Below are 144,179 nucleotides of genomic sequence, written 5' to 3'. Positions count from 1 at the left end.
TATAAAATCCATGGCATTCCAAGTGAATGTAACATGGTGTTTATAGCAAGCGAACCCCCTCTCCAAAGGCCTATAAGATTATTCCATGCTAGTAACACTAATCAACTAGTGGCAAAGTCTCTCTCTCTCTCTCTCTCTCTCTCTCTCTCTCTCTCTCTCTCTCTTTCTCTCTCTCTCTCTCTCTCTCATGCGCACGCACGTGCATGTGTTCACATGCATGCAATATTTTATTTTAGAATGGACATTTCTCAATTAACACATTATATACCTACTATAACATCTCATGATGCTGCTCTTTTAGCATATATCATGATACCTCTTACAAGATGATGTACTAGCTCCATTGCAACGTTGTAGAGACTTTGCAATATTGTGACTCCCGTACATCATGGTGAAGGAAGGGAGGGAGGGTGATAATATCGTTGATTGATGAATTGGGATCGGAGCAAGTCATTGATTCTCAAATTGCATAAGAGACTTGTGTGTTGCTCCAACCCTTTTTCCTTTTGCTCGTGGTAGAATTGAGCATAGGCACAATACATTTGTGGACATCCAAGTTTCAGACTTGCTTGAGGTTTTGAGAGGAGGAACAAAGAGTGACTTGGATTTTGTTGCATAATTCATTGTCGTGATCACTTAACATGTTTGAAGTTACTTGGCGTGTACACGAGTTGGCTCTATTAAGGGACAAAAAGTGCAAATGGGGTTGAAGTGTGCTTAATACAAACTTTTGGAGAGTCCAAGGATGCATCATGGGATGCAACGTATTGTGAAACACAACACCATACAAGAGGTGCAATGTACTTGGATAAAGTACAATTGAGATGGAGCATAAGAGCTGATTGTTGGACCAAATATGATTGGGTGTAGCTATTTTTTGTGATGTTTAGGAGAGAGATTACCTATGGGTAACTTGCTTGATCCATAACTCATGTGTTGCTTAACATAATTTGATAAAATCAGTGTTTGAACTAATCTACACATATCAAACTTGAAATGAGACTAAGACATAAAACCATTTCCTTCTTGAATGAGATAGATTTACACAAGTGGGACCCATGCAATTTTGAAAGCCAACGCAAGAGATGGAAGGTTTGGATGTTGTGGTTTGCCTCCTTTGGCCATACACGCCACCAAACTTGACTTCTATAAAGCCTAAAATGTTTGCCTCCTTTGGTGATACACACCACCAAATTGTACTTCTCGGTAAGCCTTGAGCAAGTGGTATGAGGCCTAAAATGTTTAAGAAAAGGAAAAGTCACAATAGCACGACAAGAAGTTTGATGTTGTGAATTATGAAATGCTTATATCTCACATGTTCAGTGGACCCTATTGCAAGGAAGTGCATGGTAAAGGGAGCAATGTAAAATGACAAAGAATATTATAAATGTTCAAATAGCATACATTAGCTAATTCAGAGTTTATGAAGAACTGAAAGCTATTATGGCCATTATTCTTACTCTCAAATTCATTAATCTAATAGTAACACTTCTAATATGTGCTGTCAACTAACATATATAGGTTCTGATGGATTGTTTAGGATTTTTACAAGTAGCTGGTATATCTTTCGAATGCGTTGACAAACCTCGTGAACCCACGCGAACCTACACACATGGGAATCAAACCTCCATCGCGGTGGTTTAACATATCAAGACCTGAGTTCAGGTTGTCTTCTAGTTTGATGTCATAAAGATTTTCCAATAAAAGAAAGCACACTACTCAAAGAATTATGTTCTTTTTGCGATTATGATTATACTTCTTTATTGGGTGTTGCGTCTTAAAGTGCATGTATTAATTCAATATTTTATATTACATCCATTCTAGTGTTAATCAAGCTGTAATATCATGAAAGATCAATGTTTTAAGACTACCATGTGTATAGAGTCCATTTCTTCCAATCTTTCTAGTTGCCCGTAAAAGTAGAAAAAGTCATGGAGTATGCCCTCAAATGTGCTCATCCAATTATAATGCAACATTGCACACTATAGTTGTGTGAAATCTCAAGTTATACTTTCAAATGAACATTTGTTTGCATGTATGTATAGAACAAGTTTTTGATGGTCTTAAATAAATTGTTGTATCCTATTCAATAAAGGATGTATGCTTCATATCGCTTCTTTTCTCGAAAGTGCCCCATTCAACTAGATAAGCGTGCATTTATTTTGGTTCCCTTTTCCTTTACCCTCTTAAAAGTCCCTTTTTCCTCTCAGATAGTTCTTCTCCCCCCCCCCCCCCCGTTCTACTAGGCTCCATGCTCCTGTTGTTTTCTCCTTTGGCTTTCCTTTCCCCTCTTCAGGCACTTTGATTTGGTACTACTTTTTCCCCTTGTCTTGCAGTTCGATTTAGAGTTGATGCATCCCACATCGGTTGCCTCTATCTTTTCTTTAAGTGAGTCATCATCTTTTCATATTGCTCTTTTCATAGACTATGGGTCTATGTTATCGGTTCAATTCAAGAGAGAAGGGTATCATGGTTTGAAGCTTGTTATGGCTTGCATGAGAAGCAAACAGAGGCTACAAGATAGGGAAGCTAAAAAGCTTGATAAAGGTACAAAGAGGAGGCTGAAAGAAGAGGAAAATAGATGGTATAGTATTCAAATGACAATGGATCATATGACATTGACTGGAAGTGAGTAGTTATAGGCATTATAGAACACAAGAAAGCAGAAACAACCTAAGTGAGGAAATCATTACTATAGTGACATTATTTTGGCAAATTGGCAAAATAATACAAAAGTTTCTCTAAATAAGGACATTTGAAGGCTGTGGATGGGACACAAGCAGTACAGTGAGTATATCATACTCATGCTTGCCACAACATAGGCTAGTGAATTGTCGGGCCTCCAACTCTGTTTGCTAGGTATTTTTTTCTCTCACAAAATGCTATGCTATTTTCTTTTCATTTGCATTGTTGTAAATGAGAGAGAGAGAGAGAGAGAGAGAGAGAGAGAGAGAGAGAGAGAGAGAGAACTTAGTAAGTGACAAGCACGATGACAAGTTAGCTTGTTGGCCATTCGACCATTGTGTTGGTTTAGGTCAACCATTGGTCTGGTTAAGGACACCCTTGGATTGGTTACAACCATCGTGTTGGCTCCTAATCACTGGGCTAGTTTAGGCCAAAGTTTGACTAGTTATAACCGTCATGCTGGCTCTATCCACTAGGCTAGTTTAGGAGCCGACACTTCGCAAACTAGCCCAATGGTTGAAACAATAAGCTTACTAGGTTCATGAATATATTATGTGTGTGTATTTTTGGTTGGATGAGTAAATAGATCTTATCTGAGTTGTTGGGATGTGAACCTTGATGTAAGGATTGGGAAGAAGTGCTTTGATGTGAGATTTTTAGTTGATGAGTAAACAAAGCATCTGAGATTTAAGGTTGAGAAACATGATGTAAGGATTGGGAAGAAGAGTTTTGATAAGAAGAGACTCATGAACATGAGCCAACCAAGCCATTGCAATGGAGGATTTGGTGGAGGACCACCCATCAGGGGGGCATGTTACGATCAAGATTATACAATATCAAGGATTCCCTTAATTTAATGAAATAACAAGCATGGTAGATTGCAATGATCCTCCAAAAGAAGCTCAAAGGAGAAGTGAAGAGCTCCTTAGATGTACAAGTGTCTACACAATTGCAAAAGAAAGTAACATAACAAAATGAAAGGCAACTCAACTCAAAGAAGATAAAAACTAAAGGGCTACTAGACAAATGGAATGTAGCAGCGTATCCTAGGGAAGAGACCTTATAAAAACTCACCAAAGCTTTACCAGGCATTGAATGATAGATTTAGACTTTAATATTGGTAAGTTTGGAATGTGTTGGAATTCTTAATTTTAAGATGAGCTAAAATCTCTTAATTGAAAAGTAAAACATATATCAACCGTGTATCACCAATCCAAATCAAGGAATAAAATCGAAGTAAATTTATCATGTCAACAAACTTGTCAAACAATTTGGGTTTTATGCTTCATGACCAGAACCCAAAAATAAGATTGGATTCCCCATGGTAAAATAAACGAGGTAGTAATCCAATGGTTGGGGACTTCCTTGGACACATTTGATTACATTGAAGCAATAATGATCGTGGCACTAGTTTCAATGAATACACAAACAATCTTATAAGAAGTTGGTCGAGGGAATAAATATTTCCATCCTACTTATTGTGCATGCAATCTGCCACGTTGCACATGTGGCATGTTTAAAGTAGGTGTCACTATTAGCTCATCATTGGGATGTGAACTAGCATTATTACCAATCCCATCTCTTATAAACATGCATACCATCCATGGTAAGCACAATGATGGGCTAACGATTGCAACATAGCGCTATGTTGTCATTTTAGCTTTTGACATTAACCCTTAATTGGTCAAAGAAAGTCAGTTAATACATGTGTTTGCCTAGTAACTTTGACTAGTCCATGGTTAGTAAGTGAGGAAGAGTATTTGACTAGTTCATGGCTAGCAAGCCTTGCTTAAAAGTATACAGAGATAAATGATTTAGCATGTGAAGGCAATAACAGCATTTGGATTTGTTTATTCAAATGGCAAGTAGCATAAAGCCATAAAACATAACTTGTGAATAGGAGGTAAACCATATGTACCATTTAGGTTAGGGTTAGGGTCTTCTCGTAAGCCTTAAAGGCTTTCATATAAGCTCTAGGGAACATGAATGACTCTTTGTTTTACATAGATGGATGAAGAGAGTCTTAGAAAGAGAAGGGTATCGCTTAGGAAATATGATAAGAATTTGTGCAAAAAAGCATAGTTCGTGGTATCAAAGGAGTGTCTTTGACACTGCTTTTAATACTACTTTTTATTTAGTTTTGAGAGTTTTAGGTAAAATTAGAAAATATTACTATACTTTTTAAGATATATGTACTTTGAAGAATATTAATTAGAATTCGAAACCACAATAGGAACCTAAAGTGAGAAGCATAAAAGTGGTACCATCTAAGAAGTTAAAGGCTTTAACCCAAATACAAATGAAAAACATGGAAGGTGCTTTGGGTCCTTAACACAATAATCTCCCGGGAAGGCGAAAAATAGACATATGCCACACATGGCCATACAAGTCTCCTCTATAGCACTCCAACGACACATGACCAATCCAAGTCTCTCCCATGTAGCATTCCAAGGCCTTTCTAGGACAACTTGACGATTGTGTAAGGCCACACACAAGGAGAATGGACTTACTTGGCTCGACGACACTTTCGAGAATACCAAATAGCGTGAGCGTATCGCCAGGCTGCAGCTGTGCCGCCTCCCAAATCAACAGCTGTTCGTTCTCTATCCATCGTCCACTCGCATGGCTTGCATCCACCACCACTACCACATTGTTTGGCCGATCTCTCCAGGATGTTGCAGATTGGCCTGCCATAGAAGCGGAGTAGCTTAAGTTGCTTTTGCCTTGTCGGAGAGTCTTGTACATATCATTCCTGTGACTGTAGCATCTCTAGCAGGCCTCTTGCGATTTCCCCGTGGTCGTTAAACGCCCACAGATCTGTCCACATGCTAGAACCTACAACTTGCTCAGTCAAATATAAATCGAGCATCAAATTACTCGGGCGTTGCACCCCGTACGAAAAAACTACCAGGACCGAACTCTGTAATTCCATGTTCCTGGAACATTCTTCTGGATACTCGCACAGTTGCGGGTGAGGCTAAATGGAGATCACCCAAGCTTGTCCTCGCCCCACGGTTGCAGCACTTAGCAGTGTGCTTGTTCTACTTGAGAGAAGCCGTTTTTCACTCCAAGGTCCAGTTCATTGTGTAATCGGAGCGCGAAATCTCCTGTTCGATTCATCTGGTGAACTTTTATCGAGATGCCTGAGGTGCCTTCACTTCCTTGTCACCAAAAATGATGAACATAGTGCTGCTTCTCCTTCCGTTCATTGATGTTTAAAAGGGTCCCACGACTTACGACGCTGTCTGCGGTACCTTGTCATCAAAATGATGAACCTAGTGCTGCTTGTTCTTCTATTTACTGATGTGCAAAGCGTTGCCAGGTTGAGTCGAACAAAGAAGCTAGCCTAGCGTCAACTTGGGGCGGCGAATCTTCCATTTGCTGAGGCTAGTCTAAATCGGTTTCTTGGAAGCTACTATGGATGGCCCGATTTCAGCTAGTTCAGGAAATGCATAAGCGATGGCGAGTTCTCGAAAAGCCTCGGCCAGAGGTACAGACGCGCAGTTGCGGCGGGAAGAGGCGATGAAAGATACAAGATGCGTGCGCTGCAGCATGTTTGCAGAGTGTCTGGGCAGGAATAGGGGCGATCGAAAGCTGGCTGCCGGACTAGCAAAGCTGAAGCAAACGAGGGAGGAAGGCGATGCAAGGAGGTGGAGCATGAAAGGAGACAAGAACAATGCAAGGTGGTGGGATTGTGAGCATAGTAAGCGACGACGTCAACGGAAGCTCCAAGGCTCATTTAACCACATAGAGTAACAAATACCATGAACCATGATCACAATCCGATTCCCTTGCTACCAGTCAAAAGAACTAGGTAGGAGAGGACACATGGCATCCTTTCATGTCTTTGGGAGGTGGCACAAGGACACATGTCATCACTCCATGCTTTCAAATCCCTTAAAAGGCGACCCCATTTTGGATGCTAGGCTCTTGAGGCCATGGTCCAGGATCAGAGAAAAAGTGGCTACATCCTAAACCCATCCTAGCTAATGATGACAAAAAGATTCCCACCCTAAACCCATGCTAGCCCCATCCATGAGCTAGGCCTTAAGTATAAGAATAGTCTGGGGGAACACTTCACCAAGAGATAAGTTCTCCTGAATCTTGCAAGTGGTTGGCACCACAAACTGGATCCTAGAGCACCTTCCGATTGGGAAGTTTGATTCTGGTCCATTCTCCTATGTTGAGGTACAAAGGGAAGGCCTCGACAAAGTTACCTCTGGTGGTTAGTTTAATTTCATATATTGGGGGTGTGATTTTGTATATTGGGGGTGGGTTGGTCTAATTGTGGGCGGTTGAGATTGGGAGTTGGCTAGTTTAATTGTGGGTGAGAATTTATCAGTTAGGATTGGAGATCTAATTTTGTATATTGGGGATATATTAGTTTAATTGTGGGTAGGTTAGTTTAATATCTAATAGGTTATGTTTGACTTTCCATGGATTGGCAGATTGCAGCGTCTATAAAAAGGCCAAGATCAGATGACAAAGCTTAACCTCGAACCTTTATGGTGGTGGTATTGGTATCTATGACTTAGTCTACAATAGTATGCATATGATTATAATTACGAGCTTCAATATAGTTATTCAGTAAGTTTTGATACAATGATACTCATTGATTTCAAGGATAGCTTCCTTAATGAGCAACTATAAAGGTGATGGGGGGGCATAAATACATCTTATCAAGTTGTACAATATAGGTGTTAGGACTCTTGCCCTCTTGAGCAACTACCAATGTTCAAATTGTGTGATAGGAAGCAATGACAGCCTTATTAACAAACTGAAACAAGACTTATCCTATAGAGTTCGACATGAAAGATCTTGTACTTATGCACTATTGTCTTGGAATTGAGTTCTGGAGAGACTCAGATCACACCTTCATGAGCCAACAGAAATATGTTGCTAGTCTCCTAAAGATTACTTTGACACATCAAAGTCAACAACATTGCACTGTGATAATCAATTGGCTCAAGCATTAGCCAAGAATCCAGTATATCACTCCTGGACAAAGCACATTGATGTCGAGCACTTCTCTCTACTGATATCAAGAACCGTATGGAATCCATGTTTGCTATTGGAGCATAAGTCTTATTATAGTCTTGATCGTATTGCTGTGCAAATACTTTTACAACTAGTATGGCTTTTATCTTTCAATGATTCCATTTTGATTATACTTCACTTTGTAAACCCATTTGTTTGCTATGGCCTTTTTTCCTGGTGGAAGGTCACATAATTCCCAAGAGTTGCTTTTGTACAAAGCTTCCATTTCTTCATTCATAGTAGTTTTCCATTTTGTCTTGTCTATTGCATCTTCAAAGTACACTGGCTTTTCTGTAGCCATGATAGTAGTCATAAGAGCATAATTGGTGGTTTCAATTTGAATTGCTTTGCCTTTTTGAGCATATATCAATCTAGCTAGTGGTCTACTTTCCCTAGCTAGTAGACTGCCTAGGTTGCAGTTCTTCTAAAGGGTTCTCTGGCAACTCTTGCTCTTCTTCATCAACCTTTTTTATAGGTGATTGAGTAATTAGTGTGATCATCTCCTGTGTATTTGTGATGTTTTCTATTCTGATTCTTCATCAAATATTGCATCTTTTGGATAATGACCTTTTGGTTGATGCTTTCATACATCTTGTATGCTTTGCTTTCTTCACTATAGCCAACCATGATGCATTTACGTGATGACATCTAAATTTTTACGATGATCGTCATGTATGTGGGCATATGCTATGCAACCAAATATGTGGACTTTGGAGATGCGCAATGTGTGGCTTGTATTCAGTGAATGTTTCATAAGGTGTCATACCTTGAATCGGTTCGGTTGGAAATCGATTAAGCAAGTAATTTATAGTGATAATTGCTTCTGCACAATGCTGATATGGAAGATGCTTCTCACTGAGCATTGTCTGCTAAAACTGTTCCATTCTTCCTTTCAGCTATTGCATTCTACTGAGGAGTTTGGCACATGTGAACTATCTTTGAATGCCATTACTTCTGCAACAGTTTAGGAATGCTAAAGACATGGATCCACCTCCTTTGTGTGATCTCATGATTTTGATCTTTCTTCTTGTCCAGTTCTCAACCATGGCTTTGAATTCTTGAAATCTAGAAAAGACTTTAGATTTCTCTTTCAAAAGTTAGACCCAGCAATATCTATTGTAGTCGTCCGATGAATGTCAAGTACCAAAGCAACATGCTTTGCAAACTTTTCAAGAAACTGTAGTTTCAGAATTCCAATTGCCATATTTTGGTTCCTTAGCTGCATCAAGCTTTTGAAATTGACATTACCATGCCTCTTGTGCCATACTGCAAAAAGTGGCATTGGTTGTTGCTAAGCTAACATGGCATGCGAATCTGGTACTAGCATTCCGAATAAGCGTACTTCCTTGATTGCTTTTCCTACTAGTTGATATCCTCTGGATTTGTCTCTAATTGTGGATTCATCTCCATCGAAGATGACTCGATAGTTGTGTTCTGTCATTTTCCCAATTGACAAGAGGTTCTTGCTAAGCTTTGGAATGTAGAGTATATCACTACTATACCTTTGGCCTTTTCCGATGCTTACCTCTCAAAGTTTAGCACGCAAGGTCTTGAAAACCATTGGTATTGTGTGTGGGTATGTTTATGTCAATATAAGTGTCGGTAAACATTGGCACTAACACAATGTCTATAATGATGGCTATTTTGGATGTTTTCCCCTAGGAATTTTACCCCATGATGCATGGCATAATGATCCAAGGGTTTTTGAGAGAGGGATGTATGGAAATGTCACATCAATAGTAGAGGAATTTCACCATCGATGGTTCTCAATCGATGGTTCTCAAGGGTACATATATGTAGGGGAAATAGCACCACCTTTGTTGGATGGGTGCCATACTTCGTATATGATTTAATCTTATTCGCTTAAAGTCCTATTCAAAGTATCATGCCCATCGGACACCGTTGGCATGGGCACGCTTATTTTCTTATTTTCCACCGCGTCTCAAATAACTTGAGTATAAAAAAATATGCGTTTGCTTGCTCCCATCGTACGTGCCTTTGTCTGATGTGTACTATACTTTGTACATGTACTCCTTAATCTTATTCACATTAAGGCCTGTGCAACGTTTCATACATGTCGGACACAATTTGCATGGGTGGGCATGCTTATTTTCTTGTTTTCCACCGAGTCTCATACCCAAGTGTCAAAAAATATGCATCTGCTTGCATGCAAAGTTTCATATCCATCATCGTTTGCATGGGTGGGCATGCTTATTTTCTTGTTTTCCATGGAGTCTCATACTCGAGTAAAAAAGAATACGCATCTGCTTGCTCCCATCGTACGTGCCTTCGTATGATGGTTATAATACTTTGTAGACATCTTAATCTTATTTACTTTACATGTTCATTTGATATCGATCGCATGGTTGAACATGCATATTTTCTTGTTTTCCACATCGTCTGCATCCTTGGGCATGCATATTTTCTTATTTCTCAGCACGTGAATACGTGGCACACCTCCAACTCAAAACCAAGTGAAGACCCAAAAAATTCAAAAATCATGACTAAGCATCCATGAATTTGAGAAAAGTGTCTTGTTACGTCGGTATATACCGACTTTAGACCCTATTTCTGTTGGTATGTTGCCAAACCCCCTATCCGTCAATGTGCTAACCCTCTGTGTTGGTACATACCCTATTTGTATTTACCAACACTTAATTGTTAGTATATACTAACACTTAACATGGCACCAAAAAGCCAAATGTGCTCACGCATTTCTCTCTTGTGATGGCTATTTCACTCGTTTTGCCAGTTTCGCCCTCCATTCGATGTCATTTTCCTTCCGTACAAACAAGCTCCCTCCACCTCCAGTTCTTGTAGCAACAAAATTCTCCCTTTCTTTCAAGGTATGTGTCTCTTCTCTTTCTTCTTTTCTTTCTTTTATGCTTTCTAAGTTATTCATTTCCTAAGTTTTCCTCTACTTTCCCTCTAGTTTCCCTAAGTTTTTGCTTTACCCACTAGGTTTAAAAAAAATATAGTATCCCTTTGTTTTTCTTGTAAACAAGAAGCATAAGGAATAGCAAATAAAGATCCATAGGTTTTTGCTTTAGCCACTAGTTTTTTTTATAAATTTTATGTGTTTGCTTTGTTTTATAGGGGAGCCGGTTTATTTTGCTTTACCACCTAGTTTGCTTTGAGGTCATCCTCTATTCTTTAGCTCCAGGTACAGAACTTCTATTCTTCTCTCTTTTTATTTATTATTTATGTTGTAATAGCCATTTGCTACCGCCTTAAGTGCTAGCAATCAAATATCTCCCTTCTCTCTCTCTCTCTCTCTCTCTCTCGTTCTCTTGTCCTCTTTTCCTCTTCCTCTCTCTTCCTCTCTTCCTCTCTTTTCCTCTCTATTCTCTTCCTCTTCCTCTCATTCTCTCTTTTCCTCCTCTTACTCTCTTTCTCTTTTCCTCTCTTTTCTCTCTTTTCTCTTTTTTTCTCTTCCTCTTACTCTCTTCCTGTTTTCCTCTCATTCCCTCATTCTCTCTTTTCTCCTTTTTCCTCTCTTCCTCTCTTACACTTTGTTCTGCTCTTTCTCTCTTTTCCTCTCTTCCTCTCTTTTCCTTCTTGTCTTTCTCTCTTTTCTCTCTTTTCCTCTCTGCCTCTCTTTTCTCTCTTTTCCTCTCTTCCTCTCATTCTCTCTTTCCTCTTCTCCTCTTTCTCTGTTCTTACTCTTTTCCTCTCTTCCTCTCTTCCCTCTCTTTTCCTCTCTCTCCCTTGCTTCCTCTCTTACTCTCTTCCTCTTTTTGTTACTCTTTTCCTCTCTTCCTTTTCTTTCTATTTTCCTCCCTCTTTCTCTCTTTCTCTTTTCCTCTCTTCATCTTCCTCTTGTTCTCTCTTTTCCTATCCCTTGCTTCCTCTCTTTTTCTCTCATTCTCTCTTCCTCTCTTTTCCTCTCGCTCTCTTTTCTCTCTTGTTTTCTCATTCTCTCTTCCTCTTTTCCTCTCGTCCTCTCTTTTCTTTCTTTTCCTCTCTTACTCTCTTTCTCTTTTCCTCTATTCCTGTTCCTCTCCTTCTCTCTTTTCTCTCCTTTCCTCTTCCTCTTACTCTCTTTTCCTTTTCCTCTTGTTGAGAGTGCTCTCAACGGAAGCAAGAACGGAAGAGGGAGAGAGAGAGACAGAGAGCCACACAAGTTTTGGTGGGTGCAGAACCACCCTAATCTTCTTTTTCATTCATTTATATATGTGTTTGAGTATTGTACATAACTGGGGTAAAGGCACAATGACCTTTAACCCCCACAACCTCCCACTTAAAGGACAATGTGCCTTTAAGGCAGAACAACCAGTTAAAGGACAATGTGCCTTTAAGGCAGAACAACCAGTGAGCATACTATCCAATGCCCATCAATACATGACAATACTCAAACCGCTGACTAGGTAGACTCTTCGTTAGCATATCTGCAGGGTTATCATCTGTATGAACCTTGACAAGCTCTATGCGCTTGTCCTCAAGTACCTCCCTGATGAAATGGTACCTGACCTCAATGTGTTTGGTCTTTTCATGAAAGACCGGATTCCGTGCTAGCTGAATAGCACTCATGGAATCACTATGCAATGTCGGTACACCTGTATGAATCCCCAAATCTCCCACTAGCCGATCAAGCCATATAGCCTCCTTGCAACCCTCTGTGGCTGCAACATACTCAGCCTCTGTGGTAGACAAAGCCACGCACTTCTGTGCACGAGACATCCACGACACTGCACCACCTGCAAAGGTGAACACATAACCAGAAGTGGATCTCCTACTATCCACATGCCCTGCATAGTCTGAATCTGTGTACCCAAGTACACACATGTCTCCTTTACCAAAGCAAATGCACATCTCCTTGGTACCCTTCATGTACCTCATGATGCACTTAACTGCCTCCCAATGCCTCTTTCCTGGATTAGCCATATACCGGCTAACAACTCCCACTGCGAATGCAATGTCTGGTCTAGTAGCTATCATAGCATACATAAGACTCCCAACTGCTGATGCATAAGGAACCTTGGCCATCATGGCTCTCTCCTCATCTGATTTGGGACTATCTGTATGACTCAGTTTCACATATGGAGGCAATGGAGTACTCACTGCCTTCCCCCCCTCCATATTGAAACGCTGCAATACTTTTGTAACATACTCTTTTTGTGAAAGCCAAAGGAGTTTCCTACTCTGATCACGCGTGATGCGCATACCAAGAATATGACCTGCAAGTCCCAAATCCTTCATATCAAAGGCCTCATGCAACTTGGCCTTTAATGCATCTAGCTCATAAGTATTCTTGCTAGCCAATAGCATATCATCCACATATAGTGCCAAGATTATCAGGCTATTATCCTTAGCCCTTTTAGTGTAGAGGCAGTGATCAATTTCACTCCTTCTAAAACCCTGGGACCGAATGAAAGCATCAAACTTCTGATACCATTCTCTAGGCGCTTGCTTAAGACCATAGAGACTCTTCTTTAGCTTGCAAACTAAATGCTCTTTGCCCTTTTCTTCAAAGCCTTCCGGCTGCACCATGTAAATTTCCTCATGCAAATCCCCATGCAAGAAAGCTGTCTTGACATCCATCTGCATAAGCTCCCTATCCTCTGATGCCACTAGTCCAAGCATGCATCTAAGTGTGGTCATCTTCACAACCGGAGAGAATATCTCATCAAAGTCCACACCCTTCTCTTGCTTGAACCCTTTAGCAACCAAACGGGCCTTGTACCTAGGCACATCATCACCTGTGACCTTCATTTTGTAGACCCATTTACATGGCAATGCTTTCTTTCCATGTGGCAAAGAAACCAAGTCCCAAGTCTTATTCTTCATAAGTGAACTCATCTCTGATTGCATGATTGCATAGCATACTCCCACTTGCGTTTATCCTCACGCATCATAGCCTCTCTGTAGCAAGAAGGCTCCCCGCAATCAGTAAGCATCACATAGTCTACCCCTGGAACAAACCTATCAGGCGGTCTAGACACTCTAGATGAACTTCTCAAGGGCATTTCAGCTTGCTGTCCCACTTGCATATCAGCCACATTTGGCTCATCATTTCCACCAATAGATGATCCATCATCTACCCTTGATTGTATACCTGTGGGAGTACTTGTCGGTACCATTTCTTGCACATTTGGTGCATGGACAGCTTGCTGTCTATCAAGATATGCAGGTGGATTCACATCCTGGAAAGTGATTCTCCTCATTTCCACATCCCTCATGGGTGCCTTATGCATCTTCTTCTCATTGAAGACCACATCATGGCTGCGTATGATCCTCTTTGCTTTTGGATCCCAGAGACGATAGCCCATCTCTCCACTTTCACCATAACCTAGAAAGATGCATTTCCTAGACTTAGGATCTAGCTTCTTTCGAAGCTCTTTTGGCACATGTGCATATGCCTCACACCCAAATATACGCAAATGAGAGTAAGAGGGCTTCTTGCCACTCCATGCCTCTTCAGGAATACCACCATCCAAACTCTTACTAGGTGATCTATTGATCACATGCACTGCAGTCTTCATTGCCTCAGCCCAAAAACCACTAGAAAGACTTGCATTGGAAAGCATGCATTGCAACCTTTCTTGAATGGTATGGTTCATCTTTTCTGCAACTGGATTTTGCTCTGGAGTACGAGGGGATGTGAGCTCCCTCTTAATCCCACGAGTATCACAGAAATGCTGAAAGTCATGAGAGAGATACTCTCCACCATTGTCAATCCGTAGGCATTTAAGCGTTCTACCTGATTGATTCTCAACCAAGGCCAGCCATTTCTGAAATACCTGGAACACATCACTCTTCCGAGCTATAGCATAAGCCCACACTTTCCTAGTTGCATCATCAATGAATGTCACATAGTATTCAGCCCCGCCTAATGACCGTGTAGGCATGGGACCACATACATCTGAATGCACCAACACCTGGCACTTCCAGTGGAGAGACTTTTTCTCAAAAAGTTGGAGACTTGAACCCTTTACTAAATAATCCTTTAGATCAAGCTTGAAACTGTGTGTCATTGCCAGGTCAATTTCTATACTTTGACTGATAATAGGGTCAGCTGTAGGCTGGTCTTCCTTTTTGTCATGCTTCTCTGCATCTGTTGTATATTTAGTTCGGCTACTCATAGCATCATCATTTGTTTCTACCTGGGCATACTGATTAACCTCTTCTGAATGCATTGTAGGAGTTTCTGAGGTGTCAGTAGGTTCTTCTCCTCATATGGAAAAATTTTGCTCAAATGGTATTTGTCTTTTAGTCCCTATGTTCACTCTTGCCCTGAGACCCTTTAGCTCGTGTGCCATAGCCTCATATGCATAAGCAGCTGATGAAAATACTTGATATGGGTGTGTAGCAATTGCAAAAAGCCTACTTTTAAGATTGGCCCATGCTTCCTGTGAAGTTCTGCTGAGCTGATTCTTCATTTCAGTAATATTTGCTATTGTCATAAGCACACCGTCTACTTCTTCTGCCATTTCCTTGAGTTATACTTCAACATTTTCAAGCGCACAGATATGGTCTTTTTGGAGTGTATTCTCAATTTGTAATTCTCTCTGATTAGCTCCCATTTTGTCAAGTTGAATAAAAAACTCATCCTTCATTTCTTGCAGCCATGCTTTGATAGTAGGCATGCATTCTTGTTGTACTTTGACCTGCCCTGTCAATTTTTCTATGTATCTATTTTGCTATTCCTTGGAGCTGTGGTATTCTTTAGCCATCTCTGCAACCTCTGCATGTGCATTAGCTAGCTCTTTCTCAATTTCTATCTATTTGAGAAGGAAAGTCTTTGCTACCTCTTTTTCTTTCTGTAACTCCTGTACTTGCTTTTGCAATTCTTGGTTCTTTTTTCTTTGCTGATCATAGTAGTCTTTCATTGTGATTAAGGCATGGTCAACCTCCATTGTTGACACCTCCTCATAAGTCCTCTTTGCCAGTGTATCTGAGATCGGGGTATCTGAAAGAATAGTAAGTTTCCATAGTGGTGAGAAAGCACCAATCGGGCTATGTGGAGGAGTATTGAGTAGGATTCTAGGGAGGTCATCTTCCGACTGTACCCATGTCTGTTTTACTTCTGTGTTTGCTCTTGGATTTAGCTTAATCTTCCTTGTTGCTGGCTTCTTTGATTTGCTTGGGAGCTCTGCCTCTTTGGCAATGGGAGTATCCCATAATGATTTTGCTAGTGATGTTCAGTGCACCGCTTGCATGCTCTCTTCATGTGAATAGTTGGCGGCCTCCAAATCTTGTACCAAGGCATCTTTTACAGGATCTAGGCTATGCCTGCTCTCTTGCTTTGTATTTGGGCTGTGCCACATTTTTGTCCTTTGCTCCCTGTATTGGATAATCACATGAAGCTTCTCAGTTGAACTTTGTGCTGCAAATTTGAATAGAGCAGTGATGATTGGTGAAATCTTCGAGTGTGCATTTGTTGATGTTAAGTCCTTTTTCACAATTTTGCTCATAACCCTTGAATGTAGGATATGAGCCCAACTGATTCTGGTCCCCTTTTTGGCTGCTCTGAGCAAGGCTTATGAGTCGCAGCTCATTGTATCGATTTTGACCAACAATTGCATTCTCTCCAAATACCAGATTAATTGCTGCCTTCTCCCATTGTCTTGCACATTACTGACAAAAAAATACTTTTTGGCCATCTCAGGCGGACCAAACTCTTGCTGCATCTCTTGATCAATATCCTTTTGATATGTTACCTCCTCCTTTATCAACGGTAATTGAAAAACTTCAGCAATAATGACTTCGGGGGTAAGTATCAATGCATCTGTTAACTTACCTCCCATTTTTTGAAAAGGCTCATACTGCTTGAGAGCATTGAGTGAGGATTTCCAAGCCACCTAGGGCAGTGTTGCATAGTGCAGCAAGCCGATCTTTTTCAGCCACTTTTGGTTCTTCTGCATGTCTAGAGATACTTTGAATCTGGGGAAGGTAGCTGTAATTGTCTGCTTCTTGAGTGTTGTGCTATGGTGTCTCATAGTTGCTCTCTATCTCTTCGTTTGCTTCCACCGTGATGGCTTTCTCTACAGTAGGGCTCTAGTGTGGGCTCTTTCATGCGGGGGTCATCGGCTTCTTCCTAGGAGCCATGTCTGAGTCAAGGAGGGCGGTAGAGATGAGGAGGTCGAGGGATGGCTGTTGAGGCCGAGAAGAGATTCGGGTTGTGGGTTGGGACTTACATTTTGGTGCCATATGTACCAGTTCATGTGGCATGGAGCTTGCTGGGAGTGGCGTTTTCTGGTTGATCTTTGTGGAGCTTGCTTGTTGTCGATTGGCAGTCGGAGTTGGCGATTGGGGGAGAGTTGCATCGAGCTCCCATTGTTGGATTATTAGAGTCCTTGTGAGGATTGCATCGGTGTCATGTGTAATTTCCATGATTGGCTGCATCGAGGCTGAAGCTTCGCATGAAAGTGGGGAATTATCCACAAAGTGTGGGTGGTGAGGTCGTATGCTCGCATTCTGAGGCAAGAGTACGATGAATCTTTGGAATTGTGTATTAGATGGGACAAAATTTCCTTGGCAGTGGATAGATGGTGGGCGATAGTCGGGGGTGTGGATGGCTGACTTACTAGAGTCGGGGCAAAGGCGGATGCATGGCAGTGTGCACACCTTTAGTTGGAAGAGGGGCGGATACGAGTTGGACCTCGTATGTGTCAATCAGACTTGACAAGTGGCCTTAGGGTCAATCCTTTGGCCAGACAGATTGTGGCAGAGCATTGTGGCAGAGCACTGGCAGACGTGAGTCGGATATATCCGACTAGGCCGACTGTGCTATCGGACGCGCTAGTCAGACTGCGCCTGTCCATGTTGGAGATGGGTCGAGATTGCATTGTCCAGGGAGTCAGCGGACTCTATTCGGACTACTGCTTTGATCAAATATGGCTTTTTTGTATGCTCTAGCTCTCCTGTGATGACATTATAATTAACCCCTTGTTTGCCAAGATAAAATAAAATTACCTGATTAGATAGTTTGCTGCTTTGTAGTTGGTTTGAGTGTCCTGTCGGGCGGGCTGTCGCTTGATGTTGGAGCTGTTTTGTAAGGGTGGCAGAGAGATGTCCGCTGTTGCTTACTGCTTTTGTAGTAATCTTTGTTGCTGCTACTTTGCATAGTGCTCTTTAGTTGCTGCTTTTGATTTCTTCCATCAGTCGATGTGTAAAATATTTCGGATATTGCATTATTTTCTTCATTCGTCACTACAGATAGTTCTTCTTTGATTTTTTGTAGACTGAACAATTATAATCTCTTGAATCCTTGTAAGTGATTTTCTTCTACAGGTCCTTGTCTATGTGATATACATATAGTTTATACTTTGGAGATGCTTGGTACTTTGGTAACCTGAAAATGTTGAAATAGAGTGAAAATATTATGTTGTATATACAGAATTATGCAGAGAAACTGTATTTATTTTTTCCTTTGTTGTATGATCTTTAATGTATGGTTTCAGTCTAAAGCCATTTACTGGTTTGTCAAATGTATTACCATGGAGATCTGAGAGAAGAAATGTCCCTTGTTCATATGCCTCAATTACCTTGAATGGACCATCATAACTGAGTTTGAATTTTCTTGGCATTTTTCCTAGTTTGGTGTTGAACATTAACACTAAATCTCCCTTTTTGAAAAGCTTAAACTTTATGTTTCTATTTATCCATGCTACTCTTCTTCTTTGAATAATGTCAACCATGTGAGAGCTTGTCAATCTATCCTCATCCAATTGTAAAAGCTACTCCAATCTTGTATCGATGGAGTCTTCTGGGGGAAGTTTGTTGTCAATTGCTACTCTGGGACTTCCTGCAATAAATTCCATGGGTACTACTACCTCACATCCATTCACTAGCCTCAAAGGTGTCAATCCTGTGGCTACCTTGTGAGCTATCCTTAGTGCCCAAAGTACTGAGTCTAAATACTAATCCCAATCCTCTGGATGATCAGCAATGATTCTTTTGTAAACCTTTTTTATTAACTTGTTTGTACTCTCAGCCAAACCATTAGCTTGTGGGTAATATGCTGTAGACTTTTTGTGCAACATCATGTGCATTTTTGTCATCTTTTTGATTGTTTTGTTTATGAAATGGGTCCCTCTATAAGATACAATCTCAATTGGAACACCAAATCTGGTAACAATATTATGGTAGAGAAAATGTGCAATTGTTCCTTACATGTTTTGAGTGCAATAGCCTCTACCCATTTTGTGCAATAATCAGTAGCACCAAGTATATATTGATTACCTGAATATTTTGCTGGAGGCTTGATTGATCCAATAAAGTCCAATCCCCACTTTTGAAATGGACCCAATGGAAGGATGGGTTGGTGTGGCATCCTGTCATCACTATCCATTGGTCTATCATCTCTTTGGAAAGGTAGGCATGATTTTGCATAATTGTGGGCATCCTTTAACACTGTGGGCCACCATAATCCAGTTTGCAAGATTTTCTTTCCTGTAATATCTCCTGAGAAGTGACCTCCTATTGTACCTCCATGTGCTTTTGTTAATACAGCTTTTTGTTCATGGTTCTGGACACATCTCCTGATGACCTGATCAATGCCCCTTCTATACAACACTCCAGCATTGATAAGAAAAGGTCTACTTTGCAACACTAGTCGTGGAACCCTTGGCCATGGCCTGCCCCATAGCGTGCATCTAAGTGTGGTCATCTTCACAACCGGAGAGAATATCTAATCAAAGTCCACACCCTTCTCTTGCTTGAACCCTTTAGCAACCAAACAAGCCTTGTACCTAGGCACATCATCACCTGTGACCTTCATCTTGTAGACACATTTACATGGCAATGCTTTCTTTCCATGTGGCTGGATTTTCAATCATTGGCTAAAGGATTTAGAGGGCCCTAGCAGGATATAGTGCTTTCCTATTAAAATCCCTCACTACAAAATGCTAAACAAGTTGGTATGCTTTTGGAAGGAGACCATTTTTTGAGTCACTTGGTCGGGAATGCTTTGTTTCAGGGTGATGCATCACTCGGCACATCCCTGTGGTTAGCTGATTGGGCATACAAGGATGATTTTTAAGTCATTGTTGGATGACTCATTCCCATTGTTTCAGGGTGATGCATCACTTGGCAAATCCCTGTGGTTAGCTGATTGGGCATACAAGGATGATTTTTAAGCCATTGTTGGATGCAAGGCAAGTTAAAAGATTGTGTGGCAAAGGCTTACGGACGTTCATGAATATTTGGGACCCAGGTGATAGGAGATGGATGGATAGCGATTTAATATGAAGAATGTCCAACTTGACGACTGGATAGAAGAGACTTATTGTAAGAAAATAGTACGCAGCGGAAGATAACAACAAAACGCAAGTACACGATGGAAAGCTGGAGAGAATACAAAAATTCTGATATACCAAACTGCTGATACAACTGATGGTTGACTATCCACCCGTGCGCTCTACAGATAGAGCTTCGATGGTGATCTAGACAGATGCTGGACGGAGGACTATGAGCGTGAAGAACTGGTGATCTGATGATAGGGGGTGGCCACTATTATATAGTGTAAGTCGGTTGACGGTCGGCCTTGTAATAGGCAGTCGGCCTAATAGACAGTCGGCCTGAAAGACCAGCCGACCCTTCAGAAAACATGCCTGCGCCCCCCGGACCCCCTGCTATCGGGGGGGTTATCGCCCCCCCGAACCCCCCCTTTTTGCAGACGGGTATCTACTCTTGGCTCCTAAGCCGTCTCATAACCATCTGGTCTACTCTAAGACCCCTTCCAGTGTCTAAACTGGGGATCCCTCCCAATATCCGATACCCATCATGGCTTCTCCTCATATGGGGGCCTTACAACATTGGGTACACAGAATATTGGTGGGTTACATGAGAGGTGGACATTTGAGCTAACTCTAACACTTATGAGATCAAACATTCGAGATGACTAGCCGACTAGTGCAGTCTTGGAGGGCATTTCAAAGGATTTGTGAGTGCAACATGTAAAGCACTCCACACATGTTCTTTGAGGATATGGTGATTCCCTGAGTGCCATGGATTGCCCTGTTGGTGCGCAATAATTGGGCTGATAAAGCACCAAGAGATATTACCATTGTTTGGAAAAGAATTAAGGATGGTGTGGACTATGTATAAGTATAACATGCTGATTTGGAAGGTTCTAGTTGGTAAGTTGCCAGTGTGAACTAGGATTTCGAAGTGGAATCCTAGAGTTTCATCCTTTTGTGTCATTTGTAAATTGGAAAAGGAAACACATTTCCACCTCCTATGGGAATGTTTTGCAGTTTGCCGGTTTGGAGAAGGACTATGAGATGGTTTAGTCAAATTCTAATTGTCTTTTCTCTACGGTGGAAATAGGCTTTACTTGGAGATAAGGGAAGTTTGAATGACACACTATTGTAGGTGTGGCAAGTGTTGAGGGCTGTTGTTATCCAATGTATATGGAAGTGCCAAAGCAAGTTGATCTATATTTAGGGTTTTGGTATAGGGAGCTTGAATCCCACTTGAATGCTCAATAAGGATTTCCTTTAGGAGTTTGGGTGGGAAGAATGAATGCTATAGGCAAGCATGCTTGAAATTGGAGAGCTGTTAGAATTCATTTTGTAATTGCCTCAGTTTTGAGGAGGCAGTCTTATTTTCCTTTTTTCTTTTTGGTAATAAATTCTATTTGCTACAATGCTTTTATATGTGTAGATGTATGTATGTGTATGTACATATAGACCATACTCCTCATCAAATGGAAGCCTCACTCTACAATGTCAATGACTTTCTAGAGTGCAACCATATCAAATCACAAAGACGAGTGCTTCTAATGATGACTTTAATATAGGTTTAGCATCACATTCATACTTTAATTCTTGTTTGTTCTTTCACACATATCTAGGCAAATCATCCACAAATCATCCACCTTGTCATTCGTAGTTATTTTTATTGCTTCACTAGACCAAACCCTCAATTTTTGTGAGGACATAAGTTTCCTACCACTTGTATGATTTTCTTCATATTTTTCCTTTATTTTAAAAATATTGTTGCCTTTCACACTAACAATTTCACATGTTTCTTCCATGAACCATAGCTTTAAATTTGATTCAACTTTTGTATTTGCCCTTTCATTTTCTCCATTGCTTATATGGCATACATTTTCTTTCCCTCACAATTCATAATGTCAAAAGAACCCTTCCTACAAAGTAAAAGTAAAAGCATAAAACAGTAATCATTGCTAAGAAACACTATTACAATTATGTTTCGATCGTTATTTTAGGATGACACTTTGAAAGCTATCTATGTATTTGCATGGCTATATTTTCTCACCATTGGGTTATTTCCCACCATGTTCCACTAAACTAGCAAGTCACATGACGTTTTGGGCCTATGGACTTCTCTTTTCGTTGTCCATGAATTGGATAAGGTAAAACACCAATGTTCTAGAGAAGTTTCCAAAGAAGGGATGGTGTGTTCGTGCATTTGGCATAGTTACTATTGCAATAATTTGTATAAACTTATAGGCTTATAGAAGTTGGAGTCCATTTGGTTAATGACATAAATATGAGAATGAGGCTACTCATTATGCATTTTGGAAATAGATGAAGAATATAAGTCTAAATAGTTTGGAGTATGTCTTTATGTAGAAAGCATCCTTAATTCCATTTCTTGGGGAGAGTGCACAATATATACCATACCTCTTCTTAAGTCTATATTAGGTATGGGTATAAGATTGTGTACAAAGCCTCCTCAGATCCTTGGGTAGGGTGCAACAAGATGGTGTGAGATATCCCATGGCTCATGCCTCATCATGCTTGCATGTAAGGATACTATCATACTTTCATGGTAAGGAGACTATCGTGCTTCCATGGTAAAGAGTGTTGGTCAAAAAAATGCCAAACTTGATTGTAGACCACAAATTAGAAGGAAAACAATTGCATACTACCAACAAAGTTGATGATTACAATAAAACAAAAAGGAAACATTATTGTTTCAATTCACATGTAAAACATATATGTTATGCTTTAATTAGATTCTAGCACAAGGAATTACAAAGATGGATACCTTCGATAATGAGCTTGAATTGGCATTTGTTGCTTATGTACTGTACTAATGAACTTGCACACATCAGCAATATGATCACAATCGGATCATTTGGATCATTTGTTAAGTAGCGTTGGACCTTGCACACTAGCATGCTCATATGCAAATGTGTTGAAATGCTTTTAACTTAGGCACATATTGATACAAAAACTTGCTAATGCACTAGATTGAAAATGCCATTGAAGTACCAATGGTTGGACTCTTAATGTTAACTCTACCAGTTTTGGAACTCTATCATGATGAATGCCAATAATCCTCGACGGCAATGCCTTCAATGCAAGCATAGGCATAGATCTTCAGCAGTATTTAGCTTTAACTGAACAAGATGTACCATTTGGAATCAAGTTCTTCAGTTCAAAGCTACACCTCTTCAAATCTATGATGAATCCACATAGATCTTGTGCTTTAAGTTCAACCTTAACTTGGAAATAGAACCCAACTTTAGACTTCCGCTTGTGGTTAGATTAGTGTTGCTATTCGGATATTTTGGAAGAAGTGTTGATGTCACAATCAACAATTTTGGTACAACTCAGTGTGGATTTAACAATTATGTAGCATGATTCTACTAGTTGAAACCTGCAAAATCTTCAAACTAAATACAAGTATTGGTGGATGCGAAATCATTGGTTCAATCCAAGTCACTAGATCAAGCCAAGTCTTTATCTTTTGGAACTTAGAGCTATCAAATCACTAGATTTGGATCTCCACAACAACATTTAAAATAAAGGAAGAACTATTGGCAGCCAACTCGTGTCAAGTCGAGAGAAGAAGCCACTGGAGTAGAAGATGACTTGCTAGATGCCATACAATTATAGATAGATGCTGTTATAGATTGGTGTGGAAATATCATTGGGTACTTAATGGCAGGATGACCACCCCCTGAAATGAAAGCACTGGATTCTAGAAAATTAATTTTAAAAGTTGCATCCTATCAACTCATTGTTTGACAACTATACAAGATGGGCAGGATTAGGTTTTAAGAAGATTGTTGTCTCTATTTTACCCAAGTGCAGGTTCCGAGGGTGTTGGTCACCTACAGTCATGTCGTTGCTCATTGTAGCATAGGTGTTCACAAGTGTCGCATAGGTCCTCGGGTTGTGTTCCAATGAGAGGTGTAGACTAAAGCATGGAAAGCAGATCTCATGCATGCATGAATGAGAAAGAGGGCTTGATTATAACGATTGATGGAGGCTCTCGCCTCCATGGGAGTTCAAGGGTTTAGAAGGGGATTTCACGGTTTGAAAGGGGGACAGGGTTGAGAGAGCTAATTAGGAGTTCCAGGGTTCAGAAGGGGTTGCAAGTTTGAGGAGGAGTCCAAGGTTGAGGAGTGGAGAGCTAGGCTCCTTCGTAGATTCAAGGAGTAAGGGTTGAGGAGGAGGGACAAGGAAGGAGGAGGAGGAGGAGGGAGGAGGATGAGGGAGGGAGGAGGAGGAGGAGATGGAGGAGAAGGGTGAGGGAGGAGGAGGAGGAGGGAGGAGGAGGAAGGAGGAGGAGGGAGGAGGAGGAAGGAGGAGGAGAAGGGAGGAGGAGGAGATGGAGGAGAAGGGTGAGGGAGGAGGAGGAGGAGGAGGAGGAGGAGGGAGGAAGGAGGAGGAAGGAGGAGGAGGGAGTACAAGGATAAAGAGTGCAAGGATAAGGGCATGCTAGAACACGATAGTGTAAGAGAGCATGGACACAATGGAGATCAATCGCATGAACAAATAGTGAGCTTGAACACTGAACCCCAAAAAGTGGGAGCTTCATTCCATTGAGAGATATTTATACATGTTGGTCTCTATACAATCCGTAGGTACCTCTGTGGTGGGGCCTCTTTTATAGGAGACCTTTTGGACAAGAGTCCCTCCACTTTTGGGGGGGACCTTTTGAGTCTGTACACAAAGTGGAGGCACCTCCGAGTGTAGGCTTTTAGTCTCTCTCTAGATTAAGAATTTCTCTCTCTAAATCCTAATTTTGCAAGTATGATTGCATCATTTAAGATTTCTCATACTATCTTTTAGGCTCAAGCGGAGCTTTGCCGCTACTCTACACACACAATGCTCTCATAGTTGTTGTCCTAGATTGCACTTCTGGCCGTTGTTGCCATAGGGGTAACAACTCCCCTGGACCGATTTGATTACCCATCCTCGGGTTATGGTTGGGTCTGTAAACGATGTTGTGATGCAGTTGTCTTTACCCAATGAGTATGGTAAATATGGCAGTGGTGATAGATGGAGCGAGCTTCTTGTCAATCGTTTCCTTGTAATGCATGAACACCGTGATTGATTGCTTAGTTTTTAAGAAGCTAGTGTTAACCATTTCTTTAAACAAACATAACGCCCTTAAAGAGATATGGCCCTTTGAAAGAGGCGACTTGTTGTTTGATTGGGCAAATGGTCATCAATGGTGAGGGACACCTCCAGGATGATTACTAAGGCTTCATTGTATCTTGCACTTTCCTTGAGTGTTTTGTCATAACTGCTTTGCATAATTGATGCATGTCTGTCCAAGGCTCTGATGAGTGTTTTCTGGCTTGTCCATTTGATTTTAGAGTTTCTCTTGAGCATCTGTATTATCTGGATTATGATGATTGGCATCCCATCGGTAGCGACAGGGCACTGCATCAAATGTGGGATGTGTGTGAAAGGAAGATGGAGCCTGCATGTATTCAAGGAGGTACTTTTCATTGAGTAGCTTTGGTCTACGCCAAGCAGGCTGTGGCTCCAATTTCATGCTTATGTCTGGAGTGATTTGTGCTTGGTGGATACTCATTGAAATTTTAGAGGTCCCATCCTCCTCTTGACTGCATGTTTGGGTATTCCCTCCAAAAATCACCAATGGGATTACCGAGTGTGGGAATCCTATCTGTATCTTGTTGCAACTCCCTTGTGGGTGTGCGAATTGGATTATCCAATTCTTGAAGCTCATTGATGGAATCATTAATGGTGTCTTCCATTGAGAACTCAAGGGAGATTTGAGGAACATGTGGTCTTGGAAGAGAGGAAGAGGTTATAGGGGGAAAGCTTGAGGTCAAAGCAAGTAGTGAATTTGAGAAGGTAGAAGTAGGGATGTTGGTGGAAAGTGGAGGGAGAGCATGGCAAATTGATTTAGCAACTTGATAATCCTCAAGGGATGGATTGTCAAGTGTTGGAAAAAATTTAGGTGTAGCTGGATGATAGGAGTTAGATTCTTGGATTAGGTGATAGTGTTGAGAGGCATGGGCAAAGAGGCATGGCAAGGAATATAAATTAGCATGGATTTTTGGAAAGGTATGGAGGATAGCACTAGAGTTGGGTATGGATGTGAGTAGATCAAAATAGAGAGTGGTAAGATAGGGGAGATTAGATTGAAGGTAGACCACATATTCCTTTGGTAGGTCCCTGTCGCTTCCGGTAAGCATTGACAGCTTTAATTTTGGATTTTTATGGGAGTTATATCCCATGGAAGTTGCTAGTGATTGTTGTAGTAAAGGTAGGAGTCCGGCTACTACCCGAAGAGGGGGGTTCCCATCAAGCATTCATATAGTAGTATTACATCAGCCTTTATCTATATGTGATCTCTTGCTTAATGATCAATTTCCAGGGCATCCATTACTTAAACAACAGTCTGTTGTATGGTGCCACTAGAGACATTTGGGGGTTGAGACTCTAGAGTCGTGGAGTCATCAACATTGGTGACTTGTGATTCTTGGAGAGGTATGCTATTTGGCTCTCTTGCAAAGTCATTATGTGGAATGGTATCCTCTTGGATTTCCATGCTCGAGTCCTTCTGTTGCGGGAGAAAGACTGAATTGAGTTGCAGTATTCTTTGGCAAAGTTCCACATTGCCATTCTCTGGAGTCTACTCGGATTGTTGCCCTTCCATTCTATCCACATTGAGAGTAGGTGGAGGGTCTAATTCCCATTCTAGTGATAATATCAATGTTTCAAAGTCCTCTATATCTTGTGTTGAGAGGGGTGTAGAGTCATCCTCTTTTTGCTCTATTGCAAACCCAATTATGATAGCCAATAGATGTGCAATGTAGCTTTTGCCATTATGGGTAGTGGATACATAATTGGTTAGCAGCAAGGATATGTGTTGAGCCTAGTCTTGTATTTTTGCTCTACCAAGGAGTGTAAGAGTTTTTACTGACATATAGTTTTTTCTCACTCCTGTATGATTGAAAATGTCAGCCAAAAGCTTAGCTGTCTCTTTGCATATGGGGTCTAGAATCATATCGTGGCATATTCCCCCACTTTGTGACTTTGTGTTAGGTGAGAATAAATCCTGAATTTCATAGAATCTTGCATCCAAATGTTTCTTAGGATATTCTTCTTGTGCCTTTGGAAATGAGAAAGCATCTTGCATAATGGATCTACTAAGGTAGATTTATAAGGGCTTTTCTTTATATGTTACTGTGCCATACTTATCTTTCTCCAACTCTCTGCTTTTATACGATGTTATGAATTGACAAATGTATTTTGTGATAGCAAGTGTTGCTAAAAAGGATTTTAGCTTCTCAAAAAGACTACCTAGTCCCTATGACTGCAAGAAGTTGTAAGCATTGGGTGACATGGCAAACGTTGAGACTTGTGGCCATACAAGCTGTATTGTTCCATATGTTGCTAGCTCTTTGTTGGTTTGGTCCTCAAGGTGTTCTGCACCCGCATCCTGCATAGTCAATTGCTCTGGCTCAATTTCTCCTACCTCTAGTATCCCTTGGTTTTATGGCATTTCTTCTTAGCATGTTGCATTTATTTTCTTATCAGTATCACTATCCAGAACCACTAGCCGTGGTCGTTTTGGTGCTGACCTCTAGGTTGGTGATTTTGGACTGTGTCCTTCTTTAGGTTGGTGATTTGAGGAGGGCTGTTGAGGTTGAGGCTTGGGCCGTTTGGAATGGTGTCGCTTTGTCGATGGCATTGTAGGCCTTTTTCCCATCTTATTGGACTATCTTCACCCTAGCATTGCACACATGAGTCAGGCAGTTGCCAATTTAGTGCCATGTGCTAAGAGTGCCTGTTTCTTTTGTGAGTGGCTAATGCATTTTACTCCTTTTGTGATGAAGGTGCCGTGTGTGTGGATGAAAACAAGTATCTCTTAGGGCTTTTATTTGTTCAATTTATCTGTGGTGCTCGAAACTTGTGGGTGTGCTATGCATGGCTAGTGAGGTGGGCATTCCTCCTATATGCTTAATTTGCTAAGGGAATCATAGGGCAGCTAGGACTCAGTCATCACCTCTGAGCCCTAGGTTGAAATCGATTGAAATTACCATCCCAAGTTCTATGCAGTTCCAGGACATCACAGAAGGGAAGCCAACATACACACTTTGGATGAAGATCACACCATTAATTGGCCAATGATTGAATCATGCTCTAGTGTAGAATGGAATATCCAAGGCACAATGATCCGAGCCCTTCAAGAGCATGAGCAAATAATGCGCGGAAACATTGATTGCTTCCTTCACCTAAGTGCTATCTTTTGCAAAACATTGGAATACATTCTGGAGGTCCCATGCCAACTTGATAGCCATTTGCCTCCACAGTTTCAATCCCAATGAACGAATCGATGCTCAAATTACAAGAAGCTGACTCTATCAAAGAGTCATCTTCTTAGAAGCATGCCACGTATCTCTGTTCGAACAAATGGTGGATACATGCTACCTAGAAACTGAGCAAAAATTATATGAAGCCAAGGCTTTACAGCAGGATCGACTGGCATGACACAAGTTTCACAGCCATTGGATTGCACAAGCTATGTGCTCACAATAAGCCATAATCTGAGGATGGGTAATAAAATGGATTCGGGAGTATGTTGTCTCTGTGCCAACATAGACTTAGGTAGTACCGAATGTGTGTGTAGAGTAGTGGCAAAGCTCTGCTTGTACTTGCATAAGGCTAGGAATAATCTCTCTTAGGAATCCTCAACATACAAGTTCTACTTGCTCCAAGTCCTACATGCAAGTCCTACATGCATGTTCTACATGCAATTCCTACATGCAACTTCTACCTCTGCAAGTCCTAAATGCGATTCCTACATGCGAGTTCTACATGCAACTCCTACATGCAACATGCAACATGCGAGTTCTACATGCAACTCCTACATGCAACATGCAACGCCTAGATGCAACTTGCAACTCCTACATGCAACTTCTATATGCAAGTTCTACATGTAGAGAGAGAATGTCTTACAATTCCTACATGCAGAGAGAGAAGCTCTCCAACTTGTATGAATACCCCATAATGGAATGAAGCCCACACTCTTTGGGGCATTGTGTTGAGTTCTACTTTGGTATTCCAAGCAATTACCTCAAGTGTCCATGCTTGCTTGCACTCCATGTCCAAAAGCATGTCCTAACCTTGCAACTCCTCCTCCCCTCTCCTCCAACCTTGCAACCCATCCTCTTCATCTCCTCCTCATCCCTCCTCCTCCTCCTCCTCCCCCCTCCTCCACCTCCTCCCTCCTCCTCCTCCCTCTTCTCTCTCTCCTTTCCCCCCATGCTCTTACATCTTCTTCCTCTCCCACTCCTATGCTCCCCTTAAGCACATACCTCCTCAACCCTTAACCTCCATGAACTACGAAGGAGACGAGTTCTTCACCCTGTACTCTACCCTGAACCTTGGATCCTCCTAACCCTTGAACCCCTTCTAAACTCGGACCTTGCTCTGAACATTGGAACCTCCTTCTAACCCCCTTAAACCCCTCCTAAACCCTTCAACCCCCAATGAATGCGAGAGCCTTCATTACCCCAACCATGATGATGCACGTTCCTTTCACACATGCATGCACTATGTTTGCTTACAACACTTAAGTCTACGTCTCTCACAGGAATATGACTTGAGGTCCTAAGCTACACATATACTACAAACGACAACCCTGATATATCTGTAGGTGACAAAAAGCCTTAGAAGACCCTGCATACTCAGAATACCCTGCTCTTCTGACGGAAGCCATGGAAAAGACCCAAGAGTTGGCACCGCTATCAGGGAGACTAGCATCTCAAGAAACGAGTAAACATATGCAAGTATGTGTTCCCAAGGTGTGCTCCAACATTTGAACTAGCTGGAAAAGAACATGGATGGGAATTGTGAGTGACATTTGAATAGAATAAATAAGGCATTAAGTTCATTACTTGCTTTTGAAATTGATATCTCTTCAAAAAATTTCCAATATACGTTAACCATGTGCTTTTAAATTGTAATGTCTTAAAAGCCAAATCCAATGCACTATGTTTTAAAACATTTTAATTAACTTGGCTAGCATTTGATCAATACATATGCTCTTACTATGTGCATCAATGAAGTATGTCTCCCTCAAGTAAAATGTAAACAAAAAAGAAATAGAATGTGACTACTGTTTCCCAATGGGGAAAAAAGTGACAACCATATGCTCTCTTTGGAAAACTTATTTGCTTTTAAAATTGTAATGCCTTACAAGCAAAATCCAATGTACTATGTTTTTAAATTTTTTATTTAACTTGATTAGCATTTGATAAGTAGATATCCTCTTACAAAAAGAATACAAGAATGTGATTATGTTTGATTCTTTATGTACATCAATGAAGTCTGTCTTCATTGACACATCTTTCCTCTTAAGTAAATGGCAAACGAGAAAGGTAAAGAATATGATGACCATTTCCCAACGGGGGAAAAAGCAACAACCATATGATCTATTGGAAAACTTCTCATACATAACATTAAAAACATATATAAATATATGTAAATATGGAAGAAATCATTCAAAAGAAATTTTTATGTACATAGAAATTACTAAGCAAATTCTAGGCATCTACCACTTCCGAAGCACTCTGCTCCTCAGGAATCGGTGGCCTAACATTTATAATTATTTGGCACTTCAATTTAATGTCGCACCCTTTGTCGCGTATTATTTGTCAAACTGAACAACTAAAGGTGAAACCAAAGCCGACTGTAAACCTCGTTGAACTAGATGAGTCAATGGCAAATGAACCAACGAAAACCATGCTTGCTTTATGGCCGTGTGAAAGGCAGTTTTCAATGTCTGCTTTGTATTCTTTTAGATACTAGCTTCCTTCCTTGGGGCTAATGCCAAAGGCAAACTTGCTATCAATGATGGGCGAGGAAGAGAAGTCTTTATCAAGCACATGCCAGAAGTTGACACAACACCATGTTGTGCAAGAGCTCGTACTGCATGTCTCATTGGTGGAGCAAACCCTACATAGAAGATGAAGATGAAAACAAAGACTTATAGGGAAGGACAATTCGTACCTAATTCGTAATGGGAGATACACATAAATAGGTACTAAATATTCCCTTGTACCTTGTAGTGGATTAAAACCTCGTTTGTGCACGTTGGATTTTCGACAGATGTTTTCGGTACTCCAGTGTGTGTAAGAGTATTTAGTATCATGTTGATCCATCACGTAACAATCAACAAAAAATACTATGGGAGACTTAGAAAGGGAGCTTCAATTTATTATTTGTGACTATAGAGTTTGCACGGCTAACGCTATAAAAATCGGTCTAATTGCATAGTGAGAAAATTATTGCTGTAGGGAGAGAACGTGTTGCAATAGAGAGAGAAAGCTTGCTTATCAGCAAGAAAGAGAAGGGTGCTGTTGGTGGTCACAGGCTGAGAGAAGGAAGAGGAACCTATCGCTGGTCAAAAAATGCTGAGAAGGGCCAGATCCTTCATGAGGAGGAGCTGAAACTCTAGAGAGAGGGTGTACTGCAGTACAGAAAGGAAGTGATATTGTAGAGGGAGAAGACACAAGAGAGGAGCTGGCTAAACCACAAAGGACTAGACTTTCCTACCAATGAAACGAACAAAAATATCTTGGATATTAAACGATTTAGTACCATGGTTTCAGCCTATGCCTTTGAAATATTGCTTTGCAATAGAGAACTTCTCTTGCTGCAGATGTATATCATGACAATTTTCCTCCTCTGGTGCATATCGGCAAGCTTCTCTACCTCCACTCCACTGTGTCTGGGGGCTGACTCAAATGTATAGAAGTCTGTGACATTCCATGTTGGATTCGTCCACCTCCTCTATGATGAAACAAGAACACCTAAGAACTGGAATGTCCTCAGGAAGCAGTGTGGTATCGCATGATGGAGGCGATGTCTTGGAACTACTGACTAAGTCTTTTTTGATGTGGGGGGGGGAGGGGGTAGCCTCCAATCAATGAACACTAATGGAGATGACTCACAATAGGGACTTATTTTGGCAGTTGAGAGGCTCCGCTGCTGCAGAGAGATAACCCAAGCATTAATGGAGGGGAACTATGAAAATGATGGAACCTTTTGAGTCGATTGATTGTTTCACTATCGGCGATTTGGCGGATGGGATGGCGGGGGAAACCTACTTCTCATCGAATTTCTAACCTGGCAAATATGCCAAGGTTTGCATCGTTCCTCTCCATCGCCTCGAAATTCTTGCTGCTACAAATTGGCAAATCTAGACCCCGGTGGAGACGAAAATCTGGCCTCTCCACCTGGGCATTTAGGGGCTGAGGGCACTACTGGACGAGTTTGTCTCCTAAAATAGGCACGCCGTTATGGGTTTAGAACTTTCATTCGCCGTGGTGATAGATTTCTAGTGACCTAGTGCAGCATGCCCTTCGTGGGGACATATGCCAGGCAATGCTCCTCTATGCCGGGGGGTTGGCATATGTGCTAAGGTTGGCGAACATGGGAATAGCCTCTTATGGGCTCTTAAAGGCCGGTTATTGCTAGCTATTGCAAGACTAGTTGTGGCTAGTCAGGCCAACCAACCACCAAACTAACTGGGACAGGTCAGCCGACGAACTTGTTTGGGTTAAATGTTTGAGGCCTGAAAGAGCATGCATGGAAGGGAGACACTTGTCTAGCGACATGCAAGTTGAATAATCGAGGGATTTTCAGCAAGAAAATAATAAAGAACTATCATCGAAGCTCAATGAACAAGGGAAGATGCCTCAAAGCGATGAGACACAAAAAAGTTCTGATGGTCAGTCTCATATGGGTAGAGAAGTCAAGGTGACCTCTAAAACTGAGAAGGTTACTTTCTAGTAAGAAAGGTAAGGAAGAAGTGTCTCCTTCGAAGGAAATCTCAGGCGCAAGCTCAAAAGTAAGATAACGAGTTAGAGAAGGCTCCGGATAGGGGTGTCAAAGAAGGCTCTCCTAAGTGTGAGTCGCTTCGAGCGATGAAGGGAAAGCTAGGAAAGGTAGCTTCGTTAATGTTATTCGCTCTGTTGGTTGAGGAATGGATCAAGATACTAATATGTAGCATGAATAGGCTTGGCAGTAAGAGATGTTTATGCTACTTAGAAGAAGGTTGTAGTCAAGCGATTGTTGCTTAAAAATAAATCTATGCTTTTGGTTTTGCAAGAGCTTAAGGCAGGGAATAATGTGATGGAAGAGCTACAGGCGTTCGGATTTCAAGTTCTGTGCAATTGTCCTTTTGTTGGAGAGGAGGCACATCGATCTTGGTCAGTTCTTCCTATTCCATTGCTTCAGTAGTTAAGGATAATGAAGTAGAATACATCATGGTTGAAGTTAGTGTGCAGGGTAATAGCTTATTTGTCGTATATGTATATGTGCCTAACAAATCTTTGCAATGGGCATTATTGTGGCAAATATATAGGAGTGTGTTACTTGGCAAGCAAGCCGTATGCCTAGGAGATTGGAATAATGTATGTGATGCCATTGATTGGTCTCATGAAGGAATTCGGATGCTGAGTTGGGAATTATCTAATTGGGATAATCTGACCAATTATTGTGGGTTTTGTTGACTAGGTAGATTATGAGATGCTTAGTTCTTGCAAGGTTTTCAAATGGCATAATCGACAGGGTGATCTAAGGTGGAGAGCTGATTGTTTGGATAGGATCTATTTTACGGAGGGAAGTTGGTGGTTGAAACCTGAAATCAATGGGAGAGTGTTGTCAGAGGTAATCTCATCCGATCATTTTTCTCTTTTTGTTAGTTTTGAACTAGCTTCGATTGCCCAAACTGGAAGGGTCCTATTCCTTTCAAGTTGAATACATCTTATCTGGGTCTTGAAGATTTTGATAAGGCAATGCAAAGATGCACGAAAGCAGGAGCCTAGTAGCTATTCTCAGCCAGTTGCTAGGTGGAGTGCTTGCTTAAAAAGTGTCACTAAAGTTGCCAAAGAGTTTGGTTGGGAGAGAGCAAGTACAATGAGAAGACAGGAGAGAGAGGCTATGTGGGTAAGGTCTTGCTTGTTAAGTGCTATTACTGAGATGCCCATGGATTCTCTGCTACCCTCGTTGTGCAGTAGAATTATTGAGCATTCCAGATTTGTTGAGTATTGAGCATTCCAGTAGAATTATTTTTTAGGTCAATGGAGCATTCCAGATTTGTTGAGCTAAGGTGCAATCTAGGTTACTATGGTGATCAACCATCTGCTTTCTTTTTCAAAGCTATAAGGGATAAAAAGCTTAGGGAAACATTTTAGCAGTCATGAATGTAAGCAGTACTCTTGTTTGAATCTAAGATTGCAGGGGTTTATGCTTCAATTATCAAATATTGCTGGTGGTCTCTATTTATAAGGTTAGGTTGGATGCCTTTTTGAGTAATTTGCAACATTTTGTGCTCCTTATGAGGCTGCTCAGTTGCAAAGACCTTTTTCTTGTGCTGAAATTAAGTACATAGTGTTCACTATGGCCAAAGGGAAGTCACTTGTGCTCGATGGAATTCCTATCCCCAGCACGATTAAGTTCACTATAGAATTCCATCCAGAATGATTAAGTACACAATGTACACTATGGCTAAAGGGAAGTCACTCGTGCCAGATGGAATTCCTATAGAATTCTACCAACACAATTGTAGAGATGATCTGACAGAGTTGATTAATTGGTGCTTTATGAAAGGCATGATGCCTCAGAGTCTCAATACTGGCATAATTAAGCTTATGCCTAAGAATCAAAATAGATGTATGCCGAGGCATTCGAGACCACTATCAATGCTTAACTGCACCTACAAGGTTATGATCTAGCAATGGCAAATAGGGTGAAGTTCATCTTGGTGCATGGTAGACAGTTTAATTGGGTAAACTTGTGGAGATGATATGACAGAGTTGATTAATTGGTGCTTTATGAAAGGCATGATACCTCGGAGTCTCAATACTAGCATCACTAAGATTATACGTAAGAATCAAAATAGATGTATGCTGAGGCATTGAAGACCACTATTGATACTTAACTGCATCTAAAAGGTTATGGCCGAGGCAATGGCAAATAGGGTGATGCTCATCTTGGGTAGAATAGTGCATGCTAGACAATACAATTTCATCCATGGAAGAAATATTTAGGATGCCCTACTTAATGTGTTGTTAGCTATTGACCATGATATGCTACAAAATGATGTCGGTTCTATTGAACCTGGACCTTGAAAGGCTTATGAAAGAATAAGCTAGGATTTTCATTATAGCTGCTATGGAAAGATCGGGTTTTGGACAAGGTTTCTCCTCGGTTTCTCTAACATAACTTGTCTAAATGGTTTCTTGTGGTAGTCCATTGATTTGCAGCAGTCTATTAGGTAGTGTTGTCCTTTGGCCACACTCTTGTTTGCAATAGGTACCAAGCCATTGCTCTGTCAGTTGGATTATTCTCAGAGCATGGGATATATCAGAGGACTATCGTTACGTGATGCCTCATCTTTCTATACTTAGTCCTTTGCTGATTGCCAATACAAGTGTGTTAGTGTGTTAGTAGGCAAGGAGGGAAAATATAGAAAGGTCCCTTATAGTATTTGAGAAGTTTGCAGTGATCTCTGACTCATGCAGCATCAACCATGTTTAGACTATTGCTGCCTGGTTGTGGGCTGGGGGGGTATGCCTAAGTGGTCCTCTAGTTTCTCTTTCAAGTGGTAAAAAGTTGGAGATGTAATTAGGTATCTGGGATGCTAGGTTTGATTAGCTGTGTCACTCAAGGATAAGTTTGAGTGGTGTGTGAATACATTCAGGAGAAGTTCAGCAAGTGGGAAAATCCAAAGATATCGTTTGCAGGAAGGATTATAGTATGTTGAAGATGCAACTATTTTCATCATGCCCACTGGCTAGGCAGATATGGTACCACAACCTTGGTGATGGATTTGCTTGTTCAGTGATCCTACCTCTTAGGACCGGGGACTCATTTGCTATATGATTGGCCATGTAGTGTGGGCATGAGACATTTTCTTGCGGTGGATAAGTTTGAGGTGGCAATTGAGACAAGTGAAGCTTTTGTTCCATGGCCTGCATCATTTCGTCCTTTAGCTTCATGGTCATGGTCTCTAGGTGATCTTCATTTGATGTTTCGGCACTGGACTTGGATTTGCCCTTTTTAGAGCACTTATGTCGTGCACTAGATCTTCCATCATCATTGCTGGTGTCAGAGTCGGTCATGCCATCCTCGATGTCAATGGCTACCGCATGAGTAGCACTAAACGTTTCGTAACTGCTTATCTTTTTCATGTCTTTCCAGATTTCCTTCCTTAGTCTTGCAATAAACTAGGCCGTGAGGTACTTTGCATCGGGACATGGGTCACATTTGGCAATTAATACTTTCATGGTACATGCGTACATCTTCTCGACGACCTTGTTCAATCTTGTTGAGTTGGAGAGCAGGATCATCTTGTAGTCTCTCCATTTGAAAGTGCCTCTTTAATTCTATTTGAAGCAAGTCCCATGTGGCTCTCTCTTCCACTAGGACGTCTAGGTACCATTCTGACGCTTCATTGGTTAAGGCCATGGGAAACCAAGCCACCTTGGTTTCATTGAATTGATCTCTACTTGCTCAGCATGTGGCATCAAAATGCTGGAGGAATCGGGCTGGATCTCCCCTACCATTATATTTGGAAATTTTGAGATTGCCCAGGTGGAACCTTCCTTAATTGTTATTATTTATTCAATTAAAGAAATTGTTACCCTCGACATCGAGGACAAAATCCCCATCATCGTCACGATGGCATCCAGACATGTGGCGTGGAGGAGTCAAAGGGATTTCTTAAATTTCAGGGGGGGAATAGAGGTAGAGGATTGTCAGAAGCAGTGGTTGTAGTGGAGTTGTATGTGGATTTGGCGAGCACTGGAGTCAAAGGCGTCGGCCAAAGCATAGGTGCCTGCAGATTGGGCGAGAGTTGCAAAGGATGTTTCTGTTGCAAGTGTGGGTGTTGATGTAGTTGTGTTAAGAGGGTTATAGATGTGTTAGTGTTGTAGGGACCCTTGTGTGAATAATGTGCCTAAGATTGACCCACATGTACAGGGAAATATGCCGATGTAGATGGATCATCAATCTAAAGTTACAGTGGAAATATACAAGCGAATTAGTACGAAAAAGAGGCCCACACGGGGTTGTGAATTAGTGAGTTCTAGAGATGCCAAAATGGTGTGAAATGGGCTTGAAAAATGTCCTATAGTGTGGTATTTCTGTGTCAAACCATGGTTCAAAACTGTGGTTCAAACGGGGTCCAGTTTAGGTCTCAAACAGATGAGTTATAAGGGGTTAAAGTAGGGGTAAAATTGGCCTTTTTGGGGGAGGGGTGGGGGCTTGGTCTTAAGGTTTGGTGAGAATGGGCTTTAAGTTTAACTGAGGTAGAGTAACTAGCCCAGCTAAGTTGACCTAATTGGCCCAGTTAGTCTAACTAACCTAACTATCTAGTTAGATGTCTAACAATTAGTCTAACCTAACCTAACTATGGTTCAAGTTGACTACAATGAACTAAACTAACCACAATTAGTTGAAGTAACTTTAGTACAACCAGACTAACCTAACTGTCCAATTAGTATAACTGACTAATAGTTAAACTAACCTAGCTGTAACTAACTAACCTAGAGTTAAACTAACTAACATAATTAATTCTAACCTAACCTAGGTTAAAACTAACCTATCTAGAGTTAGTCCTAGGGTTAGGTTAAGTTTTTTTCCCCCAAAAAAACGATCGAGGGGGGGCATCGGGTGGCGGCCGTCGAAAGGAGAGCGAGGGGTTTAAGATGCAAAGGGGGTCACAAACAGAGAGGAGGCTTTGGAGGAGGGGAGGGAGGAGATGGAGACAAAGATGGAGGATGGAGAGAAGGAGATGGAAGGGAGTAGCGTTGGGCAAGAGGCGGAGCAGGCATCGGGGTGGGCATCGCTGGCGAGAGGGGCGAGCATTGCTAGCGAGGCAGGTGGGCAGGAGATGGTGAGGCGGGCGAAGGCAAGCACTGTAATTGCATCACCACTGTTCAAAGGTGAATTCACTATCAACAGTTCGGGCTTCACGATGTTATTCGCTGAGAGTGTATAGAGAAGATGCTTTCCCTAAGTGCTTATTGGTTGTAAATAGCCTCCTTGCTCTCGGGATTCCCTGGTCCCCTTGGTGTTCTTTTCATACAGTTATTTCATGTTCTTTCTTTTCCATTCTGCATACATATCCTCACTCTTACCGACACACTGTGTAGTCAACCATTCCACTGTAAAAAAATTTGCTTATGGAAGTTTTTGTGGATATATTGAAGGCCTTCTTTCGGACTTGCACACAAAAATTTCATTACTCTTTCCATTGATACAAACAAACTTTGAATATACTGGACTGTCGATACAAACAAGAAATATTCATAAGAATAAGGCATTCACATTCTCCACAACCTAATACATATAATTTCTAAGCTTGACAATGGACTCAAGAATTGATTTGGATTGCTACGTCACATGAAATGAAATGAACAAATCCACAAAACACTAACTTGTCCTCTTGCTTGGTGGCTCTCTATCATGCATACAATTACAACATGATCTTTGATATCCTCCAGAGTAATGCTACCAACTTTGATTGCACTCGCAACATGGCATCCTACATAAGGGAAACAGAGCGCGAAATTGTTGGCAAGAGCATTACGCCACGTGTTGACTTACTGCAAGTACTCCAAAATTTTGCTTGTTGTCGTCCCTTGGTATTCGATTGCAACATTCTATCATGCTTTTCATGATTCCTTCTCTGTCCTTTTATATGATGGTCACTCACTTGCTCAAGTAATGGAATTCAATAATCCAGTGCAAAAACAAAAGAGTGTGTTGCTAATAAATGAATCAACTTGTCCTGTGACAATTTGGTCACTCATCCCTAAAAAGAAAAAAAGGATGTACAATATTTGGACAAGAGAGGACGAGGCACAATTGATGCAACTTCTATAACAAAACTTGGAATTGCCAGCGAGTGCTGTAGCTAAGCTTTACAAGAACAACCACCAGACCAGCAACCACACTATTGAGGCAACATGCAATAAGATTTACAAAATAAGATTGGCACCTTATCGACCAAACATTTTGGCTAGAACTGAACATGAATTGGATTGTACAAAAACCCCCGCCTTTCTAATAACAACAACCCGCAAGAACTATGTTACCATGACAACTCCAATAACTATAACCATTCGAAACAAAAAAAGAGACATCTCAAAACCACAAAGAACATACTTTTCCAAAATCAATGACACACCAAACTTCACTTGCTCTTCTTGCAGATGCCTAGCTTTCAATTTTGAATAAAAAATGAGACAAATCAACATAGAGCCTCAACTTGTCGTGGAAGACACAAACATGATTACACCAGTACACGAAGGAAAAAGCTACGTGTGTCCACTATGCTATGGGCAAATTCGAGTCAACAAAGTACCCAGGTTCTGTCAAGAGAGAATGAAGATGTCCACAACCCACATCTGCCCTTAATAGAATCGAAGAACACCTCATTTCTATAAGAATACCCTTTTCACAAATCAGACAGCTTACATATGAGGACAGCTTGGTCTCCATGGTAGTGTCATCAATGTAGATAGTACTTGATGTAATTGGTGTTTTCTCACTTGGGTGCATATGAGAAAACACCAATTACAAGGAACAACTCTCGCAACAAAGACATCAACATTGGACACGAACATTGAGAAACTTCTACAATCAAAAATTGGATTTCATGACTTTGTTTGCTTGAGGACATCAACTGATTATAAGCAACAGTTGAAACGAAACGACTTTGCAATGGTGAGACAACTTGGTCCACCGACATTCTTCATCACCCTGTCTGCAGTTGAAAAAAGCGGGAGCAATGGTGGCATGCCTTCGTGACCTGAGAAAAGATATCGCACACCAAAGTACAATCTTGGCTCAATGCGACCTCCTTGACCTCGTCAAATTAGAGATCTTGTAACAACGGCTCAATACTAAGTACACAGTAGCAAACTTTTTCTTCGCCACTGAATTTCAAAATAGGGGTAGCCAACATGACCATGGCCCAATTTGGATAAGTGTAGCACCTATTTACCACACCTCCAACAACAATTGCATTGAAGAATTCATTGACAAATACATCACAACTGATAGCACAAAGCTTCTATACACCAACAAAGATTTGCAAACCCATAGGCACAGGCATACATGCAAAAAATGACAAAATCAATGCCGATTTGGATTCCCAAGATCACCTATGCGGAATGGAAAGACTTCTACACCACTACCTGATGAAGCCAACAAATTAATCCATCAAGAAGAGAACCACAAGAGACTATTAAAAACATTGTAAGAAGAAGCAACTACGACATTAACATTTTAAACATTCATAGACAACTGATGATGACTACAAGCTCATGCTACAAAGCAGTATAGCAATCTTCATTAAAAGAAACCTGAAAGACATCTACACAAATAACTTCAATGCAACTTTGACAGAGCTCTGGAAAGCAAACACTGACATCCAATTCATCTCAAATCCTCACGGTGCAGCCTCTTATTGCACATCATACATAACAAAAATTAACAAAGAAACCAACAATCCCATAAAGGATGCAATTATTGAAAGCTTCCAATAAAACACACCTGTAGATGAGCATGTTCGAAAGGTTGGCAATGCAATACTCAACACACAACACACAACACATCAGCATGCAACAAGTTGTATACCTATGCCTTTTGCTACCCCTCATAAGCACGACAAGGGAATTCATTTGTATAAACACAAGCTCACCTGAGCAAAGAACACTACTTCTAAACGTAGAGCACAACTTGAGCAACTCCATCTAAAAAGCACTGAGATCTTCTTTCATGACATAATTACAAAGTACGCTAGTAGAGAAGAAGATTTGCAAAGGAATCGCCTAGCATCCTTCACAACAAATTACACGATCAAAACAGGGAAAACCAAAAAAAGAAAACAGGAAAGAATAATGTGATCTAACAACTCCAGCAAAGAGAAAGAACTAGGAAGCCATTACAAGGAAATGTGCCTGTTGTACTTGCCTTTTTGTTTTGCTGAATACTCTCTAAATGAAGAATTTCAAATGTTGAAAGACATGTACAAATAGCATCAACAAAGTACTGATTGACAACAAGCATTGCTTCATGAAATCATTTCGTGTCCGATGGCATCAAACACTAGTAACAACAGCTTCCTCACAAGTTCAAACGACGAACGACTGGCAATGTCCATGGAAAAATATGATCTTGCAGATGAAATGAATCCACAGAACAAGACAAACAACCAAAGCAACCTTCAATAGTGTAAACAAACAACTCTATCAAAAATCAAACATATTATGCAATTCTCAAAAGAATGAATGGACAACATTGCCTCATTTTTTACGACATTATGCTTGCAAAAAGAACAGATCCAACCAAACAAATTTGTTTATTCATATCAAGATACGCGGGAGCAGGAAAAACCTTTGTCTCAATAGCAGCAGAGGCACTTTGTCGTCACTACTCACACAAAAGCACACCAGACATCGATCTTCCAAAGACATTGCTACCAGCATATACTGGGAAGGCAGCATGAACAATTAGCGGAAGCACAATACATGTAGTCCTTCACTTGCCTTTGCTAACAAGTTCATACACACGGCTTTCAGTAGAAAAATTGCAAATCCTCACAGCACTATACAAAGACATCAATGTCATTTTGATTGACAAAAATTCATTGGTAGGGATCAACACATTCCTTGCAACATATATGCGAATGCAATAAATAAAACATAACCATCAGCAACCCTTTGGTAGTGTCGATGTTATACTTTGTGGTGACCTTTGCCAAGTAAGCCTCATCAAAGACTCTTGGATCGTCAATGCATAGTCAACAACAATATCAATGCTCGATTCTTTTTGGAGATCGCATGTATAGTACTACAAGCTGTCAAAACCAATGCACCAAGCAAATACAGGCTTCTTGGAGACCCTCAATAGAATCTACATAGGAACACATACTAATGAGGACATCAACAATCTAAATGCAAGACACCTTAAGGACCCTCCACATAAAGACGACACGCCACATTTGTTTTTTACAAACGTTGCAAAAAACAATCACAACAAGATCGTCTTCAAAAATCTTCCTAGTGAGGCACACATTCTCATGACAAATGGCGTAAAATAAAAAACATGCAGCAAATCAATAACAATCCCAAATGGCCCCAGGAAACCATGAGGTCGACACGATGAGTTATGGCTCAAAACTAGAATGATTATCGAGATATGCTTAGGAAATCTTGACATCAATGACAGCATTGTTAATGTTGCAGATGGGATATTCAAAGAGTCTGAAATGAAGAAGAAACCATTTCTTGCATGGATAGAATTCACTGATAAAAGCATAGGTGCGAAGGCTCGATATGAAAACAAAAAATTATATGACAATAACAAGCCAAAATCATGGACACTAATTCTACAAATAACTAGTGAATTCTAGGTGGGCAACAACCACTTAAACACAATCACAAGAACACAATTCTCGATCCAAGCTGCGTTTGATAGAACAATCCATCACTCACAAGGCCTGACCATGGAATCGCTTGCATTTGACCCTGCAGGAATGAAAACACATGGCCTCATCTACACTGCTCTATCAAGGGTGCATGACCTGGACAACCTTTACTTCCTCTCTAGATTAGAAAATAAACAAATAAAAATTGACCCACAGGTCTTGCAAGAACTATCAACGTTAAGAACACAATGCAAATGGACATGCAAACAACTCGACTTCTGCCACCAAAAATAACTTTGACGAAACACTACAAAGCCTAAATACAAGATCATGTAAAAATAATAAACTTGATTTGTTGGCCTCAAGAAGCATTCTTGGTGCAACCATCTTATGCTTACAAGAAACACACAGACAAACAGAAAGAGCACTGGACTTGCACAATTTCATAATGTCGCAACAACAACAGGATTGGGCCTAGCCACATAATACAAGAAGTGCCTCACATTATAAGAACAAGGCAGCTTATACGATGAAGGATGCGAATCACTCCTCATAAAATTTGAGACAAAAGAAAACCAACAAATAATAATTATTAACATGTACAAATTACCAAAAGCAAAAACACAGACATTAACAAGAACAATACAAAAATAATTAGACACAATATCACCAAAAACAACAACATACATTATAGGGGACTTCAATGTTGACTACAACTCTAACTCCAATCTAAAACAAAAAATACAAGAAGTAATGCTTTCCTACGACATGCAGCAATTGATCACAACACCTACAACGATATCCGGAACAACAATTGATCACATATGGACCAACTCCATCACAAAAAATCCAAATCACAAAACAAACAACATTTACTGGTTATACCACTCACTATATACGACAATACCAACATAAAAAACTAGGTTGCAACAGACAGCCTTTCCGTCGTAACTACTAACTCAAAATTGAACCTGAAAGCATTTTATTGTATTTTTAAAGGAAAAAAGTAAATGAGTAAGGATGAGACACGACATAGAGTTCATGAGGACCTAATCCTCCCTGCAAATGTCAAGGGTGGTGATTTATTATTGATTTCATGATGTCTATATTTTGGAAGCTCAAGTCCAACAAATACATGAATAAGGCGATAGAATAACTAATCCTCCTTGGAGTATGTACAATATTGTCACATGGACTACAATCATATGAATAAAGATGTCGGCATCTTCTAATCTTGCATCCAACTTGGATTTCCTTGTTCCCTTGCATCGATAACATGCATCAAAAGAAAGGAAGGTTGTAAGAATTAAGGTTAAAAACAAGCAATTTTGAATGGACGAGTCATGAACCCGTGGGGATTAATTTGATCTTAGGCAATAGAGAACTTTTCAGCGATGATTGCACAAGATGAAGACAATACATATCATTCGAGGTGACTTAGGCGAGAGACAATGGGCAAAATTTGAGGCTAAATGATTGGATCTTCATAACGATCATGATAATTACATCAAAGCTTTGCTCATTTGCAAGCTTCCCAAATCTCAAATTGTGTACGTGAGGAAGAGTCTTCATAATAAATCCATCGTCGAAAGAGCGACACATTATAAACGGGAGCTGCCGGATTGTTGTGTTGAATTTGTACAAAATTGATACAAATGTGCAACATGCTCTGATAAAATGTGATGCGAAAGCAATCAAAGAATCAATGGGTGTAATGGGAAGAAGAAGATTGATGCTTAGAACAAATGCAACTAGGAAGAGGATTGGCGTAGAAGCTTTCTTCTTATTTCAGAGAGTCACCTCTCTCTCTCTCTCTCTCTCTCTCTCTCTCTCTCTCTCTCTCTCTCTCTCTATTCCAGTCCTCCCATCTTGTTTTGGTGCAACCTCTGCACTTGCCTTTCAAATCATCTCCAATTTATCTTCCTTGCTTCCATATACGTGGGATTTTAAAAGGATGAATCGCGAACGATCAACTACAATGATTTCTATTTGTGTTGATGGATTTCCTGAAACATCAATTTTGCTTCATTATATGATGATAATCCTCATGGATGAAGAACGAAAATCGATTATGGATGATGAACGTAAATCAATTTTCATTGACCTCACGTTGATGATCAATTTCCCTTAATCGTACGTTGATAATCCGAAATCATTACACCTCACCATTCAAGATGAGAGTTGATTGCAGAAGAACTTCTCAAGAAGGGTTGGAGAGGGGAGTGATTGTAGAAGCAGAGGAGAAGATAGAAGGATGGAACACATCGAGGAGACGGGGAGGTTCACGGCATCGCAAAGATGACCCCTGGCTAGAGGAGGAGGGGGAAGGACAAGGGAGGAGGTGAAGTGTGTAGTTGACGATGGTGGGGGGAAGGGAAGGGCATACAAAGAGATTGATTTGCATGCCATAGCAGAGCTTGGAGGTGGGAAGGTGATAGTGGATTGCCAAACGCCAACCGTTGTAACCACAAACACGTTTGCATGACTTACAACTACCTCGATCTAGTCTAGCGAATAGGATTCTTTTCATCCAACGATTCAAAATGATCCAATAGAATAGGCTATATGAAGGACACGTGGCTAGCCCCTTGATCGACACCTCAATCCCTAAAATAAGGAATATAAGAATAAGATGAGCAATTGAAAATATTTGTATGATAATATATAATATATAATTATTATAACCACACATAGTGTGGGCAAGGAGGCGGTGCACTTCCTTTCCTAAAGATTTAGAATAGAGGTAACAGGCCCTTCCCTTGGTGCCGAGATAATGCCAAGAATATTAACGCCGAGAATAAGTCTCACGAATGTGATAAGATACTGGCATATTACCTGGATTTCAATAGTCGTAATCGTAGTCGAACATTGGTAAAATCACCACGACTGATAATACTTCCTTTGCTCCAGATTTTGCTGCAAACAAACTTGAACCATCAAGGTGAGAAAGTAGTTAATAGTAATTGTTACAAAACATTCCAAGCCATAGCTATTTTTAACTTTGTGGAGGTGTATTGCAAAGGTTGGCCGTTCCATCAAGCCAAATCCTTTTTCAAAATCCAATATCGAGATGGTGGCATTGATCTTTTTTACACAAAATTGTAAGGCACCTCAATTTCATACCCTTTCCAGGAAGGAAGTTCAACCCATTTTATGCCCATGGCAAAACCTTGCAACGTAATGCCATCACCTTGAATGAATTTTGGATATGCATGCATGTGTTCCAAAACAAGAGCATCCTTGTAGATAAAGTTGTTTGATAGATCATGTTGATGCCTCATAAATTCTAATGTGCCATTTAATAGTTCCGTTCCTTGAATAGCTCATTCATGCTCAAAAGGCGCTTTCTTATCTCTACCATGCTTCGACTTGGTAAGACTCTCCAACACTCTAGATGCATTAGAATCTCGAGCTATTACAAGCAAGGAAGGGTGTCTTTAGGGATGAAGAAACTGTCTCCACCCGCTAGCGGCTCAGGCTTAAGCTTCACAAGATGAGGATTTTAGTAACGGTCTAATCAACCTCTTTCGGGACAGTCGATGTGGCTTTTCAAGTTACTGTGGCTCGTATGGTGGATGTCTTAACGTTCCGTATATTGAACACAACTCCTCAGAGTCCTCACATGCCGAACAGGGCTGCCACTTGCAAGACGGAGAAATGCTGACTCGCTCTACCACTTATGTCTTCACCGATCTCTAGGGTTGGCTACTTCTCCAAAAAGACACAGACATCAATCAAGCACACACGCTTTCCATGGAATACGATTTTGAAAAGCATGAATTTCAGAGCTTTGGAAGGAGCTTTTTTAGGAAATGGAGTGGATATGGGAAAAGTAGGGATCATTAATGCAGTCAAGCCGGATCTGTAGAATGGTTTCACGAATTATTATGGCGATGGAAGCGCGGACGATCTTTATATGGACCTTAGATTTTGAAGTACTTTTGTAGAGAGCTAGCGCATATGAGAGATTGGAGGGACAACGAATCAACGATCTGGAAAGAGTGCTCAGATTTTAGCTCAAACCTAAAAGAGCAGCTTCAAGCATAGCTATGAAGAAATCTTCCATTTTGTATGGCACGATTTCACCTTCTTTGCCTTCCTGCAAACTTTCATCAACACTTCGTTGCTCACCTGAAGTGCAAGAGACAATCAAATCGATCGCACACTGAGAATTAACGAGCATGATGGGGTAAGCAAAAACGAGCTCCACCTCAGCCAATCTGTTGCTAAAGCTGCGAGAAAAGTGAATCTGGCGCTGCCCAAGAATGTAACCTCTCCCACCTACAGCTTGGGAGAGAACAAGCAAATGGAGGATAGTTTTCAGGGCATCAAAGTGTGATGGGAATTTGCCAGCCACATGAGCCCAGGCAGCAGAACGCTCGTGGATGATTCTTTTTCCTCCTGATGTTGCGTTGTCTTGAGTGTCTCTGTTTAAGGCTCCCTATCTACTGCACCTCTTTCTCCCAGTGCTAGAATTCCCCGTTGAACCACTCGGTTGGTAAGCTGACTAGAACCCACTCCGCATTCGTCATCTCGGGAAACAGGCCACTCCTTGCAGCTACAACGTTTGTAGTGCCACCATGACTATGATCCATGGACTTCTGCCTAGCTTGATCATCATTAATTCCCCTTTTGCAGTTGTATAGCGACTGTCTATTCTTAGCAAGACTGCATCCAGCTAAAACTGCTCTTTATGGAAGTGTGGATCAATCGCAGGACGATCCTCCGACATGGTACTTGTCGGCCATGACGTTCAGGAAGCTGAGAGAAGAAAGAGAGGTGGAGATTGTGGATCCTGAGTTGCAGGGCGAGGTGGGGTGATGAAGGAGGACTATAGGAAGCAAGGAGAGTTGAGCATTCGGGTGGCGTTGTGGTGCATACAGGAGAAGGCAACAAGGAGGCATGGGGAAGGTGGTTCGGATGCTGGAGCTGAGAGGTGCCAGAGTCACGTAGCTTCTACACGATGACGGAAGAGGCGGATGTTGTCCTTCACCAACGATACCAAGGTGACAAACAACATATCATAACACAAGATATATTTATCATGGAGCCGGAATCGCTGATCCTTAGACGTCGATCGCGATACCAAGCTGACAAATAGTAGAATATATGTGTGAGCTCCCCATGGTTGCTCACATGTGATAGTGGCTTCAGAATCATTGCAAAAGTTATGATCATAGTTTACCTCTGGACCGTGATTCTCGTACAGAGGATTGCGGGTTGCAAAATCCGCAATACTATTAGAAGCTGCAGCATGTTCAATGGAGTTTGTGGTCTATTGCAAATTTTTCCCAGTAATAATTACATAATCATCTCAACTTCTCGCTCCAACCGCACTTTGCCCTGCCCATGGGAAGCAAGTGCACAAGAACAAATGCCAATAAAAAAGGCATTTATTACAAGGTGATGGCCGTTGTTGTATGCTCCTCTTGCATCTCCAACCCAAGCATGTGTCCACGGATCATGTTGCTGCAGGGAGTCTTGCATCAATTGTAATGTGGTATTCTCCTGATCCAAATAGAAGGGGTTGAGAATCTTTTCCACCAAGTCAAGGTGGACACCCCCTACGTTAAAGTCCTTGAGATAGTTTCTCTCTATTAATATTCATAGGACTGTGTATCGTTCAGGGAAGAATATATGGTCCTTTGCAACTTGCTCCCTTCGAGTCTTTGCGGGGACAAATTCACTTAGCTTCCGGCACCAAATCTGAGCTTGGCTAGTTACGGCCACCAGTTACGGCCAATTCGAATGGCATTAGAGTTCTCAATCGATGGTTAACGTCTAGCCCTCAACTACTCAGATTGCTTGATGATGTCACCTTCCGTTGCCTACTTTATTGTTTTTGCCTTCCCTGCACTGCATGTGCCGAGCTAGACGTGACTTCCTTTTCCTCTAGGTTCTTTGAGGGTCTAGTGTACTAATAACTTAATGTGATGGATTGATCCAAGGTGAGGAGAGGCATGATCCAAAGTAGTAAGCTGATGGATGCAAGAGAATCGTTGCCACCTTGCTTTTGATGGAGGCAAGAGAATCATTTCCGCCCCTTATGCCAAAAAACTCACCAAGGATCTCAAGGTAGATCTTGCCACTGTTGTCGAAAGTGGCCTATGGACTTGATCATTACTTGTGGTTTTCTTTTCCAAGTGGTGCCTTTCCCTTTTGAGGTAGGACCTTTTCGAGTGTGTGCCTAGGTTCACACCACTCGCTTGGCTAGTGTGTGTGAAAAAAAATAGGACGTCCGTGGTTCACACCTCCTAGTAGTCAAGGTTTATAAAATTATGACGCTTTCACTTTTTTAGTGCTTTTTGGTAACTCTACTTTGGACTTCCTCTAATGATAGTTGTCTTTTTGTGTTGTCCATAGTCTACTAAACGATTTGAGAATGTTGGAATCATCTCACGCAAGGACACATGCAGATCCTCTTAGGCACACATTGGCAAGATTTCAAGATATTACCTCTAAGATCAAAGAAATTGCCAAAAGACGATGAGAATTTGAATTTTTCCTAGTGCACTGCTCGTAGTGATTTTATTGGCATTCCACTAATACGACTATTGACATTCACATAATATGTCAGTATCTTACATATTCGCAAGACTTCTTCTCGGTGCGAATATTCTCATTCGAGGAAGGGCCCGTTCCCTCGGATTATAACTCTTTAGGAAAGGAAGCACATCGCCTCCTCCCTGCCCACACTATGTGTGGTTATAATAACTATATATTATACATTATCATACAAATATATTCAATTGATTGTCCATTCAAAATTGCTTGTTTTCAATCTGAATTCTTATAACATTTCTCTCTTTTGACGCATGTACTTGATGCGAGCGAGCTGCAAGGAAATCGAAGCTGGATGCAAGATCAAAAGATATCAACATCTTCATTCATATGATTGTAGTCCATGTCAAAATATTATATAGACTACAACTAGGATCAGTTATTGTATCGCCAGTAATAAATCACCACCCTTGACATTTGTAGAGAGGATCGGGTCCATTAGGACCCTATGTTGTGCCTCATGTCCACATTTTTACTCATTCACTTTTTTTCTTAAAAAACTTTGATAAACTGCTAGGATTTAAGTTCAATTTTGAGTTAGTAGTCGATGACAAAAAGGTTGCCTACCACAACCTAGTTGCTCTTACATGAGAAAATAAGAGAGACAAAATTTCACACCCTTATATGTATATCAAATCAATGTCTATGGTTGAGACACATGGCAACAAGTAGAGATTAGAAAATGAAAACTTCTCCCTGGGCTGCCTATCATAAAAACAATATGAATTTCATTCATGTGGCTTGCCTAGAGAGAAGAACAAGAAGAAGAAGAGAGGAGGAGAAGAAGAAGAGAGAGAGAGAGAGAGAGAGAGAGAGAGAGAGAGAGAGAGGGGGGGGGGGGGGGAGAGGACAGGCCAAAGAAGACGAAGTCACTGAAAGCATGCATTGAAAGTCCCTTACAAGAGCATGGACCAATCACCTTAAAATAAAAGAAATGTCTTTAAAAATACCTATTTTTCCTTTCTTAAAAAAATAAAAAACTTGTCGACTTATATTAATCAAAAGGAGGGGGGGTTAGACCCTCAAAAAGGCTCGTACAAAATTTGGCCTAGAGGGGAGTTTTTTTCCAGGCCTACGCTGAGAGCAGAGGACCTTCTAGCCTAACACGACTCGCTTTTCAACCTCACAGATTGCCTAGGTGACCACCGGGTCTAGCGTGTCGGGGAGCTTACTAAAATCCCTAAGAAGCATTTTTACCGTCGCAATCATTGACAGTACTATGAATCGCTGTTGGATCATGTGCTAGAAGGAGTTTTTGTTACGGATCTCCCAAGCTCCCGAAATCATTATTGCACGGAGGTATGACTAGCCAACAGCCAATGTGGAGGGGAGCCCCTTCGTATTGCTTGGCAAGGGGAGGCGCCATTGGTTGCCTATTGCGAATTTTGGCATCAGTCCAGCCCCTCTAACCGCCACTTCGATCTTCCTCCATACCTCTTGCACCACTGGGCATCTCCATAGGAGGTTGCGGGTATCTTCCAAGTTGCACCTGCAGAGCATGCAAGAGGGATTAATTGCCACTCTTGTGGTTAGTTTACTCTTCATTGGAAGCCATTGGTTTATGATCTTCCAAAGAATGAACTTGGCCTTTCCCACAATGCATCCCTTCCAGATCTCCATGAAACTACCCCAAACTCACAATCTTTGGTCATGGGGTGCCTTTGCTTTTGAAGGATAATCAAGATGAAGATGAGACCACCTCTTCTGTAGCAAAAAATAGTGTAAGTAAACTGAGTTTTGGTCCAACCTCACTTCAATATCTTTAATATGGGCTTTGCTGAAGCCTTCCACCATTTCCTACTGTGATGCAATTTCCATTTGCCGTTGAGGTTGGCTATCACCGACTGTCCCCATATCAATTTCTTGTAGATAATTATTGCCAATAGTTTTTGCATGAGGGTCTTCCCCAAGAACCATTGATTTTCCTTCCCATCCCGCGTTGGTATGCTGTTGGACAGCCAGTGCTCCAAAATACGGTCAAGGGTAGCCTGGATTAGATCCGCTTCTCCTTGGGATAGCGAGACCTCCTGTTGGATCTAGTCCACCATCTTCCAGTCCGCCTTGCTTGCATCCCACAGGTCCACCATCCAAAGCTTAATCCCTTTCATGTGGAGGTTCCTGGCTCTAGTCAAGTCATGCAATGTGAACAGTTTGCCGTCTCTGTTGAGCGCTCGGGACCACCACATGCTTTCGAGGAGACTACCATCTCCTCTAAGCCCCTTCATCCCTCTCCACTCGCACAGTTGTACACAGCCCTTCCAAGCTTGAACCAGTCCAGCAATAAGGTCGGACCCGACGATACCTGTCGTACCATCCCAGGCATCACCATTGTCCCGCTCCCTTGCTTTTGCCTGCATTGATGAATTCCTTGGTGATCACCACCCACGGCGCTTGTTCGGTGGAGGTTCGCCATCCATTTCCCAAGGAGAGCTGTGTTCTTGAGCCAGATATTTGAGAGTCTGATGCCTCCAAGGACTTTGGGGGCCTTTTTGCCCATAGGAATCCCCTAAATAGAGCTTCGATCTCCATCCATTGGGTCTTGTTGAACCTCTAGATTGAGGCCATGTATGTCGTAGTTGCTGCAAGATGTGTTGGACCACCAAGCTTCACGTGTTCCAGCGTAGGCACAAGCCGCTCCACTTTTTTAGCTTCTCTTTGATTTTGCTTTTGAACCAGTCAAATCTATGTCGATTGGTCCCACCTACCCCTAGAGGCGTGCCCAGGTATCTGATTATTTCCCCTCGGGGCACCAGTTGCACCCCTATCCTTTTCACCCATTCTTCCGACGGGTTCAAACTGGTTTTTGATTAGGAAAGACTTCGACTAGCTAGGACTAGCTGCACTGAGAACCCGATGCTTTACAAAATATCGCCATTACCTCCATGAGCCTCTCCACACTGGCTTGATCTTCCTACACCAGGGAAATGGTATCATCCGCGAAGAACTAACTGCACATTCGATGGCCCGACGCTTCCTACATTGAAGGAGAACCCTTTGCACACTCTCACCCCTATCACCCAACCTTCTTGCGCCTTGAAGACCTCCTGGGGGTGGAGAGACTTATGTGGACAGTTGATAAAGCAGACATAACCTAATTGACAGAACGCAATCCACCAGCCATCCTCGCACCCACATTTGGTTTCCTGCAGCAGAACTATGGTCGGTTTACACCTACAAATTACATCTAGACACCCTTTCTTCTTGGTTTTACTACAGCAGCTTCTCACATTCTAGCACAGCGTATTGATCCCCGTGACTACCTCCTTTTGTGGGCCTCCATCCCTATTATTTCGATTGATGAGTGAGGGCCTTGTATGCATCCTTGAGAAAATTGAATCGATTTTCCTTGCTTGTGTTGATGCGCCTCTCGCCGCATCTTTGATGCGTTTGGAGAGGCCCCTGTGCACCATGCGGGTTGAGTCTTGCCTTGTCTTGCTGTGTTGGCTTTTCCTCAAGGGCACTCTTCTTGTGATACATGTCGGGGAGCTCTTCCTCCTTGTCTTCACCATTGTTTGGAGGGAGTGGGCCTTCCTGCTTGGCTGGCTTCTCCATGCGGGGTGCTGAGATTTTCTTCCCAATGTCTTTCCTGTCATGATTAGAGTGTTCCTATACCATTGACACATGCAAAGGCGCTGTAACAGATACATCCTTACATGGAGATGCCTTACCTTTCTTTCTGTCAAGTTGCCATTGATCTCGATGGGGGGGGAGAGATCCTCCATCTTGCTCGATGATGCGATGTAGGAGTTCGAGGCCTTGGTATGCATGGCCTGTCCATCAGCGTCCTGGATTCCTCCCTGGCCATGTTTATCCTCTGGCATCTCCTCCTTATCACTCGCAACCAAGCTGGTATTGAGTGATTTGGTTGGGCAATTTCTTGCGAAGTGGCCCAGTCTTTTACAGACATAACATGCATTCAAAAACGAAGAAAATTTAACCTATTGCGCAAAGGATGAACCATCCGATATTTTAATCTCCACAAAATCTGGTGTTTCCTGGGTTCTATCCTACAAGATCCACGCTTTCCTTCGCGCAACAGGGTTGCCAAGAGGATGCGGTATCTGGAGGATTCTGCCAAGCGCTGTTGCCAGCTTATGGACCATATCGCCCATCCACAGTGGGAGGTTGGGGAAATCCACCCACACCAGACACTCATGTAGCAGAAAGCAGTCAATGCTAAAGTTCGGGCTCCAGGGTAACACCAGCACTAGGGCCCTAGAGAATTGAAATGCGCGGCCCAGCAGATCATTGCGAATCTCCTCGGAAATGCACTGGAGGAGGAAGAAACCTTTGCCTAGGAATCGGGCTGTGTAGGTGTTTCCGGGGAGCTCACATTCATAAGACATAAACTCTGCCAGCTCCTCTCCTGACGGGATCTGACACGTGAAGAAAAGGTAAAGACCTCCTCTCGAGAGCTGCTCTAGTTCAAGGCGTACTTCCTTGACCTACAATTTGCATGCCATTGCATGTCTTTTGCTAGTCTCAAACCATGGCTTCCGTTTCGTTTCCCTCACTCTTCGTGCCACCTCGGTCTTCTTGTCGAGAATCTCGACGTAGGACGGAGCTTGCTCATTGCTACTTGCTTACTCCTTGGAGTTCACTAGCCCTTGACGCATCAGTCTTTTTCGTGCTGTCTTGGGAGGGAGACTGTGGAGGAACACCAGCGTTGCTCATCTCGCATGCGCAGTCTCTTGGGTCAGATAGAAAGATTGGGTTGCTACGGGGTCGTTTTAGCGAACTCCCCCTTCCATGGCCATCATGCATGGCCAACATGCATTGGCTTAGCCTCACCTGCTCCTCACCACTCGCAACTCAACGACTATTTTTCTTTTCTTATTACACCTCCCTATGGAAGGCCACTATCACACATCTTCACTAAGGCCTTCCTATGGAAGGCCAAAAACTAGACATCATCAAAAACAAACTAAAGTGCTTAGCACATGGGAAGAAATAGGATGGGAATGGGAAAAGGTGGTCTCAAGTGCTCCCATGCATATTTCTATCCTATTCCCATCTCACCATGTGCTAACAAAAAAGAACTAAGCATGGGTTTAGGAGGAAGAGGACACATGGCATCATTTCATGTGTTTAAGAGGTGGGGACCTTGTGGGGACAAGGTCACATGTCCTCCTTCCATGTTTTTGAATCCCTAAAAAAGGGGAACCCATTTTGGCTGCTAGGGTCTAGAGGCCATGGTCTAGGACGGGAGAAAAAGTGGCTACTCCCAATCCTAGACCACTTGGTGTAGGATGGGAGTAATGATGACAAAAATATTAAACCCATGCTAGCCCCATCCATGTGCTAAGGCCCTAAGTAACATATCCTTTGTGGCAGGCCCAATGAAGATACTTCATCTTGTTTCCCTTTCATGCCAAATAGGAAAGTGTCTGATTGCTCCCTATCATGGGTTGAGCGGTTCCACTGGAAGTTCTTCTACTGTGGGCTGCGGCGGAGGTACCTGCGGTTTGCTTTGTTTTCTGTCACAAACCTTCCACAATTAGATCGAAGAGCTCGTGGCGGCGAAGCTATTGCCCAGCTCACGACCCATTTGCAAATATTGCTCCTGTCCATCTTCTTGAGATACGGATCAAAGGATTCGAATTGTTCGATGCGGCTGCCTCAATGGGCGGCTGTGGCAAATGATATTGGATTATCCTGCTTAAGGTCAGATGTTACCTATTCATCGCACTCGGATGTTACATAGAACTGATCGCTAGTTGCCGTCGGAGTTTGCAATAACAAATGAGAGATGCGTAAAATCTTTTTGATAACGGCTCCAGAACCTGTGACATTTTCTCATGATGCATCAAGCACCGCTATGATTTTGTTCTGATGTTCACATGTGCTGTTGATCAGGCCAGGTTAAATGAGCTACAAGAACACTTCCAATGTCATACTGAACGAAGTTCGTTTTTAAGGAATGCTGCAAGAAAGTAGTCATGGCGTGGTCTGAAAAATCGTATTGTCTACATATTAGAAACTAGCCTATTAAAAAAATTTGGGACTTGCTTTACGTTTTGTTCCTATCGAGAGCAGGCAAAGCAACGCAGTTTCTTTATGTCGTGATTGAGGTGGAATTTCGTAACGGACGTGAAGAAGCTTGAGGCTACAGGTGTTGTGTGAGATGATGATGATGATGATTATGTTAATTTCCTCGGGAGGGAGCGACCATCAATTCCAAAAGAGAGGAAATGAAAACTTACTTCGGTACATCAATTATACATTGAGGGTGGATTCGAACTCTTGTATTAGGGCCTTGTCTTCACGATAGACCATGATTATGCCATTGTTGCGAGCCTCTTGACTTTTTGAAGCTTGGATGCCTTCTATTTTAGCTGTGAGGGGTTACATCCTCGGCTATCCACTTGAAAGAGAAGAGTCGACTGCTTCTTTGAGAATAACATGATTTCTTGGGGCGTCCACAGCTCGTCGTGCTCCATTCTAACACTGGCATGGTTCTGTCTATGGTGGCAAGTCTTCCTCCTCTCCACTGTGTTCAGTGCTGATCAACGTGTAGACGTTTGCTACATGCAGCTGTGTCTAGTCTAGATCTATCTTTGGTGTCACTATCTCTTCTTTTTGTTTGATCTGTCTCAATAGAGTCTGTCTATGTCACTGCCTCTTGATCAGGTAAAGGACCCTGGTCATGAAAGTGGATTAGCCAAGATACTGGCGCAAACCCGTGCCCTCCTAAAAGAGGCAATGATATCCCCACGAATCTCATAGTAGATTGGGCAAAAAAGTGCTTCTCAGTCATGTGCATAGCCTGTTTTGTAGGTGTGCCTGCAGCCCTCCTTGTCTCAATCCTTAGTTGGTGGGGTGAGACTCGCAACCGTGCAATGACAATCCTCAGTGCATGCGAGCCTGGTCTTCCTCAAGATATTGGGATCTGATGATTACGTCGTCCTCCGATACTCTCGAGAACTGATCATGATAAAGCTGGAGCATGGTGGGTTAACTTTTGGTTCCTCCCAAAGTCCTTAATGTGTGGAGCTGGAGTAGATCAACCGTATGATATGGTTGATCTCATCTTGTGGAATCTGAGAAAGCGGGATATACGAACCGTATTGGAGGGGCGAGAGTTGATCCATTTGAATACCTTGACTGGCAAACCATCTAGATATACGTGCATACGAGGCCGTGCTAACCTTGCAATCCCTTAGTTGCCTGGATGATTCTAGAGTGAGCCGTGGTAATCTACAACTAGGGAAAGCCAAAACTGGGTGAAGATATGTCATTGTCTAGAAAATGGCATCGATATGGAATGGTGTCATGGCAAGCTCTGCTTGTACTATTTGATGAGGGACCTTAGTTCCCTGGATGATTCTAGAGTGAGCCGCGGTAATCTACAACTAGGGAAAGCCTAAACCCGGTGAAGATATGTCATCATCTAGAAAATGGCATTGATATGGAATGGCAAGCTCTACTTGTACTATTTGATGAGGGACTGATGGCTTCCTTCAAAAAGCCCTCATAGTAATGCTTCTGATGTCTTTAATACATTGCTGCCCTTGTTCAAGTCTGCTTCAGATTTGATGACTCCATGGAGGCTCCAACTTAGCCACTAGCAGGTGATTTACAGCCACAAACAGAAGCTGATTTTCAGCTTGAATTCCCTACTTGATCAGACTACCACAAATCAAGCAGTGACTGCAGAGAGGGCTGTCATAAGGCAACAAAAAGTAGTCCATAGATGACTGCTAGACACATTGAGGGACATCAAACAAGCTGAGCCTTTGTCTGGACGTACGAGAGGCGTCACATGCAAGGGCACTTAGTGGAGGTTGGATTGATTGCTATAGTTTGCAAGGAAGAGCCAATGTATCATGAGGATGCCCTGATAGCAAGGATTGATGGATGCTATGAAATCTGAGCTACACTCCATTCATTAGAATGGCACTTGGGAGTTATGAGATTTGCTTGAAGGCAAGCGCACCAAGTGGGTATAATCTCAAGAGGAAGGTGGATGGCAGTGTTGACCACTACAAAGCCTGCCTTGTTGCAAGAGGTTATGCTCAGCAGCAGGGCATGGGGGGATGACCATTTTCTGAGCATCTAAGCGAAAGGAGGGGGGGGGGGGGGGCGGGGGAAGCTTCTAACTATGAAATATGGCAAAAATGGATTAGAAGAAAACATAGTTTCACTTAGAAATATGCAAAGTATTATAGGAATGCTATTTTATACACAAATCTTTACATTAATCTTTGGGGATGGTAAATAACATAATGGGATGGCTTTTGAAGAAACCCACATGTAGAGTAGATTTCTCTATGAAAATTCCGTTATGATCCTTCTTACAACTTGTACCTAATAGGGGGTGACGGACAAATATACATCTAGAGTTTAAGGTTTCTTACAAAACTCACTGTTCCTTTGTATTTAAAGTTGTGTGCAATTTATGTCAGCTTCTCATGCTTTCTTCTCAACATTGTGTTCTGTCTTCCCCAGTCACAAACTTCACTATGCTCTGACTTTGGATGTGATTGCATACACATGTAGATAGAAAGATTCCTACATATTTCTATCTATCTGTCCATCCATCCATCCATCCATCCCATCTATCTGTGTATGCATGCGTGTGTGCAAGCATGTGTGTGTGGTTTCACCAACCATCTACATGTTTCTATGTTAGGAGGTGTCACGGTGTGTATATAGGTCAATAGAGATGTCACATGTAAGTAGGCTCTGCTATGTATACTGGATTCATGAAGTTAAAAATGAACATAATTTGTTATGTTGCTGATGAGGATTCTGGTTAGAATTTATCCATTTGTGTCTTTGTACTATATTAGGTTCATTCTAACTTAATGTTGCTCTTGATTGGTTCTGCAGAATGGTTCCCTTATGTGAATTGTGCCCCCCAGGATTTTTCTTAGAATTTACAGCATATAGCTATAAGGACAGCTTAGGAAGATTCTGACCCTGAAGAGATAGGTGATCACCGCTATGTTCCGTGACAGCAAGTTTCTAAAAATGGATGGGAAAAACAAACGATTTGTCAGGTATTTTACTTTTTACATAATACTCTCTCTTTGACTACTTTTAATGTTGTCTTTTACAAGTAGAGCTCAGCCAGTTACAATCGTGTTTCTGAGTCTCTCTCTGCTACATGCCCTTAGTTTTGTACTGAAGACTCTTGCCATTGCAACTTGTCATAGAATTTGCTAGCTGAAATGCTATCTGAGCTGACTAAGGTGATAAGACCATCAAAATGGGGAGAACTTGAATGTTAACAATTGGGATATGCTGTAAAGGATTTGGCAAACCATGTGGATATGCTTGCATACCATGTCGACCCCACTCTCTACTAGCTGTTTGGATGACTCTAGTGCCAGCCTTGGTAATCTCCAATGGCGTAAGGCCCAAACTTTGTGGAAAAATGTCACTGTCTGAAAAATAGCATCAACTTGGAGAGGCGTCATGGTGAACTTTGTCTGCAATATATGATGAGGGATTGAGGCTTACTCTAGATCATCCTAGACCCCATAGTCACCTGTAGCCACCACTCACATCTCCTCCACTCTGTCGCCAAAAAATCACTCCCCCAAAAAACGCAAAGACCACACATGACACGGAGAGTGACCAGACCACATATGATCGAGGTCCGGCCCATCTCAGCTCTTCTCAAAGGGGACCATCAGAGACGAGGCATCACTCTTGACATAGCCCATTGGATCTGGAGATTGAGGAGACCACGTCCCCCACCATAGCGCAAGACAGCTCGACACACTCAAGTCCAGGATATCCTCGCAACCCAACGGAGAGCCACCACGGTGCCGGGTTTCAGCTTTAGAGTCTCAGCTTTTAACTTTCATTGTTCAGTTTTCAGTTTGTATTTGAGTTTTGTTGGAGCTCTTGAGCTCTTTAGCTTGGTATAGCACTCAGTAAGGGCCCAAATGATGCACCCAGTATGGAGTCTCTCTCTCCCCTTGACTTCATGATTCTATTATGTTACCAAACACTGACCTAGAGGATGCAGCGTCTCTCAGCTGACAGGTGAGCCCCTATCACATCTTAAGGGCAAGCATACGGTTGATCCACTTTCATGACCAAGTGTGCATTGGGCTCTATCTGATCGAGATGCGAGGACATAGAGAGACACTATTGCGACAGATTAGAGAGCAGCATGAGGCGACAACGCCACGAGTCCTTGAGGTAGACTGAGCACAGAGGCATGTCACATATTTTTATGCATTTGAGCCAGCTCCAAGACAAATTGCGGTGGAGGAGGAGGAGCTAGCTAATATGAGGGCAGCAGAGAGAGCCGACACGATGCTGCCGAGTGAGGGGGTGCTGTGTACATGGTAGTCGGCCTCACTAGGGTGTTAGAAAGCTAGTCCTTTGTAGAATCTACCTCAAACGAGTCGTTTAAATCCATGTGAAGGATGCATATATGGCAAAATGAGTCAACAAAAATTTCTTAAAGGCCGCACAAATACAATCCATCCTTTGCAAATTATCCATACCGATATTTGCAAACTACCGGCCGGATCCTTAACTCACAATCGTTATTTCCTTACCTTCCTCGATGACTACCCTCGCTTCACTGTCGTCACCTTCCTAAAAGATAAACAATGCGAAACAGTCTTATGACATTTTGAAGCCTACAAAAGTTTAGTAAGAACATCAACTTCCATTCAAAATCCAAAATCTTCAGTCAGATAACGGTGGTGAATACACTTCCCACCAATTTCCGGAACTTTTTGCAAGTCATTAGCACGTTCATGCAAGAATCACTCGAGCAATCAAATATCTGAGGAGAGTAAATTGTCCTAGAAGTGCGCCTAGAAGCGTTTCTCTATAGTCGGGCCAAAGCGCGCCACCCACATGTGAGTCATGCTCTAGCTGCATAAGTCATAGTGAAAGACTGCCCCCATGTATGTGTAGGACTGCACTATCTCCACTAGCTCACCTTGGTAGCTATAGCTATGTCGGTGAAGCATTGCGCGGGAGGTGTTGATGATCATAACCTTAGTCTTTCCAAGGTCAAGTGTCAGGTCTCTGAGCTCGCTCTCTATAGAACACCTCTACGGCCTCCAGATGTCTTTGCAACCCCTCTACTGACGATGATATGAGGACTATGTCATCCGCATATAGTAGTATCTGTGTCATCAGGTCAGCCGATGGTGATCCCTCGCCTCCTGGGCGGTCTATGAAGGATGTGATCTCATCAATGTAGAGCCCGAAGAGAGTGAGTGAAAGGGGGCATTTACCTGATTGTGCTGTCAACCCAATCCGATAGGCCTCATGGGGTGGGAATTCTCCCTCTGGCAGACTCGTATAGACTCATCACTCCCAAAATCATATCTCACGAATATGTAACCCCTTCATCAGGTGGGATTGTGGGACATGTTGAAGGCCTCCGAAAGTCTACAAAGCAAGCGTAGTTTCTGACGTCTCGATCTTGCCTCCTCAAGGATAGCCCTCATGGTGAAGAGAGAGAGTGTGTGTGTGTTTGAGTTTGAGAGAGATTTACAAACATCACATCACATTTAATTTAGGAAATGACACGTACAACTAAGTAAATGACAAAGTTTCGCAACCTTACACATAATTAGTAAAATGAAAATTATTGTTACACTAGAATGACATGTATAGTCGGGTGAACAACCAAGTGGTGTCGCCATCCTATACATGCAGAAACGATGCACAGAGTTGGGTGAACGACCAAGTGTTGCCTGTCTATCTATATCTGTCTCATTTCTAAGATGACAACACGGCCGGATGAACGACCAATTGCTGCCTGAATAACATGGACAGCCGGGTGAACAACTTCATGCCAAATAGGATAGGCATACCCATGGATAGCCAGGTGAACAACTCATGCCAAACAAGATAGGCATACCCATGTAATGACATGTACAGGTGGGTGAATGAATGATCAAGTGGCACTGCATGGGAACCGTATGATGTATGGCCTTAACGCACACACACCTATGCATAGAGACAGTTGCATGGAACGACCTACAGTGTCGGGTTAACGATATTAGGTCGCCCCATCAACCTTCACACACATGCATACATAGCTGTGGTTCGATAGACAACCTGCATTGTCGGGTTAAGGACTGCAAGTCACCCCATTAACCTGCACACACATACGCATGCAAATAGGGTTTGATAGAACAACTTGAATTATTGGGTTAACGACAACAAGCTGCACGATCAACCCCCACGCACAAAAAACGTAACTATTAATGCATGACCAGTCCTCCCTGTATTATGTTTAAAATTTGGCACAGGTGCATCGGTGTTACTACACACTGGTTGTCATGGTCATGGTTGGCTCATGGTTTTTTTAAATCCCCCAAGACTTGGTCTTTTCACCTCAATGATATCAAATAACGATGTTCTAAACTGAATCTTGATATCCTTTCTCTGTCATAATCTAGTTTTAACATTTTTGAAAAGGAGATAGAAAAGAAGTACGAAAGTTTTAGAGACTTGACACAACATCACGTCCATCGGACCTGATTCCCCCTGTAAATATCAAGGGTAGAACTTTTATATACATGATTGTTAAAGATTAGTGGTTTTTAAAAATTGCAGCACAACAAATATGATTGCTTGCATGAGCTTGTGAGTTCTCTTTTTAGCTTGTGAGTTCTCTTTTTGATAACATGAAAGTAATCATCATTCTGATTTTTAAGATATACTGAGATGGTCTATGATGATGTGAATATTGGTGTTATCATTCGTCCATTTTGCATTCACCATGGTCATTTCTTTCGATTCCCTAGTGCTCGCTCACCGAAATAAAGGATTGGTTTTGTAAAATCATACTAAGAATGGGAGAAAAGTAAGAAAGCTATGAAATAAGAAACTTGTAAAACAAGAAAAGAAAATCCATACGTGCCATATGGGGAGAGATGGCGCACTGTTATTTATAATATGAGAGAGCGTCAGCTTTTGTTTTCAGTTGTGTCTTCAACTCTGTTTAGCTCAGCTTTCAGTTGAGGTTTGTATTCTGCTTTATGTAGTTCAGATGTGGAAAGTTTAGCTTTGATGAGTTGCTCGTGTGCTCCTATTCTAGATAATGGTCATATTTGACTGGACACCTGCATGGTGACAAGAACACATGACATAATTTTAAAATTTGTCGACATTCACCAATCGCATTAGAGGAAACAGTGCGCTCATACAGCTCACATGTGATATGGAACTACATATAGGCAAATGATGATGATGAAATAGAGGGGTGTCGCCAAAAGAGCGCACTTCTTAGTCTAATTAGTCCATTTGAATGACTTGAGAAAGTCAAATCGTGGATGCCAAATCTTTTTCTGTGTATTGAGGCAAGAGCATTATATATATATATATATATATTGTAGAGATTATATTTGTTCAAATATTTATATTTTCCATGATAATGGAGCTGTGCTTGGGTATGACGAGAACATAAGCGTAGAAGCTTATGCTTCGGTACTGATGAGAACCTAAGCGCAGGTTTGCCCAACAAATATACGAATAAGGGATTGCTTGCATGAGCTTGTGAGTTCTCTTTTTGATAAAATGAAAGTAATCATCATTCTGATCTTTAAGATATACTGAGATGGACTATGATGATGTGAATATTGGTGTTATCATTCGTCCATTTTGCATTCACCATGGTCATTTCTTTCGATTCCCTAGTGCTCACTCACCAAAATAAAGGATTGGTTATGTAAAATCATACTAAGAATGGGAGAAAAGTAAGAAAGCTATGAAATAAGAAACTTGTAAAACAAGAAAAGAAAATCCATACGTGTCATATGGGAAGAGATGGCACACTGTTATTTATAATATGAGAGAGCGTCAGCTTTTGTTTTCAGCTTTTATTTTTTACTTTATATTTTCATTTTACTTTTAAATAAATATTTTTTATTTGTCTCATTTACTCGTAATTTTTTATTCTTTTACTTGTTCTATAAAAAATTATAATTTGTAAGGTTGAATATATTCTAGTCTTATGAAGGTCTACATAATGGAGCTGTGCAGCATCTCAGTCATTAATTTGGAGATGCTGCTTTTTCTCTGGGTTAGTGTTAGATATTAAGGCTGCACAGTATCTATCTGTCGTATTCTCTTTACACTTCCGCTATATTTGTGGGCCCTAGGTTCATTTGTTAACGTTTGTACTGATTACCTGGCAGGTTTCATAATAATGCAGTATCAAGCACTGATATGTATGGTAAACCTGCGTTTGATATTGAAAGTCCATTACATGGCTCTTTCTCAAGCATTGCAAAGAGGGAGTTTGGGAAAGGCTCAAAGGGCCCGAGTTTTGGCAAGCCCCTTCATTTTGGTGCTGCAAAGGTACATTCAGAAGATTATGAAACAAAGCAAAGAAACATATGGGATCCACGAGACAGGATTCTGCACCGATGGAAAAGGCTGTTCTTTTTGTCGTGTTTAGCTGCAATTTTCATTGATCCTCTATTTTACTATCTGCCAGTGGTGGTCAGTGACAACGTTTGTTTGGAGATAGATACACACCTAGCAATTGTTGTTACTATACTTCGAACAATCACAGACATTTTCTACTTGGTTCACATGGGAGTGCAATTCAGAACAGGCTTTATTGCTCCATCTTCACGTAGCTTTGCTAGAGGAGAGCTTGTCCGTGATCCAGTGCTTATTGCCAAGCGATATTTGGCAAGACATTTCATCCTAGATCTCATTGCTGTTTTACCCCTTCCTCAGGTATCTTTTGCATACATATGCCAGTAATGTTTATCTGCATTTTTGTAAATGATGTTTATGTCGATGCTTCAAGGAGACTTAGTTTGGGATTCCAGTTATATAAATCCATGATCTTAAATGAAAGCTACAAATATCATACTGATTCGGGAAGCTATTTTTCTCTCTCTCCTCAATGGAAAATCACATAAATTTTGTTAAAAAGGAAAAAATTTCATCATCATTCATAAGTCAAAGCTTAAGGAAGTAGCATTCCTGTACATTCAGGTGACAAAATCAACCAGTATCCAGGTCATCCATGATACAACGGGTCCTTAATCTCTCACTAAAGTGATTTAGCCCTACCGTTGCTCCTTGGATGCCATCTTAGCCAAAACTTGAAATGACTATATTCAGAGGAGTGGACTCAGGGGTCAAGAAGTATTTGAAGTATCTTAGTATTTCGTTGGGGCTGAGCTGTTAGAAATGAACCTATACAGAGGGTATCCCACAGCGGAAGACTTAAGAGCATTCTAGGAATTACATGCAGAAGTATTTAACTTCAGAATCCAAAACGCCTTTACCTATGTGTACTTCACAACCATGTGTGTGTGTGCAAGCCAGTAAGTAGACTGTGAACCAAGAGAGATATAGCACCAACAAAATGCTATATTTCAGTCCTCAGATTGACACAATACAAAAGAGAGGCTCAGAGTTCCACCAAACTGTGGTCCTCTGACCTTACCAAGAGTTGTATGACTATCACTTTGGCACCTCTAGATCTTAGAACCCGTGTGGTGCCGTGGTCCTCTCTGACCTTCTGTAGACTCTCTGTTCGTGATCACTGCTTTGGAAGACAGCCCGCAATTGACCTCCTCCCCAATGGTGCTGCTCTGCTGCTTGTTTCTGCTCCCTGAAGTGCTGCACTGGTGAATGAGATATGAGGCTTCCTTATATAGGGCTGAATGCCCCCCAAATCAGCTGACTGGTAGGGGGAATTGGGCCGACCCAATCAGTCCCCCCCACTCAACTTTGTAGTCTGTAGATCCCCCTGGCGGGGGCACATTCTTTGAGGGTTGGATGGCCATGCCTGGCCACGTTCTAGGAAGGCCTGCCCAAATCTGACATCGTTCGGGGTCTTCTGGCCCTCCAAATCTGTCCAAAACAGTGCGCATCCTTGCCCTGCAGAGCTGCCTCTGCTCCAGGCCATTCCAGCCTCCAGATCTCCTGCAAAAAACTTGGTACAACCTTCCGTACTGTCCCGTACTTCTGCTGATGTCATTGCTGATGTTATTGCCCTGTTTCTTGCTGGATTCCATGCGCAGTCAGGTCCTCTCTAGTTGCGGACAGCCCCGTGGCATAGTCGCCTCAGATCTGCCCTCCATGGTCGCTTCCAACTGCCAAGTACTCTCTCTTTGTTGCCAACATGGCAGCCTGTTTGGTTCCCCGGTGGCAGCACCATATCCTTTTGTTTTGCCCTAGTTCACCCCCTTTGATGCACTCCTCATTTGGGGGCTCACAGATGGGGAGGTGACCAACCCTATTCCGACACGCCCTCTCACCGACACATCTTGGCGTGATGCCAACCTGTCGATGAAGATGCTCTAGTAGCTCCCATGTTGTAGCCCTCTCGATCATTGCGGTGTTGATGTTGCTTCCTGGTTTTTCCTCTTGTGGCTTCTGCTCTGCTAGGTCTGGTTCCGCATAAGCACACCTCCCTGGTACACAGGTCGATGTTTGGTAGCACCTGATTGCATGATGAAAACAACGCCAAGCACTCTCCTGGTACAAGTTCACAATTACTAGAAGAGCCAGTGGGCAGATTGCAAGTCTTGACCTCCTGGATCAATTGGCGGCAGAATCTTGGCCTCCTCGATCAATTGGCAGCAGAGATTAGACCTCCGGGATCAATTCATAGCAGACTAAAATCGCAGAAAGAAGACTTCCCTCTAGTGGCTGGAGCACAATTCGTAACAAGCTCTCATCAGACGTCTGCAGGAGTTAGGCTACGACTCGGCGATTATCTGGGCAGTAGTAGCTCTCTATGAGCGGGTGACGGGGCAGGTCAGGATTGGCACCAGCTGGACCCCAGAGATCACGAGCACTATCGGAGTCAAACAAGGATGTCCCTTGTCACCGACTCTATTTGGCCTCTACATCGACGAGCTCGAGACCACCATCAGGACACTCGGAGGTGCAGGCTGCTCTCTTGCGGAGACTGCCATCCAGATTCTCCTATACGCAGACGATGTAGTACTACTATCCTCTTCTGCTACTGGTCTTTAGCGACACTTGGATGGACTTCAGGTCTTCTGTGATACACATGACTTGAAGGTCAACCATGGGAAAACCAAGGTGATGATCTTCAACACTTCCAGACCTGCTATGCACCGAGAGCAGTTCCTCTTCGCCGGCGACCCTGTTGAGATAGTTGACTCCTACACATACTTGGGCGTTGTCTTCTCAGGCCCGATCTTCACGATGCGCCCGGCCATGCAGGCTAGGATCAGCCGGGGATACGCCGCTCTTGCCAGGCTGGAGCGACAGTGCTACCACTCCCACTTCCAGGACCCGCGGACCAAGTCTCTCCTTTTTGATTCTTTGGTCCGCCCAGCAGGCATGTACGGTAGCCCTTGGTGGGGAGTCGACCTTTCAGACACAGAGTGGGCTCGAGTTGAGCGCCTACAGATACTGATGTTTGCTCGGATGATCCGTAGCAAACCATCAGTACCACACCAGATCATTCTAGCAGAGTTCGGCGCCTCACCCCTACAGCTTGATGCGGCTTTTCAGGCTATCACCTACCTCCACAGAGTCAGGGATTTTGGCTCCTCTGCTGACGGTCGCCTCCGCCTACCTTGGTTAGCCCTATCCTCCTCTATGGCCTTATCCGTTGATGGGGACCAGCGATGCTGGTATAGTCGTCTTTCCAGTTGGTTCACCCGACTGGGCCTCGACTTAGACCGGTTGCCTCCTTTTCAGTACAGCCTTGACGCTCCACCATCTCCTCTCTCCCCCACTGACCAGGAGGTCAACCGGCTCATTCGGGCGGATCTGCTCCAGCTCCACACCTGGCGGACATGGTTTCTTCACTCTGAGCTTCTTGTGAAGCTCGACTTCTACCGCCGACACTGCCTCCAGATCTCACAGGAGGGCTTCATCACACCTTCGGGTTACACACAACTTCATCTACCACATGCGCTCCGGATCTCTCTCGGTCAGTTTAGGTCTCGTCACACCGATTACGGATCGAGAGTGGACGCGCAGAGGGTATCCCACGAGAGGACCGCCTTTGCCCACTTTGCGACTTACAGGAGATCGAGTCGGAGGAGCATTTTGCTTTCAGATGTCCTATCTATTATGCCATTCGAGGCCGATACCACTGCCTCTTCCGCAACGGATTCGGCTCCCTTCCACACATGCTACAGTTCCCGGATCAGCGGTGCCTAGCCGCCTTCTTACATGAGATGACCCGCCACCGAGATACTTCTCTCCGAGCACGGCGACACGAGCAGCACACATAGTGTGAGGACACCCAGCGGCCTATCACTGACTTCTTTCAGTCACAGGATACCTCTTCTTAGTCTAGCCGACGACGCGGACGTGAGCGAGAGCCAGAGCCACGACAGGTGCGTCAGCGGACAGACTCACACATCCAGGTCCATGACATCTCGTCTCTGCTCTCGGCCCGTCCCACTAGGGTTACCGTTGCCCTCATCCACAGGGCCACCCGCCGCCCCCGACGACCGAGCTCGACTAGGCCGCGTGACGTCAGAGGCCAATCATCTATCGCAGGGTTTTTTCTGACTTCCCATTTGACGGCCCCTCTATGATTGGTCTCTGACGATCACCACCTGCACATGTATACTGTATCTCCCCCCTCTGCCCCATTTTTGGTGCCCCCCCCTCCTTCTTCTTCTTTGTATCATTTGGAGGTAGACACATATTTTTTGTATCAGGACTAGACACATAGTCCTTCATAACCTCTTTTTTGTAGAAACGGTTGGTTGGCCCGTTTTGAGACCACCACCGTTATGCTCATTGTATCAGTTATCTTTAGTCTCATAGACCTTCACGGTTTCCCGAAGACTTTAATAAACTTTCTTTCTTTCTTTCTTCTCTCTCTCTCTCTCTTTGAACATCTCGCATGTGCAAAGGGGAAAGGATTCGGGTGCTGGAATAGGTTGCACAACAGTCTGGAGGGTGTGGAAGAGACCATGTCTCAGCTCTGGGATCGTGCCAATGCAAGGGTAAGGTCATTTATTTTTTTAAACTGTGCATCACGTGAAGCACATGACGGTTGTTGGCTATGGCAAGCAATGGAAGCTCAAAAATGGAAGAGACAAGGAGAAAAACGAGATGCTGTAATAGATAATTGCAAAATTGAAAGTGGAGGCTCAAGAGGGAGCCAACATAACAAAACCCTAGGGCTAACTGCCCTAACTGGACTAAGTGTCCTAACTGGACTAAGTGTCTTAACTGACCTACTGTCATCTTCACTGATAGTCAGAGTACTTTGGCTGTTGCAGGGAATCATGTTTTCCATGCTCGCACAATGCGTATTGACGTTCACTATCACTATGTCAGAGAGCGATTATCAGCAGGTGATATTGAGTTGTCTTATGTTCCCACTGAAGACAACTCGGTAGATCTTTTTACGAAGGGTCTACCTCGACCTAAGTTTGAGGCTTTTCGGCAAGCTTTAAACTTAGTACCTTTTGTAACTTGATCCGTTGTACCCTATACAGTCATAGGCTGCGATATCCCTATAGGACAAACATGTGCAACCATGACATTAGATAAGGTATGATGAGCCATGTCCAGTATACTTTATCCCATACAATGGAGGGGGTTTTGTAGGCCATTCTATGGGCTATCCATAGGTGGCACTTATTCCTTGGTATGTGCCTTGTAGGCCTGGTTATAGTTAGTTAGGACTATTGGTACAGTTAGTAATCTGACTCAAAGTCCTGCAAAAGTGACTCAATGTCTTGCAATCTGACCCAATGAACTGCAAACAAACAAGAGATTGCAGACCAAACTCCAAAGTCTAATGTTCTTGCAAGAAATTGCAACCAAAGAAGGTGAAAAGAACTGGAAGCCCCAAATTTGCCAATGTCCTGCAAAAGCCCCCAAACCGTAAATAACTTCGCACGTGTGAAACCTGTATGGAACTCCTGGAGCAAGTACAAGCTGTATGGACAGCTGATCTGCAGCCACGTGTGTACGGAATGCAGGTACAAGTTGCTGACGTCTGATCTGCAGGTGAGGCCTTACGGAAGAACGTACGAAACAAGTACGGAGCAGATGAACCTGTACGAAGTAGGTACGATGCAAGTACACCTGTACGAAAATCTATACGGGAGACTTGTACGGCTGCACGCACTATTGTACGGAAGTGTGTACTTATGCACGTATACTTGTACGAAACGAGTACTGTGTGCAGGTACTCCTGTACGGACCCGTTGCTGAGCACAGTACGGAGCAGGTACGGAGGGAGTGTGATGTACGGATCAGGTACGACGTACAACATAGGTGCAGCGTACGAAACTGTGTGACGGCGCAGGTACAGAGCTGTACGGTTGTACGGCTAAGTAAGTATGGAGCATGTACGGCTCTACGGCTAAGTAAGTATGGGGCAGGTTGTAGGTACGGTCGTTGTACCTTACAACTGTACGGATGAAGGGGCAATGAAGCTGAAGGGAGCTGTTGTGAGTCCATGTGCAGGAGAAGAGGAGTCAAGCCTAGCTCTGATACCACTAAAGGATCGAATGAGGGAGGGAGAGTGCAGATAGCAAAACGTCGCACAAGTCTTTGCCGTCACGTCAAACTTGGATGATAGAAAAAAGAGAAGTACAAGTACCTAGACCTAGGACTAAGTGTCCTGGGTGTCACATAAGACTAAGTGTCCTATGTGGCCTAAATGGCACTAACTCTACTAGTGCCTATATTTATGCCTACAAGGCACATACCATGGCCTATAGGGCATCACTAGAACCACCAGAAGATGGCCTACACTGATACAACAAGCTGTGGTGGTGGAGCTACTAAACGAGCATCCATACCAATGCAAAATGCAAAAATGTAGAATAACAATACTAAGTCCTAAGTACAACATAGTATGTCGACGGTCGACTATATATCAATCTCAGCATCGTCATCAATATCATCATCATCATCGGTAGCAGCAAGATATCAGGATGGATGGGGCAGTGGAGGCATGAAGTCGGCAATAGAGTGCTGTCGGTCACTCAGAGGTGCAGTCCTGGCACGTCTCTTGGTCGTAGCTCTATGTCTGACCAAGGCTACTGTGACCCCCGTCGGTCGGCGGGCTCCGACTCTAAAGAAGGAGGGGATGTCCATGAGTGTGATCTCTGTGTCAACCCGCTGTCTGAGCTGTCGGGTCACAGGCTCCGGGTCGCGGTCATGTCGAGGCCTCGTCTCGTGGGGGTCCATGTGATCTAGCTGAAAGAACTACGTGATAGAGCTCTGAGAGGGATTAGCCGAGGAAGAAGTCTACTCCTGTCTTTGTGCTCGAAGTATCCTCTCACGGTGTCTAAGTGCCTCATGAATGAAACCTGTCAAACACCACTGGTCTGGGTAGGAGAGGAAACAGGCCAAAATCCCGTAACTATCCCTGAAGAGGCAATGGAAACGTCCTCAGATCTCATAGTACACAGGACACCTGAAGATGAAATGCTCCTCTGTCTCAACCTCCTGCATGTCACACAGTGTGCATATGCGCCTCTCCCTGGGTAGTCGCTCTGCTTTGCCACTCTCGATGCGGAGTTTGTGTGAAGAGACCCGGAACTGCCCAAGAGAGATCTTAGTGAGTGGGGTAGGTGAATCTGTGTGTATCCCAGTGGGTCAATGAAACCCTCCACTGTGATATGTAAGAAGTGATCTTTGTAGAAGCTAAGCTTCACTGGGAGCTCACTTGGTCCCAATCAGGTCTGAAATGTGTGTAGTTGTAGTAGATCCTTACAGATAACCTCGTTGACCTCGTGTGACAAGAGGGGAGAAAACGGAGCATCCATGCTGTACTGGAAGGGAGGTAGTCTATCCATGTGGAGCCCCAATCGCTCAAACCATCTCTCTGTACGTGCATACCAGCACCTCTGGTCTCCTCCTGCTGTAAGTGCCATAGAAGAGGATAGAGCTATCCATGGTAGCCTGCTATGCCCTGAGGTATAATCCCCATATTCCCTAACTCGGTATAGACATGTGATGACCTGAAATGCAGCATCTGGCTGTAAAGGGGGTGACCCAAACTCAGCCTGAATGATTTGGTGAGGAACGGATGGCTTACCACGAATCATCCGTGATAACATGAGAACCTGTAGCCGCTCCACACGGGCCCACTCTGTATCCGACAAGTCTGGCCCTCAACAAGGGCTGCCATACATACCTGTTGGGTGAGCCAAGGAGTCAAAAGCAACCCCTTGGTGCGTGGATCCTGAAAGTACGAGCAGAAGCACTGCCTCTCTAGTATGGCCAATGAAGCATACCCTCTACTCAAGTGTGCTTGCATCGCGGGTCTCATAGTGAAGCTGGTTCCGGAGAAGATAACCCCAAGATAAGTGTATGATGAAACTATCTCAACCGATGACCCCACAAATGTGAACTACTCTTGACGCATGATGGCTCGAGATGTATTGAAGATCATGACCTTGGTTTTACCCAGGTTGACCTTCAAATCATGAGACTCACAAAAGGGCTGTAGTGCGTCTAGGTGTCTCTGAAGCCCCTCTATTATAAAGTGAACAAGCTAAATCTTTAGAATATTTCCAACTAAAGCCAATGTTAAATCTCTCCAAGACTTCTAAAAACACTTTTTCAGGTGAAATGAAGTCAAAAATTTATTAATGAAACGAAGATGAATAAATATTTTTAGTTCTAGTTTTCTTTTTGCTGAGCATAAGTAAGCCATTAGATTTTTTAGTAAGAATTCTTACCTGATCATTTTCGGTATTGAAGTCAAGTCCTTTAGTCGTATCACCAAACCCTTCAGACCCATGAAACATTGGTGGCTCCTTTGATGTGGATGCCATAGAGCTGGAAGTGATGGAGAGTCTTTCAAAATCCTTGCCCTTGGTTGGTTTGAGAATTGACTCGATTGTGTGTGGGACGAGGCATGTGTGAGAGGCTAGGGACTGGCTGATTTGGGATGTTATAAAGTGTGCGTGCATAATCAAACCTGAGTGTCAGTGAGTGGCGGAGGGGACCGTCCTTCTAGAAATCTCCGCCAGAAGTCCTTAGAGTTGTTACTAAACAAAATGTTCAGTAGCTCCTTCTCGTTTCAATGAACGTAGTCTAGTTTCTTCCTCCGTACCAGTCTACGGTATTCACGTAGCGTATCTGGTGCGCTTGGAAGACTGTTTTTGGTTTCGAAATCTGAGTTGACAGCATAAAGCCTTACACTCATCATCGTACCAACTATTACAGGGTACGGTTCCAGGGGGTGATGGGCAGTTGGAGCGGGTGGTATGAGGGAAAGCGTGAATGACAGCCTCATGTAGTGAGCGGGTGACAAGGGTAGCACGATCCTCTAAAAGGGGTATGAAGTCAATATAAGCAAGAAGTATGTACAGACGGCCAGAGTAAGAAGGTGAGAGATCCCGATCAAAGCGTATATCGTGGTAGGTGGAGTAAGCAGTGAGTGGGGTGGAAGGTGCTGTGTGAAGGGAGGTGGAGATGCTAAAGAAAATGTATGTATGATCAGCCCCTGGGGGGAGAGGTGCTACAGTGAAGTCAGTAATGCGAGATGTGAAGATAGGGGATCCCATGATGATCTCCTGGTCATAACCATGACAGAAACTCTCTCGTAAAGTGCCATGACAGCCCAAATGATCTCCTGGTCATAACCCAAGTCCTGTAGGCACCGTATGAGGCGGGCTCTCGGGACCGTGTCAAATGCCTTGCGAAAATTCACAAAGCAATAATAAACCCTCTGCTTCCGTGACCTCGCCTCGTCAATGATACATATGAGCGTCAGAATGTGGTCCATGGTTCCATGATCACGCCGGAGTCCGGCCTGTCCTGTTGCGCTGAGTCCTTGACACTCTGCAAGTCTGCTAATCTCGGAGTCAAGTACTGATGCATAAATCTTGGACATGACATGTCCAATCATAATGGTCCTGTAGTTCTCCGGGCTCATGGGATCCCCTGCCTTGTGGATGGGTGAGATAGTGTTAATGGTCCAAGTGTGTGGAAATCCCAAACAAACCGCTTCATTAAAAAGCTTTGCTAAGATCGGGGCTAGGAGGTTAATCCCATATGCAATGAACTCAGTGCATAGTCCCTCATGCTCCTTCGCTCGGCCATTATGAAGTTTCATTACAACATCCTTTACCCCTCCTCTAGTGAAGAGGGTGCAGGATGTGGGACGAGGCATGTGTGAGAGGCTAGGGATTGGTTGATTTGGGATGTCATAAAGTGTGCGTGCATAATCAAACCAGATCTAGGTGTCAGTGAGTGGCGGAGGGGACCGTCCTTCTAGAAATCTCCGCTAGAAGTCCTTAGAGTTGTTACTAAACAAAATGTTCAGTAGCTCCTTCTCGTTTCGACGAACGAAGTCTAGTTTCTTCCTCCGTACCAGTCTACGGTATTCACGTAGCGTATCTGGTGTGCTTGGAAGACTGTTTTTGGTTTCGAATCTGAGTTGACGGCGTAAGGCCTTACACTCATCATCGTACCAACTATTACAGGGTACGGTTCCAGGGGGTGGTGGGCAGGTGGAGTGGGTGGTATGGGGGAAAGTGTGAATGACAGCCTCGTGTAGTGAGCGGGTGACAAGGGTAGCACGATCCTCTAAAAGGGGTATGAAGTCAATATAAGCGAGAAGTATGTATAGACGGCCAGAGTAAGGAGGTGAGAGATCCCGATCAAAGCGTATATCGTGGTAGGTGGAGTAAGCATTGAGTGGGGTGGAAGGTGCTGTGCGAAGGGAGGTGGAGATGCTAAAGAAAATGTATGTATGATCAGCCCCTGGGGGGAGAGGTGCTACAGTGAAGTCAGTAATGCGAGATGTGAAGACAGGGAATCCCATGATGTAATAATCAACACTGGATCCCCCCCCATGTGAAAAGCATGTAAAACCACCTGAAACGGGCCATGTGTCAAGACCATTATAGATAATGAGACCATGTATCCTGCCGAGGTCTAATAGGGCCTGCCCATAAGATGAGAATGAACCTCGCCTGTCAGCCAAAACCCGTAGCATACCTGTCTCCTCAAGGTCAATATCTGGCAGTAGGGTGGAATCATCTCTGAAGTCAAGAAGTGGTACCTAACAGGCCCTTGTCCTCGCGTTGAAGTCCCCCACTAGAAGGATTTCTCCGTAGCTAGAAAAGTCAACAATGGACTGATAAAGGGCGGCAAATGGGGATGTCTCATCATCACCTCAGATATCTCTGGCAAAGTGGGAGGTCTTCGGGGGGAAGTAGCAAACTATGACAAACAGATCCCGGCTGTCCATGTGTCGAATCCGGATGCAAAGAAATTTGGAATGTGTATCTCTCTGCTCTACTGAAATGATCCCCCGAAGTGTGGATTTGAAAAGGATTGCAACTCCACTTGAACTTCGAACTCCTCCTGTACCCCTCGTCTCAACTTTGTAGGCGTTTCCCATGTATATCCGCTGACTATTGGAAGAGGGCGCTCTGGACTCTGATGTGTCTCTGTATAAAAGACTATGTCGTGGCTTGTATAGGATTCCGAGAAGTTCCCTGGTTGTGACCATAAGGTACCATTACAGTTCCAAATGGTGCAGGACAGGGTCTCGGATATCTGAGTCTCATAGACCCCGCTTCTCTATGTAGGGGAGGGGGGCCTGTAAGAAGTCGTCCCTCTCGTACCACTGCCCACTTCCTCTCCTTCCAGGCCTGATCCCGCTGCTGTAGCAAAGAGCGCCTCTCCTCAACTTGTAGAGGTGTGAGGTCCTCATCCATAGAGATCGTTGGCTGATCTCGAAGGACTTACGTGCGTCGTAGAGCTGAAAGTTGTGCCTGAGTGTCATGGAACCGTATGATCAGGGGTTGCTCTCGGTTGGGATCTCTCCCCACCCGCCATGCCCTCTCTATCTTGTGCTCAGCCACACCCATGGGTAGCGGCCACGAACGCAGTCACATCTACCATCGGTGTAGCCTCAATGCGTGGGATCCCGCTTACTCTGATGTTGAGAGCCTTACTGGCTCTCTGTTGCTGCTCCATGAGGGTAGCCGAAACGGTTACCCTTGCGGGTTCCCGTTTGGCCACGTCAACCCATTTGGAAGTCTCCTCAATAGCAGATTGCATGCTCACAATTTGTGCCTTGTCGACCACCGGGGTACTCCCTGGAATAGTGTGTATGGCTGTGACCTCCTGTCGGAGCTGCATGATATCCTGTCTGAGTCCCTGAATAAGACCTGCCTGCTCCCGAATGGCCCTAGCCTGCTCCTATATGATGCGGCTTTGTTCCTGGTTGAAGCAGACCTGCTCCCGTGTGAAGTGAGTCAGCTCCATCTCACGCTCACAGAAACTATGTATCTCCATGAGCAAGGTCTCACGGGCCTCTGGTGTATCAGCCCACCCATGTCCATGCTGAAACTGTGGTGACTGTGGCATGAAAGTGTGGGACTAAGTCCGGAAATTGGATGGTGACTGAGTGAGGAATGGAGATGACGGCTGAATGGATGAGGCAGTCCCAATGGGGTATGGGAGCGTGGGCTGACAGAGGGAGAGGGGAGAGTGAAGCATAATGCGAAACATTGTATGACACCTCCGAAGTAGGGGTCATAAGTTGTGCGAGAGCTGTAACAGGAGAGGAGGGGAAGGGAACAACAACCGGCGCCATGGGCATGAAATCATTTAGACTTCACAAGTAGTTGTAGCTTGAATGAAGAGATTTGGACTACTTTTTGATTAGCCTTCTCCTTTAGTGCTAGCCTTCGTCATGGCTGAGTTTGCCCTTCACCTCGGGAGTGCCGATAGAAACTCAGTAGGAAGACTTTGTATAAATGGATGCTCAAGTATGTGTGGGTGTGTAGATTTGTATGTGTGAGAGCATACTTTTATACTATGGTCTACACCCACTGTTGGGCGCTGATGACATCAGTGGGGATGTTATAGTAGCTAGTCCCTGCTATGCGTGATGGAGTTTATGGTTTTCAATCCTATGAGTGACTCTCATGAGATTGAAACTGCACTATGTTGTGTTTTTAGAGGATGAGTTTGGAAATGTTCCTAGATTCACATCTAGGTATATAGGCGCCATGGGCATGAGTATGTCACTGATCGTAGATGTAGAGAGATCTGAGACTGGAACTAGAGCTGAGCCTGAAGCGGGGACTGAAGTCGAAGTAGAGATAGAGATAGAGGGAGCTGAGGCTGGAGCTGAAAACGAAACTGAAACTGTAGCGGGAGTTGAGGTTGAGATAGAGATAGAGGTTGAAGAAGCTGAGGCGGGTCCTACCTTTGCCTTGTTGTCTACCCCGAGTCCACTTCGGTTGTAACGTGTGTTCACATCCTCCAATTTCAGTTGTGTCGTTTACTTTTTTTGTTGTTATTGTCGTCTTTCTTGGCTTTGTCCCCCATTTCTCTTGGGGTGTAGGTGCAGGTCTTAGTGTTCGGTCGGGAGCGGGAGCACCGGTTCCCCCCCCATAATGGGAGGCACGTTCAGTGCGAGGTGGTGGAGAGGCGGGGTGGAAGCTTGAGGAGGTGGAGAAGGAGAGGCTAAGATGGCGAGGAGTTTTTTTTTTTTTTTGTGATTTTGTTTTTGTTTTTTGAAGTTCCCAAATAAAAAAAAGGGGAGGTGTCGAGGGGCTGAAGCAGGAGCGAGCGGAGTAGAGAAGGGGGCAGGGTATGAGCGGAAAAGGAGGGAGGGGGTGGCTAGGTAGGCTAGCTAGGTGAGGGGTGGCTGAGCGCAGGAGAGGTTGAGCGAAAGGCTAGCGGAGGGGCTAGCGGGGAGTGGGAGAGGGAGAGGCTGAGTGGAGGAGAAGCTAGCGGGGAGCGGGGAGGCTAGCGGAGAGCGGGGAGTAGGGCTGAGCGGGGAGCGGAGGGGCTAGTAAGGCTAGCGGGGAGCGAGGGAGCGGGGAGGAGGGCTGAGCGGTGAGCGAGGGTGAGCGGGGAGCGAGGCTGAGCGAGGGAGCGGGGAGTGGAGGGGCCAGCGAGGCTAGCAGAGAGCAGGGAGCGAGGGAGCGGGGAGGAGCAGGGCTGAGTAGGCTAGCGAGGGAGCTTTCTGAAGGTGATAGATAGTGATGAGTGCATGGAGTCATCTGGTTACTTGGCTGGTGTCCTGAAGCAGAGGGGGATTCTTTTATAGGACCTGAGGACTCATGGCTAGACAGAGACTAAGACTTAGAGGGGCACAACAATACAGAACCACACATGGAGCTTCACGGTCCAAGTAAATTTATGCCTGTGATATGATGTCTCGAATATGTTGTTTAGTTGCACTCCTAGCCAGACGAAGGACGAGAGCTTGCTGCCTAGAGGACTTCAGACTGTTCACCCATCATAAGGGGGACAGTTGAAGGAATCTTCCATGTCACATGTGAGATTCTCCCATGGGGTGACATCTGATTTCACTATATTCTAAGGTTTCAGCCTAGGCTTAGCTCATTTTGTACATGCATTTCCTCAAGTTTCTTGAAGTGCCACCTCCATTTGTGCAACACTTTGCATCATGTCGGCTCATTACTTGTACTTATTTTTCTCATAATATGTATACATGTTAAGCGTGGTGGATTAAACCATTTGAATAAAGTTTATGAAACAAATATTTAATGTATTTGCTTGAGTCTAAAATGAAAGGAGCTCCAACTAGTTATCAGTATACATGGAAGTGGTTTCAATTATTGCAGGGCTTGAATTTTCTTCTTGAAAGCATAACTGATACAATTGTTGGCTATAATATAATGTGACAATGGTTTGATTGTCTCAACAAAGGTTCATAATAGACGTGTTTGTTTCTTTCTTCAAAGAGTTTTTTATTTGTTAGCCATTGTGCAATATCTAAAGTGATCATCATGTTTTTTCTTTGTGGTGCTACGATTACTTGGTTCACCTTTGTCTCTCACAAATCTCTGCATTCTCAATATCTTATTAGAACCTAGTGGATTCATATGCAGATTGTTATCTGGGCGATTATTCCTGCACTGAAAGGGACAACAGCAGACAACACAAAGAATGCTTTGCGTTTGGTTATTTTAGTTCAATATATACCAAGATTTTACCCTTTGACTCAACAGATGGCAAAATCTACTGGTTCGGTAACTGAAACAGCATGGGCAGGAGCTGCTTACAACTTGGTTCTTTACATGCTAGCTAGCCATGTGAGTTTTTTAAATTTGTGTAGGGTATTTGATTAAAACGCTTTTGTTTTTAAGGTGGCATAGTGCATAAAAGATGTGACAAAATTTTAAATTAGATTGATTGCTTTGTTTGTTTCTTAGGATAAATAGCAGCGCGTTTCTAGGAATAACTCTACTACTCATTAATGAGTTCCGAAGAAAGAAAGAAAGAAAGAAAGAAAGAAAATCTATTAACGTCCACTGGAGACCAAAAGGTCTATGGGACAGCAAGAAACCCTCTAGTACATCTGCTTTAGGGAGGGCACATGGCAGCTCCCAAGGAGTGCAAAAAGAAACCCCAATTATTTAGAGTACCTACATGATATTTTGGAAGAGTAAACAGCCATACATCAGTTTAAGACTGAGAGTCTTTTGGTTTTGATTTAAACTCTCTGATTAGTGCTACCCCTTCACAGTAAACTGCCCATTTTCCATCCTTTCTGGCAGCCCTGACTTTAGCTAATTCAGTTGCCTTAATCGTGAGTTGAGTTTGTGTAAGCTCCTCTGCTATCCATACTTTGGTGCCCTTCAGCTTGTAAGATTGTCGAAGAAGCTTGGTCCGCATACCTTTTGACTTCAGTGTAAGGATTGCATGACCTCTATGGTGCAAAATAGAAGCTGGCCTGGAGCTGTCATCATCTTGCTCATCATTATTCAACCATTCAATGTTGGGCAAGCTTGATTTGATCTTTGTCAATATTTCACTATATGTGTCCTCCTCTTTGTACCAATCTTCTGGGAGCCCCCCTATTCTTATCTTCAGCGCATTATCACATCTAGCTTCGTGTTCTTGAATCTCTGCTTGGATATCAGACTTACTTGCTTTGCTGTCCACTTCCACAAACACTTCCTTCCTAGGACTTTGTACTTCAGTGTGAACAAGATCTTTGACTGTAGAGACTAGTTGCGGGGTAGGGGGGGAATCCTTACAAGATTTTACAGGTGAACCTCACGCCTACACAGAGACAGGTGCGAGAGTGGATCCAGGCGAGCTTGGCATTAGAGGGAGACCACATCCAGGAGATCACCATCTATGGACGAGGCGTTTTCCTCATCCAGCTGAGCTCCCCGGACACCACCTCGACACTTGTGGAGCAGAGCCCTATACTCCTTGGCCCGCATCTTGTCTATCTCTTTCCTTGGTATCATGGGTTCATTGTGGAGGACATGGATATGACACACCATGTTCCACAGTTTCCGGTTACACTCTGCTTTCCAAGGCTCCCCAAGGAGTATCGAGCCATCCTCCCTTCCATTGGTCAGGCATTTGGCACAGTGCTTGAGTCCCTGCCAGAGACGGCCGCCTCCGTTCTAGCAGATGATGGAGTCCCCAGGATTAGACTAGTGGTGGAGAGCTCGAAGTCCCTCCTAGAGTTGATCCTTCTCGAGACTCTGGAAGGGGGCACACTTCGCCAGAGGGTGGAGATCTCTGGGTTACCAGGCCAGTGTCTTCGGTATAGACAGATGGGTCACCTTCCCAGAGATTGCCCTCGTGGCCTCTCTCGTGTGCCTTCCCCCCCTCCTTCGCAAAGTAGGCAGAGTCAGCATGCTCGAGTTCAGCGTCCTCTTAGGCAGGAGCAGTAAGAGTCTTAGACCCCATGGGTTACCCCCTCAGCAGGGGATTGGACACAGGTTAAAAAGAAAAAGAAACCAAGCAAGCAGACGCGCAAACGTCGCAAGTAGAGTGCTAATCGTAGAGAGAGGGACAGGGTTGACTGAGAGGCCTCGAAGGAGGAACAGCAGGAGCCACCTTCTTCGGCGGCGGCAGGGGCAGAGCCCTGGCAAGCCTGATCAGCAGGGGGGCCTGATGTCGCCCTTATCCCTCTTCCTCCTCCTCCTCCTCCTCCCCCTCCCCCTCCTCATCTTCACTTCCCCCTCCCCCTCCAGGGTTCCCCCCGCCCCCTCTCCCCCCCTCAGCCCCCCCTTCTATGGTCACTCTCACCACCTGCCTCCCTCCCCATGCCCCCCGCGTCCCTACCCCTCCCTCTATCGCCGCCCCCCCCTCCACTTCAGCAGTAGGTTCCTCTGCTTCGACACCCCTGCCAGTAGGCAAGGGAAGGTTGATGTCCCCTTCTGCTTCCTCATCGCAATAGTAGGTTCGTCCAAGGAGGGATCTTGAGGGACAAGACTCGTCCTCTCGGCCAGCAGCTCCCAACCTCTAGCCTGGGCGTCCCTTACCGTGGGACTTCTGGAGGTGAGGACTCTGAAACTATTTGGAGATTTCGGACTCGGAACGTACATGGGCTCTACGATTGTGTTCGTAGCCAGCTATAGTACCTGATACTCCGATAGGAGTTGCAAAGGGCAGTGGACATCCTTATGATTCAGGAGCACATGTTTTCAACGGCAGACATCAGATGACGCCATCACCTTCTCCCAGGGAGAGGTCCAGAGGTGTGGTCCCCTGTAGTAGGACGGAGCAGGGGGGTATGCATCTCAGTCTCACAGACTTTGGCGTCAGAGGTCTACAATCAGAGCGAGATCATTCTAGGATGGGCAGTTTGGATGGGAGTTCGGACGGAAGAGTCCAGGATTGGGATCCTGAACGTGTATGCCCCAACGTGCAGGCAGCACCGCCCGGCCTTTTGGAGGAGGCTATTAGAGTGTCTTCTGGATGTAGAGTCCTAGATTGTTGGAGATGACTTCAACAACCTGGAGTTTGGGAAAGATAAGCAGGGCGGCGCCTCTTTCTCTAAGATGCCAGCAGCAGAGTGTAGCACTTGGGAGCAGTTCATCTTCATGATCAGTGGCAGAGACCCGTGGAGAGAGCCAGATTTCAGCAGGACACCTGGCAGCCTTCTCTTCTCCTTTGGACAGAGGAGACACGATGGATTGCTACAGAAATTAGATCGTTTCTATGTTGGGGATTGGGCACTACACAGAGGCGGATCTATTGGGATTCTGGCAGGTACCACGATGTTAGACCACTCTCCAGTAGTACTTCACTTGGAGCAGCCCCGCCGAGGTCTTTCTCAGATGGGGGTCCACGTTCCAGAGGACCTCCTGTAGGACGAGGAGATTCAGCAGGTCATGGTAGGGATTTGGGAGCAGTCAGAGATGGCATCGTGTGAGGGTTGGGTTGCGTGGGTGGCCGATGCGATTCAAAGGAGCAGTGAGGAGCTGTAGGCTCACGCCCTTAGGCGGAGGAGGACCCTTTAGGAGCATGAGCGGGCTTTGAGGAGAGACCTCGCCTCCATTGAGAGGCTTAGGTAGCAGGACCCAGTTTCTCTGTGGCTTAGTGACAGATTCGAGAGTGCTCGTCTCGAGCTTCAAGACACGGAGTTGCGGCGGACTGAGTTCTCCTATCACTCCTCCCAGGCCCGATGGGTGCAGCGGGGGGACAGGATGACGAAGCAGTTCTTTCATACCACTGGGCCCCGATCGGCAGACACACAGCTACAATGTCTCTGGGACTCGCAGGGCACCATGCACAGTGACCCGCAGGAGATTCTGGACATGACCACTGGTTTTTACAGCCAGCTCTTTCAGATGGAGAGGATGACCCCAGCTGGTCTTGTGGCCCGAGAGCTAGTTTGGGATCACGTTCTGACACTAGTCTTGCAGGACTTATACAGCAGGCTTGATGCTCCTTTCACAGATGAGGAGCTCTGGGAAGCCCTCAAGGCTCTCCCCTCCTGTCCCAGAAGTGCCTGGGTGAGGATGGCTTGACTCCGGCCCTCTTCCGGAACTTCTAGGAGATTATCTCCACCCCTTTCCATTTAGCTTGCTAGGAGATTTTTGACACAGGCCTTCTCCCGCAGTCCTTGAGCAGGGGTGGATTTGAAAGGGGGAGATAGGGCAGATATCCGACAGTGGAGGCCCGATCACCTTGCTTGATACTGCATACAAGATCCTCGCCAAGGTCTTGAGTTTGCAGTTACGGCCCCATCTTATCGACATCATCCATGACACAAAGACTAGGTTTGTCTAAGAGCGCAGCATCGTGGACATCTTCACGTTCTGGGAGGCAGTGGATTGGTCCAGGGAGGAATCACAGCCGCTGGCCATCCTTCTCTTGGATTTTGATAAGGCCTACGACATGGTGGAGTGGTCTTTCCTGGAGGGCAGGTTTCTCAGACAGATGGGTCAGAGGAGTTTCATCGCTATATGCAAGGAGCTCTAGTCAGATACTCATCAGAGGACACATAGGCGAGGCCTTTCCTCTTTCTCGCTCGGTCCGCTAGGGCTGCCCACTCGCTCCCTTCCTCTTCTTGTTTGTGGTGGAGGCTTTGGGCTACTATTTGAGATAACATGTGGCGGGTCTCACAGGGTTGAGGCTCCCAATCAGACAGGAGGAGGAGCTACTTGACTCGGAGTTTGAAGATGACATAGCCTTGTATGTTGAGGGCACCACAGCGAGTCTGGAGAGAGCCAGAGGTACCCTGGCTATTTACTGTGAGGCCTCGAGGGCACGGATCAACTGGACGAAATCCATAGGCTTCTTTACAGGTATTGAGGAGACACAAGAGATCTGTGAGTGGGGGAGTGACTTTGGCTTCAGATGGATATTGTGGGGCCAGACAACGAGATACCTCGGATGCCAGGTGGGTATTGACATCACAATAGAGCAGCAGATTACCTCGGTCGTGGAGAGTGTTTGGCGCAAGCTTCTCTATTGGAGCTCAGCCAAACTCTCCCTAGTAGGTCACGCCTTAGTGGCAAACCAGGTCATTCTTGCCATGGCCTGGTATATCGCCTCTTGTTGATGCATTGGGCAGCTCCATCGGTTAGTATGGAACTTCCTTTGGGCAGGCTCAAACGACACGAGGAACACTAGGGCTCGAGTAGCTTGGTAGGCGGTGATCATGCCGTAGGCACTGAGAGGCTTGGGTGTCATTGATCCGGAGATGCAGAGCAGGGCCCTTCTGGGCAAGTTGGTGGTTCGTGGCCTCATCCTAGGTGCAGAGCCTTGGAAGCTCCTCTTACAATGAGGGCTTCTGAGGAACATCCCATGCAGTGGGAGACAGTGGTAGCCTTCACATAGATGGATCTTCTCAGAGGTCCCCCTTACGGGGAAGGCCTCCCCCCTGATGAGGAGTCTTCACAGGGTATGGCAGAGACTGGTAGGGGGTCTCATCCGTGCTCCACCCAGATGCAGAGAGGAGTTTGAGCGGCAGTCCCTTTACATGGCACCCATAGATCAGGGATCAGGAGAGATGTATGCTCGGATAGCGGTCTCACATTGGTTGGGCACAGTGGGACAGTGGTCCAGCAAGGTCCTTGGGCCGTTGGAGCAGACTACCTATGGAGACAGAGGCGAGGTTTGATGTCCTAGCGCATTTGCGAGGGACAGGGCAACGGATGGGCGAGATTGACCTAGCCATTCCAGAGTCCTTGTGGGAAGGACTTCACGTTTGGAGAGACAGCAGATGGTTGGGGCAGTTTTCCCGCATTGGTGTTCCCTTGAGGATGTTGATGCAACGCGGCAGCACGCACCCTAGCTTCTTCCGTGTAGGACCTGGATGCCTACTTCAACCACTCACTGAGAGTGACCCCGAGATGGATGGGAGTCTTGATGGGATACACTGGTAGATGATCAGAGTGGTGGGACGTTTGGGGAAGGAGTGGCACATTGACCCTCCCAGTATCTCAGAGCAGGACGCCTCTAGATGGCGCCTTTGGCTGTGGGAGGGTAGACCCCTGAGGGAGGTCGAGTGGGATCCGGGAGAGTGGTTTTGGCCCTCCAGGGGCGGCCTAGCTAAGCAAGTGGATGAGATCTTCTCCTACACAACACGGATTGGTAGGAGGTTTCAGATGGACTCGTCGAGGTGGATCCCTTCGAGGGAGAGACATTGGGTGACCCAGAGAGAGCCCCGGGATGTGCGCTCTTGGTTTTGGACGCGGTTGTGGTTCAGCTTGCGGCTGAGGAAGATCTCTTACTTCTTGTGGCTAGCCGCCCACGGAGGCTTGCCCATCGGACCGTGGTTGGAGCAGATGCGAGTGGAGGGAATGCGCCAATGTTTCTCCGATGGTGTCTTGGAGACTATCCCGCATTGCCTGTGGAGTTGTCGTAGGGCAGCGAAGATCTGGATGGGAGCCCTCAGGATCATGACACGTATGCAGAGTCTCGATTGAGACTACACCTAGGGATGGTGGCTTGGTTTGAGGGAGGACACACGTTTCAGATTGATGAGATCTCCCCAGCCTACCAGATACAGGGTCAGAGCATCCAGAGGATTGTACTCCACGAGGCAATCCCCCCTGACAGTCTAGCTCCTCCTTCTCCCAAGGAGGACAATGTTTGGGAGGTGGTAGCCAGCATCACGGTTTGGAACATTTGGGTGGCTCGCTGTAGTCTTGTGATGGGTGAGCACATGGTTCCACCCGCGGCTACCCTAGTTGCCATATGGCAAGATATGATTTACACTCTATGGTCCACCTAGGAGCGCGGGACTCTAGGCTCCAGGGTGACTATCGAGAGGCATGCTCGTTTCCGCAAGGCTTGGCCTGCAGGTGTTTTCTACATCTTCACTTTGCGAGGGATTCGCTGGCTGTATAGTCCCCCCACTTGGCTGTTAGCCCCAGTTCCAGAGATCCCGTGTGAGCTGGGTTTCTCTGGAACAGGCCGGTTTCTTTCTTTCAGCCTTTTCTGGTTTTTTCCATACTCAGCACCTTTGGGGCTGCTGTCTTGTATGAAATCTTTTAAGCATTAATAGAAATCTTTCAAGCAAAAAAAAAAACAACATGATTTCATGATGGTATATCCACGTGTATTTCACTTATTGCATATCCTTGTAACATCTAGATGCAATCGAGGTCGTTCGCCATGTTTCAAGAGAGAGGTATGTCACGAGGGGGTGAGTTTTGCACGCACTTGTGGACATGACCCTAGAAAGCTAAGGGGTAGGGCCTTGGGATGTCGGTTTGTAAGATTTCCCCCTAGGGATTAATGTCTTGGGGGTGAATTGGTGAATAAGTCCAAAGAGGGGGCAAAATATTCTTAGTAACCAAGTTGTGTTGGGTGTGATAGGCAATGGAAACTTAGAAAAAGAGTAATAGAAAGCCAAAAACGAGCTGCTATGATCAAAAAATGCTGCAAGTACAAGTGAGGAGGCTCAAGGAAGAGCCAACATAACAAAACCCTAGGGCTAATTGCCCAAATTGGACTAAGTGTCCTAATTGACCTAGATGGTACATAAAGTAACTGTACCAATAGTCTTAATTGACTATAACTAGGCCTCTAAGGCACATTCCAAGGAATAAGTGGCATCTACGAATAGCCCATAGGATGGTCTACAAACCCCCCTTCATGGTATGGACTGAAGTACTGGACATGGCTCAGGATACCTAAATATCTAATATCATGGTTGCACACGTTTGTCCTGTAGGGATATCGCAACCTATGACTGTACAGAGAACAACAGATTAAGGTACAAAAGGTACTAAGCTTAAAGCTTGCCGAAAAGCCTCAAACATAGGTCGACGTAGATCCTTTGTAAAAAGATCTACCAAGTTGTCTTCAATGGGAACATAAGACAACTCAATATCACCTGCTGATAATCGCTCTCTGACATAGTGATAGTGAACCTCAATGTGCTTTGTGCGAGCATGGAAAACTGGATACCATGCAACAACCAAAGCACTCTGAGTATCAGTGAAGATGACGGTAGGAGCAGTCTCACATGCACAAAGATCTGCAAGTAGCTTCTGAAGCCAAACACACTCCACTGTAGCTGTAAAGGCTGCTTTGTACTCAGCTTCATAGCTAGAAGTAGCAACTGTACTCTGCTTCTTGCTGAACCAAGAAACACATGAAGTACCAAGCATAAAACAGTTGCCACAATGTGACTTACGAGTGTCCGAATAAGCAGCCCTATCATCTCTGCATGACAAGTGAAGTATCAGCCCCATAAAGAAGGCGTAAATGCTGTGTGCCCTTGAGATATCTGAAAACACGCTTCAGGGCATGCCAATGGTACATAGATGGGCTGTGCATATATCTGCTCAACTGTGAGACAGCATACTGTAGATCAGGTGTCGTATGGCATAAGTAAATCAAACAACCAACTGCCTGCTGATAGAGAGTGACGTCACATGTACCGCTGCCATCCTCAGAAGAGAAGTGGAAACTAGGCTTTAATGGTGTGGATACTGGCTTGATATCCTCGAACTGAAAACACTGCAAAAGCTGTCCAATGTACTATGATTGTGCAAAAGCTGTCCAATGTACTATGATTGTGACATCAAAATGCCCCCCTCACTGCTAGCAAATTGGATGCCCAGATAGTAGTCAAAAGACCAAGATCAGACATAGCAAATGTCAGCTTCAAATCAAGTTTAAAATCTGCAATTTGCTGAGCATGTGTCCCAGTCACAAGCATATCATCCACATAAAGGACTAAAATCAGCAAATTTGTCCCATGCTTGCAGATGTAAAGGGTAGCCTTTGTAGGGCTGTTCTGAAAGCCAAGTGTGAGCAAATAAGTATGAATCCTTGAATACCAAATCCATATGCCTGCTTCAATCAATAGAGGACCTTTTTCAAGCTGCATACATTACTTTCAGAACCTTCAACCTCAAAGCCAGGAGGTTGGGAAACATAGATCTCTTCCCACAAATGCCCATGAAGGAAAGCTGTCTTAATATCAAGCTGATGTATCTGCCAATGAAAGTGGGCAGCAAAGACAATAACAATGCGAATAGTAGTGATCCTGGAAGTGGGAGCAAAAGTCTCCTCAAAGTCAATGCCATGCTGCTGAGCATAGTCCTTAGCACTTTGTAACGGTCCACTAAACCATCAACTTTCCGTTTGATTTTGTAAACCCACTTAGTTCCAATGGCATTCTTCCCAGGAGGCAAATCACACAACTCCCATGTGTCATTCTAATGGATAGAATCCAATTCAGCTTGCATGGCCATCATTCTGAAAGGCATCTTGATGACATAATGGCTCTTCATTGCATGCTGAAGCAACCAAAGCATAAGCAACAAAACTAGCATGCTCTTTCCGGACAGCTGCTCTCGTTTGGGCTGCTCGTTCGTACGTGGTAGAGCAAGAGTCTTGTTTGCTGCCTTTTAATGTGTCAAGGAGCCAACGGGGTACCTTTATGGGCTGTTGGATTTTTGCTCTTTCTTGATCAAGAGCCCTGTGCAAATAATCTTCATTAATGAGAGGCATATCAAGCTGAATTTCTGGTTGCACATGTGGCTACAAACGACCAACAGATGGAGGAGGTACTACCTTAGATGGAGCATCATCTCGAGCATTGGATGGAAACAAAGGCATCAAGCTGTCAAATATGTCAAGGGCATCAACAATGGGATGTTTTTGACAGTCTAGCAAACGCATGGTGGAAGCTTCATCAAACACAACATCCCCATTGACAAAACACTTGCCCATGCGGGGCTGATATAGCTTATAGCGCTTGCTCTCTGAACTAGACCCAATAAAAATGCACTTGATAGCTTTATCATCCAACTTAGTGCGTTTCCGTGAAGGCATATGAGAATAAGCTAAGCATCCAAAAGTCCTCATGTGGGAAATGCGAGGCTTACGACCCATCCAAGCCTCATAAGGTGTTATAGTTTGCAATGCCTTTGTAGGACATCTATTCAAGATGTAATTTGCACACATGACCGAATCCAACCACAACTTATCAGGCAAATGTTTGCCTTTCAACATGCACTTGGCCATCTCCATCATTGATCTATTTTTTCGCTCAGCCACGGGATTCTGTTGAGGATTATAAGGCACCATGCATTGATGATTGATGCCATGAGAAGCTAAAAACACGGCAAACTCCTTTGACATGTATTCACGCCCCCTGTCTGTATTAAGGTGAGCAATGTGCAACCTACTCTCATTCTTAGCCAAGGTAATAAAGTGCTTTAAGCATGAAGAAACTTCAGATTTGGATTACAATGCAAAAATCCAAGTGTACCTGGTGAAGTCATTAATAAAAGTGACAAAATAGTAGAATCCCCCAAGAGCTGCAACCGTCATGGGTCCACAAACATCAATATGAACCAGATAAAGCTTTTGTGAAGCACCAACTCTCCCATCCTTGGGAAACACAGCACGGTGCATCTTACCAAGCAAGCATGGTTCACAAATATGTTTTGTAGGCATATGCATTTTGGGAGGATCAACAACCATATCCTCCTTATATAACTTCACCAGGGCTCCAAAATTGAGTTGTCTAAACCTCTCATGCCACTGATGAGTATGTGCCATGGTAGAATTAAGAGCAAAGCCATGTGCATCTACAAGTGCAGCATCATCATCCAAACATCTGTCATAAGCATCAAGTCTATAAAGACCTTTAGATAATGTGCCGGTCAAAACCATGGTAAAGGCATGTGTAGCATCATACATTGGACACCTAACCATAAAAAAGAACATGAAAGCCACATGTAGCAACGGCTGAAATAGAAATGAGGTGTTATGAATGCTTGGAACATGAAGCACATGCTCTAGAGTAACGATACCATGAGAGACAGAAGTAAGAGCAACTTGCCGAATACCTTTCACGGTATATGATGCATTATTGGCACATGTGACACTGCCTCCCTGACATGTAAGCTCCAATGAGCTGAATAACTTCCTGCATGAAGTGATGTGCTTGCTAGCACCACTATCAAAGAACCAGGCATCATGAACATCTGAAACTGCCATACAAGCATCATGAACATCATGATTATACTAACATGTAACTTAGAAAGCCCAATGCTGGTCTTGTGCAAAATTAGCAGATTCACGTTGATTTTTTGCACTAGAAGAACGAGATACTGCAAGACGAGACTCTTTTGTTCTTCTTTTCAGATGCTATGCGCTTCCTGCATTTAGAAATATCATACTTAGGTTTCCTGCAATAATTACATCTCTTCTTTTTTGTTATCCCCTTAAGAAGGAATGATCAACATGGGAATGAGAGGATTTTCCAGATGAAACCTTGCCTTTACCTTTGTGTTTGTGATGAGAAGCAAATGCTTGATCACTAGCCATAGAAGCATTGCAATTAACATGAGTTTGCTCCTCTTCAAGAAGAAGAGAAACCTTGCAACCAACCTCAATGTAGTAGGAAAGCCTTTATATGAATCAGGCAACCCATCAAGGGTAGTAGAAACAAAGCTGAGAATCAGGCATAATCTCATCAATGTTGGCCAACTGCTCTTTCCAATCCTTCACATTAGTGAGATAGGCATCCATGTTACCACCCTCATCAAGCTTCAAATCTTTCAACTGCTTGCGGAGATAGGCAACGCTCGCCTCATTCCGCACCTGATAGAAAGATGCAAGCTGATCCCATGCTTTCTTAGCTGTCTTGTAAGACCGTATACCACACGTGTGAAAGCTGAGGGCTCAAATGCACCGGAAATGCAGAGCCAGCTGGAGAATGATCACTTGTGGCAGTCGAAAATGCAGTAGCAGCCCGAAAGAAGAGGTTTTTGGCGATAGAACTGTACGGAGCAGCATTCAATGCCCACACGTGTGGCGAAAAGCTTCCGTACAGCTTGAAAAGACTGCCAAAACAGCTCCAAAGGCGAGGACAAAGCTCAGGGAGGCTGCCAATGGATGGAGGGTTGAACCCTAACCTGCTCTGATACCACTGTTGGATGTGACATGCAATGGAAACTCAGAAAAAGAGTGATAGAAAGCTGAAAACGAGCTGCTATGATCAAAAAATGCTGCAAGTACAAGTGAGGAGGCTCAAGGGAGAGCCAGCATAACAAAACCCTAGGGCTAACTGCGCTAACTAGACTAAGTGTTCTAACTGACCTAGATGGTACATAAACTAACTGTACCAATAGTCCTAACTGACTATAACTAGGCCTACAAGGCACATACCAAGGAATAAGTGGCATCTATGGATAGCCCATAGGATGGTCTACAAGTTGCCCATTGGTTTTGCCCCACTAGAAGGGCAAGGGGCAAATGAGATTTAAAGTTGGTCATTGGCTTGATCACATAGGCCCTCGGGGCAATTTTAAAACGTGGGCTGCCACGTGGCATGTCCATGCAAATGATTTTGGTAAGGAAGACCTCAGAAGGCTTCAGGCAAGAAAAATGGACGCGGGATTGTCACGTAAGGGAGACAGGATCTCATGGGCAGTTTGCGCCTACAGACGAAGGATGCTAGTGATCGTACGGCGGTGGGGAAGGCTATGAATTGCTGTTGTACGGCTGTATGGAGCTGCTCATCACTGTTAGTACGGAATCGTACGGCCTTTGATACGGACTGCCATATGATGCATTTAGTTGCTGCTGAAGTGAACGGCTGTGCACTGGATTACTGTACGGATTCTCAAATGTTGCACATGGTACTCTTGGCTGCAGCTCAAGGCTCTCCCGTGGCTTGCTTGGCAGAGTTGAACTCTTATGCACAGATCAGCTGTACAGTTTGTACGAGCATGTGAAGGGGTTGGTGTTGGCCAACCATACATCTCATGTGGGCTTTTTGCAGTGGCCTTGGGTACGTGCACGGGCATATGAGCTTGGGTGCAGCTCCGGGCTGGTAAAGGGCTCACTCATGCTTTCTAGGGATTGCCATTGGGCAGTGAGCCGAGTTTTAGAAGGGACTTGCTTGGCAGGGTGATTCACAAGAGCAAGTTTGTGCTTCTAAGGATTGTCTTGGCTTGAGGATGCGCCTCAAAAATCTGTCCCACGTTCTTACAATCGGACAACTAAAGTTGACTGTTCGAATAGTCCCAAAGAGAATCAAATCTGCCCCAAACAAGCTAATGCTTGGCTCAAAAATGCACTTTACCCCAATGAAAACTGTGTACCGGAAAAACTAAACCCGAGTGGCATGAAAGCCAGCAAATGTGAGCAAAGGGGAAGGAAACAAATCTCCAAATGCAAGCAAAAAATATTACCCCGTGAATATCCCTGATATAGGGCAACAAATACACCTTGAAATGTGACCAAAATGTCACAAAATCAGATTAAAAATTGGGGCAATGCACCTCCCTGTGAGAAGTCAATAAATCAGGCCTGTACTTGCACAAATCATGATGATTCATTTGCTGTTTTGGTAAAAAACAACCTGCAGCTGTAAAAATGGTCCAGCCATGCTGCATGAGGTCTTCGATTTTCTCGGCAAAATGTCATTGGCCATGAAGACTTTGAAATGTAAGAGATGGTTATATTGTGTTTATGGGATCTCGCCCATTGGCTTAAAAGTCTTTTAAACTGCAAATGGGAAGAATAAGTTTTGTCATCAAACTTCAAAAGGTCTATAGACACACTTAAGAGAGACTTCTGTGATTTGCCTAGAATGAAGGCAATGCAGCACACATCAGACCATCCGGGGGAAAAACAAAATTTGTCTTGAAAAGTGAATGTTTATGCTACATCTCAGGCTTGTCAGCTCACATTTATGCTTTTACATGCAGAAAACCATTTATATTATGTTTGACACCTTTGTACTTTGCATATTTGATAGTTCTTTGGTGCTTGCTGGTACCTCCTTGCTGTTGAGCGAGAAGATACATGCTGGCGCAGAGCATGTAGTATGCAACCGGATTGTAGGACAGAATATCTTGATTGTAACACTATAGCTCGGGAGCTTTGGAACATTTCAGATGTTCAGTCAAACTGCCAAGCTGATAGTACATTCTTCGGTTTTGGAATATACAGCGATGCTCTAAAGAACAACATTGTAACCACAAGGACGTTTTTAGTCAAGTACTTTTATTGTTTATGGTGGGGCTTGCGAAATCTGAGGTGCGATTCCATAGTCTTTGATTATAAGCTACTTTTCCTTTAATTCACTTGTCTACTGATTTTGATTTCGAATGATCTTGATGACCAGTTTGAAAAGGAAAATGAACTTCAATAGCTCAAATTAACGGAATTTAGAAAAACATGCCAGTGCACTCAAGTATGATGCTCTGAGATGAAGACAAGGAAACCTAGAATCTATCACTTTGCCAGCTTAATGATTGCTGATGGGTGCTGTTTTTTTCCAGCACACTTGGACAAGGTTTGACAACAAGCTCTTACGTTGGGGAAAATCTGTTTTCAATAATCCTCGCTATACTTGGACTCATCTTATTTGCTCGGCTGATTGGTAACATGCAGGTAATGTCTGCATCCAATTGAAAGTAGGGCAACTGTGGGAAGTCTTTTATTGCTATTTCCATAATTCTAGTGTTATCCTTGTAATGGGTGGTTTGTGTGTTTTTCTATCGTAGTCTTGCATCCTTCCTTGTGTGCCTTGTTGTGTGACATCCATTCTATCTATTGCGCATGATAAATAGGATAAGAGCATTGTTGTCAAGAGTTTTGAGATGGGACATTTCAAAACATGTTTTTAAACATCATATACGAAATTATATATTTTCAGATGTGGGTCAGAAGATAGCTACACACTAAGCATTTTGAACACAAGGAGAAGAGCAAAATGCCATTTGCTGCAATGCATGGGAGTCTAGAGGGAGAGCCAAAATGCTTCTCCCAGTCATTAAAGAAAAGTAATAGATTCCAAAGTACGAGTTTGCGTAGGGTGTAATGTAACTCAGGCTGGCCAAGGTGTGCCATTTGTATGTGAAACAATGAAATCACATGGGTTGAGGTGTGCCTTTATCAGCTGATACAGTGTAAATGTGCGTGGACCACGTCGCGTTCTTACTTTTTGACATCCTCTATGTTGCATGGAAGTGCTCCCCCTAGTGGCTTTCTCCCCCCTTTCTGCTCTGCTTCCAAATAAAGCACTTTTCAATGCACCCTCTTAGTGTACACGATACCTGCAAAACCCTACCATTTCTCTTGAAGAGGACATTGCCAGTTTTAAAGTATCTCTCTCATCTATCCACAGCGGATCCCTGTCCCTCTGACTCCGTTATTTTTCCCCTTCCTATTTGATTATTCGCCGTTCTGGAATTGCGATCTCCTCTAGAATCATAAAATCCCCATTTGTCAGTATGTAGCTATATCTGGTTGCTAGAAATAGTGGACGTTGTGAGGCTGCCTGGCATTGTGACATTGCAAGAACACCACCTCAGATGGAGCATGTGGACAAAAGAGGCCAGCCCATAGATATATAGTTCGAAGAGGGTGGGACATAAAGGGCAGCCCTGTTTCACATTGATGCTGCTACTCACCTCTTTTGGCATCTTCTGTGCTGTACGACTCTGTCCACCGCTCTCTTGTACAAGGCCATGACTACCCAAATGACAGCACCTGCAATGCCTTAGCACTTGGAGTTGTGAAATGAGGCGAGATTGTGGTACTGAATCAAAGGCCTTCAGTATTAAATGAAACAGCAATATATTTTATGTTTGTGATGTTTTGTCTATCAACAATTAAGAGACAAGATGTGTATGATGTGGAATGGTCTTGTCTGAAGCCTGCGTGACCTGGTGCTCTCGTACGAACCACAAGCTAAGGGGAAGCCCCACCCTTGTAGAAAGCCTCATTGAAAAGCTTGGTCAGGTTCAGCTGTAAGTATTTCCCAACCATGGGCCATGAGCACTGCTTGAAGTCCCTCATGGTCTTTTTGAAGGTTCTTGGTGGCTGTGTAGCCGTAAATAGTAAAGAGATAGTTGGGAATGTTTGTGATATCAGGTTCGGACTGGTTGGATCCTAAATGCAGCAGGGTGATCTCTTCTCTAAGCATTTCATCAATAATTATTTGGAATCGCTACTATAAAGGATGTTCAAGAGTGTGTGCACGTGTCGTATAAGAAATTGTCGTTTCTTGCAGCTCACTAAGTATCGGTACTCTCGCCCAGTCTGTTCCTTGTTTGGCTGTCCCTATTTGGACTCAGAGTGTCAACGTTGCTGCACTCTTCATCGTATCACCAATTTCAGTAATAGATTCTCTGGCGGCTTCCATGCAGACTTGACTGTGAAAGTGTGTGCAGCCAAGTGAAGGGAGTGTGGATGGCTGGTTATCTATATCTGCTAAGAATGTAGCCAATAGTTGCCGTAGATGTGGTCTAATGAGTGATCGAAGTCATAGCAATAGTAAGTGGATGGGGTGGTGGCAGGTGGGGTGGGATGGGGTGAGGCAAGGCTAGGTGGAAGGATATCTGTGAGTACCAGCCCTGGGCTTAAGCAAATGAACTGTGAAATTGGAAACCAGTGAAGCAAAAGCAGGAAACTCTATGATGTAGTCCACGACATCATGGTCACCCCTGTGGGAATTGTATGTGTGGTGCTCTGCTTTGGGCCATTTTTATAAGCCATTGTACATCTCCCCTTGTCACAGGTCAAGCAAGTACTGTCCATATCGTGTGACATAGGCACGAGTATGTGTATCCTTAGATGAATGGCTGAACAGCTCTGTCAAACCATCTGCCTCCTAGACTAGGGTCACATCTAGAATCTGTGTGTGCAATCCCCATGCAGAATGCAAAGGCCATTGCTCTCATTGGTCTTTGCTTGGCCGACTCTCTTATCCCTCACGTGGACTTCAAGTCAACAGCTAAGGAGATTTGGGATCGCCTTGAGGCATTGTTTGGTAATAAAATCACCAACTCTAAAGTCTTTTTGAAGCTCAGGTTTTATGATTTGAAAATGAAAGAGAATGATGAGTTGAGTGATCATCTAGCAAGGTTTCAATCTCTTGTTCAACAACTTTAGGTTTGAAAAGTCCATGATTAAGATAAGATGACTGTCCTTATGAAGAGCATGCATGGAACATCCCACTTTGAACAAACTCTTGAAGTACTTCGCCTTGCCACTACCACGTTTGATGATATGATGGCACTACTCATTGAGAAGGACCATCTTAATAAGGAAGCTCCTCTTGCCTCTCCTGGTGATCACGCATTTGCTTGCACAAGCAAAGACCAACAAGAATATTATTTGCAAGTTTTGCAAGAGGAAAGGACATATTGAAGCTCATTGCTTCAAGAAGGAGGAATAGGAACAAGAGAAGCACCATGCCAATCTCCTTGCTGAGAAATATGCCGAGCCCCCTGAGGAGACAAGCAGCTACAGCTGAGGTTTACGGCCTATCATTTGAGGAGCATTATGACTTGGGTTCTTGGACTTTCTAGGCCCTCTATGTTATATGTTTTTGTGTTGAGTCAAATAAAGGTTCTCATCCTTGAGTTGTCCCTCTAAAATGAATGTATTTGGAGTCAATAAGAGGTACTCTGCCCTGGGTTGTCCCCCAAAAATGAATGTATTGTCTTTTACTTTGGTTTGATGGTATTGACTACCCGGTTCGGAGTAAGGGAGGGTGATGAGTGATGGTTTGCCCTTGTTGGATGCAAGCTGACTGAGAAGTCATTATCACACGAGAGGTGTTGGATGGTTGGACTTTCTCTTCGGAGTATTGTGGTGGAGGGGGGATCGGTCTACTCTTTTCATGTTAGGTCTCACACCTTTTGCTCTGAAGGGGGGTGTTGGAGATATCATAACCAAAGAGTGTGTTGATGTGATGTGTAGTACTAGGAGATCTAGTACTAGTCCATGTGTGTGTCATGTGTGAGTGCCACGTGTCACTATGGGACTTATCCCATATGCGCTTAGTACAAGTGTGTCAGCGTGTAGCCTATAAGGCTTGTACTTCACGTGTCTCATTTAGTGATGATGAATGAATGAAAGCCTTCATGGATTCTACATTTGTCTTCCATTTCTTCACTCCCTGGCATGTCTCTCTCTCTCTCACTCACACCAGTCATGGCAAGCTCTGCCTATACTATCTGATTAGGGATTGAGGGCTTGCTTTCAATCATTTGGATCCCATAATCATTGTAGCCTCTCAAACCTCTTGCATTGAGCTATCAGGAGATCACTTTCTCACAAGGATGCTGCATACATGGTGGTTGGCCACACTAGGGCATCAAATAACCACCCCTTTATCGAGGGATCTTGGAAGTGTGCCTCAAAGCACTGTAATCTCTAGTTGTACCTCTAAGGCCTCTAAGTGTCATTGTAAGCCTACAAGATACGACTATGATATCATTTGTGTATAGCAGTATGTGTATCATTAGGTCAGTAAGCAATGACCGCTCACCTGCAAGTCGGTCAATGAAGGTCTTGGTCTCATTGATGTAGAGTCCAAAAAATGTCGGTGAGAGGGGACATCCTTTCTTCACAGCGATTATTCTCTCAATGCAGTCAGACAGGCTGCCTGTGGTTTGTACCCTTCTTCTATCTGACTCATATAGACTTAGCACCACCTAGATCACGACTCACAGGATATACATCTCTTGAAATCTCATAACGTATGAGATCATGGAGTTGTGTTGAAGACCTTCCAAAAGACAAGTGTAGACTTTTTGAGACCTCGATTTTACCTCCTCGATGATGGTGTACAAAGTGAAGATGTGATGTAGAGTGCTGTCTCCGGAATCCAGCCTGTCCTAAAGCTCATTGCCTGTGAGGCTCTTTGAAAACGCCCACCTCTCTCTCCAGTATAGATCCATATCCTAGCCAGTGTGTGGCCAACCATGAGAGTGCGGTAGTTCCCAATATCCACGATGTCCCCTACTTTGTGTATCGGTCCTATGGTGGTAGTGTTCCATGCAGGGGGGTAACCCATGGCATACGGTGTCATTGAACATCTGTGGTAGGATTGGGGCCAAGTCCTCTTGCCCATGTGCAGAGTGCTCCATCCATAGTCCCTCATGGTCTTGGGCTCTTCTATTATCGACTCAGCATAGTGCAGTCCACACATTCCATGCAATAAATAGGGTGGATGTGGTGGGCTTGGGCAGAGAGGACATAGTGGGTGGTGCCTAGCCTGAGTGTCATGGAGTGATGTGGTGTGTGTGTTCCAGATTGCCGGATCCGTGATGGGGATGGGTGGCTTGCTGTTGGATAGAAGCCCCCATGCCATGATGGGATCCCTTCCCCTAAAAAGAGGATAACCTCATGTAGCCTGTGAGGGTGCCTCTATGGTGTGTAAGGTGGCATGAAAATTTGCCATCTTGGACGCTACCGAATTTTCAAAGCCCGCTTGCATATGAGGTGTGCTCTCACCTCTTGACACTCAGCGTCAATGGACGCTACCAAATTTTCAGAGCCCACTTGCATATGAGGTGTGCTCTCACTTCTTGACACTCAGCGTCAAGCTGCAAGTTTTAGGGCGCCGCCCAGCTCAAGGGCATCGAGTCATGCATGGGAATGATTTGAAGGCAACATCTTCAATCACCGATGCTAAGGTGTCCAATGCATGGGCAAGCTCTGTATGAGTTGCATATGAGGTGCAATCTCACTTCTTGACACTCAATGTCAAACCACGAGTTTTAGGGCATTGCGCAGCTAAAGGGCATCGAGTCCTACTGGGAATGATTAGCGTATGAGGTGGGATGTCACCTCTTGACACTCAGCATCAAACCGTGACTTCTATGACACTGCCCAGCTAAAGGCCATTGAGTTGTGCATGGGGATGATTTGGAGGCAGCATCTTGAATCACCGATACTAAGGTGTCTGGGGCATGGGCAAGCTTTGTATCATCTCGAAGGGTGGTCTGAAAGGTTTGGCTCTCAGACCGCATCGAGAGCATGATCAAAGTATATCTGGACATGGGTGGCGGTAGGGCAACCAGGGCTTGTGTCAGGTGTAGCGGTTGAGATGGAAAATTTTAGATAGAAAATTTCCTACGCCAAGCCGGGGGGGGCGCTACAGGCCGCCTTTGTTGTGGGCCTGGTCGCCACTATTTCAGGGTATTCTCTTCCTGATTGAAGGTGCCAAACGAAGAGAGAGAGTGAGAGTGCAGCTACAGGACGAGTCGAAGAGAAGTCATGTCAAACTTAGATAGACACAAGTACAAAGTACTTGTATCTAGGCCTAGGACTAAGTGTCCTAGGTGTCACATAGGACTAAGTGTCCTATGTGGCATAGAAGGCACTAACACTAAAAGTGCCTACACTTATGCCTACAAGGCACATACCATGGTCTATAGGGCATCACTAGAACCACCAAAAGATGGCCTACAAACCCCCCTCCATGGGATGGGCTGAAGTACTCTGGAAACGTCTCAGAATACCTGGTAGTTTCTGGTCATGGTGGCACATGTTCATCCAAAAGGATATAGCCACCTATGAATGTACAAGGAATGTTAGATCATGTAACAAAGGGAACCAAGTGTAAAGCCTGTCGGAAGACTTCGATCCTGGGACGAGGAAGTGCCTTTGTAAACATATCTGCGATGTTGTCCTCTGTGGGAAGATAGGACAACTCTATGTCTCCTGCTGACAACCGCTCCCGAACATAATGATAGTGAACTTCAATATGCTTGGTATGCGCATGAAACACTGGGTTACACGCAATGACCAAAGCACTCTGGCTGTCAGTGTAGACAATAGTGGAGGATGTCTGGCAAATACCAAGATCTGTAAGTAACTGTCGAAGCCAAACACACTCTACTGTAGCGGTGAAGGCTGCCCTGTACTCAACCTCACAACTAGACGTGGCAACTGTCGGTTGCTTCTTGCTGAGCCAAGAAATACATGAATTGCCAAGCAAAAAACAATTGCCAGTATGTGACACTCTGGTGTCGGAACATCCTGCCCAGTCACTATCCGTGTAAGCATGCATGGTAAGTGAACCCTGATCACCATAGAAGAGGGCTAAATCCTGAGTGCCTCTGAGATATCTGAAGACTCTCTTCACTACTAGCCAATGCTGTGAACTGGGCATGTGCATGAATCTGCTGAGTTGAGATATTGCATACTGCAAGTTAGGTCTGGTGTGACATAAATAAATAAGGCATCCAACAGCCTGCTGATAAAGAGTGATATCACATGGTGGGCTCCCATCATGAGCTGAGAATTTGAAGCCAGGGTCCACTGGAGTAGAGATTGGCTTGCAATCCTCAAATTGAAAACGATTAAGGAGCTGTCCAATATACTTGGCATCATGACACCCCCCTCAACATGAGCAAACTGAATGCCCAAATAATAATGGAGCTGTCCCATGTCTGACATGTCCAAAATCTGCTGCGAATCAGCCTTGAAAGCTGCAATTTGCTGAGTATCTGGGCCCGTGATAAGCATATCATCCACATATAAAATCAGCACTAAGAAATCAGATCCACTCCCATGGAAATAAAGAGTGGGTTCTGTGGGACTATTCTGAAAACCAAGGGATAGTAAGTGTGCATGAATTTTGGCATACCATGCCGTGGGTGTCTGCTTTAAACCATAAAGAGCTTTTCTAAGCCGGCATACCTTATTTTCAGCATTAACAACCTCAAAGCCAGGAGGTTGTGTGACATAGACTTCTTCCTGCAGATCCCCATGAAGAAAGGCAGTCTTGATGTCAAGTTGGTGCACTTGCCAATGATGATGGGCTGCAATGGCAATGACACATCGAATGGTAGTAATCCTGGATGTGGGAGCAAATGTCTCCTCAAAGTCAATGCCTTGTTGTTGGGCATACCCTTTTGCAACAAGACGAGCTTTTTATCAATCTATGATGCCATCGGATTTTCTTTTTAATTTGTAGACCCACCGCGTTCCAATGGCATGCTTGCCAGGTGGGAGATCTACTAATTCCCAAGTGTCATTTTTGGAAATAGATTGTAACTCAGCTTTCATTGCATCCATCCACTCTTTGCTGTCAAAAGCATCTTTATGGCACAAAGGCTCTTCATTGCAAGGTGTAGCAAGGAGTGCAAACTCAAGAAAGTGACCATGCTGTCTATTCCCTGATCTTGTCCGGGCAGCAAAAGGCTGATCTTGTTTGCTGTCCCTCAATGTGTCAAGAAGCCATCTGGGAACTTGCCTTTGCTGTCTATTGACAGCTCTTTCTTCAATGACTGCATCATGAGTAGTGGGATCATTTTGTGCCGGAAGAGAAACCTGCAAATCAGCATGAGGTGGTGGCTGATTATTGCTTAGTGGAGGGCCTGCAGGAGGCTCATGTTGCTGCTCAAAATCCTCTTCTAATGAGAAGCTGAATGTTCAGCAAAGATCACATCTCTACTAACAATAACCTTCCCAGTATTTGGTTGACATAACCGATACCCTCTGCTCTCCTGGCTGTAACCAATGAATATGCATTTGATTGCCTTGTCATCAAGCTTATGTCTCAGCTGAGATGGTACGTGAACATATGCAAGAGACCCAAAAACTTTCATGTGTGAAAGTGAAGGCTTCCTGCCTTTCCATGCTTCATAAGGTGTAATAGTCTTTAATGCCCGTGTAGGTGATCTATTCAGCACATAGTTGGCACACATTACTGCATCAAGCCAAAATTTATTGGGCAAAGACTTGGCCTTAAGGATGCATCTGGCCATCTCCATTGTGGACCTGTTTTTCCTTTCAGAAACAGGATTATGCTGAGGAGTGTAATGAGTAGTGCATGAGTGAATAATGCCTCGTGAGGATAGAAATGCATCAAACTCCTTTGACATATACTCACCCCCCCCTATCTGTGTTGAGGGTGACAAGCTTGTATCCTGATTCATTCTCAACCATATTCAGCCATCTCTGAAAGCATAAGAAAACTTCAGATTTGGCCTTCAAAGGATATACCCAGCAATACCTTGTGAAATCATCAATGAGAGTCATGAAATACTTGTATCCTCCAATGGCATTTGTCCTTATTGGGCCACAGACATCACTGTGTACTAGTTGCAATTTCGTTTGTGAGAGTTTTGGACAATTCTTTTGAAAAGGAAATCGATGCATCTTACCCAAAAGACAACCCTCACACACATGTTTAGAAACTGTGTGAGTCTGAGGTACATCATTTGCCATCTGCTGTGAATGTAGCTTTGCAAGAGCTCTATAATTGAGATGGCCCATTCTCTCATGCCAAAGATGAGTTTCAGCAAGCTGTGAATTTGAAATAGCCAATGCTTCAGTAGAAAGTGCAGCTGAATGATGATCAAGGTGATAAAGCCCTTTTTGCAAAGTGCCAGTGAGAACTATGGCATTGTCATCACGAAGATCATATACTAGGCATCTGTAGCCATCAAAAGTTACTCTGAAACCTGAAGTAGGAATGGCTGAAGTTGATTCAATTCCAGGCACAAAAAGAACATTTGTCAGAGTGACAGGATGGCTGGAAATGGATGTGAGCTGCACATCTCCAACTCCTTTTACAGCATATGAAGCATTATTGGCACATGTAACAGTCCCCCCTCGAGGTGCATTAGCTAGAGAATGAAACAACTGTCTGCAAGATGTGACATGCTTGGAAGCTCCACTATCAAAGTACTAGGACTGAGCATCATTAGTAGCAAAGAGTGCATCAGCTTTGGAGGGATCAAATGAGCAATGGACAGCCCATGCCCAATCATCTTGAAGAGCATGTGCATGTGAAGCATCTGCTGGCTGATGGGATTCAATGGCATGTGAGGCATTAACTGTCAATCCTGCTTTCTTTTTCTCCGAAGCAATGCGCTTCCTGCATTCTGAAATGTCATGTCCAGGCTTGCGACAATAGTTGCATCTTTTCTTCTTTGCCTTATCTGCTGTATTTTTAGATGCATGGGAGGAATTGCAGCTGCTATGCGTAGAGGAATTGCAGCTACTGTGCACAGATTTTGGCTTGCCCATAGGCTTGGAAGCCTTGCCTCTTCCTGTCTGCTGTGAAGCAAATGCATGATCAGGAATAATGGCTTGTCTGTTAGCTCTACTTTGCTCTTCCTGCAAAAGCAAAGTAACTAGTTGATCAAAAGAATAGTGGTCTGGATTACCCATGGCCACTAATCGAAGGGTTGTAGCAAACCCTTGATATGTATCTGGTAGTCCATTCAATGTAGTATTGACAAGCTATGAGTTTGGCACCACCTCATCAATGTGGGCAAGCTGTTCCATGAGGTCCTTGACCTTTGTCAAATATGCATCCATTGTCTCACCTTCATTCATATTCACTTCCTGTAATTGCCTTCTCAAATATGCAACACGAGCTTCATTGCAAATCTGATATAGAGAAGCCAATTTATCCCAAGCATCCTTTGCTGTCCTGCAAGAACGGATGTGTGGAATAATGATTCTCTTGCATGATAAAGCAATGCATGAATGTGCATTTGCATCTCTTGCATCCCATCTAGACTGTTCTTAAGTTGGAAGAGCAGCAGCAGGAGTGCTAGAGGAAGAGGCATCAGGAGGAGTACCACCTGCAGAAGGTGCAGCAGTAGAACCAACCACTGTAGCATTGGCTGGCCTCAGATCAGCCCCAGAAACAATATTCCACAAATGCTTTGCAACAAGAATATGTTTCATGAGATAAGACCACATCGGATAGTTGGTGCCATCAAACTTATCATCTTCACGAAGAACTCCAAATAAATCTTGATTGTTCCCAGCCATAGCAACTGTGATAACCTGTAAAAGACCTGAAAAACCAAAAGCCTTAAGGCTATCACTGCAAAAAGCTGGCTGTCCCAAAAATGACAGCAAATATCTGCAAATTTCTGACCCAAATCAAAGGGCAAATGCAGATCTGACCCAAATGTGACTGTGACAGGCAATGTTCACTGCAAAAACAGCAAATTTGGCAAAAGCCCCAAATTTATTGAGGGCAAACAGGCCAAAAAGAGGGCAAATTCAGAAAATCCCCAAATTTTGCTGAAATTTTGCAAATGTGACCCAATGTATGCAAATCTGACTCAATGTCCTGCAAATGTAACTGAATGTCCTGCAATCTGACCCAATATACTGCAATCTAAACAAGAAGTTGCAGAACAAATCCCAAAACTCCAATTTCTTGCAAGAAATTGCAATTAAAGGAGGTGAAAGGAAATGAAAACCCCAAATTTTCCAATGTCCTGCAAAGGCCCCAAATCTGCAAATGTCTGTAGATGACTGCAGTGAGATCAAGGACCTGATTTCAACGAAGGTACGAAATGGCGTACGGTACAATACGACGTACGGATGGAGTACAGCGCAACGTACGGTACGGTGTAGGTACAGTTGACAGCGCAGGTACAGTTGACGACTGATGTACGGCGTAGATCTAGGTGCAGAGTATGGCAATGCAACGGCTACAATACGGCGTACGGCGATTTCAGTACGGCGACCCACTGAAGGTACGGCGATGCATGACTGTAGTACGGCGTACGGCGACCCTCGATGCGCAGGTACGAACTGAATGTACGTACGACTCTAAAGGTACGATGGAGCAGATAGCGTTGAAGGGCCTCGAATCAGATCTGGGAATGTACGCAGAAACTGTACGGAAGGTACCGAAGGTACGGACTGTACGATGCCTGCTTGTCGACCAGCAGGGCAGAAAAATCTCCAATGAGCAATGGAGGCTCGGGGCTGAGGAGAGCTGGAGGGCTAGAGCAAAACCTGCTCTGATACCACTGAAGGTGCCAAACGAAGAGAGAGAGTGAGAGTGCAGGTACAGGACGAGTCGAAGATAAGTCACGTCAAACTTAGATAGATAGATAAGGTTCCTAAAGACAAGTACAAAGTACTTGTATCTAGGCCTAGGACTAAGTGTCCTAGGTGTCACATAGGACTAAGTGTCCTATGTGGCATAGAAGGCACTAACACTATAAGTGCTTACACTTATGCCTACAAGGCACATACCATGGCCTATAGGGCATCACTAGAACCACCAAAAGATGGCCTACACTGATTGACTAGTTTTGGAGGATTTTGTACCTGCCGCCACCTATTCTGCAACTGTTGCTGCTGTTCTGCTCCAGTGTCCAGGCCAACAAAATTTTGGAGAAGCTTTCAGTGGTTTTGGAGCTTTTTTTGCAAATGCAGTTCTGTCGCCATGTTTTGGAGGTGGCGTCTCTTATTTCGGACCTGTTCCAGCACAAAACTGGCTCAGCCAGTTCAGTTGGTGATTCTTTGGGTAATTTCCAGCTCAAACAGCTCTGCAATCCACTGTTTCTGCCCTCACTAATGTCTAATTTTTTGTTTTTTTTCCTGCTCGGGTTATTAGTTTTCATACTGAAAAGTGTTTCTGTTTCAAATTCAGTTCTATTTAGATAAAACAGAGGTGATTTGGTCACATTGGTGGTGCCGCCCTGCAAGTTTTTGCTCAAAACCTTGCATTACTGTCATCTCAGTTTGTAAAACTCAGTTCAGTTCCCTTCTCCATTGAAGGATTGAGTGTCGTTGCTCACATTTGAAGTATTTCTTTTTGCCCTCAGAAATCTGGGCATTGCTTGCATTGCTCATGCTCATGCCAAGGGGCTATTTATTTGCAGGTACAGTCAGAGGTGGGGTTTGTGCATTGTTTAGCCAAGCATTGGCTAGTGTGGCAGTGGGATTTTGTTGGGGCAGTACCATTGAGTAGGGCATCATTATGTTGGAGACGTTTTGGGAGAGGACAAATTGGACGGCACCAATTATGCCCTATGGAGTTTTATGGTGAAGAATCTGTTACTTGCAAAAAGTCTTGTAGGCTGTTACTGTTGGAGCAGTCAGGACCAAATCTCGATTATAGCACACAGAGGGTGTTGGGTGTTGGTAGCAATGGAAGCTCAAAAGTGGAAGCACAATGGAGAAAAACAAGGTGCTGTAATAGATTGTTGCAAAACTGAAGTGTGGAGGCTCAAGGGAGAGCCAACATAACAAAACCCTAGGGCTAACTGCCCTAACTAGACTAAGTGTTCGAACTGACCTAGATGGTACATAAACTAACTGTACCAATAGTCCTAACTGACTATAACTAGGCCTACAAGGCTCATACCAAGGTATAAGTGGCATCTATGGATAGCCTACAAACCCCCCTCCATGGTATGGGCCGAAGCATCCTGGACATGGCTCAGGATACCTAAATATCTAGTGTCATGGTTGCACATGCACGTGCCGTAGGGATATAGTAACCTATGACTGTACAGAGTACAACAGATCAAGTTACAAAAGGTACTAAGTTTAAAGCTTGCCGAAAAGCCTCAAACTTAGGTTAAGGTAGACCCTTCGTAAAAAGATCTGCTAAGTTGTCTTCAGTGGGAACATAAGACAACTCAATATCACCTGCTGATAATCGCTCTCTGACATAGTGATAGTGAACCTCAATGTGCTTTGTGCGAGCATGGAAAACTAGATTCCGTGCAACAATGAAAGCACCCTGAGTATCAGTGAAGATGACGGTAGGAGCAGTCTGACATGCACAAAGATCTGCAAGTAGCTTTCGAAGCCAAACACACTCCACTGTAGCTGTAAAAGTTGCTTTATACTCAATTTCACAGCTAGAAGTAGCAACTGTACTCTGCTTCTTGTTGAACCAAGAAACACATGAAGTACCAAGCATAAAACAGTTGCCACCATGTGACACACGAGTTTCAGAACAACCACCCCAATCACTATCAGTGAATCCATGCATGACAAGTGAAGTATCAGCCCCATAAGAAGGCTTAAATGCTGAATGCCTTTAAGATATCTAAAAACTCACTTCATGGCATGCCAATGGTGCATAGATGGGATGTGCATATATTTGCTCAGCTGTGAGACAGCATACTGTAGATCAGGTCTCGTATGGCATAGGTAAATCAAACAACCAATTGCCTGCTGATAGAGAGTGACATCACATATACCACTGCCATCCTCAGAAGAGAAGTGAAAACCAGTTTCTAATGGTGTGGATACTGGCTTGGAATCCTCAAACTGTCCAATGTACTTGGATTGTGACATCAAGTTGTCCAATGTACTTGGATTGTGATATCAAAATGCCCCCCTCACTGCTAGCAAATTGGATGCCCAAATAGTAGTGCAGAAGACCAAGATCAAACATAGCAAATGTCTGCTGCAAATCAATTTTAAAATCTGCAATTTGCTGAGCATGTGTCCCAGTCACAAGCATGTCATTCACATAAAGGACTAAAATCAGCAAATCTGTCCCACGCTTGCGGATGTAAAGGGTAGCCTCTGTAGGGCTGTTTTGAAAGCCAAGTGTGAAAGAAAGAAAGAAAGAAAATTTATTAAAGTCTTCGGAAGACCAATGGGTCTATGAGACTGTGGAAATCCTGATACAACAAGGTGTGGTAGTGGAGCTACTAAACGAGCATCCATACCAATGCAAAATGCAAAAATGCAGAATGGTAGAACTAAGTCCTAAGTACAACATACTTATGTCCATGGTCGACTATATATCAATCTCAGCATCATCATCATCAGCGGCAGCAAGATATCAGGATGGATGGGTCAGTGGAGGCATGAAGTCGACAATAGAGTGCTGTCGGCCACTCAGAGGTGCGGTCGTAGGACGTCTCCTGGTCGTAGCTCTGCGTCTGACCAGGGCTACTGTGACCCCTGTCGGTCGGACTCGAATACCAAGCCCGAGGTGCCTGCTTCAATCCATAGAGGGCCTTTTTCAAGCGGCATACCTTGCTTTCAGAACCTTCAACCTCAAAGCCAGGAGGTTGGGAAACATAGACCTCTTCCTGCAAATGCCCATGAAGGAAAGCTGTCTTAATATCAAGCTGATGTATTTGCCAATGAAAGTGGGCAGCAAAGGCAATAACAATGCGAGTGGTAGTGATCCTGGAAGTGGGAGAAAAAGTCTCCTCAAAGTCAATGCCATGTTGCTGAGCATATTCCTTAGCAACAAGACGGGCCTTGTAACGGTCCACAGAACCATCAGCTTCCGTTTGATTTTGTAAACCCACTTAGTTCCAATGGCATTCTTGCCATGAGGCAAATCACACAACTCCCAAGTGTCATTCTGATGGATAGAATGGATATCAGCTTGCATGGCCTTCATCCAACAATCATTTTGAAAGGCATCTTGATGACATAATGGCTCTTCATTGCATGCTGTAGCAACCAAAGCATAAGCAACAAAACTAGCATGCTCTTTCCGGACAGCTGCTCTCGTACGGGCTGGCAGAGAAGTGTCTTGTTTGCTGTCTTTTAATGTTTCAAGGAGCCAACGGGGTACCTTTTCAGGCTCCTGAATTTCTGCTCTTTCTTGGTCAAGAGCCATGTGCAAATGATCTTGATCAATGCTAGGCATATCAGGCTGAATTTCTGGCTGCACATGTGCTGCAAATGACCAACAGATGCAGGAGGTACAACGTGTGATGGAACATCATCCCGAGCATCGGATGGAAACAAGGACATCAAGCTGTCAAATATGTATGGGGCATCAACAACGGGATGTTTTTGACAGCCTAGCAAAGGCATAGTAGAAGATTCATAAAACACAACATCCCGACTGACAAAACACTTGCCATGCGGCGCTAATATAGCTTATAGCCCCTACTCTCTGAACTATACCCAAGGAAAATGCACTTGACAGCTTTATCATCCAACTTAGTGCGTTTCTGTGAAGGCACATGAGCATAAGCTAGGCATCTAAAAGTCCTCATGTGGGAAATGCGAGGTTTACGACCCGTCCAAGCCTCATAAGGTGTGATAGTCTGCAATGCCTTTGTAGGACATCTATTGAAGATGTAATTTGCACACATGACCGCATCCAACCACAACTTATTAGGCAAATGTTTGCCTTTCAACAGGCATCTGGCCATTTCCATGCTTGATCTATTCTTCCGCTCAGCCACGGGATTTTGTTGAGGAGTATAAGGCACCGTTCATCGATGATTGATGCCACGGGAAGCCAAAAAAACAGCAAACTCCTTCGACATGTATTCACTCCCCCTGTATGTATTAAGGTGAGCAATGTGCAGCCCACTCTCATTCTCAGCCAAGGCAATAAAGTGCTTGAAGCATGAAGAAACTTCAGATTTGGATTTCAATGCGAAGTTCCAAGTGTACCTGGTGAAATCATCAATAAAAATGACAAAATTGTAGAACCCCCCAAGAGTTGCAACCCTCGTGGGTCCACAAACATCACTATGAACCAGATAAAGCTTACGTGAAGCACCAACTCCCCCATCCTTGGGAAACGCAGCACGGTGCATCTTACCAAGCAAGCATGGTTCACAAACATGTTTGGTAGGCATATGCATTTTGAGAAGATCCACAATCATATCTTCCTTATATAACTTCACGAGGGCTCCAAAATTGAGGTTTCCAGACATTGGACTTTCTTGGTTACATATCAGTATAATCTTAATGTTCATGATGCTTATATGGCAATTTCAGATGTTTGTGATGCCTGGTTCTTTGATAGTGGTCCTAGCAAGCACATCACTTCCTACAGGAAGTTATTCAGCTCATTGGAGCTTACATCTAAGGGGGGCAGTGTCACATGTGCCAATAATGCATCACATACCATGAAAGATATTGGGCAAGTTGCTCTTACTTCTGTCTCTGGTGGTATTGTCACTCTAGAGCATGTGCTTTATGTTCCATGCATTCGTAAGAACCTCATTTCTATTTCAGCCATTGCTACATGTGGCTTTCAGGTTCTTTTTGATGGTGTGAGGTGTCCACTGTATGATGCTACACATGCCTTTACCATGGTTTTGACTAGCACATTGTCTCGAGGTCTTTATAGACTTGATGCCTATGACAGATTTGGATGATGATGCTGCACTTGCCGATGCACATGCCTTTGCTATTGATTCTACCATGGCATGTAATCATTTGCGGCATGAGGTGCGAAATTAGCGGACTCATGTTGATCTTCTGCACTAGAAGAACCAGATACCGTAAGACCAATCTCTTTCTTTTTCTTTTTCTTTTCAAATGCTATGCGCTTCTTGCATTCAGAAATATCATCCCCAGGTTTCTTGTAATAATTACATTTCTTCTTCTTTTTTTAATCCCCTGAAGAAGAGGCACCATGTGAATGATCGGCATGGGAATGAGAGGGTTTTCCCTTCCCTTTACCAGATGCAAGTTGATCCCATGCTTGCTTAGCTGTCTTGCAAGACCGAATATGAGGGATAATAACGCGTTTCACTAAAAGAGCAATCAAGACATGTGCTTTGGCATCACGACCATCCAACTGAATTTGCCCCTGTGAAGGAGGGAAAGCACCTGGAGCAGGAGGTGCAGGTGTCCTAGCAGTAGCATTAGAACCATCACCTGAAGACCCATCACCTGAAGAAGCAGAGGCTGTAGGTGTAGCACCAGAAGTCTCATTGCATGTAGGCCTGGCTCAGAATAATATGCCATCGATTCTTGGCAACCAAAACATGTCCCATCATGTATGAACACATGGGATAATTGGTGCCATTAAGCTTGTCACCGGCCCCAACCAGCCCAAACAAACACCAAACATGGTGCTGAAATACAAGACAAATGCACCAACTGGCAAAGCAAGTGAGAGAAAGGCAACCTCTCAGAATCAAGTACAAAAAAATCTCCCCAAGCTGCAAAGCTTATGCCTGCAAAAGACTCTGCTGTCCCAAGGTCTACCTATTGCAAGATGTAATTTGCACACATGACCGCATCTTATCAGGGAAATGTTTGCCTTTCAATAGGCATCTGGCCATTTTCATCACTGATCTATTCTTCCACTCAGCCACGGATTCTGTTGAGGGGTATAAGGCAGCGTGCATCGACGATCAATGCCACGGAATCAAGTACAAAAAAATCTCCCCAAGCTGCAAAGCTTATGCCTGCAAAAGACTCTGCTGTCCCAAGGTCTACCTATTGCAAGATGTAATTTGCACACATGACCGCATCTTATCAGGGAAATGTTTGCCTTTCAATAGGCATCTGGCCATTTCCATCACTGATCTATTCTTCCACTCAGCCACGGATTCTGTTGAGGGGTATAAGGCAGCGTGCATCGACGATCAATGCCACGGGAAGGCCAAAAAGCAGCAAACTCCTTTGACATGTATTCACCTCCCTTGTCTGTATTAATGTGCGCAATGTGCAGCCCACTCTCATTCTTAGCCAAGGCAATAAAGTGCTCGAAGCATGAAGAAACATCAGACTTGAATTTCAATGCGAAAATCCAAGTGTACGTGGTGAAATTATCAATTAAAGTAACAAAATAGTAGAACCCCCCAAGAGTTGCAACCCTCATGGGTCCACAAACATCACTATGAACTAGATAAAGCTTACGTGAAGGACCAACTCTCCCATCCTTGGGAAACGCAGCACGGTGCATCTTACTAAGTAAGCATGGTTCAAGAACGTGTTTGGTAGGCATATGCATTTTGGGAAGATCCACAACCATATCTTCTTTATATAACTTCACCAGGGCTCCAAAATTGAGGTGTCCAAACCTCTCATGATACAAATGTGTATCTGCCATGGTAGAATCAATAGCAAAGGCATGTGCATCGGCAAGCATATGAACATTTGTCATAAGCATTAAGTCTGTAAAGACCGCTAGACAATGTGCCAGTAAAAACCAGGGTAGAGGCATGTGTAACATCATACACTGGACACCTCACACCATAAAAAATAATCTGAAAGCCATATGTAGCAATAGCTGAAATAGAAATGAGGTTCTTACGAATGCCTGGAACATAAAGCACATGCTCTAGAGTAACAATACCACTAGAGACAGAAGTAAGAGCAACCTGCCCAATACCTTTCACTGTATATATGCATTATTGGCACGTGTGACACTGCCCCCCTTAGATGTAAGCTCCAATGAGCTGAATAACTTCCTGCAGGAAGTGGTGTGCTTGCTAGCACCACACGAACATCTGAAACTGCCATACAAGCATCATGAACATTAGGATTATACTGACATGTAACCAAGAAAGCCCAATGGTGGTCTTGTGCGAAATTAGCGGACTCATGTCGATCTTCTGCACTAGAAGAACCAGATACTGCAAGACCAGTCTCTTTCTTTTTCTTTTTCTTTTCAGATGCTATGTGCTTCTTGCATTCAGAAATATCGTGCCCTGTTGCAAGAAAAATCCCCAAAGGCAACACGAGGCCTTTCCAAAATGCAAATGAAGCAGAAATTGGAAAGAGCCAATGCACAACGGCTTACCCAATGATGTACAGCAGTGACAAAGTCCGAAAGCGAGCAAATGAGGGCTGGAGATGAGAATTACAGCAAAAGAAGTGCTCCCACGAGGAGGAGAGCATGTAAAAGTGGAGAGAAAGAGATCCAATGGAGGGGAACTCTCAGCCCGAGGCAAAGGGATGCCAAATGAGGAGGCAAGGGCTCAAAGAGAAGTCTCCGGATCAATTTAGCACACTCCCAAAACAATACCAAAATGTAGGCACGAACTTCGAGGCTGGTCGAAATAGTCTTTTGGTGCATTAAATGCATGCGGAGCAGGTTTGCACAGCCAATTAATGTTGTAAAAAAGGTCCGTACAGATTACGTACATCATTAAATGCTGTCTGACAGGGCCGTACAGGGGTGCATCAGCCTTATATTCTCACGTGCGAAATCCGTACAGTCTGTACAAGGTATACGGAATTCTGTACAGAAGCTGCGAGCAATAAATGTGCAGTAAATGCACAGATTTCTGTAGAAAAGGCTCCAAAGCATCGATTTCCCGCGCCAAAAGTGGAGTTCCCACGATAGAAATGCTTGAGGAGGTCACAGGTCCTCACAGATGTGTAGAAAACCTTGAAAAACTGAGAAAATCAGCAAGAATGAGGGCTCAAAAGGCTACCAAACAGCTTGAGAAAGCTGTCAATGGCTGGGGGAATGGATTGCCGACCTGCTCTGATACCACTGTTGGGTGTTGGAAGCAATGGAAGCTAAAAAATGGAAGCACTATGGAGAAAAACGAGATACTGTAATAGATTGCTGCAAAACTAAAGTGTGGAGCTCAAGGAAGAGCCAACATAACAAAGCCCTAGGGCTAACTGCCCTAACTGGGCTAAGTGTCCTAACTGACTTAGATGGCACATAAATTAACTGTACAAATAGTCCTAACTGACTATAACTAGGCCTACAAGGCTCATACCAAGGTATAAGTGGCATCTATGGATAGCCCATGAGATAGCCTACAGATTGTACGTCAATTGAAGATACAAGAGTGAAAGTACAAGGGAACATAATAGCCCTGGTCTAGAACTAGGGTAGGACAACCTAGAACTAAAAGTCCTAATAGTCACATGATGATGAACTGACCTAAATGTCCCAAATGAGCTGAATGCTAACTAGAACTAATTGTCCTATGCCTACAAGGCCACACCAGAGTCTAGCCCTAAATCCCCCCCCACCCCCCCCTTGACCCCAGTGGTATGGCTGTAGTACTTTGGAAATATTTCAGAGATATCTGGAATTTATGCCATGGTTGCACATGTTCATCCAAAAGAATATAGCAACTTATGGAAGTATAGGGATGTATCATGTAACAAATTTAATCAAGTGTAAAGCTTGCCAAAGGCTTCAAACTTAGGTGCTGTAAGATGTTCGCCATTGGACAACTGAATATCCATTGTTGACAGTCATATTTTGATGTAGTGATAATGAACGGCAATGTGCTTAGTGTGTGCATGAAGCACTTGATTGTGCACAATGGCTAAAACACTGTGAAATTGGATTATACACCCCAAATTGAAATTTGTATGAGAGCTGTCCATTGTATTTGGACTGACTCATCATAATATCACTCCCGCGCATGAACAAATTGAATGCCAAGATAGTCCCACACATGAACAAATTGAATGCCAAGATAGTCATTAAGCTGTCTCAAGTTAATAATCTCAAATGACTGCTGCAAATCAGCTTTAAAAGCTGCAGTATGCTGAGTAGAGGGTCCAATCAAAAGCCTATCGTCAACATATTGTATTAAAACCAGCGAGTCTGCATCATGCTTGCAGACATAAAGAGTGCTCTCTGTAGTAGTCTTCTGAAAGACAAGTCTTAGAAGATGAGCATGTATCTTGGCATAGCAAGCCCGGGGTGCGTGCTTCAAACATAAAGGGCTTTATGCAAGCAACATACCTTATTTTCACATCCATTTACCTCAAAATCAGGAGGCTAAGTGACATACACCTCCTCATGCAAGTCTTCATGAAGGAAAGCTGTTTTGATATCTAGTTGATGCACTTGCCAAAATGCCATAGCGATGACACACTTGATAGTAGTAATGCATGAAGTGGGTGCACATGCCTCGTCAAAATCAATGCCCTACTGCTGAGCATAACCTTTTGCAACAAGATGGGCTTTTTCGTGGTCAACACTACCATCAGCTTTCCTTTTGAGTGTATAGACCCACTTGGTGCCTATAGCACTTTTGCCTTCAAGAACATCACACAACTGCCAAGTGCCATTGTGAACCATCTAGTCCTTGCTATTAAAAGCATCCTTCTGACATAGTGGCTCTTCATTGCAAACAGTGGCAATCAATGGAACACCGACTAAAGTGTCCTTGCGTGTGAGGAGAAGCTGCTCTCCTGCGGGCAGACAAACCTCAGCTTGTTTGCTGTCCTTTTAATGTATCTAAGAGCCGTTTAGATACTTGGCTGATATAAACGATAGCCTTCACTTTCTGAACTTAACCAATGAAGATGATTTACATAGCTTGTCCTCAAGATTGTGCCGCATTTGAGATGGAACATGTGCATATAAGCAAGCCATCTCCATCAAAGTTTTATTTTTGCATTTTGTAACACCATTTTGTTTCATTGTGTATGGCTCAGTACATTGATGAATGGTACCATGAGATGGTAAGGAATCAGCAAACTCTCGGGACATATATTTACCCCATCTGGTCAGTGCAAGTGTGACCAGCTTGTGTCCACTTTCATTCTCAACCATAGCAAGAAATTGTTTCAAGCATGCAAAGATATATGATTTGGATTATAGTGGATAAACCCAAGTATAACGGGTGAAGTCATCGACAAAAGTGACTAAGTACCAATAGATGGTGTCCGCATTGGACTGTACACATCACTATGAATTAAATGCATCTTGCAGGCTGCACTAACACTTCCATCTTTGGGGAAGGAAAATCTGATGCACTTTTCAAGTAAACATCCCTGCCAAACATGTTTGGATAATGCATGCATCTTGGGAACATCTACAACCATATTTTGTGAATTGTAACTTGACCAAACTGCCATAGTTAAGATGTCCAAACGCTCATGCCACAAGTGAGTGTCTAAAATGATTGAATCCCCTACTACAAGTGTTTATTTGATTGTCTCTCTTGTAAGATCGAATGAAAGAGAGAGAGAGTGCAGGTAGCAAAGAGTCACACGAGTCTTAGCCGTCAAAACTAGGATAATGAAAAATAGGAGTACAAGGTACATGTACCTAGACCTAGGACTAAGTGTCCTATGTGGCCTAAAAGGCACTAACACTACAAGTGCCTACATTTATGCCTACAAGGCACATACCATGGCCTAAAGGGCATCACTAGAACCACCAGAAAATGGCCTACAAACCCCCCTCCATGGGATGGGCTGGAGTACTCTGGAAACGTTTCAGAATACCTGGTATTTTCTGGTCATGGTGGCACATGTTCATCCAAAAGGATATAGCCACCTATGAATGTACAAGGGATGTCAGATCATGTAACAAAGGGAACCAAGTGTAAAGCCTGTCGGAAGACTTTGAACTTGGGACGAGGAAGTGCCTTTGTAAACATATCTGCAATGTTATCCTCTGTGGGAAGATAGGACAACTCTATGTCTCCTGCTGACAACCGCTCCCGAACATAATGATAGTGAACTTCAATATGCTTGGTATGCGCAATGGCCAAAAATAAATAAATAAGGTCTGGTGTGACATAAATAAATAAGGCATCCAACAGCCTGCTGATAAAGAGTAATATCACATGGTGGGCTTCCATCATGAGCTGAGAATTTGAAGCCAGGGTCCATTGGAGTAGAGATTGGCTTGCAATCCTCAAACTGAAAACGATCAAGGAGCTGTCCAATATTCTTGGACTGAGACATCATGATACCCCCCTCAACATGAGCAAACTCTCATGATACCCCTTTCAACATTATGGGGATATATTTTTGGTTACCTTCGAGATTCAAAAATCTTTTTGGAGGCTGTAGAGTTCCCTCAGGACACTCTCTTCTTCTGGCTTTCTATTCATGGAGGAATTGTAGTGAATCAGTGGAGGAGAATTTTTGGAGCTGATCCCTCTTGTCCTCGGTGCTTACCAACTATTGAGTCTATTTATCATTTCTTTTGGGAGTGTAGATAGGCTAGGATCATTTGGATTGGGGTGGCAGCATTGCTGTGTAGGTTCTCCTCCGCTCTCTCGCTCAAGTCTATTCAATTCAGCCTGTAATGATGGTCGCATAATAAAGATTGGTCCGGAGAATAGGACCCCTAGGTATGTGTAGGATGCAACCACCTTCACTGGCAACTGATCTAGGATAAAGTGCTCTCTATGCATGGTTGCCTGGGATGTGTTGAAGACCTAGGGGCAAGAGTGGCATCTACTCTCTTCAGAGAGCAACTTAGAATGCTTTTCTTTTCCAGTTCAGCAGTAGAGATACTTGGACAGATGATGCTGGCTCCTTTTTTTGTGGTCGAATAGGAGATGTCAAATGCCCATCCATCACAACATTGACATATTTTATTGTAATGATTGGGCATTAGATAGAGGTGGCTCTGTTTGCATTTCCCATGGGTTACCACCTCGGATCACTTTCTTGTGTTTTGATGGTTTCCGATTTCTTGTGTTTTGATGGTTTCTGAGCTTCGGATGGTGTGCGCAAAACTTTATCAAATGTCTTTTATGTACCAACCCTTGCAAAGAATTTGCTTTTAGTCTTTGCCAGGTCCAGGAACAATATGAAGGTGGAGTTTGATGACAAGCAGGTTTTGGTAAGAATGATATTGTGGCTCATGGGATCGAGGAAGGCAGTCTTACCAGACTAATGCATTCAACTGAGATTTGGTGAATGCATTGTGGTGCAAGAGTTTTAGGCACATACCACTCATCCCATTGGTAGAAACGCATGACGTAAATATGGCGTTAGGACTTCCAAAGATTCACCCACATTCTTCTTTCTGCACAGCTTACCTCGAGGCCCGAGGGTAAGCAACATCGGCAATTCTTTTCACATAGCTAGAAGAGGGGCATTGCACCATTGGAACTGGTACACTCTAACTTGTGCGGGCACATGTCCACAAATATCCTCACATTGATAGAAAATTGTAGCTAGAAGGTGTGGGTGTATTTTCTGAAAGAGAAGTGGGATCCTTTTGGGTGTGGGTATATTTTCAAAAAGACAATTGTAGCAGAAAGGTGTGGGTGTATTTTCATTGTAGCTGGGTGTATTTTTTGATAGAGAAGTGAGATCCTTTTGGGAAGTTCAAAGAATGGCTAGCTGAGGTGGAGCAGGAGAGCAGGGACTGACTGAGGACACTTTGCACTGATAGAGGTTGAGAGTATGTGGATAAGGATTCCTAGCACTCTGCAAGCAAAGGGGGATCAAGAGACAAACGGCATTTGCTCTCACTCCTCAGCAAAATGGTGTACTAGAGCGCAAGATCCAAGTCATTACAAAAATGGCAAGAAGAACGATGGAGGCAAATGATTTACTGGGCTGATGCCGTTCAGAGAGATGTCCATATGATCAGCAAAACAAAGGCGAGAACACGCGTGAAGGAGTTATGCCAGTAATTCTGGTTTAAAGCCTGTTTTAAAGCATTTTTTGTGTTCTCAATTCGTCATATTCCAGATCAAAAGAGAACGAAGATGGATTCAAAGTCCAAGGAATGTATCTTCACATCGGATACAGCCTAGATACAAAGGGGTACAAGCATAGGGTGTGCATGAATTTTGGCATACCATGCCCTGGGTGCCTACTTCAAACCATAAAGGGCTTTTCTAAGCTGGCATACCTTATTTTCAGAATTAACAACCTCAAAGCCAAGAGGTTGTGTGACATAGACTTCTTCCGCAGATCCCCATGAAGAAAAGCATTCTTGATGTCAAGTTGGTGGACTTGCCAATGATGATGGGCTGCAATGGCAATGACACATCTAATGGTAAGTAATCCTGGATGTGGGAGCAAATGTCTCCTCAAAGTCAATGCCTTGTTGTTGGGCATACCCTTTTGCAACAACACAGGCTTTGTATCGATCTATGCTGCCTTCAGATTTCCTTTTTAATTTGTACACCCACCGCGTTCCAATGGCATGCTTGCCGGGAGGGAGATCTACTAATTCCCATGTGTCATTTTTAGCAATAGATTGTAACTCAGCTCTCATTGCATCCATCCACTCTTTGCTGTCAAAAGCATCTTTATGGCACAGAGGCTCTTCATTGCAAGATGTAGCATGAGTGCAAACTCAAGAAAGTGACCATGCTGTCTGTTCCCTGATCTTGTCCGGGCAGCAAAAGGCTGATCTTGTTTGCTGTCCCTCAATGTATCAAGAAGCCATCTGGGAACAGGCCTTTGCTGTCTAATGACAGCTCTTTCTTCAATAAGTGCATCATGAGTAGTGGGATCATTTTGTGCCGGAAGAGAAACCTGCAAATCAGCATGAGGTTGTGGCTGATTATTGCTTAGTGGAGGGCCTGCAGGAGGCTCATGTTGCTGGTCAAAATCCTCTTCTGATGATGGCGGAGGTAACCAAGATTCAAAGGCATCAAACACACATCTGGCTTTGCTTTGCAGTCCACAAGAGGAGAAGCTGAATGTTCAGCAAAGATTACATCTCTACTGACAATAATCTTCCCAGTATTTGGTTGATATAACCGATACCCTTCGCTCTCCTGGCTGTAACCAATAAATATGCATTTGATTGCCTTGTCATCAAGCTTATGTCTCAACTGAGATGGTAGAGACCCAAAAACTCTCGTGTGTGAAAGTGAAGGCTTCCTGCCTTTCCATGCTTCATAAGGTGTAATAGTCTTCAATGCCTGTGTAGGTGATCTATTCAGCACATAGTTGGCACACATTACTGCATCAAGCCAAAATTTATTGGGCAAAGACTTGGCCTTAAGCATGCATCTGGCCATCTACATTGTGGACCTGTTTTTCCTTTCAGAAACAGGATTCCGCTGAGGAGTGTAAGGAGTAGTGCATGAGTGAATAATGCCCCGTGAAGACAGAAATGCATCAAACTCCTTTGACATATACTCTCCCCCCCTATCTGTGTTGAGGGTGACAAGCTTGCATCCTGATTCATTCTCAACCATATTCAGCCATCTCTGAAAGCATAAGAAAACTTTAGATTTGGCCTTTAAAGGATATACCCAGCAATATCTTGTGAAATCATCAATGAGAGTCATGAAATACTTATACCCCCCAATGGCATTTGTCCTCATTGGGCCACAGACATCACTGTGTACTAGCCGCAATTTCCTTTGTGAGAGTTTTGGACAATTCTTTTGAAAAGGAAATCGATGCATCTTACCCAAAAGACAACCCTCACACACATGTTTGGAAACTGTGCAAGTCTGAGGTACATCATTTGCCATGTGTTGTAAATGTAGCTTTGCAAGAGCTCTATAATTGAGATGGCCCATTCTCTCATGCCAAAGATGACTTTCAGCAAGCTGTAAATCTGAAATAGCCAATGCTTCAATAGAAAGTGCAGCTGAACGATGATCAAGGTGATAAAGCCCTTTTTGCAAAGTGCTAGTGAGAACTATGGCATTGTCATCACGAAGATCATAAAGTAGACATCTGTAGCCATCAAAAATCACTCTGAAACCTGAAGTAGCAATTGCTGAAATTGAAATCAACTTGACTTCAATGCTAGGCACAAAAAGAACATTTGTTAGAGTGACAGGATGGCTTGAAATGGATGTGAGCTGCACATCTCCAACTCCTTTTACAGCATATGAAGCATTATTAGCACATGTAACAGTCCCCCCTCGCGAGGTGCATCATCTAAAGAATGAAACAACTGTCTGCAAGATGTGACATGCTTGGAAGCACCACTATCTAAGTACTAGGACTGAGCATCATTAGCAGTAAAGAATGCATCAGCTTTGGATGGATCAAATGAGCAATGGACAACCCATGCCCAATCATCCTGAAAAGCATGTGCATGTGAAGCATCTTTTGGCTCATGGAATTCAATAGCATGAGAGGCATTAACTGTCAATCTTGCTTTATTTTTCTCTGAAGCAATGCGCTTTCTGCATTCTGAAATGTCATGTCCAGGCTTGCGACAATAGTTGCATCTTTTCTTCTTTGCCTTATCTGCTGTATTTTTAGATGCATGGAAGGAATTGCAGCTGCTATGCGTAGATTTTGGCTTGCCCATAGGCTTGGAAGCCTTGCCTCTTCCTGTCTGTTGTGAAGCAAATGCATGATTAGGAATAATGGCTTGTCTATTAGCTCTACTTTGCTCTTCCTGCAAAAGCAAAGTAACTAATCAAAGGGTCTAGATTACCCATGGCCACTAATCAAAGGGTTGTAGCAAACCCTTGATATGTATCTGGCAGTCCATTCAATGTGGTACTAACAAGCTGTTCCATGAGGTCCTTGAATTTTGTCAAGTATGCATCCATTAACTCACCTTCATTCATGCTGACTTCTTGTAATTGTCTTCTTAAATATGCAACACAAGCTTCATTGCGAATCTGATAGAGAGAAGCCAATTTATCCCAAGCATCCTTTGCTGTCCTGCAAGACCGGATATGTGGAATAATGATTCTCTTGCATGATAAAGCAATGCATGAATGTGCATTTGCATCTCTTGCATCCCATCTTGACTGTTCTGGAGTTGGAAGAGTAGCAACAGGAGTGCTAGAGGAAGAGGAATCAGGAGGAGTATCCCCTGCAGAAGGACCAGCAGTAGAGGCAACCACTGTAGCATTGGCTGGCCTCAGATTAGCCCCAGAAACAATATTCCACAAATGCTTTGCAACAAGAATATGTTTCATGAGATAAGACCACATCGGATAGTTGGCGCCATCAAACTTATCATCTTCACGAAGAACTCCAAATAAATCTTGATTGTTCCCAGCCATAGCAAATGTGATACCCTGAAAAAGACCTGAAAACCCAAAAGCCTCAAGGCTATCACTGCAAAAAGCTGGCTGTCCAAAAATGACAGCAAATATCTGCAAATTTCTGATCCAAACCAAAGGGCAAATGCAGATCTGACCCAAATGTGACTGACAGGCAATGTTCACTGCAAAAAATAGCAAATCTGGCAAAAGCCCCAAATTTATTGAGGGCAAATAGGCCAAAAATAGGGCAAATGCAGAAAAGCCCCAAATTTTACTGAAATTTTTGCAAATGTGACCGAATGTATGCAAATTTGACTCAATGTCCTGCAGAAGTGACTCAATGTCTGAAAATCTGACTCAATGTCCTGCAAACGTGACTCAATGTACTGCAATCAAAAAGAAATTGCAGACCAAATCCCGAATCTCTAGTGTTCTTGCAAGAAGTTGCAACTTGAGGAGATGAAAGGTATTGAAAGCCCCAAATTTTGTCCTGCAAAAGACTTCACACGTGCCAAACCTGTACGGAACTCTCGGGATAAGTACGAGCTGTATGGACAACTGTTTTGTACGGAATATATATGGTGTAGTTTGTACGGACGTACGGAGCAAGTCCAGTGTATGGTGTACGTACAATCATACGGATTTGGTACAATATACGGATGCAAGCACAATGCACGGATGCATGTACAGTGTACGTACGTATGGATGCAAAGTACAGTGTACGGTTGACGGCGCATGTACAGAGTTGTATGGTGGCTGTACGGAACGCATGTACGTAGATGTATGGTGGTTTAGGTACGGAGCTGAGTGTACATCTGTACGTCGGCGTAGGTATGGAATGTAGTATGGCGAAGTATGGAACGTAGGTACGGAAGTACGCTACAAGTACATTGTTTGTGCGGGCTGTGTGTACAAGCGTCCGTACAGTCGCACAGAATGTACGGATGGAGGAGTAGGTAGGCTGAGACGAGCTGGTGCAAGTCCAGTAGCAGGAGATTAGTCAAACGTGGCTTTGATACTACTGTAAGATCGAATGAAAGAGAGAGAGAGTGCAAGTAGCAAAGAGTCGCACGAGTCTTAGCCATCAAAACTAGGATAATGAAAAATAGGAGTACAAGGTACTTGTAGCTAGACCTAGGACTAAGTGTCCTAGGTGTCACATAGGACTAAGTGTCCTATGTGGCCTAAAAGGCACTAACACTACAAGTGCCTACATTTATGCGTACAAGGTACATACCATGGCCTATAGGGCATCACTAGAACCACCAGAAGATGGCCTACATCTCTCTCATAGGCATCAAGTCTGTAAAGACCTCTAGTCAATGTTCTAGTGATGACAATGGTGTTGTTGCTTTTGAAATCATAAATGGCACAATGTAACCATAAAAATAACTTTATTTCTAGATGTAGCAATAGCTGAACTAGATATGAAGTTATTTTTAATTCTTGGAACAAATAAAGCATGCTGCATCCTGAAGAGGGACTGGATCGCTAGATGCTGAAGTTCCTTCAACGTGTCTCATGGCATAAGAAGTAAGTTTAACTTGGCCTATACCTCTCATGGCATAAGAAGCATTATTGGCACAACTTACAATGCCCCCATTATGTGTATCATTCAAAGAAAAAAACAGCTTTTTGCTTGAAGTTATGTTCTTGGAAGCACCAATATCAAAGTACCAATTACTGGAGGATTATATTAATCACGATGAGCAAGATTTGCTGATTCATGCTTGTCAATGCATAAGAAGCATTAGTAACTGCAAGGCTTGACTACTTTTTCTTCTTGTTTAATTCAATGCTTCCGACATTCAAAAAGCAGTGATCCCTGTAGAAGCTGAGCTTTGACAGGAAGCTTGCTGGGGGCTAGCCAAGTGCTGAATGTATGTAGTTGTAAGCGATCCTCCTGGATAACATGGTTAGCCTCATGGTGAGTGAGCGGAACAGAAGGGGCCTCAAGGCTATATTGAAAGGGGGGTAATCTATGCACATGGAGCCCTATTCTTTGAGGGGGAAGAGGGAGTACTCAGGAAGGGATAAGAGACACCGTATATGGTGGAGCAAAAGCTACTCCAGCTTATTCCTCTATCATATATATATGAGTATACATGGGCACTATACAGTGGGTGGACACATTGCCCTTTACCCCAACAACCTCCCACTTAAAGGCAATGTCACGGGGCCGTGAAATTCTAAGTACTTTAATGTACTACAAGACCATGACAGCTTTGGTTTTAAAAGTCCAAGCGTGGGCTTAATAATGTGTAATTAAACGCGGCATGGTGCCTAGCACATAAGCGTAATTAATCCCTAGGCCCAAAGGCATTCCAAGGAATTAAAAGAGTGGTTGTTGGGAAATGATGATGTGGCATTTTTAATGGGCCCCCTAGAGGGCCATGTACCTTCAGTGGCCCCCCTAGAGTTCCAGGTGGCTCTAGTGCCTTCTACATGCTCCTTTGCCATTCCTGGACCTTCCTGGGCCTTCTAAACTTCACATGTGTGGTTTTCTCTCTCATCTCTTCCCTTTGTTGAGATTTTGGACTGGTTTTTCAGCCTCCTTCAGCTGAATTCCGTTTTTCTTCATAACTCCTCACCCGTTTGGATTCCTCGACTTCCGTTTGGCCCGATGGCTTCCCCTCTGCCTCCCCTTCGTAGTGATATGCTTTTCCCTCCATGCGTTTGGTAGAACGGGCAGAGCTGAGCACTTCTTTTGCTGGTCGAATTTGCAAAAGTGGCTTTTTTTGGACTTTTTTTTTTCTACCGCCTCGTGGGCCTCTTCTCTTGCAAAGCTACAGCTTTCTATTGAATTTCGAGTGGTTCGACGCGCTGGTTGACTGTTTTTTCTCAGTTTTGGAGGACTTTCCGGCGATGAAACTTCTCCAAAACCTTCTCAATGCATTCCTCTCTGAAGCACGCTTCTTTTGAGCCCAAGAACTCCCACTTCTTCGCGACAGAAGTGCTTCTTTTCGCATTTTTCAGTGGAATTCTTGCTGGTTGGCTCTTATAAATTCTTTCTTCATGCCTTTGCACTCCTATTTGGCTGAGAATGCAATTGGGCATTGGCTACTATGTCCTCTTGGCGATTGAGGACTTGGTTCGAGTCTTCAGGGCTTGGTGAGTTGTGATTTTGCTACTGCAATTTCTTTTTGCCATAAGCTATTGGTTGGCCTCGTGTGCCGCCTCTTTCTTGGCTCACAGGTGCCCAGGCAGTGCTACATGAGTCATTCCTTGGTTGGGTACTTTGCTGATTTTATTTTGGAGCTTTGAAAAGCTTTGTGAATGCCATCTGGAAACCACTCAAAGAGAGTGCAGCTGGGGTGCAGTGTGATTGCATCTGGACAGCCAATGGAATTGCACTCGGAAAAGAGAATGCCTTTGGGTTGAGCCTACGGGTTAAGTGCACTTATGTGATGGTGTTATATGCTTGAAAGCCTTGCGAAGGCTTAGTAAATTGGGGCTGTGTGCTCAGTTGCAGGGAAGGTCTCCCAGATGCAACTTGTAATCATTTCACTGTGAAATATAAAGAAATACGGAAAGGGGCGCCACGGTGTTTGGGGCCAATCGGGTGCACTTGTCTATGTCTGTTGAGCAGGGGCATTCTAGCCTCCATCCCTTTTTCAGTGGTTTTGTTTGTGAACAAATGGGTAAATGCCAAATGGTGATCATGCAATGGTTAATGGTTGTGATATATGCTTTGTGAGCTGTAAATAAGTGCTGAAGTGATTAAAGGTTTAGTTCCACTGCCCTCTGAGTGATTAGAGGCCGGTTTCATTGGTTCCATTGCCGGGATACCACACACTCTTTCTCAAGAGGTGGGCCTCGGTAGTTTGGTGGAAGGATATTTTTGCTGCACTTTTTGACAGCTGAATATTACAACCATAAACATGGTGAGTACCCATGAGCAAGAGAGCTCGACAACTCCTCAAAGGAGAAGGCAGGAAAGCCTTAATGATCCAGCTAGTGTACAGCTGCAGGAAGCACAACAAATGCCTTTTGAGCAGGCCACACATGAAGCTACAACTGAGCTCAACGGTGATAGTAGTTCTAGCAGTGAGTCAGATGATGCTACTATGTTGAATGCACAGCTTGCAAGTGCAGTGACTGCTTTGACTCAGCTGGCTCAAAATTTGGCTCAGATTGTGCAAACAAATGCCAAGAAGAAGAAGAAATCAAGAAAGCACAAGCACGGAAAGAGTGAGTACACACATGCATCAGCTTCTCATGGCGGACCACACACTCATGCATCAGTTTCCCATGAGGGACAGCCATCAAAAATGACTCAGAAAGTGACTTCCAAGAGAGGAATCGCCCAAAAGAGCACTTGAGAAAGAGGTACAAAAAGTACATCCAGTGCAACAGTATGAGCAGCCAGCACAAGGCCTTGGTTTGGGTATTTCTACTCCTCAAAATAATAATGTGTAGTCCATAAATGTGGCTCAACCACCTCAGCCATATTTGAGGCAGCAACCTGAATATTTTGCCAGGCATGCAAGCCACAGCATATGCTCCCATGGCTAATGTTCAGCCAAGCATGGCTCTCCCTAGTGAAGGGAATGCTGCAAATATACAGCCATCTTTGGGACAGCCAATATGAAATGTATATAAAGAATTTAAGGATGGTGGTTCTCATGTCAAGTTTGATACATATAATGGAGTACAGGACAGGTACAAAGCCCTCACATTCCTTCAACAGTTTGATGCTGCATTTCTTGGGGGTTTGTTTACAGAAGCATCCAAGATGAGGAAGGTTGCCACATTTTTGAAAGGCAATGCACTTAAGTGGTACACTAACCTTATGCTTCATGGAGATGCACCTTCTACTTGACTGGAATTTAAGCAAGTGTTCTCTTCTACTTGGCTTACTCCAACTTTTGAAGTTGAAGTACTTTCACACTGGCATGACTTGTCATACAAACTTTGCAAGAATCTTGATGATTACACCCAGAGGTTTTGGGATGTTTTGCTGCCATTGAGCTCTTACAGGCATGTTTCTTTGAAAGAGCAAATAGAGAGGTATTGTTGTGGATTGCCTAGTGAGCTACGTGATTATTGCATCAAAACCAAGGTGGGTTCTATGACTCAATTAATTGAGAATGCAAGGACAGCATATGCATGGATGCAGGAGAAGAATTTGGGCTTTATGGACAGCAAGAAAGAAGACAACAAACGGGCTGCCAAACACCAGGATAAGGACATCAAATCTGAAAATAAAAATTATGGCAAACGACCGTTTCAAGAGGGAGGAAAAGCCCAATTCAAAGCTGGTCAAAGGCGTGGACAGCCTAATAAACAGCCCCGTACCAAGTTATCTGATGAAGAGAAAAAGTCACTCATGGAGCAAAACAAATGTTTTATATGCAAAGGAGAGGGACACCGCTCTTATAATTGCCCATTCAAGAAAAGAGACAGGTCAGATGATGATAAGAATGGTGATAAACAGGCTGATCGGAAGGGCAAAAAGCCTAAACCTTCTGCAGGACTTCTTCCAGATGTGATTGGGAGTTTGCCACATGCACATGATGAAGAGGAAATGAAAAAGACTGAGATGTGCAGAGCATGGGGAAAAATCAGAAATCAGAATTGTTTGTTTTTCTTTGATTCTGGGGCAAAGGCAAATTTCATAACTCCTGATATGGCAGGAAGGCTTGGCATTGAGCCTGAGGAAATGGGGCCATCTGGCATGTGTGATATGGCCAACCCTGAACTCAACACACCTGTCACTCCTATCATTGGCAAGTTGAGGATGCATATCCAGGGATATCAGGATGCAGAGGACTTCTACATTATGCCTTTGCCAGAGTGTGATGCTTTGCTTGGGATGCCTTGGATGTACAGGATGGGGGCTGATGTGCAGATGAGAAACAAGAAGATTTCTTTAACTCATAGAGGCAAAAATCATGTACTTGATGTAAAGTTGAAAGGGGAGTCCATCCCTGTAGTTTCAGCTTCTTGTATTTCCAATGTAATAAAGCGTCATATTTCAGCGTACTTGATTTTTGTCAAAGAGGACAGCCAACCAGTTCAAGAAGGCTCTACTCTTTCTGCTTTAGATAGAGAAAGGGCTGCTTTTATTTCAGATTATCAGGATTGTTTCTCAGATGCACTTCCTCAAGAATTACCTCCCAAGAGGCCCGAGGATCATTAAATTGATATAATTCCAGGAAGCTCACCGCCTAATATACCTCCCTATCGTGTCAGTAAGGCACAATAGGAAGAGATAATGTCACAAGTGAAGGAACTCTTGGAAAAGGAATTAATACAACCAAGTAATTCTCCTTACTGTTCCCCTGTGTTGCTTGTGCAAAAGGATGGCAGTTGGAGAATGTGTATTGATTATAGGGCTTTGAATAAAGTCACAATTAAGAACCGTTTTCCAATTCCACGCATTGATGATATATTGGATCGGTTGGAAGGTTCCTCAATGTTCAGTCGTATTGACCTTAAAAGTGGATACCATCAGATAAGGATACGGCCTGAAGATGTCTACAAGACTGCCTTCCGCACTTCATTTGGCTTATATGAGTTTCTTGTGATGCCTTTTGGTTTGCTAATGCACCTGCCACTTTCAATAGAATGATGGACAGAATCTTTAGAGCACACAGAAAGTTTGTGGGCACTTTCTTTGATGACATCATTGTGTTCTCTAAAAATAAGCAGGAGCACAGGAAACACCTCACTATTGTGTTTCAAGAGTTGAAAAGACACAAGCTATTAATAAACACCAAGAAAAGTGAGTTCTTTATGCATGAGATTCATTTTCTCAGTCATATAGTGTCAAAGGATGGAGTCAAGATGGATCTTGCAAAAGTTGAGGCCATAAGGAGTTGGCCAATTTTGAAAAATCTGCATGAAGTCAGAAGCTTTCTTGGTTTGTGTTCATACTATCGGAGGTTTATAAAGTACTTTGCAGAAATTGCTTCTCCCTTGCATGCTTTACAAAAGAAAGCTGTACCGTTTCGGTGGGGACCAAAGGAAAATGCAGCTTTTGAAGAGCTGAAGCAAAAATTGTGTTCTGAACCCGTTATTATCTTGCCAGATCTTGCAAACCCCTTCGCTGTAACTTGTGATGCATGTGGGAACAGCATGGGAGGCACTTTGATGCAGGATGGCAGAGTGGTTGCATATGAAAGTAGAGTTCTCAAAGATGCTGAATTGTACTCGCAGACATACGAGAAGGAAATGTTAGCAGTGATACATGCTTTGACCACATGGAAACATTACCTTCTTGGAGCTGATTTTTATGTGCAAACTGATCATCAGTCACTTAGATATTTTCTCACGCAGAGAAAATTATCTTAAAAGCACATGAGATGGGCTAACTTCCTCTCAATGTTTCATTTTCAAATTGTACATGTGCCGGGTAACAAAAATGTCGTGGCTGATGCACTTTCAAGGAAACCACAGCCTGAAGCAGTCTCCAAGAAACCCAGTGTTTCAGCAGGGAGCATTGCTTACAACAATGTGTTAGATGTGATGAAAGATCAGTATGTTAATGATGCTGATTTTTCAACTATTTATGAACAGCTTTCTGATGGTCAAAGGCATGATCACTATATGTTGAAAGAGGGTTTCATTTTGATGCATGGACGACTCTGTGTCACTGATCAGATGCGACAGAAAGTCATAATGGAAAGTCATGCTCCTCCATATGCAGGACATAGGGGAATTACAGCAACAATTACAGCAGTGCAGCAATACTTTTATTGGCCATTTTTGAGGAAAGATGTGGAAGAATATGTGAGAACATGCATGGTTTGTCAGTAAAGTTTGACAGGCAGAAGGCACCTGGGTTGTTACACCCTTTGCCAATTCCGGATAGACCATGGCAAAGCATAGCTATGGATTTTGTGTTTGATCTTCCACGTACTCCTACTGGACATGATGGATTGTGGACAATAATTTGCAGGTTTAGCAAACAAGCCCACTTTGTGCCAGTAAGACAGAAAATTACAGCAGATCAAATGGCCAAATTGTTTTTGCAGCATGTCTTCAAGTATCATGGGATGCATGAATCCATAATCAGTGATAGAGATCCGAGGATGACCAACCTCTTTTGGAGAGGACTGTTTGAAAATATGGGCACTACGCTGAATTTTTCGTCATCTTTTCACCCTCAGTCTGATGGACAATCGGAGCAGGAAAACTCTACCATCTTGGATATGTTTAAATGCTATGTCTCAGACCACAAAAGCAAATGGGAGCATTATTTGCCTTTGCTGGAATATGCTTACAATAATACGGTGCACACATCCACAGGTAAAGCACCTTTTGAAATAGTGGAAGGCGCCAGGAAGATACCTCCCATTTTGCATACAAAAGAGAAAATCTTCGAAGTTGATCGTTTTGTGGAAAGCCTTGAAGAGGCTTACAAGAAGATCAAATATGCCTTGCAAAGAAGTCAAGACAAGCAGAAAAGAGCAGCAGATAAGCACCGCAGGGAATTGGTATTCACAGAAGGTGATTGGGTTTTGCTGCGTTTTCAGAAGGCAAGGCTGAAAAATAAGAAAGGCAAGGAAAGGTTGTACACAAAGCTGAACATGCGTTACTATGGTCCTTTCCAGGTTTCTGAAAAGATAAACGAGGTAGCTTACAGGCTGAAGTTGCGTCCGCATTGGAAGATACATAATGCCTTTCATGTGAGCTTATTAAAGCAATATCATGGAGATATTCCCGAGGATGTACCTGATGAGGTGCAGCCTGAAGTGGAAGAACAGGATGAACTTCTGGTCCCAGAGCAGATTCTGGCACACAGAGATAGAAAGCTCAAGGGTAAAGTTATCCGTCGCTACTTGGTAAAATTTCAAAATTACCCATCACTTGATGCGAAATGGATGGAGGAAGGTGAACTGGCAGATTCACCTGGGATATTGCAGCTTTACCTTCATGCTCGCTCCTGTGTTTTGGGGCAACAAACTGTGGTTTGCTGTTTCAAGAGAGGGGTATGTCACGGGGCCGTGAAATTCTAAGTACTTTAATGTACTACAAGACCGTGACAGCTTTGGTTTTAAAAGTCCAAGCGTGGGCTTAATAATGTGTAATTAAACGCGGCATGGTGCCTAGCACATAAGCGTAATTAATCCCTAGGCCCAAAGGCATTCCAAGGAATTAAAAGAGTGGTTGTTGGGAAATGATTTTGTGGCATTTTTAATGGGCCCCCTAGAGGGCCATGTACCTTCAGTGGCCCCCCTAGAGTTCCAGGTGACTCTAGTGCCTTCTACATGCTCCTTTGCCATTCCTGGACCTTCCTGGGCCTTCTAAACTTCACATGTGTGGTTTTCTCTCTCATCTCCTCCCTTTGTTGAGATTTTGGACTGGTTTTTCAGCCTCCTTCAGCTGAATTCCGTTTTTCTTCATAACTCCTCACCCGTTTGGATTCCTTGACTTCCGTTTGGCCCGATGGCTTCCCCTTTGCCTCCCCTTCGTAGTGATATGCTTTTCCCTCCATGCGTTTGGTAGAACGAGCAGAGCTGAGCACTTCTTTTGCTGGTCGAATTTGCAAAAGTGGCTTTTTTTGGACTTTTTTTTTTCTACCGCCTCGTGGGCCTCTTCTCTTGCAAAGCTACAGCTTTCTATTGAATTTCGAGTGGTTCGACGCGCTGGTTGACTGTTTTTTCTCAGTTTTGGAGGACTTTCCGGCGATGAAACTTCTCCAAAACCTTCTCAATGCATTCCTCTCTGAAGCACGCTTCTTTTGAGCCCAAGAACTCCCACTTCTTCGCGACAGAAGTGCTTCTTTTCGCATTTTTCAGTGGAATTCTTGCTGGTCGGCTCTTGTAAATGCTCTTTCTTCATGCCGTTGCACTCCTCTTTGGCTGAGAATGCAATTGGGCATTGGCTACTATGTCCTCTTGGCGATTGAGGACTTGGTTCGAGTCTTTAGGGCTTGGTGAGTTGTGATTTTGCTACTGCAATTTCTTTTTGCCATAAGCTATTGGTTGGCCTCGTGTGCCGCCTCTTTCTTGGCTCACAGGTGCCCAAGCAGTGCTACATGAGTCATTCCTTGGTTGGGTACTTTCCTGATTTTATTTTGGAGCTTTGAAAAGCTTTGTGAATGCCATCTGGAAACCACTCAAAGAGAGTGCAGCTGGGGTGCAGTGTGATTGCATCTGGACAGCCAATGGAATTGCACTCGGAAAAGAGAATGCCTTTGGGTTGAGCCTACGGGTTAAGTGCACTTATGTGATGGTGTTATATGCTTGAAAGCCTTGCGAAGGCTTAGTGAATTGGGGCTGCGTGCTCAGTTGCAGGGAAGGTCTCCCAGATGCAACTTGTAATCATCACACTGTGAAATATAAAGAAATACTGAAAGGGGCGCCACGGTGTTTGGGGCCAATCGGGTGCAGTTGTCTATGTCTGTTGAGCAGGGGCATTCTAGCCTCCATCCCTTTTTCAGTGGTTTTGTTTGTGAACAAATGGGTGAATGCCAAATGGTGATCATGCAATGGTTAATGGTTGTGATATATGCTTTGTGAGCTGTAAGTGCGTGCTGAAGTGATTAAAGGTTTAGTTCCACTGCCCTCTGAGTGATTAGAGGCCGGTTTCAGGCAATGTGCCTTTAAGGGAGTATAGTATACATATAATACAATCAGCCATAGGCTGAAAAACAAGATGACCAGACCGTCATCCTATGCCCATTGGCACTTTACAATGTGCAAAGTGCATAGAGGATAAGCTACTAGCAGACATCAGGTTTGCAGGATAGAAAATGACAAGCTGTAGATGCCTGTCAACCAAGATCTCATGCCAGATCTCATTGGGAGAGTGAACTCTCACCACCACGTGCTCCTGTGCTAAGTCCATAGCACCCGAACTATCACTGTGCAAAGAAAATGTCTCTGTACCACCTGTGACCATAAGCACATAACCTACAATAGACCTCTGCTGGTCTACCCAACCTGCATCACCTGCATGCTGCTCCTGGAAGCATAAGGACCTGATGTCCACAACCGCTTCCCTACTGCCAAAATCTGCTATAATCATGCTACCAACTCCCACTGCAATGGAAGCAAGAACCGGAAGTGTAGCCCCAATGGCAAACATGTGAGAACCAAGTCTCAACACAGTCATGGATGCATGAAGTACTATGGCTGCCATATCAACCATAACTTGTTGCTCAACTGATCTGTGATTGTCAAACCTGCCGTGTTTCAAGTATGGAGCCAATACAGGCAATGGAGTACTCAGTAACTTTCCCCTCTCCATACTGAAACAACCAAGTATCTGACAAACATCATTAAGACCATGTAGCTCCCACTGCAAAGCATCCCTGTCCATAAGGAACCATATGGCAAGTAACCTCAGAAGGATAGCAACCTCTTGAATAGTGAGACCATAACCTGTCTCAATGCGCATCACATCCTGAGCTCTCATAACAGTATCAAATGGCCATGGAGGCACTTACGAAGCAAACATATCAATGATTCCTGCCCATGCGCAATATGACCCGAGCCAATAACTGCAGAAACCACATCTGTCCTGGCATAACCAGCCAATGGATCATACCAGGCATCATTTACCAAGATCTCAATACACCACCGTACCAACGTATGTATCCAACATAGGCAACTTACAGTAGCATCCTTTCTTTGCAACAAATGTCCCCTTTCTTTTGTAGGCAGCAATTCCTGTAGTAGCAATCTTCGAAGTAGCTTTCTTCTTCCATGGATAGCTCAGCAATTCGTCAATTTGTGACGGAATTGAGCAGTGATGGATTTCACAGACGTTTGTACGTTGGTGGAAGTGAAGACCCAGGTAAGCACGGTCATCATGATCAAGAGCACAACGAGCAATCCCGTCAACGCCAATCTGGAGGTGTAGCCCACAGCCAGCAATCCGGCAGGTCGGACCAGTTTGCTGATCTGTTGTTTTGATCTACCATCGCAGAGGTAGCTCAAGGTTCTTGCAAGAGCTCTCTATCAAACCTTCCCCTTCTTCTTATGAGCTACCAAGCCCAAGCTTGCTTCAGCTTCTTGCAAGAGCTCTCTATCAGATCGTCCGCTTCTTCGCCTTCTCTGTAGTTCCAATTCGATCATCGGGCTGCTCCTCTCTAACCTTGCTGGCCACACTCACCAAGCTCTCACCATGCTCTCACCAAGCTCTCCTTGGCTCTGATACCAGTTGAGGGGGAAGAGGGAGCACTCAGGAAGGGATAAGAGACACCGTATATGGTGGAGCAAAAGCTACTCCAGCTTATTCCTCTATCATATATATATGAGTATACATGGGCACTATACAGTGGGTGGACACATTGCCCTTTACCCCAACATACTCTCAAACCGTCTGCGTGCACGTGCGTACCAACACCTTTGATTCCCCTAAGTAGCTAAAGTCATGGATAGGGCCAGCCATGGTAGCCTGATTTGCCTAAGGTAGAGGAACCGTAATCCTTGACTAGGTAGAGGTATGTGATCACCTTGAATGCTGTGTCGAGCTGTCAGCCATAACGATTTGATGTGGGATGGACGGCTTGCTGCGGATCATTCGTGACAATAAGAGAACATGGAGCCTCCCCACTTGGGCCTTATCTACCTCTGATAGGTCAAGCTTCCAGCAAGGGTTGCCATACATACCGTTGGGTGGACCAAGGAGTCAAAGAGAAGAGACTTGGTCTTTTGCGGATTCTAGACACGAGAGTGAAAGCACTGTTGCCCGAGTCTAGCAAGTGTAGCTTATCGCTTGCTCAATCGGGCCTGCATCGCTGGTTGCGTTGTGAGAATTGGGCCAGAGAAAAGAATCCCCATGTATGTGTAGGATGCGGTGACCTTGGTTTGCCAAGGTTGACCTTCAGATCATGTGTTTCGTAAAAGGTATGGAGTGCATCCAAGTATCATTGGAGGCCCTTTGTTGAAAATAAGAGTAAGACGAAGAAAAGTGTGAAGCTTTCTACAAAGGTTTAGGCTTACCTCCATTTGAGTGTGAACACCTTATCCAAGGGGCTCTTTAATCCCCCGTTAGAGGTTTCCCCCCCTTGCCTAGTTAGGGCTTGTATTTTGGTTGGAGGGTACATAACCCTAAGTTTTGTTGTTCTTCATTTCATTCTTCACTTTCTGCTCACTCTAGTCTCTATCTTCCGCCCCCATATCAATTTTCTATCAGGCCCAAGGTGGCACATACCAAATGTGGTTAGAGGCAATGGATGAGTCATTGTCTATCATTGATGATGAGATAGAATGAACATGTGCAACTGGTTATCATTGAGGGAGCAATGGCTAGTGCTATGGAAACGCTTTCCTGTCCTAATAATGTATCATGAGGGCATGTAGACTAGTCTTGGATGTTTAATTTTCGACATGGCTCAAACTCATGCACATGCACTCTAGTAGATGGTCTTGGGATTCGTCAGTATTTTAGGCAGACTGAGAGCAGGAGAGGGGCAAGCAGCCCATAACCAAGTATGGGGACAACTGAGAGCATGTTGATGCCATATCTTTGCAAGCAGGGCCCCACTGAGGAGCTGATAGGACAGATGCTAGGAGGACTTCTAGTGGCAGGTTGTAGCCAGGAAACTCGAGACCTCATTAGACACAGCCTTTGTAACTTTTTTGTTGGACAGGTTTTAAAGAATCTACCTATGGACAACCATTAATAGAGGTCCAAGCTTGTTGCTAACTTGCTGCTCTCATCGGTGATGTCTTCAGATCATAACTTAGCACCTAGGCGTGGGACAGAGGCCAGTCATCAGAATAGCCACGTCAGTCGTTATGGAGTGCCTTTTGGAGTTCTTGGCCACTAAGCATTTTGTGTGAGAGTCATGCTTTAGCAGAAGCATATTTCTAATGATTTATTTAATTAACACTCAAAAGAACTGGAAATCAAAATTCACTTTCGTCATCTCAAAAAGTTTAGAACATATAGGGTAAAGAAAATAGAATACAGAACTTTGGACAGAATGGGAAGTGGACCCTAGGAGGAAACTAACTAAAATATCACTCCTTTATCAATAGCAGGAGATTATACAATGAAATAAAGAAGTAGAACAACTCCAAAACAGCTCGAAATAGCCAGTATGTAGGTAGGTAGGACTCTGAGGGCCTTTGCGAGATGCCAAACCTAAAGCAAGGGAAGGGGCTGAAAGTCAGGGTTCTACCACAAATCAAAAGCAGTGGAATGGGCTGAAAGTGTTAAACTTGGGATTCTAACACCAATGTCCCACCGTGGCACTGCAGCAATCACTACCCACGTCAGCCTCATCAGCATCTCATTTCAAAAACATGTGATCTAGTTAGAAACCAACGTAGAAATTTCAAACAATACCCAAACTTTGGCAGAATACTGCAATGAATACCCAAACAAGCCAAACTATTAAAACACTAAGTAAAAGTCTTATCATCAGAAGCCAAATAGAGAAATGGCTCCAAAAGATGGATGCGCAGGTGAATTCTGAAACATGGAATAGGTAAACCTGGAACCTGAAATAGGTGAACATAGAACTTGGAATAGCTGAACAGGGAACCCAAACCGAAACTCGAAACTGGAGCCGAGAGCAATTGAACCCGGAGCCCGAACTTGCAGGAGTCAAATCCAGAAGCAGTGGATCCGAAAGCTGGAACAGTTAACCAGAAACCCAAAATACATAGATCCGAAACAAGTGCGGCACCTGAAAAACAAGTCTGAGAGATGGCTATCGCTGAGAAACGAAAGCAGCCGCAGTTCTCACAAAGAGCATGCAAGAATGAGAAATGAAATCAGTTTAGCTCCTCTTTTTGTAATAAAAAAATGCAGAAGATGTAAGCTACAAACTCCTTTAGTTTAATTTTGCGCCTTGAAACCCCTCTATCCATGCACACATGTTTATACACATTATTGCCTATCAGCTTTCTAAGGACATAACACACACTAGACTTCTTAGAATTCACCAATACTGGAACCAATAGTTAGGGTTCTCAATCGTGTACTATCGCATGTGAGGTGTGGGGTTACAAAGAACCTGCTCAAAGATGATTGGTTCAAGAGATTAAATTCATCTTACGATTAACTCCTACGTAATCTCCTTCTGTCTTCGTGAAAATCTAGCATTATCTCCTAGCAAACCAAAGATCATCCCCGAATTCCAGTATGAAAGTACTAGGAACTCAAGGTGTAAAAACGTATAGAGAGTATGAAAACTCAATGGATGTGCAGAACATCATAATCTCGTGAGGCATGCTGACAAGTGGGTGGTAATTTGGTAAAATAACAAGTCCTGCAGACTTGCATAACCTTGCGGATTGTGTAATAACTCCTATATAGTGGACTTCACCCCATGCACATCTTGTCGCTTGTATGTGACTTGCAATACAAAATAGAAGTGTGAGCTGTGGCTTGTCCTCGTGAAAGGCATCGCCACCATCGTAGAAAGATGTAAGTTCATGGTGTACAAACCATGGAGAATGATTGCTGAAATTGTAAGTAACCAATGCATTTGATTTGATATAGATGTCCGGCCAAATGTGTTCAAGTCTTGTAACAGGGAAACTCGGACAAAATACTCACACGTGTGATTATAATATGTGCACAATAAATAATGTCAATCAGCTGAAAAAGAATAAAATAGTGTACTATTGTCCATGAAAAATCTCTGGCATGTCATATTTTTCTCTAGGATCATCTCAGCATGATGCTAATGAGAGGATTGTCCTTAAATGTATTCACTCTATGCATATACAGGATCCAGACCGATCCATTGTTTCAGAACACTTTTGATTCTCAAGAGCATCGTTACTGTACACTCAATTGTAGTTGTTTTGATTTCCTTTCATACAAGTGTTATGCAAGTTGCTGCTAGGGACAATGAATCTTGTAATCGGATGAGAGGAGCTCTTGAATCATGTCGTGCTCCCTTGTAAAAGCCTGCTATTCAGGAGGCTATATTTTCTTTTTCATCTTTGAATAATTTTTCAACTTTTATGGGAAAAAACTTTACAGGATTGTTTTGTACAAAAATGAAGCAGCCGCTACTTCTCCCTCTCTTCCTATCCAGTGCTAAACCACTCGTGCCACTACTAGTGCTATTGTCACTACTGTGAAAGGTATCTACATAGGCCCTCATTGCATTTGTAGCCCTCATCAGTAATGTACATCAACCATAATCGTGGAACTTCAAGCCTATATTCCAGTTATGGTGAGGTAGGAAACCAGAGGGCTTGACACTACATAAAAAATTTAGAGATAAGATTTAGGGGGATCCCTATGTCTAGGCATTAATCTATGCATTGCATGGAATCCATAGCAACCCATCCTTTCAGAACTGCTTAGTCTCAAGAGCATCCTTGCTGTACCATCAGATATAATTTAATTTTTCTCCTTAACCCACCCAAACCCCCGCCCGGTCCCCCGTTCTTCCCTCCCGTCCTTTTCCTAAGACCACCCCCTGCCTTACTCCTTTTCTCATACAACACAAAGGCACCTCTGCAGTCATTTCTTATGATCACTTATGTCAAATATATACACATGATGTGAAGGTCTTTGGTGGAACGTTTAATGGAATGTGATTGCTTACAACTTTTAACATATGAAGTTACTTTGAATGTAGACATATTTGCAATCACTAACAGTAAGATTGGAGGAGATGAGGCTTAAAAGGCGTGATACAGAGCAGTGGATGCAACATCGTCAACTGCCCACAGAGTTGCGTGAACGTGTACATAGCTATGAACAGTACAAATGGTTAGAAACAAGGGGTGTGAAGGAGGAAGAGCTGATCAAGAACTTACCAAAGGATCTTCGACGTGATATTAAACGGCATCTTTGTTTGAATCTTGTCAAAGAGGTACTGTCTAATCTTTGATCTGCCACCGACTATCTAATCTTTGATCTGCCGCCGTTTTGTGTGGATTGTAAAGCATTTATTTACATATCTTGCCTTTGATTTGTAAATCTTATGCTCACGGATATTATTCCTCTTAATATAAAGATTTCCATTATATGCTTGCTGCACCTGTGGTGTCGAAGCAATAGTGCTGCTCAGAATGTTGCTCTTTGCTCTTTGCCACAAAGAACATTATGTATTATGGATCTGAATGCAGACCGCATGTCAGTAGTGTGCATTTCTCATTGTCTGTCATTGGTGTAGGTTCCGTTGTTTGCAAGCATGGATGACCAGCTCCTAGACGCCATTTGCGAACGGCTTGAGCCAACTCTTTTCACACCTGGTACAGATGTTATGCGGGAAGGCGATCCAGTAAATGAAATGCTTTTCATTATTCGTGGGCATTTGAAGAGTGAGACCACAAATGGAGGTGTGACAGGATTCCTTAATGTTGGGAAGCTGAAACCAGGACACTTTTGTGGAGAAGAGCTCCTAACATGGGCCTTGGATCCTAAATCTGGTGGCAATCTTCCCTCTTCTACTAGATCGGTTAGTGCAGAAACTGAGGTTGAGGCATTTGCACTTAGAGCAGCAGATCTGAAGTTTGTCGCCTCTCAATTCAGACGTCTGCACAGCAAACAAGTACAGCATACTTTCCGTCACTACTCACAGCAGTGGCAGACGTGGGCTGCTTGTTCTATCCAGGCAGCTTGGCGCAGATATCAGAAACGAAAGCTTGCAGAACTTCGTAGGATAGAAGAAGAGCACAAATTACAGACTGCAATGCAAGAAAGCAGTGATGTTGTGAATGCAAACCTTGGAGCAGCCCTGTATGCATCTCGTTTTGCTGCAAACGCAATGCGTGGAGTGCATAGGATGCGTGGCTTGCAAGCAGCAGAGGAAAGCCTCTCGAGTTTGAAACTACAAAAGCCATCTGAGCCAGACTTTTCTGTCGAAGAAGATGATGACTAAGCCAAGATCCAGATCTTGGAAAAGTCGATAGCCAGCTTCTGGTTGTTTCAGTAGGGTGTGATGCTGCTCTTTTCTGTCGAAGAAGGTGGTTTGCAAGCAGCAGATGAAAGCCTGTCGAGGTTGGCAAACTATTATATATTGACTGTACAGTGTATTTTATGAGTTGAAGATGCTTGATGTCTTTGATGTTGACATGCTTGATATTTGGATACTGAAGTGGTAATACAAAGAGACTGTTGGTAATTTGGTAATTTGTTGGGAATGCTTCATCATTCCTGTGGAAGTAGGACTAATCACAAGAAATAAACATCAACTTCATCATTAAGTCACAAATTCGGACTACCCTCTGCATCTATATGGAGTAATGCTCTTAATCCATTTCAGAAGACGACTATTCTTGTTAAGATGTCATGGGAATGGAAGGGAATTGGAGCTATATTGGTATTTGCAAGGTATTAAACAAGAAAGGCACCTTGCTGTTGGAATTTGCATCGAATGAAGCACAACTTTGAGGTTTGCCTATTCTAATAGTCATAACGTCCTCATCACACCGCCCTTAGCTTGTGCTAGAAGAGGCAAGTCCACAAGCTATTCTAGATAGACAATACGATTACCCTCTTGCACAGTTGCATGCTTGGCTTGGAAGGTAGAAACATGTGGACCACTCTCTAGATTGTCCGGCGACAATTGCCACAAGGATGCTTGTTCTATGTTGCAAGTTTTTTCACTAACTCAGTAATATTTATGCTCACACTTGCACTTATTCATCCTTGTTGATATGACATGGTCTTATCGATATTATTTTTGTGGGGATGGTTGCCTTGTGTTACTGGATTCCATCTCTACCTTGTCCATTTCACCTTTGCCTAGCCAAGTGGTCGTCCTTCTTGGCCATTGGAATGTCATTGGGACCTTCAGTTTTGGATGTGCACCATTAGTGTTGACATTAGCACAATTGATTTGACTACTCTTTGTTTGCGTTTACCAATATGTAACTATAATTTGGGGTGGGGTGCGAGGGGGGGGGGGAGCCTAGGCAAGAGCAAGGGGCTCCCCCTCAGCCCAGGCAGGGGCAGAGGGCTCCCCAGCATCAAGCTAGGCAGTCAGATTGTTAGCAGCACTCGCAAACACCTTATGTTGAGCCCTCTCAGGGGACTTGGACCAAGCTTGAACACAAGAAACCTAGCAAGGTAGCCCTCAAGTGTCGCAGGTATCGAGCTAGGGTCAGAGAGCCTGATCGGCGATCCCCTAGCCTTAGGAGAAGTTGGCAGAGGCTGCCCCTATGGAGCAGGAGGAGGAGACTTTCGATCTCCCGATTGAGCCGTAGAGCCGTAGGTGCCAGCACGGCAGAGGGCCCACGTCCCTTTGCAGCAGGAGCCTAGAGCCACCGTTGAGAGCATGTCTTGGTAGACCGTCCATTAGGGCCGACCCCCCCTCCTGCCCCCCCCGTCTTTGCCCCCCCTCCCCCTGAACCTGCACTCACCCGTACCACCCGCCCTCACTTCTCCCTACCCGCCTTCCCTCCTTGCTTCCAGGACTGTAGCCCCCTCCGCCCCTTCTGTTACTCGTCGCCCTTCTCTTTCCAGTCCCGTGCCCTCAGGCAAGGGGGTGCTAGAGTCCTCTTCCTTGCAGCAGGCCCTAGGTCCCTCTTCCCAGGCGTAGCCTAGTCCTGGTGCGTCCTCCTCCATGCAGTAGAGCTGAGGCGGTCCGTTTTTACAGCTTCCAGGTCCCAAGCGTTGTCCAGGATAGCCTCTGCCTAGAGAGTTCTGGCGGCTAGGACCGTGGAACTATCTTGAGATCCTTGACAGATACCCGATGGCTCTAGAGGTGTCTGTCCTGATTTTGTAGCCCCAAGGAGGCTCTATAGGAGTGTTTGGCTCGCGGTTGCGCCCTTTCTGGGGGTTTCTCTTTGCGACGTCCAGAGAGGAGCAGTGGACTCCCACACTATTCGACCTTATGATGCAGCACCAGATGTTTGACATGATGGAGGAGTGGCTTGGCCCCCAGGGGAGGGAGATGTGGGTCACTCATGGTAACACTGCCACTTTTCAGCTTGGCTTCTCAGCTAACAGTCAGGAACTAGGTGTTGCAGTCTGTGTGCTTCGCGTGGGACTTAAGGTTCAGCTGAAGCAGACCACGTATTGGACTCTACTACAAACAGATTAGGGGTTAAGTCCTCATTTTTGAGGAAGTGGGCCACCAAGGTAGGCATCAAGCAGTTATGCCCTTGGTGCGATGTCGTACTGACACAGATTACTCCCCCTCTAAACTCGCAGCAAAGTCCCAGAAGTCTCATGTTTCAGTATAGGCTCCCATTCATAGGTGAGCTCTGTTATCCACTCCCCCCACCTCCCCATGAGTTGGATCATAGTGAGTTGGAACATGCACGGGCTCCATGAGCACGCGCGTCAGCAGCTGCAACATCTGTTACTTCATCAGGAGTTGCAAAGGGCAATGGTTGGGTGGACAGTGGACTTCCTCTTGATCCAGGAGCATATGTTTTCAGCCGCAGATGTTCGATGTAGATAACACCTCCTTCCAAGCAGAAGTCCTGAGGTGTGGTCCTCGCAGTTGGCAGGAGTGGGGGGGTTTGCATTTCGATGTCCAAGTCCGATGGAGCAGATGTGTATGATTAGGGCGAGCTCATCCTATGCAGAGTAGTATGGATGGGTTTGAGGTTGGGGACTCCAGGTTTAGGGTCTCAATGTGTATGCCCTAGCTTGTATATAGTAGCGATCCGCCTTCTAGAGGCGGTTGACGGAGTCCCTCGCGGATGTGGACTCGTGGATTGTTGGAGGTGACTTCAACAATCTCGAGTTTGAGGAGGACAAGCACGGTGGTGCTTCTTATTCTGAGATGCTGGCTATGAAAAGCAGTTGGGAGCAATTCATTTTCTCAATTTGTAGTCGGGACCCCTGGAGGAGGGAACCGGAGTTCTGTAGGTCTCTTGGGAGTCTCAGTTTCTCCTTTGGGCAGGGGCGGCAGGATGGTCTACTTGAGAGACTAGACACATTCTATGTTGGAGATTGGGCCATGCAAAGGGGTGGAGCCACTGGTATTATGGCAGGGACTTTCCTCTCGGACCACTCCCCTATCGTTCTTCACCTAGAGCAGCCCCATCGTGGCCTATCGCAGAGAGGGGTCCACATTCCAAATGCTTTGCTTCTGGAGGAGGAGGTACAACAGAGTATTACAGCTATTTGGCAGCAGCCTGAGTCCCTCCCGTAGGATCCCATAGGAAGGTTAGGTCATGTGGGCAATTGAGGCAATTCAGCGAAGCAATGAGGAGCTTTGCACCCATGCTATGCACCGCCGCCATACACTTCAAGAGAGAGAGAGAGGGCTTTGCAACAGGACTTGGCCTCCATTGAGCATCTTCGGGAGCAAGATTCATAGTCGCAGTGGTTAGCAGACCAGTATGAGTGCGCTCGCTTGGAGCTTCAGGATATTGAGGTGAGACGAGCTGAGTACTCCTACCACTCCTCTAGATCTCCGTGGGTAGAACAGGGTGACAGGATGACCAGGCAATTCTTTCAAGCCACTGGCTCTAGATCAGTTGGCGCATAGTTGCAGAGATTGAGAGACTCTAGTGGGCAAATGCACTCGGATCTGCAGATTTTGGAGTTGACCTCGAATTTCTGTCGGTGCTTGTTCAGCCCGAGATTCAGTTTGGGTGCATGTTCCGGAGGTGGTCAGTCGGAGTGTGAGCACTCAGTTAGATTTGCCTTTTTTGGATGTGGAGCTTTGGGAGGCCCTTTGGGCTTTTCCATCCCAGAAGTACCATGGGGAGGACGGGCTGTCCTCGGCTTTCTTTACATGCTTCTAGGAGTGCATTCATACCCCCCTTTGCTTGGCTTTTTAGGAGATCTTCGACTCAGGCTCTCTCCCTTCGACCCTGAGTCCTAGATATGTCTGATCCCGAAGAGGGGGGATCGCCTGGACCTGAGATAGTGGAGACCGATCACTCTCCTTGACACTGCGTACAAGATCTTGGCCAAGGTCTTGAGCTTGCGGCTTTGCCCTCACCTAGTGGACATCATCCATGACACGTAGACAAGTTTTGTCTAGGAGTCTAGCATCCTGGACAACATCTTTACTTTCTGGGAGGCACTGGATTGGGTCAGAGAGGAGTCTCAGGCTCTCGCGATTTTGCTTTGGATTTTGAGAAGACCTATGACAAAGTGGAGTGGTCTTTCTTGGAGGGCACCATGCAGAGGCTTGGCTTTTTGGATCGTTGGATCAAGGGTGTCTCAACCCTCTATGTAGGTGGTTCGAGCTAGATACTTATTGGTGGTTACATGGGAGAGGCCTTTTCGCTTTCTTGCTCAGCTCGACAGGGATGCCCCCTTGCCCCTTTCTTATTCCTTGCTATGGCTGAGGCCCTAGGATAGCTTGGATGTAGCTAGGGAGGCCTTGGCAGTGTATTGTCTAGCCTCATGCTCCAGGATCAACTGGACCAAATTAGTCAGCTTTTTCTCATTGACAGAGGAGGTATAGGAGATCCAGGATTGGGGCTCAACTCTAGGCTTTTAGTGGATTCCGAGGGGGTAGACAGTGAGATACCTTGGCTATGAGGTTGGCATTGATATTTTAGCAGAGTAGCGGATCTCCTTGGTCCTAGAGAGTGCTTGGTGCAAGCTTTTGTATTGGAGCTCGGCCAAACTCTCTCTTGTAGGAAGGGACTTGGTGGCTAACTAGGTCCTCGTTGCTACCGCCTGGTACATACCCTACGAGGTTGGCATTGATATTTTAGCAGAGCAGTAGATCTCCTTGGTCCTAGAGACTTGCTGCAAGCTTTTGTATTGGAGCTTGGACAAACTCTCTCTTGTAGGAAGGGACTTGGTGGCTAACCAAGTCCTCCTTGCTACCGCCTAGTACATACCCTCGTGCTGGTGTTTTCATAGGGGATGCATGGGATAGATGAGGCGCTTGGTGTGCAATTTCTTGTTGATATGATTGGATGGCACATGTAACACCTGAGCCTCGCCTGGCAAACAATGATCCTACCCCAGGCCTAGGGAGGATTGGGCATCATTGATTCGGAGATGCAGAGCAGAGCCTTGTTGGGCAAGTTAGTAGTGAGGGGCCTCACTCTAGGTATAGAGCACTGGAAGCTTCTTCTGTAGCGCGGTCTCCCTCGAAACACCCCTCGCATGGGTAGTTAGTGGCAGTAGTCACACATATGGCTCTTCTCGGAGGCCCCCCTTACAGGGAAGGGATCTTGGAGTCTCTTTAGAGTTTGGCAGTGATTGGCAGGGGGTCTTATGTGGGCTAGTCCTCAGTTTTTGGAGGAGTTTGCACGATAGCCTCTAATCTGGCACCCGGAGTTCTGAAAATCAAGATGTGGGACAGAGGTTACACATTGGTTGGGCACAGTGGGACAACGGCCCAGCTCGATCTTTCAAGGCATGGGTGAGATTCTCGACTGATGTAGAGGTACAATTAGAGACCCTCTCACATCTTCAGGGCGCGGGCCCAAGGATGGCAGAGATGGAGGTAGCTATCCCAGAGTCTTGGTGGGTGGGCCTTCAGAGTTTCACATCAGCACAGTGGTTGGGCCTATTCTCAGGGACAAGGGTACCTCTTCGGATTTAGCTATGCCCCCTCCCTCCCATTCTTAGCCGAGCTCGGTTCTACAGTGTGGTTCCAGTTGGACTCTAGCAGTCTCTGGCAGATAGAGATCCGGAGATGGATGGAGCCTTGGATCAATTAGGGTCAGAGTACTGGGCTGTCTGGGCAAGGAGTGGTTGATCGACCCCTCTCGCATCTCAGATGTGGATGCAGCTCGCTGGCACTCATGGTTATGGGAGGGTCGTCCCCTCAATGACGTACAATGGGACCCAAGCGAGTGGTTCTGGCCGTCCAGAGTAGGCCACTCAAAGAGTGGAGGAGGTGCCCTTCTTCTCTTATATTACACGCATAGGATGCCGTTTGCAGTTGGAGGTGGTAGCTTGGACTTCGTCGAGAGAGAGGCATTGGTCAGTGTAGTAGGTACCTTGAGAGGTGACATCCAAGTTCTGGACATGCCTCTGGTCCAGTCTCTGAACCGCGGAAGATCTCCTACTTTTTCTAGATGATAGCGCATGGAGGTCTTCTTGTTGGCCCTTGGTTGGAGCAGATGTGGGTGGCTGGTAGCTGCCATAGATGCATGGTTGGGGCTGTGGAGACAATATCCAACTACCTTTGGAGCTGCCCAACATCAACACAGAGGATATGGCGAGGAGCACTTACAATTGTGGCGAGGCTTTAAGGCATGTAGAGGGACTTCACGTGGGGCATGGCTGCTTGGTTGTCAGAGGGTGGCCATGCCTTTCCCATTGACATGGTCTCTCTAACATATAGGATTCAGGGCCTGTGCATTCATAGCATTGAGTTTCATGAGGTGACCCCTCCCACTAGTCATCAACCTCTTCCTTCGACGAAGGACATCATGTGGGAGACATAGTAGCCAGCATCACGGCATGGAACATCTGGGTTGCTCATTGCAACTGGGTTATGGGCCAGCACCATGTTCCACCGTTGGCCACCTTGGTAGCCATATGTGGCAGGACATCATCTTCACGCTTCACGCCATTTAGGAGCGAGGCTCTCCAAGTTCTTGAGCTACCGTCGCACAGCGGGAATGTTTTTACAAGGCTTGGCTGGTAGGTGTTTTCTATGACATCAATCCGAGAGGGATCAGATGGTTTTATAGTCTGCCACCTTGGTTGTTAGCCCCTGTTACAGAGAATCCCTAGGCAGTGAGCTAGGATCTCTGGCAAGAGGAGTGTCTTTCTGACAGCTCGCGTTTATTTTTTGTTGATTTTCATGGTTGGCACCTTTATGGTATTTGCCAACTTGTATAATCGTTTTTTTACAAGCATCAATAGAAGTTATTTTCTCTGGCAAAAAAGAGAGAGCACAAAATGAATATATATACAAGCCCCTGGCATTGTGCTTAGTCATATTGAACTCTTTCATATTTATGTTTTTAATTTTTCATTTAAAAAAATTTAAAAATGACTTGCAATGCATCGTCTACTTATACA

General features: G+C 44.0%; 3 protein-coding genes across 5 annotated transcripts in view; 2 read left to right on the top strand and 1 right to left on the bottom strand.

Moving 5' to 3' along the window:
* Positions 1-5,379, bottom strand: part of LOC147886050 (uncharacterized) — a 7,249-nt gene extending 1,870 nt beyond the window's left edge. The window contains exon 1 of the mRNA XM_087396274.1: positions 5,196-5,379. Coding sequence (XP_087252400.1) covers positions 5,196-5,379 — 184 coding nt within the window. The remainder of the gene's footprint in view (positions 1-5,195) is intronic.
* Positions 5,380-32,556: 27,177 nt separating this feature from the next.
* LOC147886049 (uncharacterized) lies at positions 32,557-34,097 on the top strand. 2 transcript variants are annotated; one of them, XM_087396989.1, is made up of 4 exons: positions 32,557-32,863; positions 33,036-33,127; positions 33,524-33,587; positions 33,702-34,097. In XM_087396989.1, exons 1-4 carry the CDS (start codon positions 32,843-32,845, stop codon positions 33,969-33,971), a joined length of 447 nt encoding a protein of 148 aa, XP_087253115.1. In that variant the 5' UTR covers positions 32,557-32,842; the 3' UTR covers positions 33,972-34,097. The 2 variants fall into 2 exon arrangements, with proteins under 2 accessions (XP_087253115.1, XP_087253114.1); XM_087396988.1 differs by having other exon boundaries at positions 32,557-33,127.
* Positions 34,098-53,786: 19,689 nt separating this feature from the next.
* On the top strand, positions 53,787-137,605 carry LOC147886048 (protein CNGC15b-like). Of its 2 annotated transcripts, none has more exons than XM_087396468.1 (9): positions 53,787-53,850; positions 54,236-54,585; positions 57,754-57,923; positions 63,051-63,600; positions 77,805-77,888; positions 91,292-91,572; positions 91,818-91,929; positions 135,904-136,140; positions 136,444-137,605. In XM_087396468.1, the coding sequence occupies exons 3-9, from the start codon at positions 57,868-57,870 to the stop codon at positions 137,149-137,151; spliced, it is 2,028 nt and encodes a 675-aa protein (XP_087252594.1). In that variant the 5' UTR covers positions 53,787-53,850; positions 54,236-54,585; positions 57,754-57,867; the 3' UTR covers positions 137,152-137,605. The 2 variants fall into 2 exon arrangements, with proteins under 2 accessions (XP_087252594.1, XP_087252592.1); XM_087396466.1 differs by having other exon boundaries at positions 77,685-77,888; positions 136,444-137,604.
* The last annotated feature ends 6,574 nt before the right edge of the window (positions 137,606-144,179 follow it).

Source organism: Dipteris shenzhenensis, chromosome 25 (genome assembly GCF_047967505.1).
Source record: "Dipteris shenzhenensis isolate YYH24624 ecotype China chromosome 25, Dip_SZ_1.0, whole genome shotgun sequence".
Taxonomy (NCBI): Eukaryota; Viridiplantae; Streptophyta; class Polypodiopsida; order Gleicheniales; family Dipteridaceae; genus Dipteris; species Dipteris shenzhenensis.
The sequence above is the reverse complement of the archived record's forward strand: the minus strand, read 5'-3'. Positions and strand labels throughout refer to the sequence as shown.

Excerpts from the sequence above, each read along its gene's own strand:
- LOC147886048 (XM_087396466.1), top strand. The coding sequence starts at position 57,868 with ATGTTCCGTGACAGCAAGTTTCTAAAAATGGATGGGAAAAACAAACGA. Across the intron at positions 63,601-77,684 it reads CTGTTTTACCCCTTCCTCAG|ATTGTTATCTGGGCGATTAT; the intron begins GTATCTTTTGCA and ends ATTCATATGCAG. Across the intron at positions 136,141-136,443 it reads GTTTGAATCTTGTCAAAGAG|GTTCCGTTGTTTGCAAGCAT; the intron begins GTACTGTCTAAT and ends TCATTGGTGTAG.
- LOC147886049 (XM_087396988.1), top strand. The coding sequence starts at position 33,009 with ATGCTTTTGGTTTTGCAAGAGCTTAAGGCAGGGAATAATGTGATGGAA. Across the intron at positions 33,128-33,523 it reads GAGGAGGCACATCGATCTTG|GATCTATTTTACGGAGGGAA; the intron begins GTCAGTTCTTCC and ends TTGTTTGGATAG. Across the intron at positions 33,588-33,701 it reads ATGGGAGAGTGTTGTCAGAG|ATTTTGATAAGGCAATGCAA; the intron begins GTAATCTCATCC and ends TGGGTCTTGAAG.